This window comes from Topomyia yanbarensis, chromosome 2 (genome assembly GCF_030247195.1).
Source record: "Topomyia yanbarensis strain Yona2022 chromosome 2, ASM3024719v1, whole genome shotgun sequence".
In the NCBI taxonomy this organism is placed as follows: Eukaryota; Metazoa; Arthropoda; class Insecta; order Diptera; family Culicidae; genus Topomyia; species Topomyia yanbarensis.
The window spans coordinates 50538577-50682755 of NC_080671.1; the positions used below are offsets into that span (position 1 = coordinate 50538577).

The window sequence follows — 144179 nt, forward strand, 5'->3', positions numbered from 1 at the left end:
AAAGGTAGGTGCTTCCCTCCTAGTGCTAGAAACTGCTCAATTTTTACCTTCCAATGATCACTACAATTCTCCTAGAATATTTACAATAGTCCAATAGCTTGGAAAGCGTAGCCAAAAATAGTCTTAATTGATGAGTTTTATCAGTTTTAATTAATATTGCAACATAACGAAGTTATATGAAAAATTCATTTTCTGTCGTCAACGTAAACTGTCCCTGGCAGCACTGCTCCATCAGAGTTCAATCAGACTAATTGCAATAACTGTATCGATTTTGTTGGCTATTTTCGGCAAATTTGAGACTAAGAGAAACGAAAGCAATGAAATTGAAAGACGGATAGGTATTCTAGAGCGAATCAGTTATAAAGTTAGAACGGAAAACTAGAACTAGGCAGGCTCATATGGGCATGATCGAAAGGAAATGTAAAGAATTCTTTGCCTTCTGCAGAGTAGGAGTTGGGCGTTGCACCCAAGTCTACCGCATGGTCTATGGTAGAACATAACTCATCATCATGTTTTACCGCCGACGCCGGCGCCGACGGTAAAACATTATGATGAGTTATGTTCTACCATAGACCATGTGGTAGACTTGGGTGCAACGCCCAACTCCTACTCTGCAGAAGGCAAAGAATTCTTTCAAATTTGCCGAAAATAGCCAACAAAATCGATACAGTAGAACCTTGCGGCAATTAAAACATAGTAACATAATTGCAATAACTTCAGTTCTAGAGCTGATCCTTGTAACTGTTAATACTCAAATGAAAGCCAATAGTCACATTTATTAGCCTTACTTGTTTTTGTGAGCAAATCTTACCTCAATCAAAAGTTATAGCTGCTTCGAAACGTTGTTGTCCACAAACAACATGGGCATGAATGGGTTAAAAACATATAACTTCAAGCTTTTAAAGAAGAGACTTGGTGCATCCAGAAAAAAAATCGCTAAGGTCATTTCCACAACTTTTTTAAACATGTTAGCCCATTTCTTTTACCAAAGAAAAAAAACTGTGGAAAAATCTCATTTATAGGAGGATTAATCACGAAAATCATAGTGGCAGATGACAAATCTTGCTACTTTTGACGAGTTGTCCGAAAACACTATTGACGTAGACTCAGCTGTTTCCACGTTAACACCCAATCACCATTTGAAACAATAATGTTGAAGATATTGGAGATAAAGACTGTGTTTTCAGCAAAGTTATTGTCTCTACAACTTTGCTGAAGACATAATTTTAATATAAACTTGCAAGAAACTTGGACAATGACACTGTGCATTTGGATAATTGTAGAACGTCTACTTCGCTTAACCCTCAAATAATAACAAAAGCTACCAGAGTGCTTTCTTCTTACTGCACCGCCCTAATATACATCCACATACTTCTTAATCGCTCGACTAACGAACGACGAATGTGGCCCAAAAATCACGTGCGCAATTATATGCAAGTGCATCCACGTGCTTCTCGTTCGACTATCAAACAACGAATGAAGCACAAACATACACGCGGGAGTTTGATGGCATCCCACTATTCGATTAGATCGCTTAGATGTTTCAAACTGACGGCTCTGTTCGACATGATTTGCAAAATTTCGGGTTTTCGTGTTGCTTCCGAAAGATTTCCTGAAAGTCAATTTTCGCGTTGTTTATGGAAGTCCTACTTACTTCGAAATTGCACACAAAATTGATGAACATTGTTCCAACTGATTACTGCAAACATGGTGTACTTCTGTTGAGTACAATGTAAGTTAATAACGTTCCAAACCTTACACTCCTGCTTTATCCGATACTTTTTAACCTGAAATGAACCGCGTTTTATCCAACAATTGCGTCCTTAACGTTTCACCGAGAGGAATTAAAATTCTGCTTCGAATGAAGCATAACAAGAGTCCATAAAAATGAAACAAATTGCATCAAAAAGCGAAACACTTGCCGAACAACGAATGAAACAAAAAGTAAATAAAAGGCTGGCAAATAAGTTTTCCCCGGTGGAGATCCTTCGGCTTTCTGCCGACAACCGGTTGTGGGTTGGTAAGAAGAGAACTGTGTATTACAGTAATTGCTTTATCTTTTTTTTCTCTATTGACTAGCTGCAAAAGTAAATCCATTCTCATCCTTTTATTTCGTCGGTTGCTACAGGGACTTGGTACTAAGTTGCACACTGCTAAAACGAGGGTCAGATGTACAACGGGCTGGAAGTGCTTCGTTGCGCATTAGGCATACGGCTAATGAGAAAAGTTGATGGTGAAGTAAAAGTTTTGCTTTAACCAACACCAATGCCACCAATGTAGTAAGCCAACTGATTCTTGATAACTGACTGGAGAGATGAGATATTTGTGGTTGACTTAAAAGTGATAAACGATAGAAGCTTTTCATGTGGAAAACTAATTGAGATGTGGAAAACCAAGATTATAACATATTAGCCAAACAAGATAATTGTAATCATAAGAGCATGGTGCACAGCTGGGTCCGCAAACTGTCCATTCCAAGTGGTCGCGCTTTTCGGAACACAACGCGGAGAGAAAAACTCGAAAACGAAGATTTGTGACAGGTCGCACACCGCCGTTGGCACACATAATATCGAATGTTCCCAACAGCAAATCATTCTCCATTCACACTAGTAAAATAGATAGCAGGTAGCGAATAGTGCCACTTCCAGCATGAGTCAGTTGTTTTGTGCCTTTCGCGCCCATTGAATCTGCCCGCTGAGGTCCCCAGTACATCGCGATCAGACGGTTTCCAGCGCTTCTCACTTCATCACCTGTTCGGTCGGACGACGTCTCGCAGAGTCCCAGAGCGAGCCGACGCTATCTCCGGCTATAGATCTAATTTCATTAATGTTTCTACCTTGCTTTACATTGTATCTGCTGGTTTAGGCGGTACCCTTCCTTCCCTCAATCCGGCAGTCATGTTTAATGATCTCTTACACGGTGTAGTTCTTTTTTTCACACCAATTTTCCCACCATTATTGCAAGCGAACTTCGAGCGGGGTAGAAGCTTTCTTGTTTGACGTACATACTTGTAGCTTTTAGCGTTGTTTTACTAATTTAATTGCTCCGATAAGGATCGCTCTCAATAGAATGTGGTTGGTGGAAGGTGCGGACGGGAAGATTTTCCGTGCAACGGATCCGATAACGGAATGATAGTGCACGCGAGCATAGGTATGTTTTCGGCTTGGTTGGTGAAATTGAATGACCGACGACGATGAGTAGCAACTAAATATACAATTCAAATTAGTGTTTTTTAACATGAACAATTGTGGGTTGATCGTTTACTGCCATAAATAATGGTGAAGTTTTTGTTTGCACAGTATAATCGGTAGTAAATTGTTGGTATCATTTTGTTCCGATGTGGTTCATTGATGTAGAAAAGAATGTATTTCAATGGATGCAACTTCCTTCGCAGTAATGTACAAATGTATACTGTCGAACTCGCCTAATATCGATGGTTTTTCCCATCCCGCACATTGGAATGGAAGCGTTGCACTTTGAATACCTGCTGGGGTGAAAACTTTCTAGAATTGATCACTAGGGAACTGCTATATGGTCTGTGTTAAGCCAAAGAGGACCAAGTGTCATTTTGAGTTACATGCTTCAAAAACGCTATTGCATCCAACATAGGACTAGCATCACCCACATCTATTTATTTTTGGGAACATAAATAGTAAACGAAAGCAAATAAGTGTTCCTTAATCAGCTATGTTAATGGTAAGTTATCTAAAAATGCATTTTAACATGAAAAATACTAGAAAAAAATTATGGTGCTCAGTTCGGTTTGGCTTAACACAGGCCATATAGTATTTCGATATTCCGAATTCTAGTTAAACAATTTAGATATGCTACGATATACATAAACACTTCTGGAAAAGTATAACCTTGCCATAATTTATCATATTGTAACACGCAATAAAAAACCTGTTTTAATCCACCTAGCGGTGCAATTGTGCCTTTCTCATTTCTCTAAACTATGGCACGGAGGCTTTTTATGTTCAACATAATTGTGGAAATGTCCATTACATTCTTAGTACACTTTGCACTTATACACAATGGCATGCCAGCCACGAACTTGATGAGCTACGTGTCGACGGTGAAACCCTTGAAATAAAAAAATATCATACTCCATTAGCCTAATCAGCATTAGATCAATGTTATCTGCTTGCTAACTCATTTTGTCATGCGGGGATGGGTATGTGAGGAGGGCGAAAGTCCCATGAACGAACGACTCCCCAGCTTAAATTGGTATGCTTTGTAATATAGTGGTGGTTTAAAGATGATGGGGTTGAAAGGGAGGGGTATGAGGTGGTGGTCTGAGGGGTGATTTAAGGAGATTTTTAAAGGAGGGGAGTGAACAGTAGAGGGGGGGGGGGTGTAACCCCTCTCCGTAAACCATCAACTACGCCCCTGTTAAAATCCAGAAACCTTATGCGAGTCGAAAAAAAAATTTAGGGATTAGGTTGACGTTTTTCAGAGTGATTGCATAACCTTTCTATATGAGAAAGGCAAAAATGTGCAAAATCCAAAAAAGTGAATCTTCGTCAAATTTTTTTCGTGTTTGCATCAAATCTCGACGTGTGCACCTTGAATACATTTAGCATCAAAAATAAAAATTCTATTTTTAATTTTTCCTATAGTTTTTATGAGAAATTTCTGTGTGGCCGCACTCTGAAACCCGTAATTCCGGAACCAGAATTCCGATCGATCCAAAATTCAATAGCAGCCGATGGGAAGGTTGCACCTTTCATTTGAGACTAAGTTTGGGCAAATCGGTTCAGCCATCTCTGAGAAAAATGAGTGACATTATTTGACACATACGCGCATACATACACACACACATACACACACATACACACACATACACACACATACACACATACACACACACATACAGACTTTTTCCGATCTCGACGAACTGAGTCGAATGGGATATGACACTCGGCCCTCCGGGCCGGGATTAGGTTGACGTTTTTCAGAGTGATTGCATAACCTTTCCATATGAGAAAGGCAAAAACCTGTTTTAATCCACCTAGCGGTGCAATTGTGGAAAAAAATTGTTGCCGAAATCATGAAAAAAGTGCCATGAATTCTGGAACAATCACGTTTTTACGTTATGAAAACGGGACCATGAACAAAAATCATGTGTTTTATCATTATGTTCAATTTCCCTTCAGTAACGCCCGCATAACGCTTATTTTAGTGGAACTATTTGTTTTTGTTTTGTGAACTTCAGTTACGGTTTCCGCCAAGTCATTTCTAATGCGATTTTCAGTACGCGAACTAGTTCACAACTTTATGAACATTATTCATAAAACCAAAGGTTGACTCATGATGATTTTTATAGATATAGGAGCGTTAGTTCACAAAATCAAAATATTCTGGATATGTTCTCATGATCTATTTCGCGAAATTCAAAATTATATTCATGAATCCATTTAATTCTCGTGAACTAATTCATGATCTCTAATATATTAGGTACGATCCAATATCTGTGTTCGTGAAATAGTTCACGAAATAATGAAATATAATTCATGTATTCTTCAACTGGTTCATAATATAAATAAATCACAACTCACGTTCATTGTTGTGACTTAGTTCACGAAATCATTAAATATTATTCATGTATTCGAAGAACTGGTTCATGATGCCTAGTACATGATTAACTATCTATTTTGCGTGCAGGTGATATTTAGAAGATATCGCTAATCATTTACAATTTCATGGAACATGATAATGAAATTTTCCCGTGAACTCTTTCACAAAATTTGGAGAATTATTCGTGGAATCATTTTTATTCCATGCACTGTTTTATGAAATGTCCAGCTGCTAACGACCATAGTAACAGCCACGAGCATTAGATATAAAAAAAACTATAAGGACCTCGAACATCGTTATTCGTTTGATAAGGTTAATGGTGATGGCTGGATAGAAAACGAAAACTGCGCTGAGAATCTCAAATAGTATGCGTGATATAATTCACAGAACAAGATATCGCGAATCAGTCACATTTTTATGATCCAGTTCATATTGTCACGTTATTCCAAATTAAAAAACCTATAGTAACCAAAATGTAACAGATAACAATTAGGCGAAGAGGAATTTACGAATACCATGGTAAAACTGCTGATATCATGAACATTATTCATAATAGTCTTCGTGTCAAATTTGGAAGTAAGTTCTAAAATAAAACATTACGATAACATGAACAGAAATTACGAAAATCATGACTAAGATCCTAAAGGTATGAACATGAATTACTCTATTTATGACTAAAATATTATGATAACATAAACCGCAGTTGTAAAAATCGTCACTTAGATCCTGAAATCATGCACACAAATCACCCAACTCGGGACAAAAATATCTAAAATCGTGACTAAGATCCTGAAATCATGAACATGAATCACTCTACTCATAACTAAAATTACGTTATCGTGATGATAACGTGAATAGAAATTACAAAAACTCGCGATCCTGAAATCATGTATTTTAATCCCGCTAGTCGGACAGAAAAATGCAATAGTAAACTCATGAATAAGATAGCCTAATAACGTGATGAGAAATCACAAGAATCGCGAATAAGCTCTTGAAATCATGAACATCATTTGACTGTCGGCTGTGTATTTCCAATTCATGAACTAGAATTACAACAAAAACTAAGCATGTCCAGGGAGCAACAACAGTACCCTAACTAAACATTCTAATGTAACGCCATGTATATATTCGTGACGAACTTGTTTCATGAATTCGAGGTTTATTATTCATAATTTCAGGAACTTGGTAATGGTTTTCGTAAATTCTTCAATATAATGGTGGAAATGTCCATTACATATTCAGTACGATTTGTACACACGCAATTGAAAGTCACTCACATACACATAAATAAATAAATAAATAAATCAATGAATAAAAGATAAATCAACACTGCAGCCTAATTGTGGCTCCGCTCAGTCAGAAATGAACTAATTTATAGTCCCTATGATTGAGTAAGCCGGGCTAACGAGTGGATCACAAGTTTGCTTTCGAGGGGCCGCCGCTTCACTCGGCGGGTCGGCAGCCATCTCGTCCAGCGGTCCCTTGGACTCGGTTATGCGGTTAATTAATAAATTTATTTAGGCCCAAATGCGGTAGCTCGACGAGGCCGATTGTTTGTTTTTTACTATAAATAAAAAAGAAACAGCTATGTAAAATTTTTGGTCGCGTTCAGGCGCAGCTTTCTGCTGCGTGTTGAGATCCTTTTTCTAGGGGGCGAAATATTGCCAGTGTTGTTCACTGCAATTTGAGGTTCGATCCGTTTGTCTTTTTTCGAGTTGTCGTTCATGTCCATGTCCTCATCCGTACTACTTTCCTGCTGCTCGCGGTCAGATGTTCCAGTTTGTGTCTTACTCTTATCGGTCGTTATTGTATGTTCGTATTTTTCGGCATTCGTTTCGTTGTTGTTGTTACTGGTTGTTGGTGCTTGATCCAGAGATGTTGGTTTTGCAGCTGTTAGTGGTTTAGCGTAAGATGGTTGTGTGCTGATTTCAGTTGGATTTGAGTTTTCCTTAACAGTTTCTACGCAAGGTTTTCCAAGGTGCAGCTTCTTCGTGCAGAACTGGCACGTAGGAATTTGCCCTGGGTTCGTGACTAGTGATGTCTGTTGAATGAGAGCATCGTCCCTTCCTAACACTGTGAAGCTTAAGTAAGAGGGAATTGGCTTGGTCACACGCATTCTCACCATACGAACACCGTTAGGGATGCCCGGGAAAAAATTCCTCCATGTATCATATGTAACGGAGTCTACTTCTCCGTATTTTTGCAAGCATTTTTTTATCGCGCCGTCAGGGGTACGCGTAGCCAAATCATGGACCCGAACTTCTACTGCGCCGTTCTCGATGTACAGGGCCGTCGAGAGCCGCGTGGGGCCCCAAGGCTTGTATTACTGCCAGGCCCTTTTAAACCTAAGCCCTCTAGTTCAGTATGAGTTAGTACCTATGCAGCCATGGAAAACTCGTGAGTCCGTGGTTTATATTTGTTTCCGGTTGACTTATATTGCCACAGCCATAGATAGCATGCCAGGCAGGTGAATTTCGACAGCTTCTTATTCCATGGTATCCAAATCGGGTAAAATTGCCATAGCTACGAGTTTTTCAATTTGCGGGTACTCAGGAACCAGTAATCAGCAGCGTCTGGCTCAAATGGCACGTTCCCCATGTTGATCGGAGATTTGTGCCTTGCCATGAATCTCTTCTCTTCTTTCGTTTGACATGCCAACTGCTTAAATTGACGATTTAGTACCTACCCAAGTAACATATTTTGTCGCTCAATTGCGTTCCTCAGGTGATTGTGAAACTTATCGTAATGTTTGTGTAATTAATCTGGTATACAATTGTGTTACGGAAAAAGCGCAGATTGCTTAGATTATAAGCAACATATAGAAAAATTTATCTTGAAAAACATATCGAACTTAATTTCTTACAAAAATTTTGCACTACAGATGCTGAATATTCATCATCGCAAAATGTCATGTCTGCTTAAAGGAACATATTTATCATCTGCCTGATTCTCAACGGAGCATGATTGATCTTTTGAATGTGTTTTAAGATAATAAAGTTACAACGAACCTAGGGGGAAATCACTCTAAACTTGGTTTAAGTCCGACCCCTACCAAAAAAGATTTGGCGGGATTAGAAAAGTTTAATCTAGATTAAAATAGTTTAGCGAGATATTTTGGCATCAGAATATTTGAATTGACAGCTGCAATCTAAACCAAGACTATTGAAAACTAGGTGGGATTATTTGAGAGCAGCAAAACTTAACAAGATTAGCTAAAACTAGTCGGGATTATTTTGGGAACAAAAAAGTTCACTAATTTATTTTAGTCCAAAGTTTAGAGTGATTTCCAATGAACTGTATTTTTACTGTGAAAGATATAATTCCACCTCTCAGATTTTCACGCCCCATTCTGAAATTGCATTTTATTGACATATTACGATTTTCTCAAAAATATTTTTTCAGAATTTTCGTCAATATTGTAAAGAAAATCAACCAAAATATTAATAGACTCATTTTTGACCGATGGACAGAGGAGTAACTGGAGTCGAATTCTGGTCAAAATTATTTACTGCTATTATTGCTGTTATTATGCCTGAACGTGAACTAAAAATTGACAATAAGTAGTTTTTAGAGCAATTTGGCATCTATCCACCTACCAGTGCAGGGCTCAATTTTCTACATCCTTTCGAATACTAGTAATCTCGAGGAGATCTTTGTGAATACATTTGTTTTTCTAGTTGCATAAACAGATAATCAGTGGAAAAGGGAGAGTGGAAAGGACGCCAGTGCACGTATTCATAGAGATACATTTTTCCAAACATAGTATTTGGCCCTACAGCATTTCGGTGTACTTCAAATTAGTAAAAATTCAATATTTTCAAATCTCTTGGAATTCATGGATCGGACAAGTCCGGGAGAGTTCGAATGTTTTTTTGGATAGCTGGAATTTTGTTTTGTGATACTGCTTCAGAAACTTTGCCGGATCTCGCCGTTTAATATAACTTTTTTGTTATTAAAGTTTGGAATAAAACGTTGAAAAAACGAATTTTTTAAAGTTGGTGCAATGCACAGCAATACTACTATTTTCAGTTAGTTTTAGGCTGAAGTTATACAAATGGTTGCGTTTAACTACGTTTGTAATAATATTGTCTTATTTAATACGGTCATCATCCATAGAAAGCGATATTGCTGGATATATAGTGAAAATGATTAAAAAACCTCTTAAAATATCATCATTTTTCATCCATGCAAATATTCTCTAACGATTTTTGATCTATTCCTAATTTTGATACGTTATTCAGTAGGCTTTTAAGTATGTAAAAAAATATAAAGAAGCAAAAGATCGAAAAAAATTGGTTATTGGCCAGGAATCTGTTCTAGTTACTCCTCTGTGCGATGTCATTGTAGGCTTATTGATTATTACTTGATATGAAAGAAAATTAGTTCAAAAACATTTCCATTTCTCTTTGTTCGTTTTTATCCAAAATGGCTGTACACCACACTTATAAACCCTCTTGAGCTCATATGCTGGTGACATTGAGTTTCACAAACAAATTGCACAAGCTGTAACATAAACCCAACAATACAAGTAATTTGGCATTGAGTTGCGGAAATAAGTTGCACTAGCAATAGCATGAACTATTCCTGTAGGATATGATGATACGTGACACTAGTTGAACTGTTGGTGCAACATATCTCTGTCTCTGATCAGTTATAAATGTTCCAATGAAAAATTACTTCATTCCAAAATAATGGTTATTTTTGTGTAATTTGTTCGCCTGCTTCTGCAACATAGCAATGTTTCTGATCAGTTTCACAACTGATAATGGTGTGAAAATCTTGCATATCAACAGTGAAATGTTGCACAATCAATTTAAATAAACATAAAATTAACTTTTTATACGTAACCATTTTATGCGGATCAACCGAAAATGGGACGTTTCATCAGACAATACTGATTATATAACCATGGTAGATTCCTATCCGCGAATTCTACAAAAAGACACCACGGAAAACATTGTGCAAAAGCAGCTAAGAACAGCCCACCTACTATAACCATAAATAGCACACCGTTATCTTATGCCAAACCACCAACGGCTACAAAACCAATATCTACGGATCTGACAGAAACAAATATTCACTCAACAACAATCACGTCCAGTGTCTCCAAGCCAACAATTGGCACCACCAGTAAAGAAGCGAATGTAGTAGAGGACGGATGCGTTTGTCCGTGCGCTCGCATTTCCGTTTGACGCTCTATTGCTTTCTTCGAAAACACTTTGAATTGAATTCTCAATATTTTATAGTGTATTCCATCGGTTCAAGCAATAAAACTCGTTTTTTTTAACTTATACACAAGGTAGACAACTCCCTTAAGAAAACAAATGTCAACTATCTAATAAAGTTGTAATTTCTTTACGCTTTTGCTATATAACAAATTAATAAGGCGAATGATTACAAAGAAATTACTGTTGCTATTTTTTGCCCTTCTATTAATACCCCATCTTTCGGGTAAAAACGTGGGCCCCAAATACGGTCCGGGCCCCAGGGCAATTACCCTGGCTGCCTCCCCCTCTCATCGGGCCTCTCGGTGTATACGGGAATGCTATATTTAACATTGCCGCATTCGGCGGTGTGCTGCATGTTGTTTCGCGAGGCGAATGGCTCAGCTTGGTTAATGTTGTTGAACGAAATCAGCACGCAATGTTTGATATGATGCATTTGTAGGGTTTTTACTTCAGCCAGATTGAGTTCCATGTGCACTTTTAATAACTGTTCCACTTCCCGAATGGCTGGTCTTATGGGGCATTTTGAAAAATCAACAGTTCGGCCGCATCTGGGTTGCTTTATGCTGGGCACCGTCACTCATCACTATATCGCACAGTAGGTATAGGCTATTGTTATATGGACTGCTTGTGTGATAGGCGCCGATTGATTTTTAGGTAGAATTGGCTGTTTCACTTGCGCGGGACGATTTTTTGCTTCTGCTCAGGGCGAGATGTGAAGACAAACTGTAGGCAACCTATTTGTAAGAAGATTTATGAGCTACAGGGCATCTACATCTGAGTATTTTCAAAAACATAGACATAAAATCTTCGGCTGCCTGTATGTCTTCAAACTACATTGCATTTTGAGTTAGTTTAATAAGTGACCCATGGGATATATTCTCAAAAATTGTAAGACGTATAATAATAAATTACTGATATGACATTCAATTTCTCAATTGATTTTTCTTGACGCAGAACAAACGTAAATGATTTCTGCTCAAAAAACTCAAATCCAAACCATAGATTTGAGTTTTAGATATCGCCATTTGAAGCTCGAAAGTACGAACAGTTCTTATGAATTAAATGCAGTTCCGTTCTAGCTTTATCGAACATATTTTGTGTATCGAAAATTCGAAAAAATGTTGGACTATTGGAAATTTTTGTACTATTTTCTGTATAATAATTGATTTCGAAAACGATCCAAATATGATTGTAATATATACCCCAAATAGCAAATCATCATTGAGAAATTGAATTGAACATAGTACACAACAGTACAAGAACACAAGTTACAAACATTACAAAAATTGAGTCTTAAAAGATGTGTCAACCTGCTAAGTCAAAATTCTACTAATACATTATACGTTGCCCTAATTGGTTTGTTCTGAAAGTACTCGGTGCCGTGACTAGACGAATCTAGAAGATATTTACCATTTAAATAATTTTGAATATTATGTTTTCTATCTTGTCCAATTTTTGATTTGAATATTTTTCCCATTATGTGCATGTTTCCTATTTTATAAAATTTAAATTTTTTTGCACCCCTGCATTATTTTTTTTTAAATTCTGCCTTCGTGCTGATATCACTGCCGCAAATTGGTAACTGTCTTTCGATTCTTCTCGCAAACTGTCAATTCTCAACCCTCATACATGATTCAACAGTCATCATTTCACTCAGACAAGACCATGCGTACTCCCCACGCATATTAAATGCCCAGTGTTCCCTAGTTGGTCGAATAAATACTAAACAAATTAGTTTGACCACTCCAAATAAGTGTCAGCGTGATTGACATAAACTGGCAGATACGTGTTCCCTTACAATGCCATCAAATCAAAGAACATTTAAAATTACATACGACAAAATATGTGTATTTTTGAATATACGAAAACTACTTAATTATTTGGAATAAAATAAGATAAAAAAAATCGTTTCATAACCAAGTCGGTTCATTTTCAAAGATGTCACTATTAATGAATCGCCTTTAAAAATAGGCGATAAGGGACGTGGTCGAAAATAGCTGACCACCGCCGGTTGTTCATAAGTGTTACAATAATCCAAAACTTTCTCGAATTTTGAACATGATACATGAAAAAGGCACATTTACACTACTGGGCAGAATGTAACATTTTAGGAATAAACCCCTTGGAGGGTTTTTTTTTCTTTCCAAAATAAGTAAAATTTTCGTCATCGGTTCAAAATGGTTAATATAGCGGAGTTTCAACAATAAAACAAAATTTTAAAGGTGAGGGTAATACATTTTTCAAACATGGTTTTGTAGTGTACTAGACCAGACTTAAACTTGGACATTAAGGAGGGGGAGGGGGTAAAGGTTTCAGCGTGAAAATAAAACCCTTTTTGCGATTTTTTAAAACATTGCCTGCAGCAAATTTATAAAAAATTGTATACATTATACTGTATCATTTCAATAACATGCTGTAATTTTTCTATGCAAAAATATCGACTCGGTGATGAAGCTTTTTGTTTAACGTCTCTGGAAAAGATATGATCTTCGGTGTGACCTGTCATTTAAAAAACTACTTAACCGATTTCTTTCAAACTTGGCATACACATTCTATGTTAAAAATACCTATCCGTACGTTGAGTTTTTGAGATAATTGTTCATTTAAGGGGGTGTTTACTTATAAAAAGGCGGAATTTGTCGTGAAAAAAAGTAATTTTTATTTAAAAATAAAATTAATTGAAAATTTATCTCCAAAACTCAACGTAGGGGTTTGGTAATTTTTACATAGAATGTGTATGAACAATTTGATAGAAATCGGTTAAATAGTTTTGAAATGACAGGTAACACAGCAAATCATGTTTTTCAGAGACATTGTACAAAAAGCTTCGTCACCGAGTCGTTTGTCGATATTTTTGCATAGAAAAATTACAACATGTTATTGAAATGATATACTATAATGTACAAGAGTGTTGATCAATTCTCTTCACGCAAAGTTGTGAAAAAATTCTCAAAAGAAAATGTTTTTTTTCACCCTGAAACCCTTACCCTGCCCTTAAAAAGATTCAGAATCACTGCAACAAAATGGAGATATTTAATTGTTTCATCGAAAGAATAGAGGACTTTTGAGGTAATTTTATTATGTGCTAGATCCTGCACTTCCATGACTGGTACACTTGTAGGATCTCATAGAGACTACATGATTGCATTGATTTAGCTCAGATGTATCCTCAAATGCAGATTATAGGAATGCAGATTGTGGGCTAAATTGAATCAGTTTTAGTTAGGTACTCATCGCGATGAATATATTACCTACAAAAGTCAGTTGTTGACTGTCCCACACATTCTAGTCTTACGGTATTTGGGAAGCATCATGATTAGTAGCAACCTACTCAACCTACTTTCGTCGGAATACAACTTACATCCGTAGATAACCATTATCCTGCCCCCACACGCTTGGACAGTTGAGTTCATGATTGTGGCATGCGATAATTGATGTCAGAACCGCCTCCTATATCTCTGCTGGCAATGCTAAGTTAGAGTGAAGTACGCCGCCCGCCCTACAAATATGATTCTGTCTTGTGTGTGACAACACGCGGACGAGTCGACAAACGGCAAGATGACACTTGATTAACACAGTTTCAGCTGACCCGGCAGCATTCGATTGCAAATTGATTTGATGCTGATAATGAGTACATATGTCCGATCTCTGCTGCTGATGCTTTTCACCATACCCATGGTCTTCGAGCGATTTCCAACCCGGTGCGGTGTGGTTTCGTTGCTTTTCGGCGGTTTGATTAGACTCACTCGCACATCCGTGTGCTGCGAACTGCGGTTCCCATCATGAGAGGGCTTAATTGAAAGTCAATTGGATGACAATTTGTGTTTTGCCGGAGAAGGAGGAGTAGGCGCAGAATTACGATCTGGTCAACGCATAATTAGACAAGATGCTATTTGCAAGCCGCACGTCGGATGTCGATGGCGAAAATTCAGTGAATATATTAGTGATTAGTTACTGAAGACAAACAAACATCACTAGTCGGAAGCTGTATTTACTGTGTCGGATGTTGAGAAAACAAACAGAACTTAAACTAGAACGTTACAGAAGCTAACTCGATTAGGTGTGGTTTCGCTAGCAACGGTATACAAAGATTGCCAATTTATGGAGTTAAATGGATGAAAGCAGGAGGATAAAAGCAATCGTGAAGCCGGCATTCGACCTTTTGCAAGCTACAAAAAAAACTCGAAAGCAGAAGATCTGAAATACAGAATGGCGATGCTACGACTAGAGAGCTGGAATCCTGGATGCATCTTTTTTTTTTCTCAAAGTAGTAATCCTTCGCTACCGGCTATGATCTGGATTCACTCAGGGCTATAAAAAATCAAGCGAATAGGGAACAACGGCAGCAGCCGTGCAGCATTATCCACGAAAGCCGGAAGTAGAAGGATACTTTAAAGCACGAAAAAGTGCAAAAGTGTGTCACAGGAAGATTAACAGAAGTATGTGCTAGCATCATTTGAAGCGTGCTGGGAGGCCACTTCCGACTGTTCTTGTGTTCTGGTGTACCTATCGTTAAAGAAAAAACTCTTCTTTTTGTTTTTAAGGAAATCTATTTTAAATTTCGGGTGGTGAGTTATTCTATCTGGAAGTATAGAAATTTAGGAATATATTGAGCTTCTTATAAAAGAGATGTATAGAAAAAGTTAGATTTTAAAGTTTCGTGTTCCACTCGTGGGTAACTGGCACTAACTTACTGCAAGTTAGACGATATATCCAAACTAACTCCAAATTGGCCGAAGCTTTAAATTAGTGTAAAATGATTAGAATGTTTGTTCGACCATAATTGAACTTTGTGCAATTAAAATAGTCGGAGCAAGTACTACAAAAAATTGGAAATTGAAAATATGTTTGAAGAACTTGAAAATATAGCGCAATGACCTATGCATATAAGTATGCTCAATTTTTTGTACCGATGTGGGCAACCAATTTCTAGTAAATTGTTGATCATTTTCTAGAGAAGGAACTATAATATCTTCACAAAATTGCATCCGTTACAGAAAATTATATTTCTTGGAAATATTTCGATTTCATAACAATGACGCGGATGTATTACAAAACATGTTAATATGTGTATGAGAGACAAGTTCTTAGCAGATTTCTGATAGTTTTGATGCAATAAACTGCAATATCTTCGCAAAAATACATATTTTAAAGAACATTTCCTTATTTTCCGTTGTAACTTAAAATTTACGCAATTAATATTGCATTTTATGGCACCAAAATCTTCAAATTTATGTAATTTGGTCCTATCTAAATTCTAATTAAGAAAGTGTAGGTTCCAAAATTGTTCAAATTGGCCAAGCAAATGCTGAGATATAGCGATTCGAAAATACCGTTCCGACTTTTTTGGGGCATGGTTGTTCGTGTAAGTAAACCTCCAGTGTGTTAAGATAGTTGCAATGTTTATAGAGCCAATTTAATAGCGAGTTCGCGTCCTGCCCCACATTATTAAGGACGAATCGTTCAAACTATGCGAAATCGTTTTCTGTTCAGTCAACTGGAATCTCTCATGAAAATTCATTAAAACATCTCTTGAATTGGTTCAAATATTCCCAGTTTCCTTGATTGATATTTATAACCTTGGCATTTGCCTTCTTTCGAAACGTTCTAGCTCACTACCGGCTTCTGGAGCACCCATTTAAACTTTCGCCATCAAGTACTTTCCAGCGGATGTGGAAACGAACGAACGCACCAATTGAAAATTTAATTGAATCGCTTTGCTGCGACCGCCGTGCAAAGCGCTTCCACAGTGCACTGAGCATTCGCAACCCAGACATTAATTTGCTTTTTTTCTCCCTTTTCTCATTTCACGCATCACCTGGAAATTCTGCTGGAAAATTCACCACATCTCCTCGAGCAGCCGGTTTAAAATGTAAGTCAAGCACATTGCACCGTGGCACCTGTGTCGCAATTCAACTAATCGTTTTTTTTCTCGACCTCGTACACTTTCAGATACGGACAACCAACGGGTGATCATCCACGTCAAGGACGTGAACGATGAGCCACCGTATTTCATCAACCGACCGCTACCGATGCAGGCCGTAGTCCAACTGAATGCCCCACCAAACACCCCGGTGTTCACGCTTCAGGCACGAGATCCGGACACCGATCACAACATTCACTACTTTATCGTGCGTGATCGAACCGGCGGTCGGTTCGAGGTCGATGAACGATCCGGTGTTGTGCGGACGCGTGGTACCGATCTGTTCCAGCTTGATATGGAATACGTTCTGTACGTGAAGGCTGAGGATCAGAATGGAAAGGTAGATGATCGGCGCTTCCAGAGCACACCGGAGGAACGGCTCTCGATTGTGGGAGGCAAACGGGCACCGCAGTTCTATATGCCGAGTTATGAGGCTGAAATCCCGGAGAATCAGAAGAAGGATTCAGAGTAAGTGCCGCCGGATAGAGGGTGGGAATGCATGTTGGAACGATAGGTTAATTTTCTTCTCATTTTAGTATCATCTCGGTGAAAGCGAAGTCGTTTGCCGATCGAGAGATTCGTTATACACTGAAGGCCCAAGGTCAGGGTGCTGGTACGTTCAATATCGGTCCCACATCGGGCATTGTGAAACTGGCGAAAGAGTTGGATTTTGAAGATCTGAGACAACCGCACGTCTACTCATTGGTGGTGACTGCGACGGAAGATTCCGGCGGGTTTTCCACGTCAGTGGAGGTAAGCGTTTTGGAAATCGTTTGATGGGTTTCAGTTTCAGTGTACTTATAAAATATGGATATCTTGTTAAGCTATGACTCTATGAGATGATGTTGGAATGAGACAACCCGTGTTTCACAGAATGAAATCTGATTTTACAAAATGGAGCAACATTGTACATACTTCCTACTTATAAAGTATATCTTACCTAATTGCAAAATTATATCCATGCATAACTTTCGTTGTTCCAAATTTTCGTGTGCCCAGCCCAGATAGTGGAGTTAGATAATTTGCAAGCAGAATATCTAGCACTAAAATCCACTAGTGAATAGCGAATGAACAATTCGTGGTGTGATTGTATCCAATGCCTGTCGCGTTCGCTCTTGAGTCGTCTGTGCATCTTTCTCTTCTGGAACATTTGATTTGATTTGATATGATTTGATTTCTCGATTTTTAAGTGGTTAAGTCGAGTGGATGCTGGAGTTTTCTTTGGGAGAAATAGCAGCAGCACGTGTCATGTCATATGAATGAATACAAATATCCAAAGTTTTGAAGCATTCTCTTATGGCGCTCAATTGTTTCAATGAGGTAACGTCATACTTTGTTTGATACTAGTAAACTAGTACAGCTCATCGGATAAGGATCGCCATTTTTGCCTTTCTCATATAGAAAGGTTATGCAATCACTCTGAAAAACGTCAACCTAATCCCGGTCAATTTTTTTTTCGGATCGCATAAGGTTTCTGGAATTTAACAGGGGCGTAGTTGATGGTTTACGGAGAGGGGTTACACCCCCCCCCCTACTGTTCACTCTCCTTCTTTAAAAATCTCCTTAAATCACCCCTCAGACCACCACCCCATCCAGCCCTCATACCCCTCCCTTACAACCCCATCATCTTTAAACCACCACTATATCACAAAGCATACCAATTTAAGCTGGGGAGTCGTTCGTTCATGGGACTTTCGCCCTCCTCACATACCCACCCCCGCATGACAAAATGAGTTAGCAAGCAGATAACATTGATCTAATGCTGATTAGGCTAATGGAGTATGATATTTTTTGTTTCAAGTGTTTCACCGTCGACACGTAGCTCATCAAGTTCGTGACTGGCATGCCATTGTGTATAAGTGCAAAGTGTACTAAGAATGTAATGGACATTTCCACAATTATGTTGAACATAAAAAGCCTCCGTGCCATAGTTTAGAGAAATGAGAAAGGCACAATTGCACCGCTAGGTGGATTAAAACAGGTTTTTTTCATGGCGCCAAAATGATAATCTATGTTGTTTTATTTTTTCTCCTTGGGTCAACGGAAGCCTTGTTAGAAGTATAGCAAACTCCACCCCCGAAAATTTTTCGTATGTCGAATTCCATATCTGAAATTTCGATACATGTTTTTTATGGAATTCCTAAACATTTGTTTGGGCAAAGTTAACATATTAGTGCAAACACAATATACATAACCACCCAAACCTTCCAAATTTAACACATGAAAGATAGTTCTTCTGTAACCGTCATATCGCCCTGTCCCTAAAATTCTCGGACGAACGCGCTGGTGCTGAGAATCACTGAATTCTGGATAGCTGGCAGCTCCTTCTCTAATCCCATCTCCTTCAGTACCTGCAGCAGCTTCCTCAGAACTACTCCAGCAGGAAGCACAACGAGAACATTTTTTGCAGCCTTCTCTAACCTCCATCATCTATACGGCCAATGGGCGATACCTGGTATATATGCCGCCGTGAGTATCTACCAAATTAGAGTTGAATAGAACAGCGACGTCGATGATTTTTTAAAACTAGCGGAGTCAATTGGAGCTATTTGAAAAACAAAAAACCCAGGGAGCGCAAATATGTTGCGAGAAGAGATTCAAGAGAGTTTCTGGATCAACGGCATCGATTATAGACTCGGAAGGCCTTCGTCAGGGGACATCACCAGCTGAGACGCTGGGTGAACCTCCTCGAGCCGACAGGGGTTCCTCTTCACGATTTCGTATTACGGCTCAGATGCGGATCGGTAACACACCGAGTTACGCGTATGATGTTTGTGATGTGGGTCCCTTGTAAGTGGACTCATTCGACAGAGATGTTTCGTGTCACCTCTAAGTCGCCTCAAACTATCGTTGGTGTATGGTATAGGCGGAAGAGGCACTTCTGAGTATGATAAGAATAATAAAAGGTCCAGTTAAACCTGTATATTGTTGTTTTTAAGAAGATTTATACGATGGACATATAGAGCAGATCGTGGTTTGCCAGTATATTTCAAACCGGGATATTGTTCTTCCTCGGGCCCGAGGGGAATTCAATAGTTGATATCTGGCACATCAATACTCGGCGCATACCCAGACAATAGGTTTGTTATCGTGGTAACCGTCGCTACAAAACCAAATACTGCTACTCGTCGGAGATGAGTGTCTAGCATGTAGTGATCGGTCATGATCCGAGACATCATACGAATGAAATCCCGATCTACATCCAGTTCTTTTAATCAAGGTTTCGTTGATACCTTAGAGATAATAGAATGTAGCCATCGTCCAAGCGCTCCAGTGCTCCACAATGTCTGCCAACTTGCTAGCATCCTCTGACGAGAGATATTTTAAGATTCATTGAAACGGACTGGTTTTTCGCTGATGTCACCTTCTAAAGCAACCATCTAAAGAGTCCGTTTCTTCATTACCTGGGATGGAGCAATGCGAGGGGACCTAAACTAAGGTAATCTTGAATGACCTTATAGACAAGTCTTCTTTGTTAGCATAGACCATTTGAATTTCTGTTGAGAGCTGCACAAGACAATCGTTCGTCACTTTGCCTTTCCGGAAGCCAAATTGTGTATTTGACAGTAAGCCACTTGCTTCCACCCTTATATAGATATAAATTGTGGTCGGAGGCTGGTTTTCCTGGTTTTTGGATGGCGATGACACTGACTTTTCTCCAATCGTGTGGAACAATGTTACTCTCAAGAAACTTATTAAATAAATTCCACAAGCACCTCTTAGCAGATTCTTCAAAAAATTGAATTTGATTCGGAGTTTCGTTCACGGTATCGTGGGAGGGTGATGCGGCACAGTAAACCTTTTGTGCTAGGGCGGAACCCGGACGTATCTTGTCGAAATGAAATATTTAACGATTTGAATATTTCACGCTCTTGTTAGTACTATTTCGGTTTCCAATACGCTGGGCAGTGTACAATAGAGTGCTCATCGATGTTTCTCTAGTCAATCCGTCAATGAACCGGTGCCAGTAACTACGGATCGTAGCTTTCATCAATCTTTTCATTCGCGTTTTTAACGTTGCGTACTGTAGATAGCCAGTGAGTAAGGTTTTATATGCGGCGGACTTCTTCGCGTACACGTCTGAGCACTCTTTGTCCCAACATGAGTTGGAAGACCGTCCGCGAGAGCTCGCGTTTGGTACGCGTTTAGTAAGCTCAGAATCGCGGTATCGAGAATCAAGCCAGCCAGGAACTCGTACTTTTCCCCCAAAAGAAACTCTTGTGTGAATTCGATTTTTCCGAACATGGCGAACACGTAGCTGTTCCAATCAATATTTTGTGTGAGCTCATATGAAACATTGATTGTATTCGGTGGCCCTGAACTGTTAGCAATAGTAATTATGATTGACAGATGGTCGGGAATTACCTTCCACATGCAAGCTAAACGCAGCGATGTCGAGCATAGGGACAAGTCCAAAACGCTCTGGCGAGCAGGACTCCGTGTCATATCACACGTATTCAACATTGCCAACTTGTCGTAAAGCTCATGGAGTGAGGTACATCGATTATCATCATGAAGGCAACCTCATGCGGCAGCGTGAGAATTAAAACCTTCTAATACTAACATCGGTACGGGGAGGAGTTCCGCAATATCGCGAAGTCGCCGGTGGCCAACTGAGGCTGTATGTGGAAGCAATGCAAGGGACTTTGCTTCTAATTCTAGTTTGGCAAGCGACCACTTCAATACTTGGTACCGAGCGGAGGTCAATTCGAACGAAACAATAGCCTTTTTGATCTGCAAAAGTACTCCACCGTAAGAGTCTTCTCGATCCAAGCGAACAATGTAAAAATCGTGAAAATTTGGGGCTCCTTCTGAAGTAAGCAATGCTTCATTAAACGCAAAAGCATCACATTTCAAATTAAAATTTTACAGGAATCTATTTTCGGGATAATGCTTCTGCTGTTCCATTGTAGAATAGTGATCAAATCCGTGACCTCGTCCGATGAAAGGATGCGGGGAGAAAGATTATGAACATGCTTTTAAGAGAGTCAGAATTGTTTTAAGGCTCAAGTTACCTCAAGGCTTGGTAGTATGCGTAAGAAAAATTGTGTTCAGCTTTGCCACCAGATTATCCATTTAAACCTTTTCAAAACTCTAAAAGAAGAATATCAGTCGATTTATTAGATCATCACGATTCAATTCATGCAAAATACCTGCTGGAAAAACCATCGGCTTAGCTGGATGGTGCTTTTGAAAAAGTGGCTGTGATTTTTTATCACACTACCACACCGAGCTGGGGTACGCACCACAACTGCGCAATGAAAAAACCACAGCCACTTTTTCAAAAGCACCGTTTAGCTAAGCCGATGGTTTTTCCAGCAGGTATTTTGCATGAATTGAATCGTGATGATCTAATAAATCGACTGATATTCTTCTTTTAGAGTTTTAAAAAGGTTTAAATGGATAATCCGGTGGCAAAGCTGAACACAAATTTTCCTACCCACACTACCAAGCGTTCAATTCTAACACATGCTTAAAAAAGGTAACTTGAACCTTAAGCTGTGAAAATATGGTCTACAATATCAGAAAAAGTAGGCTCCAGCTGAAACGTCGGTTTTGCACCAGTACTTCTTCGAGCTGTTATTTTTGGAAGATATCGCAGAGATACCTTCTGACACAACGAAGCATACATGATGAATTTTTATTGCTTCTGGTCGCAGCAGATGTTTCCTCCTGATGGTCATCAGAATCACATTCGTCAATAGAAAAGTTAATACAGATATTCGTAGAGGTCGGTGGTATAGCTATCGTTGGAATTTCTGCGTAAGATTGCTTAGAGTATCCCTGAAGGGAACGCTTCAGTTTCTCCTCGCGCTGTTTCTACGCAGACGAACCTTGCCAAAGAGGAGATACACCCGGCAAAAATCGTTCGTTAAGAGTCTGAGGTGGCACATGTCCTTTACCCATCAGCTGCAACTGATGCTGAATGTAAAGGTTTGCAGTTCAGTATGTTCTTGCAGCTGAAACATCTGTGCCGTGTTTGAGCAGATCCGCGCTATTCCAACTCTCGAATCGGAGACGACTCCATCTGCTTTAACCCGGTTAGCTGGTACATATACTCCAAACCTTCGTAAAACGTCTGTAGCTAGCAATACAATTTGTCTGTTCAAACGATTTACCACCACCCGAAGTTTATCTGGATGAATTTTCGATATTTCTGTCACAGCCGCTTCATCAGAACTCGAGAAATCTGCAATAGATTGTTATATTTTCTGGGCCACATTGTCTTTGGCCCAGAAAAAAGATCACATTAGGCCCGGTATAGGAGCATGGATATAGCTGGAGCCTAAAATTCGAATTTATTTCAACCTCCATCTCACCTTAAGGTGAATCATTATCAGGAGAAGTCATTTTTGCACGGGACTAGAGCCCAGTGTAGGATAATAAAAGCGACGTGGATAGGGAATGTAATATAGTAGCGTTACTTAACATCAGTCGAATGTACCGGTCGCACTTCACACCTGCAGCGATGGGGAAACACCAAAGCCTGGAGAAACAATCTAAGTAACACAACTTTTCGTTGTAGACCTTCTTACTTGCTGGCCGTTTCTCTTCTGTGAGTAACGGTTAGCTGACAAAGCAATATTACCGAATGTGAAAACGCGCTGTTTTTTGTTCGAACCAAGGGTAGACGAGCCCTTATTCATCTCATTAGTAAGGGTGTCACACTATTTTGATTGTAAGACGGCTTCAAAATTCAAAGTTTCGCTCTCATCAAACATTTTGCGAAGAAGGCATGCCTCCCCTTTACCATCCAGTTAGAGCCGCCTATGTTGAAGTACCGTAAGGTTCTGTTCGCTGGCAACTAACGCTTCTACAAATTCTATATTTTTGAGTTGGGCGATTTGCGAAATACGTGGTCACCGCTAGCGAGGAAAAAAGCATGTTTTGGGGACAAACACTCTCTATTAATGAAAAATATTCGATGAAAAAATTCTTATAAGTACTATATTATATGATCAAACTTATTAGAGAAGCTTGTTTAGTAATTTTTTTTATTCAATTTGTTTATTTGATAAGGCAGGTTTGCGTTAGCTTAAAGGTGCCAATCTTGGTTTGTTTTACATTTCAAATTACTTAAAACTAGGGGATTACATATTGATTTTTTTAAATTAAACTAAGGATTAATTGAAACTAATTTTAAAAAATAAAATAGGAGAATTTTTAATATAAACTTCGTTCACCACCGATCGAGCTTATTCCTTTAGTTATAATTGGTTAAAAAATTTAATAAAGCAAATGATAAATGAATTTTTTTCTAGCAATAAGTAATAAATAAATTTAAATTATTATAAGCTTTCTGCAAAGCTACGATGGGACCCTTAAAAGGATTCTTTTCCGCTGGGTACTCGCCGTAGCTTCTTGTCAAATTTCATGTTTTGTCGGTCTCGTATTGTTTTTTTTTTGTTCTTAGCGTTTCCGCGATTCGTAACTTTGTTTTGTTGTGCTGACCTTTTTTTTGTACGTTGAGAACTGATGTGTCTACTACCAGGGGGCTCCGTTTGTGAGCTTTTTGGTGTGGGGGTAAGAGGCGGGCTATTGTATAAAAAGAAAAAGAAAGGAGAATTTATACACTAGGGTGTAATATAATTTTCGTAAGATTAGGGGGGTCATTTAGGTTTTATGGCAATTTGGTTTGACATTTTTAGCAGGAAGATTATTGAAGCAAATAAGTTTTAAGTAAGGGAGATAATTTTTATAACTATCTTAAAACTAGGAATAACTAGAGAGCGTGATTTAATTTTGTAAAGATTCGGGGAGATTAATTAGAGTTATTTTTTGTGGTAGTAGAGTTGGACATTTTCAATGAGATTATATAATATAATAGAACTAGAAGAGACAGAACGGGGGGGGGGGGGGGGGGGTAAGGGGTGATACTTCTGGGTATAAGAGTCAGGGGAGGGAGGGTGGACAAAGATGGCAGGGAAGAAAGTTATTAGCTTTCAGTTTCAGGCATCGGGAGATCAACGGCATAGGATGTAGACTCGGATGGCCTTCATCAAGAAGAATTATGTACAGGGAGGCCGGGTGTTCTTCCTCGAGTCGGCAGGGGTTCCTCCAGACGGCTCAGATGCAGATCGGAAAGAGTTCGAGTTGCGCGTGTGATGTTCGTACTGTAGGTCCCGTGTTTGTTGGCTCATTCGACAGAGATTTTTTGTGTCGCCTTGGAGTCCCATCAAACCTTCGTGGGTGTATGGTACAGATGGAAGAGAGCGTTTCTGAGAATCATAGGAAATAAGAAGGAGCAGTTAAATTTTTATATTGATGGTTTTTATGAAGGTGTATATAAGGGACATATAGAGGACATCGCGACTTGCCAGCACATCTCGAACCGTGACGTTGGATGGTCTTCCTCGGGCCCGGAGAGTGTCCATAAGCTGAGATCTGGCGGAACTGTACTCGGTGCACGCCCAGACAATGTGCTCAATATCGTGATAGCCGTCGCCACAAGCGCAGATATCACTCTCCACGAGCCCAATACGCCGGAGATGTGCATTCAGCGTGTAATGGTTTGCCATGAGTCGGGACATCGCACGAATGAAGTCACGACCCACATCCATCCCCTTGAACCAAGGTTTCGTCGATACCTTAGGGACTATCGAATGTAGCTACCTTCCTAGCCATGTAGTCAAAGTACAGGGACATGAAACGGGTCTGAGAATTGAGCTCAACAAGCCTTTCGAAATTTTCAATCACCACCGGGTTCAAGATATCGCATCGAATGAGCAATCGATATGAGAGTTCCCAAAATCGATTTTTTAGCGGAAGAACGCCCGCCAGCACTTCGAGACTCATCCTATGGGTTGACTGCATGCACCCTAAGGCGATACGCAAACAACGATACTGAATTCTTTCGAGTTTGATGAAATGTATGTTCGCGGCGGAGCGAAAGCAGAAGCATCCGTATTTCATTACCGACAGTATCGTTGTTTGATACAACCTAATTAGGTCTCCTGGGTGGGCACCCCACCATGTTCCGGTTATTGTACGAAGAAAGTTGATCCTTTGCTGGCATTTCTGTTTCAGATACCGAATATGGCATCCCCAAGTACCTTTCGAGTCGAACCAGACCCCTAGATATTTTACTGTGAAGACCTGAGCGATAGTTTAACCCATTAATAGAAGCTGTAGTTGTGCTGGTTCACGCTTCCTAGAAAATACGACTAGCTCAGTTTTCTCCGTAGAGAATTCGATACCTAGCTTAATAGCCCAGGCAGATAAATTGTCCAAGGTTTTCTGTAATGGTCCTTGTAGATCGACAGCTTTGGGTCCCATGACAGACACCACGCCATCGTCTGCAAGTTGCCTTAACGTGCGGGAATTGTCAAGACATTCATCAATGTCGTTGACATAGAAATTGTATAACAGGGGGCTTAGACATGAGCCCTGGGGAAGGCCCATGTAGCTAAATTGTGATGTCGATAAGTCACCATGCGAAAAATGCATGTGCTTTTCCGACAACAGGTTTAGTAAAAAGTTGTTTAATGTCGCTGAAAGACCATGCTGGTGCAGCTTCTCTGAAAGAATGTTGATCGAAACTGAATCAAAAGCCCCCTTAATATCTAGGAACACTGATGCCATCTGCTCTTTGCTAGCATAGGCCATTTGAATTTCGGTTGAGAGCAACGCAAGACAATTGTTCGTCCCTTTGCCTTTGCGAAAGCCAAATTGTGTATCTGACAGTAAGCCATTTGCTTCGACCCAATTGTCGAGGCGGAATAGGATCATTTTCTCGAACAACTTCCAGATACAGGATAGCATTGCGATCGGTCGATACGAATTGTGGTCGGAGGCTGGTTTTCCTGGTTTTTGGATGGCGATGTCCTTCACTTGTCTCCAATCGAGTGGGACAATGTTAGCCTCAAGAAACTTATTAAATAAGTTCAACAAGCGTCTCTTGGCAGAGTCTGGCAGATTCTTCAACAAGTTGAATTTGATTCTGTCTGGCCCTGGAGCTTTATTGTTACACGACAAGAGAGCAGGGGCCATTTCGCAGTCAACTGCTTTAAAAATGTTTTTACTTTAGGTAGAAGAGCTAACAACAGACTTTTAATAGGATCAGTTATATTGAAAGTTTTTATTATCCAGTCCACAATGTCCGAGAGTTTGATAATTCCAGTGCCGCGACTATTCTCGAACTGAAACAGAGGAACACTTGGGATTTTTGATGTTCCGGGAAGTGCTGTGAACTCCTTCTCTGAGTTCAATCCTCCGAGACCAGGAGGTACTTGCTTCGGCTTGCTTGCAACACTTCCAAGAGATGTCACTTTCGGAGCCCCGTCTAGGGACACCTTCTGGCCTTTACAAGGAACTTTAGGAGAGGAAATGTTCCTCCCCTTCCTACAACTTCTAGGCACCCTAGAAGTTGTAGCCTCTTGTGGGTCATCAGTCTCGCCCTCGTTAGGAGGCAAGTGAGCATAGATGTTTGTTGAGGTTGGCGGCGTAGCTTTCTTTAGCATTTCTGCGAAAGAACGTTCGGATCGTCCCGCAAGGGAACGTTTTAGTTTATCCCCGCGTAGTTTGTACGCGGGACATGCCGAGATATCATGCAGAATCTCTGCACAGTAAGGACACTTCTCAGCATTCTTAATGCACGAATCATCTAGATGATTCTCCCCGCATTTTCCACAGCGGGCCTTATTGCTACAATGGGTGGCTGTGTGACCCAATTGTTTACACTTTGTGCAATTCATGACCCGCGGCAAAAACAGACGCACAGGCAGACGAACCTTTTGCAAGAGGACGTAATTTGGCAAAGCGGTACCAGCGAAGGTCACCCGATAAGAGTTTGATTGGGGGTACGTTTTTGAACCATCTCCCTCAACTACTACTGAGTGCAAACGCTTGCACTCTAGTATTTTCACTGGCTGAAAATACTCCAGCAGATCCTCCCATGTCAAACTCTCATCGGTGACAACGCCTTCAGACTGTACTTTTACAGCTGGAATATACACGTAATAGTCCTTCGTAAAGTGCTCGCAGCAAGCAATATCGTTCGCCTGCTTTGAATTAGCCAACAAGACCCTGACCCTGTCTGAGGGGACCTTACTTATTTCGGTCACAGCCGAGAACCGTTCCGTCAGGTCTTTTGAAATCTGTAATAGATTCAGCGATTTTGTTTTGGGCCGAAAGAAGACCATGGGTCGGGGGAGAGCCTTGGGAGTCGATTTGACCTCCATTTGGCCGTCCGGGGAGGGAGCCATCGACACCGTTGACGCACGGGGTTAGCACCCGCGCCGACGGGAATAAGCCGTAAATGTGTCAAAAGAGGTAGATTTCACTTATCTGTAAATTTGTTTCCCACGACGCACCAGTCCAGCTTAAATATCTGCCTATTGTTCAATCCTCACTACGCGAACAAAAGGCTGAGGACGGCCTAAAGGTTAACACACGCACAAAAGAAGAAAAAAAGTCCAAAACCTCGAGAGGTAGAGAATGTGCAAGATAACCATGAACGGGGATTAGTACGATTTTTTAGCTAACAATGACGGACTGGAAAAACACTTGCTTCTCGATAGACCGCTCGTAAACGAATGTAGTTTTTTCTTTCTTGGTTGTAGAAAATAACGAAAATTCCTAAAAAATTTCAACTCGCAACAGATACCTCAAAGCATGCAACAGCTGCTGTACGTAGCCGGATCCTCGGTGTCGAACTCGAAAAAATAACCAGAATCGTGCAAGGATACATAATAACTACGTACCAGTATCTGCAACAATAGCTGTTGTTATTCGGTACTGCACATTTAGCAGGAAAAGTGCGCTCGTAACTAGTTCTCTTACCACAGACAAACAAACATAACACTATGAGGAAATCCTCCTTTTTATACACCATTCCAAACACTCACTTGTTAGTGGATTATCACTCAAGTGCGGGAACAAATGTTCACTAGTATCATGTCAGTGGCGCCATCATCGCATGTATGACCACAGTTCCAACTAAAAATATATTTAAAATTACCGTTAAAGAAGGCGAATAATTATTTTCGAGTGCTATGCCTGTGCACTTTTGTGGAACATATATAAAAAGTATTTTTGCAGTTTTTTTCCAATAGCGATTTTTTTTGATGACTGGGTTGACATATCAACTTAATTTTTCTTTGAATTTGTTCAGTTTTCTTTCCAAATTTATTATTCCAAAAAAACGCACGCCTTGGAGTTTACTCGGAAACACAAATCGTGTTATCGATTTGGGAGCTAGCGTCAATCCGACGCTAGCTTAGACCTGTCACTAAGTTAGTGTCGGATTCTGAAGAGTCGAAACGCAAGTTCAATAACTAATCAACTTTTTACTGTGCGTCTATTTACGAGTAAAATGCTCAATATTTGAACAAAAACTTTTCCATCGACAAAACGTACAATAATGTATTGTTGGGGGAACTGAAGCTCATAGCTAACATAATATCAATCCCGTAACATAATCTAATCGAGTGTTTTATTTTATAGCTAACAATCCGCGTCACCGACGTCAATGACAATGCGCCCAAATTCGAACTGCCCGACTACCAGGCGCACAACGTAGACGAAGATATCCCACTGGGAACCAGCATCCTGAAGGTAAAGGCTATGGACGCTGACTCCGGTGCGAACGCCGAAATCGAGTATCTAGTGTCGGACGATCACTTTGCCGTCGATTCGAACGGCATCATCGTTAACAATAAGCAGCTAGATGCGGACAACAATAACGCTTACTATGAGTTTGTCGTCACGGCAAAAGACAAGGGCGAACCGGCCAAGACGGGAACGGCCACTGTTCGTGTCTATACCAAGAACAAGAACGACGAGGAACCCAAATTCTCACAGCAGGTGTACACTCCGAATGTGGACGAAAATGCTGGGCCGAACACGCTGGTCACGACCGTGGTCGCATCCGATAAGGACGGTGACAATGTGCGGTTCGGTTTTGTCGGTGGTGGTACTAGCAGTGGCCAGTTCGTGATTGAGGAGATCACCGGTGTAATTCGGTTGCATAGCAAGGGAATTTCACTCGACCGTGACAAGTATGAGCTGAATGTGACAGCTATGGATGATGGATCGTGCTGTATCAATGGGGATGCGACGATCCACACATCTACAGCTGTCGTCGTGGTGTTCATAACGGACGTAAATGACAATAAGCCGGTGTTTAAGGACTGCGGGACGTACTATCCCAAGGTGGAGGAAGGTGCTCCGAATGGGAGCCCTGTGATAAAGGTTCAGGCCACTGACGAGGACAAGGGTGTTAATGGACAGGTTTGTTGAGTGGGTTAGGCGCGAACTGGTTACATTGGCTAACATGAGTTTTTGTTACAGGTCAAATATTCGATTGTCCAGCAACCCAATCAGAAGGGAACCAAGTTCACGGTGGACGAAGAAACGGGCGAGGTGTCCACGAATAAGGTGTTCGATCGCGAAGGCGATGACGGCAAGTTTGTATCCGTCACGGTGAAGGCTACCGATCAGGGTGAACCTAGCCTGGAAGGTGTCTGCTCCTTCACGGTGGAAATAACCGATGTGAATGATAATCCGCCTCTGTTTGATCGACAGGTAGAATGATAATCTTTATTGAGTGATCCATTAGCTAATGTCATTTTAATTTTAGAAATACGTCGAAAACGTCAAACAAGATGCCAGCATCGGAACGAATATTCTGCGTGTGTCGGCCTCCGATGAGGACGCAGACAACAACGGAGCAATCGTTTACACCCTGAGTGCTCCGCATAGTCCGAACGACCTGGAGTACTTTGAGATTCAGCCAGAGTCCGGCTGGATTGTTCTGAAGAAGCCGCTAGACGTAAGTGTTTTTGTGTCCTTAATTTTTGATTTGCTCTCTTTTCTGACTCACTCATAGTATAATTTACACATAATTTTTAACGAACCGATAAATGACTGATTTTAATTTTAAACTTAGGATTCGATTATAGTTAAGGGTTGCAAAAAACTGCTAGTATTAAGTTAATATGGCTGCCGCAGACAAAATATTAAAAGTGTTGTTCAAATATTCGTTTGATAACTGAACCCGCTACCGTGTTATGAGTTTCTTTTAAAACTCATTTTCAAAATGGATTGTTTCGGATTTTTTTTTAAGTTCTGTTTTACCAATTAGTTTAAGATTTATTTCGAATAACTGCACCATTTTGTATATGTATTTTAATTTTACTTTACCTTACGTTTCACATTGTATGCTATAGTGTTAAAAATATATATAAATAAGCTTACCAACACTGGGAAGCGATTATTTCGTTTGTGTTTGTGATGAAATATTCCAGACATGCGCGGTTTTGTTTCAAATCAAGCAACAGGTGGCTGATTGATGTTTTTTACTCTTGCCGTATACTTCTGGTGGCGAACACTATAACTAATAATGATTCAACCACAGCGCAAACGAAATGGTCTCTTCTAGTGTAGCACTTTTTACAGCCGGAAAAGTACATCCCGGAAGTACCACCCAGAACGATCGCAAAATGGTTGACAATAGAAAAATGCTTCTTTTTCCTATTCCAGCACCGATTTTACTTTTCAGTTGCTATGTCTTGTGCTAACTCACAGTATGTCAATACGTCAGGATTCTACATCCAAACTGCACTTTCGTAGAACGTCAACCGTACTGGACGAGGTAGTGCGGAACCTCCTGTCGGCAATTTCTACATGCACTGATTTGTTGTCGCACTATATCGCACTCAGAGTAATAGAAAAGTACCCACTATGCACCAGTGAAAGTATTGTTTTGATACCTATATAGTGCACCACGTGTTTGAAACTGCTTTGGTTCTTTGGTTTTGGACTCTTTCTAGCGCACCACTGATCATGTACTATAAACTAGCCGTAACTGTTCATATGTTGAATTCTTAAAAATAATGCATCCCAACACGCTTTGGGAACCTCCATTTCTTCGGCACCAAGTTTGCGGTTTTTAATATTTTTAGTTTTCTTCGTTATTTTAGAGAAAGTTTAAATTTCCAATTTCATACGGGTAATCGCCATAATTGTTGAATTTCGTTCTACATTGCTACACAGACTGGAAATTTCGACTATCTCCCCGTTTTTTGGGCGCTCCAAAATAAAGAGTTTTTGATATTTTGGTACGGTCGCCATATTTTTACAATCTTTTTGTATGTCATCATAGCCAACATTACCAGATATTTTAGGTAACCATTCGATAGGCAGAAGCATCCAACAGACATTTTTTAGGAACAAGTTAAAGCAATCCAGAGGCAGCGCGCATTTTTGACTCGACAGCAGTTTTTTTTAAGGGTGTTCTGCAGGGAAATGGGGACTGCCATTTACCCTAGTTAGCGTCATTCCAACCGTTCTCATAGTAATTTTTCAACAGTGTAATACTCAAGTGACATTTTCGCGACATGTTGCAATGGGGCGTATGACAACACTTAAAAGATCGTTTTTTTAAACTCGCGACGAACACAAGAATTTTTGAGCTTCGTCGAAAAAAAAATCATTCAAACAAGGCGGTATTTTTGTAACAAAAACTGGTTTTTTGATTTTCATTAATCCATTTTTGTACTGTTTCGCCTTTAGTTAGTATGTTTTTGTTTGAAACTCACATTTCCTGACCCTATTCCCTTCAGAATCCTTAAAAAGCAAAAGAAAAAAAAACAGAAATACACACACTTGCAAAAAGCAATACTTTTAGAAGCAATCCATAAGTTTTGTCCTTTTTCAGTCAGATTTTGAGTTGGAATGCGTTCCTATATTATCCCTGCATGCGGAGAAAATCGTCAGTCGCGTATGATTTTGGGATTTGCGTGACAAGAATTGGAAATGCCAGGGAGAAACATTGAAAGAAATCCATGATCTAAATCGCATTTCAATTTTTCTTACCTACGCTTGTTCTAGAGAAGAAAATAGTTTCGATTAGCATTTAAGTTTGGTACGGGTTTGAGTTCTAATGTTTAAGTTATAGTTTCTAATGCACCTTCTTCAGTTGGTATGTTGGTTTAATTGCTTTTCTCTTTGATTTTCTTGGTAAATCAATTGTTTGTCGACCGTATTCATCCGTGACTTTGAACCAAAACAATCAAAGGGGTGCTACCCTGTAAGTAGCGTTACTCGCAGTCTAAGAATAATGACCATTGATCCAATTAGTTATCAAAAACCTAGTGTTAAACATATATCGCTATCTGTTTTATAACAGAACTAATTCTACTTTTGTGTTGTTTAGAAGCCATTCGTAACTAAGTATCGATATATCTCATCTGTGGTAGCCAACCGTCAAAATTTGGACTAAACAGAATCAACCATTTGTTTTTCAGAATACAGTAGTTTATATTTTCATTTGATTTTTGTGCCCCGTAGTAGTTAGAAGTTTGGATTTTAGCTGACATACAAACATATAAAACTGCCAACACTGCACACATATTCAATCGCACTGCCCTTCAGTCTAACATACATCATGAAACTGCCATAATCTGATCGGCCACTGGAGCGATCCTAGCGGTAGCTAGCGTAAGCTTTCTCGAAATTAATCGCTGTATGTTATTATTCAAGACACAATCCCTGTTTCATCGATAATACGATCACACTCGACCTAATAATCCTCATGAAATAAACTTTTTTCATTCGGTTACCTCTTTTGTTCAGCAGCTTTGGTTGATAATGTATATAATAGTATTTGTCGGAATTTTTCGCTTAGTTGTTTATTGGTTACATAAATGTCATAATCTTACGAGCTCATTTATAATCGATTTATTTTCTTTCATTTCTTTCTTTTTCTTCTATGATTTTGCCTTTGATTCAACAAATCGATTCGAACCGCCAAAAAATCCGTCAATTCGATGAAACTCTTAAACCATCATTGTTTGTTCGTAACAAAAATCAAAATTTTAAACTCTTAAATAATAATTCGAAACTCGAATAAAACCACCAACGTCGACTATGCAGCGGGAGCGCTATCGCCTGAAAGTATACGCCTCCGACCGGGGCGATCCGCCCTCCACCGCCGACGTCGACGTCGAGCTCGATGTGGTCGATCGTAACAATAAGCCACCGATCTGGGATCGCAATATCTACGGCCCCATTCACATAAAAGAAAATGTCACTGTCGGTACAGTAGTCACATCGATCAAAGCAAGGTTGGTATAATCGCTAACAGTTCGAAAAAAAAGTAACGTAACCGGGTGTGTGCCTTCGCTAACAACGTCCCACCCATGGCTAAAACCCATCAGCGATCGATCGATCAAATGTAGTGCGGCCCACTGTGAGCTTCATTATTCGGCCAGCATCGTAACGCAACGTCACGTAACGAGGGTGTGTTTGTGTGGTTTGCTTCTTTATCCAAGCGTTTCGTCCTGGTAGAATAATGAGGTCACAATGGTACCTGTAGTAGGCTAGTACTAACCCAGTTCCGTGCCCCGAAGAACATTTCTTCAACTCGATTTTTGATGGAGAAATTTTCTACGAGCTGGAACTGTCTGCTGCCGTATTTATATCCTTCTTTAAGTTAGAATTCATATATACTCTTTCTTACTAACGAACATTTTTCAAAACCAATGTAAGCTATGTGCCAGAATCCGCCACGCTGTTCCAGACTGCTGCTATTTTCCTCCTCCGACACGAACCGTCGTGACCATTAAACTGCCGAGGGCCACCGATCAACTTTTTTGCTGACGCCTTCAAACTTTATTTTTGCCGTGATTGTCAAATCTTTCTTACTAACTGCCAGCCCATTATTAAATAATTCTTTACCGAAAATCAAATAACAGTCCCATCTCAGTAATTGAAAATCGTATTTTTGTGTGATTATCGACTGTTTGTTTTTTGCTCTACTTTTTCCCACCCGCTCGCCACACCACGAACACGGCACCGCAAAACGCTGCGCCTCGATTGACCGGCGGCTACCTCTCGGAAAACCCGACGAATGAACGCATTTTTTGTGACGCGTTCGACCGAATTTTTGTGACCGGGACCGGGAATCAAACAACGTGACACGCGTCGTAATTACGGGGCCACCCTTCGTATTTATTTTTTTTCAATAAACCCGTTATCCTTTTGACTCCCATATTGACACACACGCACACATCAACACAAACACATCGAAATTCCACTTGAACATTCGCACTTACCGACAAACACACGTACGCACACACTCATTACTAACAACAGCGCGAAACGTACAAACTGGAGGCGATGGCCCAAGACAAAGGATACCCGCCGCTGTCACGTACGGTCGAGGTGCAGATCGACGTCGTCGATCGGGCTAACAACCCACCGGTGTGGGACAACACAGTTTATGGTCCGATTTACGTGAAGGAAAATATGCCGGTCGGTGGAAAAGTCGTTTCCATTAAAGCCAGGTCTGTGTTACCACCACCTTTTTGCGCGTTCTGCAGTCGCAGCATTAGCCTCGTGTTTTGTTTGTTTTTTTTCTCTCTTTTCTTCTCTTACTCTTTCCCTCACGGCATTTCATTTTCGGTTCGGTTCATGCTTCTATGTGAAAAGCGTTTTAGTTTTTCGTATTTATGTTTTTTTTTCGGCGAAGTGTCATCAATTGTTGATCTGGTTCATCATGATGGATTTTTGTTTTAACTGTTGGTTGGCGGTTTTCGGTTATTTTCCCTCATAGTCGCTTTTACAATAACTGTCCCCTTCTCCTTCCATTACAATTTTAGATGCTATTGTCTACTCGAACTCGAACAAGCTACAGCTCTAACAAATTTGAATTGCATTTCAAATTTTGAAGTAGAATATATTTAACGTCTCAATACGGGGGCAACATTTATACATTTTGTGCAGAAGCAATTTCCCAGTTTTTGAATACGAATTGATTTCGTTGTGCTGAACGGAATAACTGGAATTTTGTGCTATTGTTAGTAAATATGTGCGATCATTTTGTATTCAATTCAAACTATAAATAATTGAAATAATAAATTTTTTGAATAATCTGCGCCATGATTGGTCCATTCTATTCGATCGTCGAGCTGCAATGCTCATACCACCCCTTTGATGCTAACGAATTGTAACTCGCATGAAATAAATTGCCAGTTTGCAAAATCTTCAGTTTATATTTTGCTGTCATGCCATACGGGGACGGCAGCAAAAATCGGTTGGACCGGTTACACCGTTGGCAGTATACCACCTCGAAATAAACTCTGCTGTAAACGACCCACAAACATGGATGGGCTCATTTCAGGGCCAAAACTTAAATTAATTTTAAAAATTACTTCAACCCCTATGGGGCTGGACGAACTGTAACCGCAGGACTACACTGCTTAATGTGAAATATCTCATTTCTTAGTATTTACATTTGGATTTATAATAAATCTAATATATTTCTTTAGTACAGTTTAAGTGAATCTAGAGTGACTCTGATCTGATTAATCATATATCGAAGTAATAAATACAAAAGAATCGATAATAATTTTGAATATGAGCTTATATGCGTTTTTGCTACTGATTTTTGAGTGGCAGTGTATTCATTCATAAATAAGCTTTGTAGCATGTATTAGTAAAATAAAAGCAGGATAGACTGAGCGAAAATGAATCACGTAAAGCAATGAATGTAAATAATAAACCTTCGTTGCGCTTTCCATCGATTCGCGTAAATTTGTTGCTAAGAAAGTTTTCGTCTGCGCAACGAAAGCACAGATTGCTATCATGCACGCATGCAACCGCAAACTTATTAGATTCATTTGCCTTAAATATTGAACCCAAGCGAACGATGTACAGATGTACAATGCTAGAATCAAAATAGTTCACAATCAGCCCGCAAAAACGATAAAATCAGATTCTATCATAAATGAACATTATTTAGGCCTCTAAACCCTACATTTTTTTCTATAGAGAAGTTTTTTCTATCATGAACGGTTTTCGCTTTATTGACATTTTAATACGTCTGTCACGTTACGCAATTTTCGCAGTGAGTTTTGAGGTTAAGCATAAGCATATGCATAAGCATAAGCATAACAGATCGCCCGTAGTTATTGACCAGAACCAAATTAGGTTGCAAAATGTTCATTGGAACAACATGCTTGGAAATAACATGATGGGCCACATTGTACAATCTATATTGATCCCTGCATGCTGAACAATACTGATGCCGGCCACGCCCGAGTGCAGATCTTCTGGGAAAGGAAGGAATGTTAGTCCTCTGCATCTCCACATGTATCACGGGAAGGGGAGAGTTGTTAGTAAGTGTGCCAATAGCGTTATCATGTAATAATTGTTCTGGGCAGCCGGCTGCCGAGAATTTGGGAAATTTATCATTTGTTGTATTAATACGATTAGCAAAATAAGCAACTTGAACTCCGGATAGCCGACTAAAAGGAGCACTGCTTATATTTTTTAAAAATATTTAATCACGCGACGATTTTTTTCGTGGTTTCTATCGTGTCGGTGCTGATTTTACCCGGCGATCGTTTGAATAAAATGGGGAACCTCATACAGAAGGTATTTGCGTGCGTCATTATTTTTCTCTTGTGTCGAGTACTATTCTTGTAGATAGTTGGATTGCACATGTATAACGATTTCGTAGTAAGAGTGGCTTTTATTAATATTAAACTTTATTAAGTTGTGTGAAAACAGGAATGCAAACTGAGTTATTTCCGTTGTTACGTTGCGTTACGTTGTGACGATGATCCTGACAAACGCACACCACCCTCATCATGCCTGACTATCCAACAAGAGCCGCTCAGGAAGTGGCAAGTAGGAATTTTCGCAGTGAGTTTTCAGGTTAGCCGACAAAATTGAAAAATCTGTTCCGTTGGTCCTCAAATTTGCGTGAACACGGTTCTAAGTTGAAGCATGAGAAACTAAGAAGAGTTTGAAATATCGTTTCGCTGAATAAATTTTTTTTTTTGAAGAATACGCAATGATCTGTCACATTACAACCAAAATCTGGCACGTTAAAGTTGTTTAGACAAAGACAAAGACAAGACAAGACAAAGACAAGATCTATTGAAAGTTCCTTCAGTACAGGCGCACACAAAACCTCCTTGATCTGGGAACTGAATATTTGCAGGAAATTTCATCTTTATTTTGAAAAAAATATCGATCTTGATGAATAAACGTGGATAACTTATGAAACGGTTGTAATTTCACGAAATAATATTTTATAAATTAAATTAAAATAACATTTTGAAGCACATAAGCAATTTATTTAAAGCTGTTGCAAATTAAATGAATGTTAAAAGTATGATTAAAGTGTTTTATTGTTTTCTCCATAGTACAATTGTATTTCAAACTTTTTTGTAACAATGGGAGGTTGTGTGCCCCAGTTGTTTGCAATTAGTACAGTTCATGACCCACGGCATAAAGAGGCGAACAGATAGATAAACCTTGTGAAAGAGAATGTAGTTTGATAGAGCAGACCCGGCGAAGGTCACCCGATCAGAGTCTGAGTTGACATATTCCCTCTGTTCATCAGCTGTTTACATGCATGCAAACGTTTGCATTCCAGTATTTTCCCTGGCTGGAGCATGGGGTATCTAAAACATCCAACCTCATGTGTCAGCAGATCCTCGCAATTCAAATTCAAATCGGAGACGACCCCGTCAGATTTAACCCGATTTGAAGGTATATACACTCTGTACGCCGTCGTAAAGGGCCCGTAGCCAGCAATACCATTCGCCTAATTTAAACTATTTACCACCACCCGAAGCTTATCAGGATGAATTTTCGATACCCTGGCACGGCCGATTATCGCTCCGTCAGAACTCGAGAAATCTGCAATAAATTCAAACATTTTTTGTAGTTGGCCCCGAAGATCACGTAAGGGCCGGTGGCGGAGCATGGATAATTAGTCCAGGTGTTTGCGTTACGATTTCGTCTCTTCAGAATAGCATAGATATAGCCGGAGAGTCGACTTCGTTTCGAGATTTGTCTCACCTTGAGGGCGAGTCTTTGTCGGGAGAATTCATTTTTGCACGGGCCTATTGCCCAGTGCACATTAGTGGGAGAATCAAGAAAGGCGAACGTAATTTAATAGCGGTACTTATCTTTTATTTATAACGGTATCCAAGCAGCTTGCAAGATGCCGTTTTTCCACTTTTCTTCTGGTCGTATAACTGTTAACGCATTCACAAAATAGGAAAAAAGTCCAAACCTCGAAGAGGCGGAGAAGGCTTAGGATAACCTTGAAAGAGGATTAGCTAGCTTTGTTTTCCTGCGCTACTGTGCATGGACTGAAAAACGTCTACACGCTCTGAAAGTCACTGTGCGAATGTTACCAAATCCAAATCTAAGAGAAAAGCCGACAACGGGCATCTTGCCTTTCTCAATTTTCTCTACTAGGCCCTTCCGAGAATTTAAAGATAGGGTAATGGGCCTATTTTCGCCATGTTTCTATTATCACCTTACCCGTTTGATGCCATTGGTTAGAGCAGTGTCTGCCATCTTTGTTCAACGAATTGAGCCAAATGGTAGCGCAACAATAGGGGCACTGGATTCGAGTTTTCGTTGCGCTCAAACATGAGAATTTCACTGTTTTCAGCGCATTTGTGTCATTATATTGGTTCTTAACAACGAAGCAAAGCTGTTGGTGCCAATTTTTACGCATTCCATTGATTCTCGGCCGAGAAATTAATTAATTAGTGATGGTGCAAATACCCTAACCCCTTTTGCATTTTTTTGTTTTATTTTTATTCGTGTCTTTCCTAACAATATACGTAGCTATATCGTCATTCAAAACTTTTATGCAGTTTACATGAAATTTTAGTAAATATTCTATGAATCTAGAATAGCTGCAGTTATTAAACCCTTTGTAAATATTATTGACAAAACGATCAATCAGGAGCGCGTTTAAAATTGAGATTAGTGCTTAAGCTTGAGCTTGTGCGACCACCCCTGGCTGCTACTCCGTTATCGATCGGGACTAGCTGAAGTTGCACAGGGAATCAGTAGATAATTATGCTTGGGATTAGCGAAACATCTTTCAATGTGCAACTCCTGGTAAATCCTGGTTTCTGATCAATACCGGCGCCGGCCAGGCCCGAACGTAGATCGCGGAAGGAAAGGGAAGGAATTGTTAGTCCGATACTTGCTTTTGCTAGAGGCTACTACTACCACTACTGCGTATCACGGGAGGAGGATATTTTTGTTAGTAGAGTATAGACACAGATAACAGACGTTTAGGCTCGATTTGAATCGTGTGTAAATACCCACTACTGAAATTTTGAATAAATCAGACGTCTGAAACACGTTTGGCAAACGTTTGTAGATGGCGCAGTGATCGATACAATGCAGTTAGAGTGCAGCTGTCAAACACGTGTAGCAAACAGTTGCGCAGATGGCAATAGTGAAACACGGATTTTCAACGTTTATCAATTTGAAAGTTTACACAGGTTTTTGAAGAAATTTTGTTCTAGCCTAAACGTCTGTTATCTGTGGTATAGAAGTTGGATATACTTCTTCTTTACCGACGCCAGAGAGGTGATTATTTCCTACCTGGACTACGGCTTTACTTCCCTTCCGAAGGAAGACGTGACCACAGATTTTTTCACCTCAGAAAAATCTCAACGACCTCGGCTGGAATTGAACCCAGGCCAACAAGAATGAAGTGGCGGTCACGCTTACCACTCAACCACCGGCGCCGTCTCGTTTAATATTGAGATTAGTGCTAGATCAAACTCGCTCGCGATTGTCTTCTTTTCTCTTAGGGTCTAATGTAACCACCGACTCCAAAACCAATGGAGTCAGAGTGTGGTGGAACGTTCAGGCCGGAATCTCAATCAGAGAGACCAGATAAATTTTTCAAATATCTTAAAATTTAATTATACATGTCTTCATTTGTCTTCAAGGAACAAGACTCGAAATCGTTATTTAATTTTAAGTAAGAATTGTTCCAGAATCCAGGCAGATTTCCAAATGAAATTATCTTACAAATATCAACAATGTAGGGGAACATGGGGAGACTTTACCAGTTTCAGTTAAACCTGCATAACTTTCTAAAAAAGTTTTCGATCCTTCAAAACTCATTGAGATATGATGTACAAAGCTATTGTGCGTGTTCATGATTTTTTGCAGAATTTTTAAATTACTTTTGCAAAAGTTATGAAAGTCTTTCTGTGAATGTTTTTTGGTCGAGTCTCCCCACTGCGGAGAGACTTGACCATGGCCCGTGGAGACTTGACCAAGAGAATATTGAAAAATCAGGACAAAAAATAAAAACATGAAACGTACTGTAATCCTTTTTTCCATATTGTCGAGATCCTTAGGTAGCAGTAAAAATATAAAGGTTTGCGTTTCATAAATTTCGATTTTTTAAATGTATTTCCTTTTAAGGATTATCTTTACTGCTTACATTGCATGTTCACACGTTTCGAAATTAGCCATATTACTGCTAACTTTAATTACTAATACTAAAATACTGGCTTCCAACTGAAGACATGTCTTAACATCTGGCATCCCTTTTTCCAATATAAAGCAGCGAATATTCCGATTCACATTTCGGATGTACAGGGTCCGGCACTCTAACCTGTACATCCGAAATGTGTAACCAATTAAAAAGGTCATAATGGCAGTTTGGAATATTATATTTATTTACTACAAAGTACAGAATGTGTTGAAATATTCAAAATTTCAGAATCAATACACCTTTACTCTACATGACCACCTTTTACCTTGACCTTACGACTGTCAAAAATCGAATCGAAAGCTGCCCGAATGTGACTTGTCAGTATTTTGGCCCACTCTCGGACAATGGTTTTCGTCAGCGTCTCGAGGCTGGTGTATTTTTTTACTTCGGACCTTGCTCTCCAAAATGGCCCAGAAGGAATATTCCATCTGTTGAATTCCAGAGCCATTATGTGGTCGAAATGAAGTTCGGAACGTTGGTTTTGTGCCATTCCTGATTCATAAGCGCGCACCAAAAAATCTGAATTTTATCGTTGACTTAATTCCTAACTTGCTGAATTTGAAAAAAAAATCCTCAGAAAACACGATGTTTGGAATTTGAGCGCTTTCGGCCAAGCGAAGCAACTTCTTCACTCTCTCAACTCTCACTTGTTGGTGCTTCGATGTGAGATCATTTACTATTTGAAACTTGTAAGGCTTGACGTTTCGCTCAAGTCGCTTCTTCACATTTCGAATTATCTCGAGTGACCTTTCAGCCTTTGGATGGCCACCTCTATGGCATTTTGCGATGCAACCAGTTTTATTGTAACGAGTTATGGTGCGACAAACAAAAACTTTGCTAACATTAAGAGGTTTGAGCTCACGAACAATCGCTGGTTGTGATTTTCAGCTAAATATAAATCAATCCCACTATTATGTTCGAATTTCATCGCTGATCACTTTTTTTGCATTCACTTTTTGCAAAATACTTTTGTAAGTTTGTCAACAATACTCCGAACTGCCATTTAGCTAATTTATAGACTGCTGTACGTACGGTCTGAAGTTGGTTACACTTCGAGTGCCGAACCCTGTATCTGGTTGGAATGAGGTTATGTCATAATATGAACATATTTGTATCGTGCTTGGGAAGCAGTACCTCACCCTTCCATATAAGTTCACAGAAATGACATACACCACCTAATTAGACCAAAGCTGCAATAGTGAGTTGATTTGGTGATATTGAAGGACGCTTACTTATTTAATCAATTTTGTGCCAATATTTTCCTTAAGTCTTAAAGGCAACCAAAAACGGCCGAAACGTCGGATAATCAGAAAATAAGTCGTTCGATATTTATACAAGACTGCGAAAGCCATAAAACAGCCCCAGTAGAGCAAATAATGTAATGTAATTGTAATAATGTTGATTTGTTTTTGATTATCCTTGTTTTTGAACAGAATTGGACACAGCTTGGTCTCCCTGAAATAGTCAGTTGGGCAAAATAAATCGTAGCTCAAGAGGTGATGAAAGCGCTACCTTAACTTTTTGAATATCTCGCCCAGAAACAAATATATCCAATTAGCTAAATTGATGTAAAATTCGGAGATCGCACTCAAAAACCGGAGTCTTCGCGTCAAATCCGGAAAGGCGTAACCCTAATGGGGGAAAGATATGAAAAAAGAAACAAATATAGGGGAACATGGGGAGACTTGACCAAGCGCAAAATTCTGTTTTTGTTTTATGGTGTCTTCTATTCGATTCTTATTTTTTTTCGAAAATATTTTTATACTTGTTTCGATCCCTTAAGGTAATTTTAAAAGTTTGGAATGAAAAATCCTTTCGTTATAGAAAATATTACGTTATAGAAATTAATTTGCATTAAATGATGTAATTTTTTATCAAACTTTGTATGGACATATCTACTCGACTACTAATTACTATTAATGTACTAAAATACCACCCTAATCTTTGTGATGCAATGAAATGATTTTACATAAATTGGAACATTGGAATAGTTATTGCTAGAATTTAAATGACATTGAACTCAATAATTAATGTTGGGGAGACTTGACCAAGATTTTATGGGGAGACTTTACCAAGTGGCAATTAGCTGAAGAAAGATACAGAATTCCTGATATTTATTTTGCTTTGGTATCTACTGTTGATGTTAATCGCGCCATAAAAAAATCCCATTCAAACATAAGTCTTTATATTGTAGTATTAGTAAACAAAGTTAGCAATAGTAGGACTGATTACGTGATGTGTGAACAGTAATTCCTTAAAAAAACTGCATTAACCCATTATTGCCAAACTTATTTTTCACGCGCATCACAAATTGTGTTTTCCGATCGAAGAAAAATGATGTGGTCATTCCAGTAAAATTATTTTTGTACTCAAAGTAGCTAATATTATAAGGAACAACCAGTGAAAATTTAAGATTGATCGGTTAATCGGTTCCTGAGATATCGTGATCGCCGCGGATGAACTTTTCAACAAAATACAACTCCGAGATAATCGAGTTTTACTGTCGGTGCAGCGAGTCAACGGTCTAGCGTATCAAACACTATGTACCGCCTACAAGTGGTGAATGGGTAGCGGTCTATGAATAGCTGTAACTTAAGTTGTAGTATTCCGATCTTAATGAAACTTTGAGAAAATTTTCCTCAGCGTATGTAGATTCAGAATATTTAATTTACAAAAATTCGATTTTTTTCATTCTAACAAAAATGTGTAACCCTTTAAGTGAAAATTGATTAAAAACAAAACATAAACACCGGTTTAACCACTCTAACTTCTCTAAACATATTCTGCAAGAGTATATGAACAATATTAACTCGTTGATAATGCCTGTTCTGCGTTATTAATTGAGTAATAGGAGTTATTCTTAGCACCTACTATATATAGTAGGTTGGGCAATAATGGGTTAAAAAATCGAAATTTATCAAATGTAACCCTTCTATATTTTTTACTGCTACCTAAAGATCTCGACAATATGGAAAAACATAATTACAGTATGTTTTATGTCATTATTTTTTGCTACGATTTTTTAAAATTCTCTTGGTCAGGTCTCCCCACGCCTTGGTCAAGTCTCCCTGCAGTGGGGAGACGTGACCAAAAGAACGATCTCAGAAAAACTTTTGTAACTTTTCAAAAATTAAATTAAAAATTCTGCAAAAAATCATGAAGACGCACAATAACTATATCTCAATGACTTTTGAGGGTTTGAAAGCCTTTTTAGAGATTTACGCAGTTTTAGCTGTAAACCTGGTCAAGTCTCCCCATGTTCCCCTATTTGCGACAGAAAAAAACTGTTTCTTTTTGCTGAATTGCCCAGTACCTTGCAAAAGAATGCAATTTTCGTGCAAAATCTATCTACTCTTCTCTATAGCTCTTTGTTCATAAGATTGGGCCTCAAGAAACGCTGGAATCTAGATTTTTTATTTTAACTTTGTCCCAACTTTGTCACCCCAGAAATTCTTCTGACCACACTGTTCAATTGAAGCAAATGAAAGAGTTTTTGGAAATCTAACCAGTGGATCGATTTTTACTTTTTGACAAAGTTGTATTCTTACATTTGGTAATATTTGAATGTTTCTAGTACCACCTAGTGGGAAAATTGTGAACCAGCTTCATTACTAAACCTATGTGTTTAAACGAAAAACTTCAAACTAAAATGTTGTTCTGGTGTCCCCGTCAGGTTATTTTACTATTAGTCGTAATAGAAAGAGAAAAATCCATTCTATTACGACGAATACATAAATCTACTCTTGATAAAATGATGGCGCTCCTCGAATTTACAAAAATCCAGTATAAAAACCAGTTTGTGCACGGGCTGTCGAAGCTTTCGATGAAAATTTGAAACTGTAATGCTCTATTTATTCTGCCCTTTTTTCCTTGACCCAAAAATGGCATCAGATTGCAGCAGTTTAAGAATAGTTAGGGCTGGCTCAGTTTCGCCTCAAGCAATAATGACATTAGTGCGTGCGTGTTTTTTTTATTTTTCTATATTAAACTAAATTGATATCACTGAGAACTGACACACAAGTAAAGTTTTCAACTTGTGTAAGAAATTAAACTGTCGCTTTGAAAGGACAATACCAAGTAGCAACTTGCCACTGATTGGCGCTACGATCGGCCAGCAATCGCTATACGGGACGTGTATGCAAACTTGGATACAATGGTGACTCACGCATGCGAACCTGTATGCGATAGTGTTTTTCAACTTATTTTCATTTAAATGCCTACATAGGTTTTTCGGGAAAGTTTGTTCTAGCAAATATGTCTGTTTTCTGTGTTGATATATCGTACCAAATTATCACATTAGGACTAGGCAGTGTTCCAAAGTGGTAACACTCCAATTACCTTATTGAAATTTACGTTGAATCAGAAATCCATAGGATCAATTGATCAGAGACAAGTAAAGGAAAAAAATGATATTGAACTTCTTCAGTAAAAGTTTTGGAGAGAGGGTATAACCCATCAAAACCCGCTTTTGATTACACCACTGGAACAATTAACTATTGTTCAAGATTTGTATTATTCCATCTATTCATTTTATGGTTTTTTATCTGCACTATAATTGTGTTCCTGCAGTAACGTAGTATACCGTAGCATTGGTGAATGGCAACCTATTGTCATGAATCGAATGATACAAACCAGAACATAACTCCAACAAGGACGATATCTAAAATTACACTAATGAATGTCCGCACATGCAGTTATATGAATAAAAGCGAATAACAACAGTACACTCCGAATAATCCACACGATTGAAATAGATTGGACATAACGTATCTTGAACATATGCTGTTGTCTGACATTTCATTTTCATGTTACAATGAACAGTATGACGATTTCAAAGAATTCATTCCAATATGGCGATTTTTTTGTTCTTTTTTCAGCGCACAGTCAAAAAAGCTAGAGCACAGTGAAAAAAAAATCCCCCACGCAAAGCATCCTATGGGTGCAATGCTAAATATGCACCCCGACCCGACCGGCTTGCCCACCCGAACCATAACTCCAACCATTTATCCTCGCGCGGTGCAGCAGCGGGACGCGTTGCACTGCTGATGCTGGCCGAGCCCAATTAGCCACAGTCTGTTTCAGAGATATGTATCTCCTGCATGTATGCAAGCGTTCGCGCGAACCGTACACCAACAAGCAGCGCGGATGGTTGCGTTCATATAAGATTTTTCATCCCGGAAAAGTGCAACCCATTGTTTCAGCGTTCAGGTGGAAAATGGATGGGTTTTCGCTAATAAATTCCAATGATGCTAATGGAGCTTAAAGTTGTTGGTGAAAAATGGAAAAAATAGAAACGTTTGTAGCTTCTTGTGTTCCGCGGTTGTTTTCGACTGAGTTGGGAAATTCGATGAATTTTTTTGTGCTAATCTGGTACAGTGAGGTACAATTTCGTAGTATTTTCTGGGTGTGAAATAGAAAAACTTCAACTCGATATCTCGTTTCGATTACACCGATAGTAATTTTAATAACTAAAGCCTGTCAGTTTAATAAGATATATGTATCATTTATACACTGTTCTCGCCATATTGTAAGTGCAACCGATAAAAATCAATAACAGCCAACTTGTTAGCCTGACAGCAGTCTTATCGTCTTGCGCCCAGGCTTGGTATCGCGCACTAACAACCGATCCAGGAAACAAGACAAGAAAAAAAAACCTTTCATTTTATTCCTGAACCAAGTGCTTTTCTATATAGCGATCGGACGCGTCGTCGCCAGGATTATTATTAATCGTTTCCACCTTTCACCTATATAGGAAAACCGATGATGCTGACGACCCAGCAAGTGCACTAAAGTTTTCGTTTTAATTTTTTTTTGCGTCTTCTGTCCATTCGAACGGGCGATATCACGACTAGTGCTAGTGTGGCCGATTTGAGATTGGGTTTTGCACGGATATAACGGGGATAAGTTCCGCGAACCCACTAATGGAAATCGGTGTCCCATTCCAGGGACCAATGCCAGCTAGTGACATCAAAAACAAAATGAAAACAAGGCGATCGAGCGTTCGGATTTCGCAGTTTCTTTTTCTGCTGTTGCCGCTTGTAACGAGATGGGCGTACTCAAGCTAGAAACAAGCCAGCAGCCGTTCGGGGGAAAAGTTTTATCATAAATAACAAATTTCCGGCTTTTTCATGTACATTCAATTCTTTTAGCGTATTCGGAAGGGTTGAACCTGGCCAAGGCGACTTTGTTCGGAGGCGACAGTTTTGTTTTTTTGTCTTTCGTTTTTTTCTTATGTTCATTGCAGACAGAAGAATAACAAGTAAATGTTGGTGGTGGATTGGTGGCAAGAAAGTACGGTTTCGATTTCTTAGAAAGTTGTTTTTTTTTCACGTGGCATAATAAAACAGCGATAATGGATGCTTAAATCTCGTTGAGCGAAAAAAAGGTTTGGATTTGTAATGCGGTTTTGAGTGGTAGTAGACTTTCATTTCTGTCTGTAATCCTACAGTAGTTCAAAACAGCATTTTAAGGTAAAGTAGAGTGGGGTCAAAGAGGTCAGTTTTTTTGGCGAGCTTGTGCGATGGTATTTTTGCACTGATTTTTACAAACAAGTACTCGTTGAGCAGGTTATACATCTGGAAACGTTTTGGCAATAATGATTTTATGCATGGCTAAATATTTTTCAAGCCAAATTCAATAAAACGAAGGTAGTTTTTTATGTTTTTAAACTCTAGGGGTACGATAGGCCACTATATTCGAGGTTAAATAAAACAATGTATACACCCAGAAAATTAACGGTTCAACTTCAATTTGAAGAGTATGGATAATGCAGATCATTTAAAAATTAAAAACACAAATATTAAATGCAATCCATTGATGTCATTCAGGCATGAAAATGAGGAAGTGGCAAATGATGTGAAATATCATGAATCCGCAGAAGGAAATGTTGAAAAACATGTTTTTTCAGCAGCTGAGTTTGATCTTGTACTTGCAAATGACTCGGTGTCCTCGTCGTCACCAGAGTGTAGAATTGAAGTTATGTATTCCTGATAACGTGATTTGTTAGCTGTTCACGTTTGCGCTTCGGAGCATTTTTTGGATTTCTAATCCTTCTCCTTTTTCCATCATGTAGTTTTAGATTATCTACTTAAACAATACCTCAAATTATTATATTGTTAACTTAAGCCAAATACCTGACGCGCTTTTATTGATGACGAGTACTTTTTGTTCACACTAGCACGTAATTCCTCGAACGGAACCTTGGATTGCTTAGATGCTGATTGGATACTGGTACCATCTTGTACAGATGCAATTGCCTTCTTTATGTCCTCTTTACTTCGATTTGGTGTTTTTCGCACGAAATTACGCACAATTTTCCTGTCAAACGAATTCAAATTTAAATTATAGTCGTGACCAATAGTGCCCCCAAAAGGCGGACCTCCGTATTTTTTTCAAAAACAAAAAAATCGAAATACCAACGCAAAGTCGTGTTCAGCATTAATTTTTACGTAAGAAAAATCTCAATTGACATTTTTTACATTGATTAAATGCATTGTTGTGAGAACGAAAGACAATGCGTTTTCGCAGAACAATGCGCGAAAACCTAAAAAAACGCCGTGACTAATACAGCTGATCCACGGTGACAGCCGAAATGACTCGATTCGTCAACGATGCTTTCCCGAAGAGACAAACTAGCTGCGGATACTTTGTAAAGAGTTATGGCTGATTTTGATTTGATTTTAGGCTGTTTTGGAACCCGTGTAACTTAACTATGGGACAAAATTGTAAATCTGTTATAAATTATTCTGATAGGACTGTGTTCCACTTACAAAACGAATGTAAAACCGTTTGCCCGTAAACACCCATTCAGAAGCTATATACTATTGGAAGCTTTTATTTGGCCCTCCTGAAGTTTCGTTGCAATATTAACACTAATATTGAATGATGCGTCATGATGGGCCAGTATTTCTCAATTAGCCTCGATTATGGTGCGTTCGGGGGATTAAAATTGGCATGAAATTGACCCCCTTCGGCTTATAGTACTCCACAACATCTTTCGACTAATGACATGAAGCTTAATCCGGCCAAAATGCCTAGGGCCATTGTGAGACCACAGAAGGGGATTAGACGCTTTTGAAGATATTCTCTCCAGTAAAAGTGCCCATTAACCGTTCCATTTGTCACGAACGGAATGCTTCGCTTTCCCCCACGAGTAAATTGCTTGCCAAATCATATATTTTTTTCGCAAAACTTGACGCCTTCTGCTTTCCAAATTCCTCAGGGATGACGAACTCATAACAGGCAGGAAAAGTCTCGTTATCCATGACGAGAGAATTTGGTTTCGTAAACAGCGGAGTGTAGAGCTTCCACGCACGTTATTTCTCCACTGTAGTCCGCCGTTCATCGCATTACGGAGCGTTTTGGATTTTGCACGTGATTTTTTGCAAAACAGTTATGCTGAAATGCAGTTCTTTGGTCACTTCTTTCGCTGAACTATTGGGATTCCTCTTGAAAGCTTCGAACACCCTTCACACTAAACGGAGTTCCATGTTGGCCAGTTTTTTTTTTCCTTTCTAACGACGGTCAAACGGCCGTTGAACTCTTTCAAAACACAACTTACCATAGATTGAGCCATTCTAAGCTTCTTGCTAATGGCACGACAAGGGAGATCCTGATTATCTAGGTTCGTGTGCAAAATTTGTTTACACCGTCGATATTGTCCCGACTCCATATTTGCAACGATTGCACAATTGTTAATAAAACATTCATAATATAAATATTGCACATTGAACTAATTTTACTAAAATTTTTAGTTGGGAATATTTGTTTTTGTTTTGTGAACTTCAGTCACGGTTTCCGCCATGTCATTATCAAACAGTTTTTCTGGACGTAAACTAGTTCACAACTTTATGAACATTATTCGTAAAACCAAAGGTCGACTCATGGTGTTATACATAGATTTAGGAACATTAGTTCACAAATTCAAAACATTCTGGATATTTTCTCAAGAACCATTTCACGAAACTCGGAATTTAAGTCATGAATCCATTTAATCTTCGTGAATTAATTTATCATTCCTAATAGGTATATTAGTCAGGATCAGTCATGATACCTAGTATAATAGCCACGACTAACCATTCGTGCTCGTGAAATAGTTCTCCAAATCATAAAATATTATATTTTTATTCATGAGCTGGTTCACGAATCCTAGTATAATAGTCACGACTTACCATTCGTACTCACAAAATAGTTCACAAAATCACCAATTATTATTCATGTACTCGTGAAAAGGTTCATGATTCCTAATATGTATATTAGTCACGATCCAATATTCGTACTCGTGAAATAGTTCACAAAATCATGATATTTCATTCATGTATTTGTGAACTGGTTCATGATACCTAGTAGTTCACGAAATCATAAAATATTCATCTATTTGTGGACTGGTCCATGATTCCTAAAGCAATAGTCACATCTGACCATTCGTGCTCGTCAAATAGTTCACAAAATCATGAAATATTGTTTATGAATTCGTGATTCCTAGTAGATGATTTTGCGATCTATTTTGCGTCCTTGCGATATTTATTTTCAATTTTGTGCAACATGGTAATCACATTTTCACGTAAATTATTTCACAAAATTTGGAGTATTATTCGTGGAATTATTTTTGTTCCATGCACTTTTTCATTGAATGTCTAGCTGCTAGCGACTAGTAGTAGGTAAGAGCAGTAAACACTTAGGTTTTTTTGCGCGGTATATTTTACGCGGATTTTTAATTCATGCGGTTTTCATTTCCGCGGTTTTTGAAATTTACGCAGATTTTTTAATGTACGCGGTATTCATTAATGAGGTTTCTATCAACGGATTCTTAAATTAACGCGGTCTTCATTTATGCGCAATTCTAAATTCACACGGTTTTCATTTAAGCGGATTTTGAAATTTACGCGATTTTCATTTACGCGGATTTTGAATTTTTCGCGGTTTTCATTTACACGACATGTATCCCCCGCGTAAAAAAACTGTGCATAAGAAAATTATTGGCACTTCGAGCATCGAGCATATTTATTTGATAAGGTTCAGTGTGATGTCCGGACAGCAAACGAAAACTGCGTTGAGTACCACAAATCGTGTTCGTGATACAGTTCACAGAACAAGATACCGCGAATCAGTCACACTTTTTTGATCCAGTTCATTTTGTCACTTTACTCCGAGTAAAAACCCGAGAGTAACCAAAAAATAACAGTTAACGAAAAGGCGAAGAGAAATTACGAATACCATTATAAAACTGCTGATATCATACGAACATGAGTCACATTACTTCACGTGTCAAATTAGAAATAAAATATTACGATAACGTGAACAGAAATTTTGAAAATCGTGACTAATATCCTGAAATCATGAACATAAATCACACAACTCATGACAAAAATATTACAAATCGTGACTAAGATCCTGAAATTATGAGCGGAAATAAATATAAATCTTTGCTCGTGACCAAAATATCACGACATTGCGAAAATAAATTATGAAAATCCTCACAAAGTTCCTGAAATCATGAGCTTATATAACATTACTCATGTTAAAAATATCAAAAATCCTGAAATCATGAACATGATTCACGATACTCATGACTAAAATATCACGATAAAGTGAATAGAAATTACGAAAATCGCAACTAAGATTCTGAAATCATGATCATAAATCCCGCCAGTCTGACAGAAAAAACATGAATGTAACATATGAATAAAATAGCACGGTAACGTGATAAAAAGTCACAAACTTCACGAATAAGTTCCAAAAATCATGAACATCTTTTGACTGTCGGCTTCCAAATGATGAACAAGAACCATAACAAAAACCAAACACGTTCAGGGAACAACAACAGTAACCCAACCAAACATTCGAATGTAATGCCATGGGTAAACGTATTTTTTGAAAACACAAATTGTTTCATGAATACGAAGTTTATTATTCATAATGTCATGAACTTGGTCATGGTTTTCGTAAATCGTTCAGTTCAAGAAATTGTTATCCTTTTTTCATGAATTTATGAACGGATTTTTTCCGTGTGCTACCAGGACGTAAATTAAGATCTTTAAGCACGAATTAGTCGCGGTTAATTTTATCAAAGTATTACGTGATCTTGAACTAAGACCAGCCATGCTGTTAAACCCCATTTGTTATAAGAAGTAAAACTAAAATTCAGCTGATTTTACTGATTTTCCCTATTAATCTTTATTGAACGTTATGGAATCAGGACGCTAATATGTGTTTGAAAATAATTCCACCTCACGTCTCTACATAGACGCAACATTTGGATTTCCGTCCTATTCGTATTCGACGTGCCATGTGACTGTTCAGTGTATTTCCATTTCACATGGCAACCGAACTGAATGCGTTGTAAAATAACGAACCTAATTGGGTTCGTTTTCGAGCAACTATCACGCAAACGAGCGCGAACTTTATTATGTAATCAATTGATTAACACATTTATTTATATTTGTAAATGAGGGTTTCGAAATGAAAAATGATTCCATCACCTGTTGAATATCCAAGGCATACAACCCAATTTATGTGAGTATTAATTACATTCAAAACAATTTTTTTTGAATTAATTGCAATTTCTGTTAGTATAGTTCACAGTTACTCGAGCTGTATGCAGTTCAATAAAACATCAGTTCATTGATTGCTTTAGCTGCACTACCGTCGAAAAATTGTCACCACGTCTACAAGTCAATGTTGAGTACTATAATGGAAGTAGCATGGTTAGAGTGTCTTCCAGCTGGAAAATCATCTATAACTTTTACATTACAGCTGTACAGATAAGTGACATTGACTACAGGCACACTGAGAATCAGAACTTTCATAACTTATTGTTTCTCTTTCAAATTGTTCGACTACTGCACTCCTTCAAAACTGATTATCAAAATCGACACTAGCAGTTATCTGTATTTCAGACATTGACTCAGTAAATTATTGATAAAGTAGAGAAATGTTTTTGAATTTTGTTTTTCATTACATATTTCGTATATTTGATACGACTTTATGCGTCAACTTAGATGGGCCTACAGATTCGTCGAGTCTATTTGTACGCTGGGTTTGGTGTAAGATCATGTGAACTCTCCCCACATGAATCACACTTTTCAACAATGGACAGTTTGATTGTATTTAGTGCAATACTGCAATGCGTGATGCTCGGATACAAAGATTAAAACAGGCATATGATCCGTGAAGAAAAATATATTATTAAATGCAAAGCAGTTTGAAGGGACAGACAGTTTTGTCAAGTGCAGTGTGATTGCTATTGAAAAGGTTCGTTTTCTGGCTTGAAACAGCCAACCCCGTGCTTCAGTAGATACACGTACGATAATCTCGAACCGGTGACCACACCGTCGATCTCAACTTTGCGTACGGGTATGTAGACGCTGTTGTCCTTCACAAAAGGCTTGTCGTCAGTAACGCCACTTGCTTGCTTTTGTCTAAAATTTAAGAAACTTAGTGGATTATGTTTGAGTCGGAAGAAGATCCGATACAGTCTGACCGAGTTCAATGTGTATGATTTTAAACATTGACGACGAATTTTGTTCGAAGTTGAAGGGCAAGTTTGAAAACCTATTTTCACTCAATAGTGAAACAACGGATGATACCAATTTTCTTAGCATCTGCACGAAAAATGGGTTAAAAATCTTCACCAGCAATAGATCAATCGTGGGAGAGTAATGTCTGGGACATAATCGGAATGTCGTTACAACACTTGGACTAGTAATTCGCTCTAGATCTAATCTATCACCGTAATCAACAATCCATCAACCAGATCATAGTTCCTAAAAATTCGTCTCCTCAGTATATCTTGATAAACAGTCTCCTGAACAGATACTCATTTCATTGCCTTCAAACATCTAGCGTAAACTGATTTAATGATTATACAGCTCAAGAATTGCGACTGAAATTTACATGAAAAGAACGACGTTCAAAAACGAACAAGCTTCGCTCCAATTCTTTGGAAATCGGATCTTTCGATATTTTATATGTTTTCAACGATCGAAAATGAATATAGCGGTTCATTCAAACAAAATCCTCGAAATATATGACAGAGGCGGAATTTCCCAAATGAGGTAGTCTGCTTAGTAAACCGATCTGCATGTACAGTCTCCCGGACTAGTCTTTCGTCCGTCGCCTTCAAATACCTAGCATCAAACGATTTCACAGTCTCCTGAAAAAATACTCCGTCCATCACTTTCATATACCTGTTTTCGAATGATTCTACAGACAAATCTGCAGTGAATTTATAGTTGGACAAAACTTAGTGTTCTGTTAGCGCTCTATATTGATGTCCTTGCCCGAAAAAAATTTCACGTTTCGGTGTCGCTTTCGAAAGATTTTGTGAAGCTTAATTTCCGCCTTTTTTATAAAGGTCATATATATTTTGAAATAGAATAAAGGTTGGTTCAAATTGCTTCGACTGACAGGTTAAGGATAGATGAGAGTTTTTTTACGGTGTTTTCCGACACATTATAAAAACAAATTTCGAAAACGGGAAGGCAAAATGGATTGAAGTTTTTTACATATCGCACTTTATTCTTGAATAACAATTTTTAGTTGCATAAGAAATCCCTTTCATCAGTCTTCTTTGCCTATTTGCAGTTGCCGATGTAAAAAATAGATGAAATGCGGTACCAAGGATTGGTGCCGTTCAAAAATGAAAAATTCCGAACGGGTCTTAAAGCATATTCAACACTTTAGTCTTTGACCATTTTTTTAGGAAATCAAATTATGGGCACTTGAATATCATATTTTTTGGTTCGAACAATCGTCTGTGATTCGATCAAACCATACTTGTTCAATGTACTTTCGTAACACTTTTATAAGGCTTGTACTTGTGGAGGTTATTGCTGTTGCTTTTCTCATATTATCGGTATAGGTTAGTTTGTCCCCTTTATCCGCTATTTTCGCATCAGTACAAAAGTGTTTATTCAGATGTTTTGACAACTGCAGTATAATTCCAAAAGACACCTTCGAGACCAACAAGCTCAGGTAAACTTACCTATCCATTCGGCGAACAAAATTGTTTTTGCCTTTCTCATATAAAGAAAGGCTATGCAATCACTCCAAAAATTCATTTTCAAACCGAGGCCCGGAGAGCCGAGTGACATATCCCATTCGATTCAGTTCGTCGAGATCGCAAAATGTCTGTGTGTGTCAAATAATGTCACTCAATTTTTTCAGAAATTGTTGAACCGATTTGCACAAACTCAAATGAACGGTATAACGCTCCCATAAGACGCTATTGAATTTTTAGTTAATCGGACTTCCGGTTCCAAGGTTACGGGTTGAAGAGTGTGCAAATTCCATATAAACTGGTAACCCTATGATGTCCGAATAATGCAATACATATTCAAATACGTTCAATATTACTTGGACTTGCCAGTCTAGATCACTAATGACCAATTGAAGTAGTGTTGACCACATTGGTCACCAATGACGGATCTTGATGCCCCCAGGGAACTCGCCAAGTTCCCGAGCTAATGTCACACCTATTTCCCAGCAAACTCTTAACCGATGTTTACAAACTTGATTTCAAATGAAAGATATAATATTCTCATTGACTTCTATTGAATTTCATTCAATAGGTTTAAAATCTATTGAAATAAACATCAATTTATTTCGATTCGCATGCCTAGATCACTGATGGCGAATCAAAAATTATTGGAATGTTTTGTCCACTATCGATAATTTCGGAAGTCTCGGGGTTCCAGGCAAATTCCAGATCTAAAGCCACTTCGGTAATGACAACCAAATTTCACTAACCTAATTTTCATATGGAAGGTATAATATGAAGTTCAGTTTTGAACCCTCAATCTTCCCCTCCACCTCCTACCTCTCTCACCCCCACCCTCTCAGACCAACTTCCCACATGCATTCCCTTCATCCACCCCGTATACTACAATAAGTTAGATGATTATTTCTGACGGATCCTCCCTCTCCCTTTAATTATATCCCTTCCCTTTTCCACCATGAAGTTAACATAAAGACAACATTGAACTCACGCTGATTAAGCTATATAAATATTATATTTTTGTTTGTTTCAAGTGTGTCAGTATCGACATGTTGCTGATCAGGTTCGTGACAGTCGTGCTATTAAATAACAGTTTGGAAAAATTAGAAAGGCACAATTGCACCACTAGGTGGATTAAGACAGGTTTTTCCGCTATGTCATTACCGAATCGTTTTTCTGTCCGTGAACTAGTTTACATCTTTATGAATATAAGTCATAAACCAAATGCTGATTCCTCATTGTATCCATAATTCTACATTGCACAATGTTTTAAAACGTCGTTTTCGTGCTCAAAATTAATAGCGTCTAAACTGTTAACTTTAGAAGTATAGTTTGTTCGGAGAAGTTGTTGTTCTTATGATTGCGCATCCACAGGAGTGTATCGTTCAGTGATTAATTCACCTATTTACGAAATTTATTTTCCGAACTAATTGAGATAGAGGCTTGGTGTCTTCGACATAGTTGTTTAAAATGTTACTACAAAAGAAATTGCTGAAGACACCGTATAGCTTTAATAGCTTACGAGTTATGGAACATATTATATGGAAGACCCCTTAAAATTATTTTTTTCATGATAACTTTTTTAGACATTCTCGTATCTTCTTAGAATCTTCCACAAAGTTGTTTGCGGTATCGATACACATATTTTTGCCGAACATAGTTACTTCCTATCTGTTAAATTTAAAAAGATATTTCAAATTTTTTTTTGGGTAACTTCCACCTTAAATAATTCGTTAAGGAGCAGAAAGGAGCAAACTACATCATAAAATACGGAAAGTACTAGCTTTTTACTTTCATATAGTGGCCCAATTGTTAGTCGACGCGTTTCCATTCGAAATTCCATTTTATAAATCGTGCATTTTATTCTAACTTTTCTGGTTTCTAATTCAACTGATCGCTAGGTGACTTATTCTGATTATTTTAAAAAGTTACACTGACTTACTGGCATTTGGGGTTTAAATTCTGTACAGGTTAGTTTGTCCCCTTTATCCTCTATTTTCGCATCAGTTCAAAAGTGTTTATTCAGATGTTCTGATAGCTGCAGTATAATTCCAAAAGACACCTTCGAGACCAACAAGCTCAGGTAAACTTACCCATCCATTCGATGAACAAAGCATCTCCACGAGTGTAACCAGTTGAGTTCTTAGTGAAGCGCATTGGTTCATTCATCACAAACAGGTCGATGTGGTAAGTTCTTTGGAATGCCGTGCTGCTGCTAGCTGTTGAATAGAACAATAAAGATGCAAATGGACGAACTAAAGAATTTCCCTCGTTACCGCTGCGTATGCAAATTTTAAGAGTGCCTGAGGGTTCTTGCAATTTGGTTTTCCTTTGCTGTTTGGAATCACATCAAACCACCATTCAAAGATACGCCAATTTCAGAGCTACTGCTTGGAGGTATTCGGAGAAGAGGAACAGGATGAAGAGCATGTTTAAAATGTTGTTTCTTATCAAAGAAATTTAGAATTATAAATGTTCGAGATACCTGGAATTAGATCAGGAGACAAGCCACAAGCAATATACACTTCGTTGACCCAAAATTACAAATGCAAATAACAATACCAAGTAAAACCATTTGCAATACCCCACAAGTTGTTTTGAAATTCCAATAGTCTCTTCTTTACTTTCTGCTAGACATTTGGACATGCTGATGTTTCACGTCTTGAAAGATCCTCCATCACAATCCAAAATGCTTTTAACAAAGGGATGCGAATCTTGATAGAAGATTAGCGTCCGAAAACAAACCTTTTAGCGCCGTTCCCCAGGGCGCATTTTTCTTCCCTTCCATTCAATACAACGCATCAACTCGCAACCAACCACCTGCCGGAGCATATTCTCCTCCAGGGAAACATCCTAAAACAGAGCGCTTTCGGCTTTGACCCTGACCATCGTCAAGTCGTGTCATCTGATAGACTTCTGAGTGGCCGCCTGCCTATAACGAGTGACTGACAGGCAGACTAAAAGCCCAGATTCCGAGAGAGAAAGAGACGGAAACAAATTTCATTTCGTTTCCGGAAGATTTACACAGATTTTCCATTCATATCGCACGGTTGCAATGAAACGCGGAAAAACAAATTTCCTATGAATTAAAGATTCCCCCGGTTATGGAAAATGATTGCACTGTGCTCTACTCCGGTAAAAAACTTCAATTGGAGTTTGTCAGCGGTTCCGTTCCGTTGACGTTCGCCTCGATGCGACCGTTCGACTTGTTTCCGCGTCTCTCTTTGATGTATGGTTTTATGATTACGACCTTGTCCTCATGACGAGGGTAAATCTTTCCCTCGGGTGGGGACGAATAATCACTGTCGTGTGGTGGTGGCACCTAGTGTCTTAAACGGTTTGTTCTTCTGCACTTGTTCAGTTTAATAGCGGCAGTAAATGGCACAATCAACGAAGGTACAGCGTCTCTCATACCAACACACACGCACGCGGAGAGGTAATAAAGTGGACAAATTATTATTAAATAATATATAAAGCATTCTCAGTTTAGATGATGGCCGACCGAGTGGTTATGTGTGGCTTTAGTCACTCGTTTCAGGGTTGTTAATACGATACATTTCCCACCACAATTTATCGGCATTATTCGTTAACGATGATGTATCGTACTCGGGAAGACCGTTGCACACTGGATCGGCTTAAAACAATAGGTGGACTTGGTGACGATAAAGTATGGTCGCGTCAAGTTTACTTTTCTCATTAATTCTAGACCAACATGTGAAATAGGCGGAAGTCCAAATGAGAGTCTCTCTGTGTTTACTTTCTCTTTCGATTATTATGGCGTCAACATAAAACTTTCCAACATTGTTTCAATAAATATTGAAAGACTCTGATGTCGTCTAGCATATTATGCTAAGAGTTAAGGACCAAACGTAGAAGCGGCCTAGTTATTGACGGAAGAGAGAGTAAACAAAGAGAGACTCTCATTTGGACTTCCGCCCTTTTCTCATGTTGGTCTAGAATTGTTTAGTTGACTAAGGCGTTTAACTTTCAATTGTTTCGAAATAAGTATCAAATTACGAAATGATCAGTTGAAAATCAATTGTTTCGCATATTTTAAGCGCACATAGTGATGCAGTTAAATCGAAATGGTCAAATATTTGTTGTTTCTTTTAATAAAGAAAGTAGAGGGTAGTCGAAAACCGAAAGTTTTGAACTAAACCTAGGGATGCAATTGATCAAATCTGGTCCAAATTTTTATTTATTTTTTTATCAGTTTGGAATGAAAATAAATTGGGCAGCTAAAAATCAATAGCTTTGAACATTTTGAACCCACGTAGGAATTTAGTTGAGCCAAAATGGTTAAAAATTTATCTTTTTGATAAATAAAAGTCAACAAGTAAGAAAATTAGAGCGTTTTGAAACTCAACGATTTTAGACGCTTTAAACGCATGAAATGTTTTACATTAAAAACCGGAAAATTTAAAATAAAAGCCATGTGGTGTCCGGCGGGCTAAAATCTTTTTGCTCTGTTTCAGCCAAGAATAGAACCACTGGGAACCTGCTCACATGCCGTAAGAGGCGACTAACAACATGCTAGGCGTTCCTAGGTCAAGGTATTGCTCCGTACCGAAGACTTATCCTAGACTGACCTTAAGATTTTGCATCATAGCCTTTATCCATTCTGTATTGAGTGAATCACTGACATAAAGTAACCTTTTCTGTTTCGCTATTCCCGATTGTGTATCAACGTTTTAGGTTTCTTCTGGCGGTTGTACAATAGCCGTAAAGGATGAAGTCTGATTCTACACTAAGTAACAGCATATGTTAATATACCGGCTCTTCCACGCCAAGATATAACTTTCAAAGCTTTGGTTTAAAAACTGTATTTAAAAAAGTAAACTTTCATGTAGGAAATGCATTGAATTGGCCTAAGATGAAGCTGTCGAACTGCACAAAAAAATTTTTGTAGCAGGCGATTTGTAGTTGTGTCAAAATAAGTCATTTTTTCTTATATCTGGATCCGTCTACCGAAAAATCTATATTGACTAATGCCTCCAAACGTGACTTCTTGAGGTTTCATGAAGATCTGACACTAGCTCTGTACTACTTTTGCTTTCCGAAACAGTGGAACAAATTTCTACATTCCAGAACTTCACTTTGTCGGAAATGTAGGGCCATCGGAAGCTAAAACTTTGTAAAATCGCACCCTGGTCCTATCTTCAAAATCATACTGTGCAGTACTCTACGCAACTCGTTCGAGTATGAGCCGCTCATATGGTAGTCGGTCTTTGCCAGTATTGCTCTTCTCCCATCCATTCTTCTTTTGGGCCGCCGATGGATCAAGAGCCCTTATCGTTATGTTTATTACGTTTGCAATTTGGCATTTAACCCAATTATAGAAATGTGTCTGGTAGGGAGCGTGAAGATGCCAACTTAACTCATTAACATTTCGCAGTGAATTACTTCACATTCATTTGAGATATCATTTACACTTTTTGTACGCTTGCATTAGACTGCCCAGAAAAATGACGAATTTTTGAAAACTCAGTCGGCCCACCCCTGAGTCGATTCCTAGTCCCACCAGGAGTACTTGCACCAAATTTGAAGCAAATCGGACAAGTCTTACTACCGGACCAACGTGCCTGAAGTTTGTATTGAATTTTTCAACAATTTACTTGGAAAAAACTCCCTAGTTCGTATTTTCGCCGCTAGGTGGCACTGTATGCATTGTATTATCACGGTAAGTGAAAATAAGAAAGATAATTTAATTGTCTACAACTTTGTCGAAGACTGCTAGTAAATCCGGCTTTGTTAAAAGAAGTTATTAAACTTTTAACGAAGTGATGTCTGAGTCAGTTTTGCATGGGGCCTAACAATGCAAGGTTGTGTATCAGTACTCGAGACCCGCGAACTATACATTTTTGTAAAATAATGGTTAGATTTAGCTGAATAGTATGTTTACAGTAATTGTATTAAATAATGCGGACTATGTTTTGGTTAGAAAATTTTAGTTCTACTTGTGACCACATAGAGGGCGCCACAACTAACTTTTCATAGAAGAGAGATAGAGTATCAAAATGTTCGGATGAAATACTGAAAAATACCTGCTCTATAACTTTGTAGAAGACACCAAATTTCTATCTCTCTCCGTTGAAAAGTTAGTGTTGGCGCCCTCTATGCGGTAACAGGAGGAACTAAAATTTTCTAACCAAAGCATGACTCGTATTATTTACTATAATTCTTGTAAACATACCATTGAGCTAAACCTAACGATTATTTCACAAAAAATTTTAGTTCGTGTGACTCGAGTACTGATACACAACCATGCACTGCTAGGCCCCATGCAAAACTGACTCAGACATCACTTCGTTAAAAGTTTAATAACTTCTTTTAACAAAGCCGGATTGACTAGCAGTCTTTGACAAAGTTGTAGACAATTAAATTATCTTTCTTATTTTCACTTACTGTGGTAATACGATGCATACAGTGCCACCTGGCGGCGAAAATGCGAGCTGGTGGGTTTTCTCCATGTAAATTGTTGAAAATTCCCATACAAACTTCAGCCACGTTGGTCCGGTAGTTAGACTTGTCCGATTTGCTTCAAATTTGGTGCAAGTACTCCTGGTGGGACTAGGAATAGACTCAGGGGTGGGCCGATAGGGGTCATTTTTTCCTGTCACTCTAGCTTGCATACTTTGGAAATGATTTTTGAAGTGTCAATAAGTAGCAATACTCCCGATGGCCATCTGTTCGGAGTTCAAATTGCTCGTTTCGATTTCTCGGAAACTGATCGCGAGCGACTTCGTACCTATTGCTAAGATCATAATGGCCATATATGGATATATGGACTCTATTATATTTCACGCGGTTTTACCCTTTTATGTAATGCCCCGCGGAAGAATAATTATTAAAATGTCTATTCGAACGGCATTCATATTTCTACTGGAGTTCGCACACCTGAAAACTTTGATCAAAAATGAAAAGAAAAAGCGCGTGAGTACTTAGCTAAATCACAATATCTACCAAGATTTATCCTGATCCATTTCCCTACCTAATAACACCAATCCCATCCTGTGATACTTGTGGATGATGCAGAGAATTCATCGGTCATAATAGTCACAAGTGTTGTACTAACATTTCTTCCCATCCCAAAATTGACCTGCATGAGCGTAGCCATCTACGTTATTGATCATACTATAATCTTAGTTGCCCATGCCTGTCAATTTTGGGATGGGAAGATATGTTAGTACAACACTTGTGACTATTATGACCGAGGAATTTTAGCTGATCACTAAGCTAAGCTAAAAAGTGGAAAATTTTAAATAAATTTTGAACGATTCAAACACCCATAGGGATATTGTTAATTAAAAAAAGATAAAAAAAGATGTTTTTGACGTTAGTGTTAAATGCTATATAAAGTTTGAAAATCAATAGTGTTGAATGTTTCGAACACAGAAAAGCGGAATTAAAATGTATAGAGATAACATTTGTGCGACATTACTAGCAATTGATAAGGGAAGTAGACATGCAGTTGAGTATCATTAAGTTTGCATATGCTCATGATCAAAAATAATTTTCCAATTATGTCAAGTGTCCAATGACAAGGCAAATAAAGGATAACTAAAAAGTGGGTAATGTCAGAGACATAACGGAAGTGAAGCAGAATGCACTTAGGCTGTTAATTCGAATGCTTCAATTTAAACAATCTTCTGCGTGGTTGCAATAAAATAAGGCTATTTCGGTATTTCCATAAAATGGTACACATACATTGGGATGAAAAAAAATCAAGCATCTGTTCCTCCCTTCCTGATTGTAAAATGAATCAAGCACAAGTAATATTTTTTGCTTACGATTATTGAGTATTTTCATTACACATGTAGTGGTCCCAAAAAATATTCGTCTTGCTGCATATTTTTAGTTATAGGCCAGCTTAAAGTGTGTCATAGACATACAAAGCAAATTAATTGTCAAATTGTATAACACATACTTTTTGGACCCACTTAAGCTAAATCTATTCCACATTAGTTAAATGTCAGTAAACGGGCATTTACGCGTGGAATGTCAGCATTGGAGAGTTATCAGGAATCAGTAGCGACAGGCTCAAATGGCACGTAGATGACGGAAATTGATGATTAATGCCATTTTGAAATTCAATATGGTGACTTCCTGTTATAACAAAACAGTGCAAACCACTATCAAATGGTATAATCTGAAAAGGACTAGCCAGTAGATGACGGGAATTGAGCGTTGAAGTCATTTTGAAATCTAAGATTGTGGCTTCCGGTGAAAATGGCTACACATATGGGTATCATTTCAAACGGGCTGACAATTTTGATTTTCTACAAGGATTACACAATACATCTGAACTCTTCAAACATTCCTTGGAATTCCACGGAATGTATAGGAATATCTTATTCTGATATTGTTATGAAGACGATATGTTTCGGCAATAAAACGGACTTCCCTGCCCTCCCACTTATCTCCTCCAAGTCCTGTTTCAGTCAAGTACGGCTTTTTTCGTTATCCGGAGAGAACTAAACAATACCGTAACACGCCAAACCCACTGAAACTGTGGATGAAAAATTTAGGATGATCTGTTAAAAGATCTTCACGGGTGTCTCGTTTAACCGTGAAGATCTTTTAACAGATCATCCTTCAGCACATTCAAAAAGTGACCTTTTTCGCAACTGTCAATATTCATATCTGATTTTGTGCAAAGTGACTTAATTTCAGATTCACCGACAATCCCTAAAGGAGTGGAAAAGATCGCATCAATGGTTTGATCAAAACAGGTAGGAAATTGCATTCCAGCAAAGTCCACACCATTAAATCCTATTTTGTACTACCACTTATTCAAAATTGAATTATTACATAGTAGAACCGCAAGAGGGCGCTACATCTAGACGTTAAATTGATCACAGACGCTTATAACGAGCTCGTTGGATACGTGCCAAACTACCAAATCGTTAACACTTGGAATCCGTTAATTCAGCTCCGAAAAAGAGCGTTCTGCTTTTCCTGTGCTGTCACACTGGTGTATGTGTGTGATCATTGTATCTTCTGTGTATGCATGAAACTGGCACGTCAGTGCATCATTGGAATGGAATGCTCTCAGTGCCTGACGGCAGTTATGGAATATATTGCCACCGAAGAATTCGAGCTGACATGAAACACAGCCGCTGCTATGATGTCAGAACGCAAACTGACGATTTTTTTTCTTATTGGGCTCTTTAATACGTGTGTCACATTTGATTTTGATGATGAAGAAGCAGTCCTAGCAGCGCTCGATCACTTGCTTGAATATTGCGGACCAATCATAGGGCAGATAGTTACTGCTTATACCAAGTCCATTATTTCAGTTAAATATACTACCCATGATCGCATAGTTGTCCCGTTTTCTATGGGATTTCCTATCTTTATGGGACTGATATGCGATCATGGGCAGTATAGTAGTCGTACATTTTACGGAATTGAATACAACATAGAAACACATATTTTCGATTAGACAGCGCAAAACAATAGATATTTCATTCAGTATTTCGAATGATATAAGCATTCAAAGGCTAGGAAATTTTCCCAGCAGAATAAATTATTCTACTCCAAAATCAATAGTTTTAGTCAATTCGAATGCATTTAGGTATGCAATTGCATTAAAATGGTCAATAGTTTAAGTTGTCGATAATGGTGTCAAATGAAAAGAAAAGTTGAGAATAAGTTTAATTAAATTTTGAGCCATTTTCAAATGCATGTAGGGATGATTTTCATTGACCAATTTAAAATTTTTACTGAAAAAAGTGATACTAGCTAGTCACACTTTTCTAGGAAAATGAACAGTGAATATTTCCGGATTTAGTTCCAACATCTACATATTTAACACATATTGTGCTTTCTTTTTCGTCCTATTATGCAGGAATCAGTGAGTGTGCGTGTGCAAATCTTCATAGCGTATTCACAATTGTTTTTACTGTACAATTCATTTAAATATCGGTGTGCCCTTTTCCAAGACTGCTTACTTTTGGTTCCATATTCCACTATTGAAATACCGCTCTTATATTTGCTTTTACAAAAAATTTCTTTGTACGCCATGGATTCCGGGTGGGTTTGCTCGTTGTGTAGTGGGAATTTCTATGTCGCCTGGATAAGATTTAATCTGCTGCAGTAATATTGACTGAGATATGCTGTAGCTTTATGTTATAAGTAATGTGAATTTTATGTTAGTTTGAATGGAAAACTTTATTAGATTAAGTTTTACGTTAATATTAATTAAATCAATTCACAAATTACGTTATAATTAATATTTATGAATTTTTACTGTATGCTTGCAGCTGGCATTAGCTTTATAATTATTAAAGATTGCAAAAAAATTGTTTTGTCCCTGAGCAGGTAGTCAGTGTAGTAAAGTTTCAGTTCATTCAATCGAAACTGAAGGAACGCAGTCAATCAGGTGGCTATTGTAATATTCATATTCATTTGACATATCGATTGCTATTGAACTGAATGTTCAATTTATGGCTCTTCAATCACTGTCGAGTTAAAATATGTCAAATAAAAAGATACCCCTTTCAACTAACCCAGTGAACATCAGTCAAATGAGATACGGCTAAACAGTCGAACTCATCCAAGGTACAAGGTGATAGATAACGGAAATTGATGATTAAATCCATTTTTAAGTCCAAGATGTAGCAATATAAATATCATTTGAAAAGGGGGTGGTCAGTAGATGACACAAATTGATGATTTAGGCCATTTTGAAGTCTAAGGTGACGGCTTCCGGCTATCACACAACGGTGAAAACCACTATCATTTGAAAGAGGCTTGTCAGTAGATGGCGGAAATTGAGGGTTCAAGTCATTTCGAAATTCAAGATTCTGACTTTCGGTTACCGCAAGATTGATAATGGGGTTTCACTGTTTTGTGGTAACCGGAAGCCGCTGCTTGGTTTTCAAAATGACGTCAATCATCAATTTACATCATCTACTGACTAGAACTTTTCTTATGAAACACATATGGATTATTGTATCGATTTTGTTGGCTATTTTCGGCAAATTTAAGCCTAAGAGAAACACACGTATAAAGCAATAAAATTGAAAAATGGATATGTATTCTAGAGCGAATTACTTATAAACTTAGAACGGAGAACTAGGACTAGGCAGGCTCATATGGACATGATCGAAAGGAAATGTGAAGAATTTTTTGCCTTCTGCTAAGTAGGTGTTGGACGTTGCACCCAAGTCTACTGCATGATATTGCAGGTAACTCTTCAGTGAACCAAATTTTAATACTTCACAAAACTTTAGGGTTATGTTGGTACTCCATATTGTTTGTTTTGTTTTCCGCATCGCTTTCGTAAATATTTCTTAAAAAAAATCTCGTATATTTTATACAAGTCATACAAAGTCATAAAAGCTTTTTACCAATAACTTTTAATTACTGTTTTTGTACTTGCTGGACTTAAAATCTACAGGAAAATCATTGTGAGACACGCAAATTAAAAGAGATATATAGGCATGTCAAAAAATGTTATGTTAGTGATACATAATAGAAATATTGTGTTTCCTTTAATTAGTATTCGTTTTTGATGGGTATTCGCATTCGAATTATTGACAGGAGTGTGACGTGAGAAATACGAGGAAAAATAGCAGTGTAAATCAAGTCGAAAAATTCGGCTTGTTTTTTTTTGCTTCGTCTCCGAACAAGTTCCGTAGTGTACCAGTAAATATATTACACCATAACAATCCCCCGCAGCGATGAAACTGTAAACGCTGTACTACATTTGTGAAAATTTCATCATTTTGAAGCGGTGGAATTCCACAAAAACTGTACTCCCTTTTTCCTTACATATCACATTGCTAGAGAATTTACAACGGGAAACTGATTCACAGCACATAACTGACGTTTCTGGCGGAGACAAAAGTTTCCGTCAACACTGCCGTAGCTTGTTCGTTCCAACCTCCCACCGTCCGAAGAACAACATTCCCTTCGAACATTATCATTCTAATCCGTTTTACTTCCCAAGCTAACCAAACAGTATCTTCTATATTTATTCGGTTTCCATATATATATATTTTTTTTCTTTATTTTGATTCCCTCGACAACCCTTTGTTTGGTTTCATTTCCACCCTGTTTCGTTGGGTTCATTTTCCGTAGTCATGTTGAATGTGTCAACATATTTATCCGTTCTACGAAAAGTGAAAACCAAACTCGACTTACTACGGTGCCAGTCTGTTGCACGGCGGACGAACGAACGAACGAACGGGGGTAGGTTCTGCACACAAAAAAAAGAAACTTGATGAATGGAAAGAGCCTTGCAACCGACAGTACAGGACGGCCGACTTTCGGTATAAAGAGCTAAGCAAAAAAAATGCATTGGATACGTTTTCCAGCTTGTCCAAATTGATACGACTTTAATTCGAGTTTGGTTTGAGTCTTTCAATGGTACACTTCACAGAAGGGTACTCTTCCGGGATCATCCCCTCGAGTCTCTGTCTATATATAACGGGGAAAATTGAAAAGCCCTCGGAACAGCCCATAGTTCACCAGTCGTTGGAGTTTTGCTTTTTGTGGCGCAACTTTATATTCCGAAGTACTGTTTAGTGTGGTTTTCATTTTCACAATTCCTCGTTGTGGTAATATTTTATTTCTTCGGTTTTTTTTCTGATTCCGGGGGTATGATCCCAGCTTAGTAGAAGGAAGAGACAATCTCCATAAGATGGAAAATCTAGCATAAGTCGATAAATTTCGTCAGCAAATGTCACAGCTACTGCAGATTTTCCATCTGTTATCAATCGAACCGTAATCACACTGGTGTGACTTCATAATACTAATATATTATCCTTGTTTTCTTCCCATCCCAACCGTCGTCGCGAAATGAAAAAAAAATCTCCAATATTTCACTCTAAATCCATCCGAAACGGAACCAACGAAACAGCTCCGGCATCGAAGGAAACCCCACCGTATTTTACCGGCTGATGCCGGGTTCGACGGCGCAGACCAACAAGTTGCACACGTTCTACCTGCAGCAGCGACCCGACAACGGCGACACGTGGGCGGATATAAAAGTCAACCATCCGCTCGATTTCGAAACGATAAAGGAGTACAATCTCACCGTGCGAGTCGAGGTAAGTGGAATTTATCGGATTGTAATTGGGGGTATAGATTTTCAGCTAATCAAATTGGACTTGCAATCTTGGGAATCAGTATACAGAGCGGTACGGTGAAGGTCGATCATGTTGGGAACTGCAGGAAGCAGTCGTTAGCGTACAGGGCATTTAGTTCATATATCTAACCGTCACTACGAAGCTCATTTATTTGAATAAAATTTATCTGTTTACAAAATCATCTTTGTAGATAAAGATCTTAATGGTTAAAGAAATGTGTAATTGGTGAAATGACATGTAGTTACGTTCCTCATAGCTCCTGCGTGGCTGAATTAGAAGAATAATCCAGATTTCCCGGTTTACTCGAATTTGAGCTGCCGGTCGCTTGTTTCCCTGTACCCATTTTCTTCAAATGTACACAGTTGCGACATGCATTCGAAATTGAACTCCGTTTCAATCGATATTTAGAGAATTTTCTCGTGCAGGTTTTGAAGTACGAATGCGATTAGGCCGTTCTATTTCTTTTATGTGTCCCTGTATCATGACACCACTTACGCTCAGATCACTTGGCGTACTTCTGAAAATCAGTCCTCTGCGCGTCAATTCTGTACACAGACTGGTTTTCTATAGTATCATGAAGACTACGGAGATAAATGTATTGCATTCAAAATCAGTACACTCGAAATCAATATTCAACTCACAATGCTAACATCCAGCATGGCGGTTCCTGAAGGAGGTACGGATGACTCGTGCCTCCTATTCACCCAGAAAGTGTTGAGCTAGAAAAGTGTGGGTATACAACCTTTTCGCCAATACTTGTGCTTGTAAATTTTTGTATTTTTATTTAATACATTGTAGCTTCTTTAATCATTCAATTGATGAATAAACAAAAACGAGTAGTCCTCAGTGGTTTCCTTGATGAATATCTTAAGTAATTTCTGTGTATTATTTGCCAGAAACGCATGTCAGGAAATGCGTTTCTCGCGAATTCAAAATTCCATTTTCAAAATCGTGCATCAGGCACATTTCACCCAAGTTGTGGGACGAGTTTTGCGTTTTGTGCATACAATTTATTGCAATGTTTGGTGTTTATATGATAAATGCCTAACTTTTGGTCAAGGAAAGTATATTGATTCAGTTTGAAATGTAAAAGTTACGCTAAAAATATAGTTCCCAAGAGCGTGAATAAAGTGTTATGAATTTCTGGAGTAACTGCGTTTTCACGATACGAAAACAGGACTATAAACAAAAATCTTTTGCTTTATAAATATGTTCAATATCCCTTCAGTAACGTCTTCGTAATACTTTTATTAGTGGAGATATTTGCTTTTGTTTTGTGAACGTCAGTCACGGTTTCCAACAAATCGGTTTTATATTCGTGAACTAATTCTTAACTTTATGAGCACTATTCGTTAAACCAAAGCTTGACTAGTGATTTTATTCATAGATTTAGGAATGGCAGTCTATTTTTAACCATCAAAGGCATCGGTCACAATACTTAGTGTGCTCCTGCTTCTGTCCGAGCCAGTGCAAAGTGAACGAAAAAAACAGTTACTTGCGTGCATTGTCTGAAGAACAAAGGATACCGTTATTTTTATTCTTGCGTGATCTATCAAGATGACTGAGTTTCATCAACAAAACGTGATTATTCGGCCTAGAACAGTGGCCATTGACTTCAGGTCTTTTCGCATAAGACCAAGTATTCGTGATGTGGAACATCTGCTGAAGGTGAAAATGCAGCTTAGGTTTTCGGAAATCACCTGCATACAGCTTGATCACGTCAGGCATGCGGTGCTGATAACCTTTAACAAATTCTCCCAGGAGAGAAAATTCATTTCGCAGAACAATTTAAAACACGTGCTTGTTTGTGACAACGCTGAAATCAAGATCCCTATATACATGGATAATGGAAATATTGAAGTTAAATTACATGATTTATCGCCACTTACTTGCAAAGTGGCAATTAAAAAATTCATGTCGAATTTCGGAGCAAGACAATCTATTACGGAGGACACATGGAGAAACGACTTCCCAGGTATTTCAAATGGTGTCTTTGTGATGAGAATGCGGGTAGACCAACCCTTTCCCTCCTACTTTACCCTGCAGTACAAAACAGAAGGGGGAGATACTATTATACAGCGAACTCTCTGTACATATTAAAGGCAAACTAATACGTGCCAGTTCTGTGAACGAACGGCACATTACGGACAACTCTGCCCAGAAAACTTTGAGGAAAGCTCATCTTCAGAAAGATATGCCAACACACCGGCTCCAATATCTTTACCTGAACCACAAACGGTTGCCAGATTTGTGGCAGCAGTTAAGCAGTTAATGACAACTCGAAAAGCTTCAAACTTAACAACTAATACCATCAGTGAAGAAGCTACCACTAAGGATGGAGTCTTCACATTCATGACCCGCAAGAAACCAGGAAGAACATCTGATCACGAGTATCTAGGCAGTAATCAAGATGATGATAAGGACGTAAACAACAACAAGAGAGATCTGAATAACCCCGAAGTTGGTGAGAGCAGGAACATCTTCCCGACGCGAAAAAAGATCTCCGCTTGTGCGCAGTTGCGCGCACGTGATCTTTCAGGCTCAAAATAAAATTTATTGCAATTTTTATTTTTTACATCTTGTAAATAAATAAAAGACCCATGGCTCCTCTAAGCCAACGTATTGAGCCGTGTTAAATAAACGAATTAAAAAAAATAGATTTAGGAACATTATTCAGAATTCGACTATGCAACGTTACCTCCTACCTTACCCTGCAGTACAAAACAGAAGGGGGAGATACTATTACACAGCGAACTCTTTGTACATATCAAGAGCAAGCTAATACGTGCCAGCTCTGTGAACGAACGGCAACGTGAACGAACGGAAACGTCAACTGATTCATGATTTATTACATCTCGATTATGATCTGGTTTTCATAGTTGTGAATTTGCTCACAAAGTCACAACAGTCTGGATATTTTTTCGTGAACTATTTCACGAAACTGGGAATTTTATGCATGATCCCCCTCGATTCTCGTTAATTAATTCATGATTTCTAATGTATTAGTCACGATTCAATATCCGTGCTCATAAAATAGTTAACAAAATCATGAAATGTCATTCACGGATACGTGAACTGGTTCATGATTCCTAGTATAATAGTCAGGACTGACCAAGCGAGCCCGCGATATAGTTCAGAAAATCATAAAATATTATTCTCGCATTCGTGAACTTGTGCATAATTCCTAGTATGACATGACCTAGTAGTGACGACTTACCATTCGTGCTCGTGAAATAGTCCATAAAATCATGAAATATTATTTATGAATTTGTGAAGTAGTTTAGTTATCCCCTGTTTATGATTCACGATCTATATTGGGTGCTCGTGATATTTAGAAGCTATCCCTAATCATTTTCAATTTCGTCCTTAGCTGGAAATCGAAAATTTGTGCAATCTTAGAACTTCACTAAGTTAAGCTTTTAGGTTAATAATAGAGTTGATAGGAGGGGCTCCTGAATGTTTTTACTACATAACAGATCGACGATGGTACCCGGGTACCCACGAAACTGAAATACCATTAACTAAAGCAATTTCAAACCGATTTCGACACTTTTGGGTGTTTTGGATTCAGGAACTCGTCCACTTTTAGAATTGGTAAAAATGAATTAGGTTACTCATTCGGTTCCCGGGAATCCGCATTTCCGGAAGCATGTTCCAGTGCTGGGATACTATTTGTGAATTTCAATGGAATACTGACGACAGACTTCCGAGACAATTTGAAGAGTTTTGATACTCATATTGAAAGGAAATAATTAAAATTTACAAATCATACCCTAGTACTGGAACATTACTCCCGAAAATTCGGATTACCAAGAACCAGATCCATTCATCCGGTTCAATTTCACATAATTAAAAAGTGGACGAGCTCCTGAATCCAAAACATCTAAAAGTGTCCAAATAGGTTAAAGAAAGCCAAAGCTATAAGCATTTCAATTTTTTCGTCGGCCTGTTAAAGGTGTTTTTTGTGGACACTTAATGGTTAATAGATACGTGCAGCTGATATAAGAAAACTGTTAGGACGCGAACATGTTTAATCATGTTTTGATTTATTATTGTTTACGTGACTTCAATTTCATTCGTCACATTCCTCGAACTTCGTTATTCATTTGATAAGGTTCAGTGTAATGCCTGAACAGAAAATCAAAACTGCATTGTGCACCAAAAATACATTATAGAGCCACAGTTCGTGTTCGTGATATAGTTCACAGAATAAGATACTGCGAATCAGTCACACGTTTATGATCCAGTCCATATTGTCATAACAAAAACATAACTTATCACGATAAGGCGAAGAGAAACAACGAATAACGTTATAAAACTGCTGATATCACTAGCATGCGTCACGTTACTCAACATGTCAAATTCTAAAGTAAGCTCAAGAATAAAATCGCACGATGACGTGCATATAAATTACGAAAATCGTGACTAAGATTCTGAAATCATGCACTTTAATCATTCTACTAGTAACTAAAATATCGAAGATCGTGGCTAAGGTCCTGAAATCATGAACATACATGCCCAAGCAACATATGTAACAAGTCTAAGAAATTTTTTATCTATCTAGTGGAATATCAGTTGTAGAAAAGTATAAAAGCGTTTTTCAGACCATCGTTTGTTACTTATGGACCACAAACAAGTATGTTGTTCTTTTAATCAAGAAATCCAATTTTTACGGTTCGATTAGAACCGTAAAAATTGGATTTCTTGATTAAAAGAATTATTTTCCATTTTACCACGCCGATTCTAAACCATACTTAGTAGGTGGAGCCTATTATGTTTGATAACTGTTAGTTGAAAGTATCTTAATACTATAGTGGATAGCAGCTGACAGTGTTTGTTTGCAATAAGTATCATATAAAGAACAAAATACTTGCAAACTTGTGAAATACTTGCCGACACTTTAACAAAACAAATTTGTAACAACGAGGAGGCGTCATCGATGCATCAGTATTCGTTGTTTTTCTTCTGTCAAAGAATCAGCCACAACAAGAAGACGGCCATGATGCTTTTATAAATTTTCGCACCGTATTCGAATTGCATATTGGTAGGCGCAATCGAATACTGCGTCATTTGCCTGGAGTGCTCTATATGATTGTTTTATTTTCATTCATTTCTGATTTTATTTGATGGCGCATTGAAAATATAAACGTAAAATTGAAAAATTAATTGGAAATCTAGATGCGCCGGCGAAATTTAAGTATAGCAGAGAAAAATATTTGCTTCCAAAAGTTCAATATTATCTTGCGAAAAATCATGGTATTATTCCAACACCAAATATTTTCCAAACATAATTGAACTCAATTTGAAACTAGGTAGCAAAATTGATTTGCAAAGTACCGCGATTGTTCTAAATTATCATGACATGTTACAAATAGACTCCGTCTTGGGGCTTTTTTGGCGATGAAACAGTTGAGAATATGTTCACCGCAGCTGGATCGTTACACGTGATTTGGTTTTATTATTAGTTATAAGCATTTTCTCATAACAAAATATGTTCCTTGGGTGATTCTACTCGTGACTTAAATTTATTTATTTATTTATTTATTTATTTCAAGTCGTCAATCAGATGTAGACCGGTTTCTTACAATAATTATTAAACTAACTTAACACTAGTTGAAATTTTGGTTTACTTTAAACTGCTGTTTAAGTTTTGTTTTCGACATAGTGAAGTCAATGCTTTCGCAATGTTTGTTGTAAATATTCATCATTTGGTTTAAAGGGCCAAACTTGGCATAATTAGTGCGATGGCGAATTGTACAAAAGATGCTGCGGTTACGTAGTTGTCGAGAAGGAGCATAAAAATTTAGTTTCGATAAAAGTTCGATTGAATCAATACGATGTGATACAATGTCGTTTACAAATGATACCATAGAAAATTCACGACGATCTTTCAAGGTTTGAATGTCAATTAGCATGCACCGTGCTTCATAAGATGGCAAATGTAGTCCAGTCCAACCTAGTTTACGAAGAGCGAACATCAAAAACTGCTTTTGTACTGATTCTATCCGGTTTGCATGCGTTGCTGAAAAAGGCGACCAAACTATACTACAATATTCTAGTGTTGAACGCACATAGGCTACATATAATGTTTTTATTGTGTAGGGATCTTGGAAATTATAGCTGAAGCGTTTAATAAAACCTAGTGTGCTGTTTGCTTTGTTAATTATTGTGTTATAATGATCTATGAATGTTATTTTGGAATCTATAATAACTCCTAGATCTCTTATTCTGTCACACTTTTCTACTTGTTGATTTCCCAATAAGATTCTATTGTTCTGTATATTATTCTTTCTACTCAATGTTATGGAATTACATTTTTTTACATTCAGTTTCAGCAGGCTTTTATTACACCATGTATAAAATATATTTACTTCGTTTTGAAATGTCTGAAAGTCTTCACCATTTCTTATTTCTAGAAATAGTTTCATATCATCAGCATATATAAGAACTTTTACATTTTTTAGAATGAAGGAAATGTCGTTAACAAATAAAATAAAGAATAGCGGGCCCAAATGAGACCCTTGAGGGACTCCTGATGTAACTTGAATTGGGATTGATTTTATCCCTTTAAATCTAACAGCTTGTTCACGATTTGTAAGATATGATTGTACCCATGTAAGAAGTCCTGGCTCAAACCCCATTTTTTTCTAAATATCACGATAACGTGAATAGAATTTACGAAAATCGTGACTAAGCAAAAGTACCAGTTCCTGGAACCATGAACATAAATCACTCTTCTCTTCCAGAAAATCCGATAATGAACTCATGAATAAAATATCTCTGTAATGAGATGAGAAATTACAAACATCCTAAAATAATGAACATCGTTCAACTGCCTGCTATTTTGAGTTGATATAGCTTGGTAATGCCAGTGTATTCCCAAATTAGGGACCATTCAGAAATTACATTACGCAAAAATAGCCCAAAATCTACCCTTTTCCCTCACCCATGCAACAAATAGTCACAAATATATTTACCCCCTCTCCCCTAGTACGTAACAAGACCTTAAATGTTTTTTTTTCTTTGGTAAAAACATGTTATGTAACGCTCTAGCCTACTCCATCTCTCCCATATGTCACAACATGTATCATTTTGTCGTTCCTAATCTCGAAAAAATACTGCTTTACATGGGCTTTTGATCCATTTCGAAATAAGCATGCCAACTTGCAATGACTTCATTTGAACCAACACTATCACCAACGAGAAATGCCACAGAAATAGCTGGAATGCGATTAAATGCACTTGAATATGACCAGATAAAAATGACACAAATGTCATATATAATAATTTCTAAGGCCCATAACCGGAAATGATAACACTTCTTGTTCTCTGTTTGCGCCTATTTCCAATTTAGCATCGTCAGAATAATAGGGTTTCACTGTACATATAGCATACGTGCAATCGGTGTACCATTTAGATTAGATTCATTTTGTGTAGCTGTAGAGTAATTTACGCTTCTGTTAGCATGCTTCCGGGTCAGAAAAGAGTTTCCGGTTGAACCAATAGCGTTCGTCTAAAAGTGTATCAGGGCTCACACCAGATCAGATACGTTTTCACGTTAATAAGTTACGCGTTGCTTAGTTCAATATTGTTTATATATTGCTCATCTGTCCGTTAAATATATTTAGATAAGTATACGTATTATATTTGTCCGGCACTAATATTGTGAGTCAGATCCAAACCGCGTCAGTACTGCTTAGGCTAATAGACTGAAAGTGTGAAAGTAGAATCCACCGAGTTTATCTAAACCGAGAACTCGAAATATCACCGACAAACCATAAAGTTTTCTGGTGATTTTACAAAAAATGTTTTTTGATCTTGTGCTTTTAGCTTGTGTTTACTACTCCGTTATTGATCGGAACTAGCTGAAATTGCACAGAGAATCAATAGATGATAATACCTGAGAGTAACAAATCATCCATCAATGTATAACTTCTGGTAATCCCAAGTTGTTTATAGATCAATAGCTGTGCCGGCCATAGCCGAATTCAGATCGCAGCGGGAAAGTTTGTCCGACATTTTTATTTACTAGAGGCAATATATACTACTGCGCAGTCTACTAGTGTTACGGGAGAAAGGAGATTGTTAACAGAGTTCAAGTTGAAATTTTGAAAGAAAAAAAATCCATAGTGCATATTTTTAGTAGCGTGTGTCCTGTGTGTTTTGAAAATCTGAATATTTGACATTTGATCCCAAAACCTCTTTTTCTACAATCCGGTAAAATCCATCGGAAAAGCCTAGCGAAGCACTCCCAAGACTGGCATTCTGTACCGCTATTCTAGCTGGAAAATCCCAATTAAAAGTTTATCCTATTATAATGATAGCACTGTTATTGACTGATATCTACCGTCGTGGCGGGTTAGTTTAGACATTATCAAGACTCATTCAAGGTACGAATCAACTTTTTATCTCGCCTCAGTCACAACAAAACTCGTCCCAAATGAACGTTCCAGCCAAACAGACGACCACTTCGTCACGACGAAACTTCAATTGTGAGGCCTTTTGCTGTGCCTCTTCAAGCAGTAACAACCATTTCGACTAAAACTCATCCTTATCGCAGCGCTTTCGGCTTGCTGATTATTGCCACATTTCACGGTAGAATGCTCCGGGATATTATTTTTTCTCCAAACGGAAAGGATGGACCCAATTGCAGAAAGTTTGCTGCTGACTGGAAAAAATACGATTCTCGTGAGATATCCAATTGCTCGCTTTCCCACCATCCCACCTACCCGAAAAACACTTCCCTCCGGTGTGGCTCATCTTGCGATAGTAGGAGTGGAAAATTCAAAGCTATATCATCGATGACGGTCGATCTTCGTGGCAGTTCCGTCCGCACCCGCGGGCTCTAAACTTATGGAAACGGAAATTGCCGCTCACTTGCGGGATGAGGAATAAGTGGAAAACTACCCTCGGTAAAAGTGCACTCGTTTGGCTGAAGTTTTGCTCGCCTCTCAACCCGAAAATCCGTTTTTATTTTATTTTCGTTCAGCTCTCACAATCCGAGAAAGTTTACCAATGATTCTGTACCGATTTATCTTTGCTTTTCTGGTCCAGCTGGCCCGAGGTCGAAGTCAGGCGAGCTTTTTTTTCGCTCGCTCTATTACACGTCCTACACAACAATGGCTCGCGCTTTTTATCCACCCGCCGTAAATTGGGTGAAGAGGAAAAAAAGTTAATTTATTCAAAGCTCAAAAGTTTGACTCCCCGTGCTTCAATTCTTGTGCATTTTCCATGTATTTTTTGCTTCTTAGATTTTCCGGAATAGATTTCCCTTCGTCCTCGCAACACTTGAACCTCGTTAGCGTTGTGCAGCAGCAGCAGCAGCAGTAACAGCATCAACAGCAACGGTAAAATGTTGACTTTCAAGGGGCGGGAGCAAAAAAGTGTGCCCCGCGACGACATATTTTTTGCTCTCTTTCGTGAACGACGCTTTTTTCTACGCTACTGGCTTTGAACAAATGACTGGCTGGTCGTAAGACGAGATTTGCAAAATAGGTACTAGATGGTTCAAGCAGCTGGGAGAATTGAAAACGGTACAACAGCGAGAAAATAACAAGCCGCTTAAGGCATCACCTTCTTTGTTTCATGAATTGCTTTCTTACCCTTTTGAATTTCTAGTAAATGAGCGAATGTGCTTTCAAAAGTTCGATCTATCGATCATTAACTGAAATAAAAATTTGTATCTGTTACAGTCAATTTCAGAATCAGTTCATAAATCAAAATTCTGGGTGACTAGTTTCATTTATTCGTGTTTGACATCAGGATTAAGTATTTTATACCTCGATCGGATTAGGCCTAAAACAATCCTCCTCGCAACTTTTCAAATTAATTTATTTCCCTGCCGCTTTCCAATTAATGATTAATAACTTTGCCAATGAAGCGGCCGTCCCCAGTAGACACCCTAATCCCTTGACGGGGGCGGTGTGAAAATTTAACAATTTCGCTCTAATTTGGTCACGGTTTATTAGCTACTCAGCTTTTCTTTTCCCACTGGTTCAAACGGTACGGATTTGAGGCTGGCGTCGTGGCTGGGAAATTTATGCCTCCCATCACCGGAAAGTTTTCCCGCTCCTTCGGTATCTATTTCTAGGGATCCTGGGCAGGCTATTGCTGCGGAGTTGACGAACGAAAGTGGCAAAAATTCATCGTAAACAAATTTTATGCTACATCAATCACGCCGCTGAGCCTTTCCATCGCTGGCATTGACTAGAAAGCTTTATTTTTGATTTTAAATTCTTGGGTTCACTGCCCTTGAAAAGATGAAGACTTTGAAGGGATGTTGCTTTGTTAACTCACATCATTCCTCTTAATTAATAAAAAACAGAATAATGTTTGTCCAATCTTAGTATGTAACGAAGCGTTGACGCTAATTGTTTCTGTAACAAGTTGTTAGACGATAGATGAATATTGGAGCCCATTATTATTAATTGTTCTCCTGTGACTTGTTCGTACTGGTGCACGAAATAAATTGATTCCGGCGATTAATCAAATCTAACGACCAAACTTTACCGATTATTATCGGGCGCATGTTGCGGTAAACCGATTTATCGATTAGATCTGCAGATGTTAATGAAAGTTATTCTGTATTTCTCACCTCTTCGACTAAATAAAAGGAATTTTTTCAAACACGCAGTAGTGAAGACGTGAAAAATGTTTGCATATAGCACGAATTCACACGATTTCGTTTTTGTCCATCTAACCAAATTTTCGTATATCTTTTCATTCGATTTTTTTAAGATCGATCTTTGACAACATCGTTTTTATATGAAAAAGATCGAGTTGGTAAAATCGATTTCATTTCAAATTGATCAGCACTATTGAGTACTAGAATGATTGTGATTGTGATATTTCTTTTGTTGGTTGGATTCTTTAGCAATAAACCGTGATTAGCGCAGTACAAATTACTTGGCTTGATAACGAATCTATTTAGTTAATAGCAAAAATAGCTATAAACATCTTCCGTAGTAATACGCGTTATGAAAAAAAAACAAAAGATTTTACCAGATCGATCTCTTTAATATAAATAAATTAATGTTGTCAAACATCGATCCTAAAAGATCGGATGAAAAATATATACGAAAGTTTTGTTCAATGAACGTAGATGAAATCGTGCTACTAACGAAATATTCGTGCTTAATCGAAACATTTACTAAAATAACGAAACTTGGACGATATTTTTTGGGCAAATAAATATTTAAAATTATGAAAATGTTCGAAGGTCGTCATGTTGATAGTTCGAGAAATGAACGAAACCAACTATTTACAAAGCACCAAAATACTGGGATCCGCGGATGAACCTATTTGTAGCAGATTTTTGAATAAATTCTTTCAGCGTTATGGATTTATTGTGCATTATTATTTTGGGGGTTCTTCGGCTCTCCCCAAGGTTGAAGGGTTTCACGGTGTTGCAAACATCATCAAGAATATTGCGTGCATCAGTGCTACAGAACCTCTAACAGAAAATTGCTTTAAGCTGGTTATTGCATTACGCCTCGATAGTGGTGCATCGAGGAGACCGAGATGGCTTATGCGCCTTTTTTATGTTCTATGTTTTTTCATACTCAGCACCTGCGCATACTAACGCTCAACGACTAGTCTGTGCGCGGGCGCATGGCCGACTGGCGGGTCGACGTGGATTGACTTTTGCTGTGTGCCGTGTTTGCAAACATTGTTCTACAGTTTGATGGCGGTATTCATGGACGGGGCTCACAGTGAGAGTCATTGTGTGTCTATTTATCGGTCGACTTCGTCCTCGTGCATAGACTTATTAAATTAATTTAATAATTAAATTAATTTAATAAATACATAAGTGGAAACCCATTAGTTGTCGTTTTATAATAATCGTAGTTTTTCGCACTATACGTAAGTAGTATACAATTAACCCTTTTATGCCCAACTTTTTTCTAGTGCATGTAGGGTTTCAAAGCTATTTTTCCTTGAAACGGTATGATCAAGAAACACGAAAAGCCTATTTTTATACAGAAAGGTGCTTCCATGGCAGTGCTAGAATCTGGTCAATTTTTACCTTCTAATGCTCAATACAATTCTCCTAGAATAATTACAATAGCGAAAACGTAGCGAGCGACAGTCTAAATTGATATGTTTTATCAGCTTTCAATAATATTGCACCATAACGGAGATATATGAAAAAAAACATTTTCCGTCGTCAACGTAAACTGTCCCTGGCAGCACTGCTCCATCGGAATCCAATCAGACTAATTTCAATAACTTCAGTTCTAGAGCTGATCCTTGTAACTGTTAATACTCAAATGAAAGGCAATAATCACATTAATGAGTCTTACTTGTTTTTGTGAGCAAATCTCTCCTCAATCAAAAGTTATAGCTGTTTAAAAACGTTGTTGTCCACAAACAACATGGGCATGAATGGGTTAAAGGGCGAACACGAAATTATTGCAACACATTCAACAGAGTATAACTTTTTTACCATTGGGTAAAAATCAACCAAATTTTGCACACTTTCTCTTTGATGTGTATTGTTTACATGCTGTCAAACTCGAAGTCGTGTTTTTTGATTCAACGAAAATGGAGGTGAACCAACGCGAGTCGAGAAAACAAATTCTTTCCAAACACCTGGAATTTCCTAACCTGTCGCACCGGCAGTTGGGAAAAATGTTGAACATTCACCATTCAACCGTCTCCAGAGTGTTGAAGTGGTTCCAGGAGCGGTTGACGTTGGACCACGGCAAAGGAGCTGGAAGAAAACCGGGACCGGAGAACAAAAAGGCGGAGGGAAAGGTGAAGCGGATGATTAAAGCAAATCCCAACGTCTCAAGCCGTGATTTGGCTAAAAAGATCGGCATGTCGCAGAGCTACGTCCAGAATGCAAAGAAGAGAGCTGGACTATATACATACAAGGTACAGAACTTCCCAAACCGCGATGAGCGGCAACAATCGACGGCTAAAACTCGGGCACGGAAGCTCTACGAGAAGATGTTGACAAAATATGGCTGCTGTGTGATGGACGACGAAACGTATATAAAAGCCGATTTTAAGCAAATTCCGGGGTTGGAGTTTTTCACCGGCAAGAGCAAGTTCTATGTGGACGACAAATTTAAGAGGAAGAAAATGTCGAAGTTCGCCTCCAAATATCTCATTTGGCAGGCCATCTGCTCTTGCGGACTGAGGAGTGAGCCTTTCGTGACAAAGGGCACAGTAAATGGCGAGATCTACAAATCTGAGTGCCTCGAGAAGCGCCTTTTGCCGTTCTTACAACAGCACGACGAAGCTTCGCTATTTTGGCCAGATTTGGCATCATGCCACTATTCTAAAAGTGTCCTGGAGTGGTATGAGGCCAATTCAGTACAATTTGTTCCAAAGGACATGAATCCGCCAAACTGTCCGGAGCTGCGCCCGGTGGAGCAGTACTGGGCAATGATGAAGCGGGAACTTCGGAAGATCAAGAAGACAGTCAAAAACGAGAAGGACATGTTAAGAAAATGGAAAAAACTGAGAAACTGGTACCGGATGACACTGTAAAGACTTTGATGGAGGGCATCAAGCGAAAATGCGTTCAATTTTACACTCAAGGCTCCATCGATTAACTTTTCTTTTGATTTTTGAAGTAAATATAGTTTTATACATATATTTACTTCAAAAATCAAAAGAAAAGTTAATCGTAAAAGTAACCCTAAAATTTTGGTTTGATTTTAAACATTATAAGAAAATTGGCATGATATTTTCGGTGTCGCAATAATTTCGTGTTCGCCCTTTACTATGTGCTAGTCGTATGTCTATCTGTGTACATCTTCGTCTGAGTATTTGTGACAGTTGGGTCAGAGAATGGATGCAGAACTGGCGTCTATGATAGAATAGTGGCTAATACTTCCGGTGTTGAATTTGTGCATGTGGTTGTATTCATTCGAGAAAGTCAGATTGGATAAATTACCGTACAATGAATTTACCGACGCACGTGAATCATCCATTCCCGGCCAGCATAGCATGATAAAAGTATCAGAATGCAATTGACGTTTATGGTAAATATACAACATTTGCTGCATTTAGACGAGTTTGATTGCATGTTACATTTGTTTTTCTATTCTATGTAATTAGTCTGTTTCTTTTGTACATCTATTTGTTTGCTTTTCCATTACTGATGCATACCGAAATAGTATCGGTCAATTTATACACTTCCAATCAAGCTCTTTGCTTCTTTTTTTATTCGGCATATTATTACTTTTATTAGTATATCTCTACTTTACTCTATCTATACTCATGTAGGTACAAACGCTCGTGGCTTTCGCGATAACACAAACCTGGTCACAAACGCGACTTACGCCCACGATTTCACCAACATGAAAACACCCCGGTAGTTAAGTAAACGTAGCTTCTATGAACTTCCAAACGCGGTCTCAAGCATTAACCCACCACTCGTGCGATGCCTTCAATTGAACAAATCAAAAAATGACGCTCATATTCACTAGACAACACGTTCCATGGTGACATGACCTGGAACTCTAAAGATATGGAGAAACTGACTCTCTTCTACCCTCTGTACCATACACTAAAAATTAAGCATCAGATTCACGGTCCCCGCGAGATCATTCAAGAATACACGCTACATTATTATAAAATCGAAATTATACGCGAAGTCTCATACATGTGACAAACACGTTAATATTCAAATGCTTGAGCCCTTCGCGATCAACCACGGCACCTCCCGCGATCTTGCAAACATGATAATATCCCGGTGATAAGATCCTATAAATTTTCAAACGCGGTCTCAAGCGTGAACCTAGAAACCCTCGCGCTCGCACGATCATGAATCGGTCACTTCCGGAAGTTTCTATCTTTGGTATCAGCAGACTAGGTCCATGCCTTCAATTGGATCACTTAAAAAAAGGAAAGCTCTCATATCCACTGTACAACACGCTCCATGGCGACATGATCAGGAACTCAAGTGATATGGGGTAACGTTAACATACGTTCGCCTATGCCCTTCGCGATTGACAACGCACACCTACGCCCGAGATCGCGCAAACTTGATAACATCCCAGTAATAAGATGAACGTTTTAGCACGTACGAAGTCTCAAACGCTGTCTTAAACGCGAACCTACAAACGTCCGTGTTCGCACGATAATGAATCGGTCACGTCTGGAAACCATTACCCTCTGTCCTAATAACTTAGGTCCAAACATTCAGTAGGACCAATCAAAAAATAAAGCTCATATCCACTAGAGAACACGTTCCATGGCGATAGGACCGGGAACTCTAGTGATATGGAAGATCTCACTTTCTTCTAGCATCTGAGCCGTACACCAAAAATAATTTATAAGATTCACGGTCCGCGCGCGATCATCAAAGAACGCACGCGAACATGCGCAAGGCACAGGGTTATAAAATAGAATTTATACACGCGAAGTTACATACACGTTAGCACATGCGACAAACAAACACGCACACGCGATCCAACACGTACAAATGCTCGAGCCCTTCGCGATGATACACGCGATCGCGAAGTTCCTACACCCGCACATACCTGAATCGTACAATAAATAACACGTTCAGAATCACGGCCCTGCTACAATTGGCCTAAAGCAGTGTTTTAGTCGGCGCCATTGCCTGTCTCGTCTGCAATTGTAGTGTGTGACTCTGGCAGGGAGCCCTTCCGAGAACCTAGGTCTACAGTTCCAGTAGGACAACTCTCGAAAAAAATATTTTGGGGGTTCTTCGGAAAAAATTGTCCTATTACGTAAAAATTAGACAGACTTCCGTATATTTCATCAAACAATTCGTTTGACTAATGAGACGGATTCGTAATAAGCCTACGAAGGTAGCTTCGTGGTTTTACGAAAAACTCACAATAAATTTTAAAACGATTCCATATAACTACGAATGACTCATCATATGTATGAAAAATTTGTAAATTTTACGAACTTTTTCTGTACGAAACCTATTTGTAGCCGATTTACGAATATATTCTCGCAGCGTAGTTTGTTTTATAATAGTATGAGTTTTGAGTTTTATAGTCAAGTAGGGTGGAGTAGGTCTTTTGACCGGCATTCTAACCACTATAACAGCGTTAGGATTACCCGGGAAAAAGTTTCTCCAAGTATCAAGTGTAACGGATTCTACTTCTCCATATTGTGACAAGCGTTTTGCAATTAGCTTAAGAGGGGTACGCGGTGATAAGTCATGAAGGCTTACCTCTATACTGACTCGTAGTGTGTAGTTGATCCACGTCATTGGTGCCAACAAAGTTAAATGCTATCGATTTTTTTAGCAAATGCCAAATAGAATATATAAAAATCTTTCACAGCAAATTGGCATTTTTGATTCACTCGCTAGCGCAAAAATATGAATGGGATAATAACTGGGACATGGCCGTGTCGTAACTCAAAGGTAATACACACCGTAATCAACAATCCACCAACCGGATAACAGCTTCTATAAATTATCACCATATTATACTGATTTTGATATAAGTCTCCTGAATGGATACTCCATCCATTGTTGTCAAAAATCTAGCGTCTAATCGATAGTTCGGTGACGAAAATTGACATGAAATGAGCGACAGTCAAACACGAACGATATTCGGTCGAATTTTTTGGAAACCGATCTGCACGTAGAGTCTCCTGGCATATGACTCCATCCGTCGGCTTCAAACACTCAGCGTCAACTTATTTCACAAAGTCTTCCGAGAACTCTTTTGATACTCCATCTTGATGACTTTGTTCTTAGATTTAGGGTGAAAAAAAATCGGTTTCCCGCATCGCTTCCGAAATATTATCGAAGAATTGGTTTCTGCATTATTTTTATAAAACTGTTATTATTTTATGCTTCGAAATTTCATAAAAATTGACTAAAATTTCTCCGACTGGTGTGTTAATTCTCTTGCTTAATTTTACATCTGTCGGTTTTATAACCATAAGGTTCTACAAAAGGCGTCACTCTATATGATTTTAACTGAAAGTGTCTTGTCGTGTCAGTAAAACGTCTTATTTGATTATCTTAGGGAAGATTCATGGAGGAACTTCTTGCCAGGTGTTTTCAACAGTGTTTGAAACCAACCCCCTTCTACCTGACTGCTCGAATTAATACCAATGAAATTTTATATATACCTACTAGGGCATTGCAAAAAAAACTTTTTTTTGAATTCTCGAAGGCCCCCCCTCTCATATTGTGACAAATGTCAAAGTAAGCTCAGATGCCAAATTTCACATCATTTGGACAATTTTAGACCCCCGCCCACTTCGCTTGAAATTTTTTGAAATTGGTGCTATGGGAAAATATGGAGGAAAAATACATTAAATGCTATAACTTTTGAAGTAGTAATCAGAAAATTACAATTTACACCTCTTTTGGAAGAAAATAATCTTAGTATTTGAGTGGAGGTATCTTTGTTTTTAGAAAAATACGGGAAAGTGGGGTACTGAGTTATTTTGGCCCCAAAATCCCTTATTTTTAATAATTTTTCTGCTCCGTGGTGCAAATCATACATATTTTGTAGTTTTTCTAATGTGAAAAAATCTCAAAAATCGATCGGAGCCTTTTTGGCCTTTGTCCGAATACGAGAAGTTGGGGTTATATGGCCTTTTGTCATTCATATTAAACTTCGTCATTTTCTCGTGAATATATCTCTATTATTCTTCACTCAATTTTCATAAACTATACCTTGTTGAACGTGGAAAATCCTTAGGATTATAACAAAAATAGATTCGTTACCAGTAAAATTCAGGAACATCAAATTATCTGACATATAGTGTCGATTTCACATTTTTATCATAAAATCGCACATATTAACTCCATTTAACAACAAAATACTTATTTAATGTACTACTTTTAGTGTAAAATATGCTTAGGGATCACATGAGAAAAGTTTCATTCCTGGAAAAATAGGGGAAGTTGAGGTATTAGGACAAATAATGAAAAAAATGAGATTTGTGAAGTAAGTATCAAAAAGTTTGATGTTTCTGAATTTTACCTTTAACGTTTTTATATTTGTTTTATTCCTCAGAATTTTACACGTTCAACAAGTTACATTTTGTGAAAATTGATTGAAGAATTATAGAGTTATATGCATGAGAAAATGATAAAATTTAATATGAATGACGAAAAGCCCTATAACCCCAACTTCTCGTATTCTGACTAAGGTCAAAAGGGCTCCGATCGATTTCTGAGATTTTTTCACATTAGTAAAACTACAAAATATGTATGATTTGCACCACGGAGCAGAAAAATTATTAAAAATAAGGGATTTTGGGGCCAAAATAACTCAGTACCCCACTTTCCCGTATTTTTCTAAAAACAAAGATACCTCCACTCAAATACTAAGATTATTTTCTTCCAAAAGAGGTGTAAATTGTAATTTTCTGATTGCTACTTCAAAAGTTATAGCATTTAATGTATTTTTCCTCCATATTTTCCCATAGTACCAATTTCAAAAAATTTCAAGCGAAGTGGGCGGGGGTCTAAAATTGTCCAAATGATGTGAAATTTGGCATCTGAGCTTACTTTGACATTTGTCACAATATGAGAGGGGGGGCCTTTGAGAATTCAAAAAAAAATTTTTTTTGCAATGCCCTAATACCTACTCATAAAACGCTAGTAACGCATCCGGAACAGATCCCTACGTGCCAGTTTATAGTCAGATGCCACATTATGGAAAACCATGCACAACAGTTGAGAAAAATTCATCAAATGCAGCACATAGTCAACTTATGCTAAACCACAAACGGTTGCTAAGCCAATAATTGATTTTCCAACCAAGAGCCTGGAGGGCCAAGTGTCATATACCATTCGATTCAGTTCATCAAGATCGCAGAATATCTGTGTGTACATGTGTTTTTTGTAGCAAAGTTCAAAAACCTTCAAACGCCTGGCCTGTAGTGTGTTGGCACTGTGTAGGAGTCACTTTCATGCGTTCTTCAAAGCTCCTCACGAGTGTTATGCAGTTAACTCAGAGCCGCGCTTGATCCATGGAATACCGATACTCGTTTTCGTAAACCATTGAGCTGCCCGCTTCATGGTGATCTTCTCGGTGTAGTCATCGGTGGTTGACCTAGCCTGCGAATCGGGCCAACCGGTAAGAGATATGACCGACTGTTACAGTTGGAGTGTGGCTTCCGATTCATTGGCATCCAAACGATCCGGCACTGGCTGTTCGACGCTAGCTACTCGCTATAGTCCTCGGCGGTGGATTGATTCGACTTCTCGGCGACAGGTAATTCCGACTGTCAGCTCTGATCAGTTGTTCGTTGCTCTCTTCGCCTTTCTTCTTCAGCTTCTCTAGTATTTGCTCTAATACTCTACTCGCGGTATTACACGTCCGTTTTTCTTTGCACATCTCTTGTAAGGTATTCTCTGCACTTAGAACCAGTAACTTGCTTCACATGCTCCTCCTTTGCACTCCGGGCAGAAGGTGGCGTGACCGAACCGATGACGATACTTGCTGAAGCAACCGTAGCCTGACAGGATCTGCGTTAGATGGTTCGTCCACAAAGACAAATTCGGGATTCGCCTATGAGTCCATCTTCCATTCTCCGCGTTATCCCAGTTATGTTACCACTTATCCAGTGAGTTAGCTCTAGGGTTCTTAGTACCGACCCTTTTTGGCAAGAACCGGTACTGCGATACTGAAACCAATCGTATTACCGTGCGCAGATCAAAACGCATCCGAAAATATTGAAAGCTCTTTGGAAGAAACGTACATATGTGTTTTAACCGAGATATTTTATATTATAGTGGTGGTATGACTGAAAATCTTTCACACACACACTGGCGTGTAGTCCACTACACTGGAAAATGATGGTTCAGTCTCATTTAGAACCTGTCAATTGTCCAGTTCATACTACACTTTGTCAGAGTAAAGCGTTATGTTCAACAACTCATATCTATGAGGAGTGGCAAAAGTTGGACGCTTTCCAAAATTAATGATATGTGACCTGCTCCAAATGAGATGATAAGTAGTCGCATCATTGCCGATTACGAGTGGAAGCTCATTGCGGTTACATTACAATGCTTTTGAAATAATCAGATGGCGATGACCAATGTAGAAGTTTTCTTCATGGAAGTATAAATTAAACCTGGCAGCGTTAGTCGGGATATATTCATAGTTGCTGGAGATTGATTTGTACTATTGTCGATTAGAGAATTGTACATTACATGTTCAACTAATATTGCTCAAAAGCTAGAACAACTGCATTGTAAACACTACAATTTGAATCCACAGATTTTTTGAATAAAATACTGCAATCGTAGTGACATATTAACCACAGCTTTGCAATTAATTAATTTTAGACTCCAATATTGTCTGTCTGACTATAATGAGTAAATCAATTACTTTATCGCCTAGAGATATTGAGTCTAGAAGGGCTAGTAGGGCGTTCGCAATATCCAATTGCTCCATCCGGCTAAGGAAGCCAAGCGTACCGTTCCGCAAACTCGAGCAATTATTCACGCAATCCAATTCCCTACTGCGAATGGTAAGGCAATTTTGTTACGCTGTTGATTCATCCGTCTATGAGCGAGGTAAATTTTCCTATCATTAGTCTTTTTCAAATTCACCATTCAAGCAAAAGGTTCAAGCTAATCTCTGCAGTTGCTTGCTTTATGGGAAAATCGTGCATAAAATGCTTTCGAATCCAGCCAAGTGCACAACATGGAGTAGGAGGAAACTCCGTTGCTGCGGTGCTTCAGATTGACCTATTTTTGCAGCATCCTGGAAGAGTTTTAATCCTTCCTGATGCTGCTGCTTGGAGGGACCCCGTAAAGATGGTCATCGTATGAACGCAGTTGTGACGTGGATGGAGAGGAATTTTTTCCTTCCGAGCGAACAAGTGCTAGTTTAATGCAAACTTGCTAACCCTAGCGCTGCAGTCCGGCGGTTCGTTCGTGATCAGCGGGAAAGATGAGACTAATAAAATGGCACACAAAAACTATCAGAAATTGCAGCTGCTGAGTTATGTGAATTTATCACATAATTTTATCGCTCATTATGATAAATTCCCATTTTCGCTATAAATGGTGATCATTTATTCCATTATCTGTGTATATGTGCCGCTTGCAAATTTTCACATACCATACTATGTTGCTGGCGTCGGAATGGCGGAAATTTACTGAAATGAGTACTTTGTTGATTATACACTGGCGAAAACGGCTCATTCGACAGTGACATCTTGCCAAACCTTTTACTAGTAGGCACAATCACTATAAACTCCAGTGTTGTGTTAAATCTAAATTAGAAAAACGCAAATGTACCGTATATTGGACCTTTCTTGTTCCCTCGAATGGAATCCTTCTCGCAGGAAACATTGGCACGAATGAAGATAAACCTGACCTCAGTTGCAACAGTTGGACTATTGTGGAAAATCAAGAGGATACACACATCGATGTAGGTAAGCTGCTTTACCTTTCCTACACATGTAAATGAAAGCAATCGCCCTGTAGACCTTTCGAAAGGCGCTCACAGCGTCATATCTTCCGTTTTCAAGCGGCGATGTTGGAACGAGCTCTGACCCAGTTCGGGTGAAATGGATTTGGAATGAATAACGCTGCAAATTGCCGTCAACACCCGTCCTTTTTGCGGCTTTTGAGAATATATGCTACCCTTTCGGAATATCATGTTTGAACCCAATACTCATTGCTAGGATGACGACGTTATAGGCCGCTTGTTGAAGAGAAATATGACAAAAGTGACGTGATGTGAGCTCTCTGGCAGGAAACTTAACTGTGCAGTAAACCTTCTCGAAACGATCCTTATTGTGTTAAGACGGGTCTTACGGTCTAGTGGAACATTTCTTCTGGAGTATTACTAGAAAGGTCAATAGAAAGAGAATTCATCTCCTCAAGATAGTAAGTATAAGTAGTAGCTCGGATGAAAGTGAAATTGTTTCTTCGGTCAGAAATTCTATGATGACAGTGAACGTTGAAATAAGACTCAAAATAGTTTGGTTTATCGCGGTTTTCTGTGTAGCAATATCCAGCAAATCTAGTAAAGTACTTGACAGTCATAGTTGAGAGGCATTTTATCCTACATAATTGTAATGAAACCGTAAAAACTACAATTAATTCAATTAAATTCAAGCTGCTACAAAAAGCTTCCATCTAATACAATCAAATATCCAACACTTCTATTAAAGTTTCCGTTTGTTTCTAACAACAACAATGAAAGTTTGGAAGACGCCGGATCTTAAACAACCAACCAGAAAACCTTGTTTGGCAAGCGATCTGCAGATGTGGTAAAGAATTAATTTCTTCGTTACATCTGAGTCTGCCAACGGACAAATTCAATGGAAGCATCCAAAAGTGACTGCTTGAGGTTTTACAAAAACTCAACACTAGGGTGTCTCAAAATGACATCTTGTTAAAAAAAAGTCATTGGGGTCACTTCTTAAATTAAAGCTTAGGGTATTAGGACCAGTTTCTTCTTCAGAGTGAATTTGCTAAAACGCTTTCTACTGGTGGCGAATTTTGATGTTTAAAAAAAATGGCCAATTTTGGGTAAAATTGCCTGTTGAAGTGTTTCTGAGCTATCTTAAATTTTTTTCAGCATTTTTTTTTTATTTTTCTGGTGATCTAAAGTTTGGTGAGTTAGTTTCTACCAATTTTGGATTACAAGAGCGGCAGAGCCGCAATTTTTTGTGTTTTTCATTAGTTTTTCTTCGAAACTGGCTATCTGCAAAATTTTAGATACATAAAAACACTTCAAATAGTCTTTCTTCTAATTTATTTGACACGGTTCAATGCTTTAGCACAACTGAGCCGCGAATGTTGCGTGGTTTTACAAGATGTAAAAATAAAAAAACAACAAAGTTACTGCGTGTTGCGATCCTTTTTCTTTGCGGTGATGAATTAGCTGCGTTATACTCTGCAACTTGGGGGGTCAGCCCATGTGCCTTCTCTCGCGTTGTCGTTCACGCCCATGTCGTCATCAATATTGCTTTCATGGTGTTCATTGTCGGAAGCTCTAGTTTGTTTCTTGTTCTTTCCGGTCGCTGTTGTAACTCCGTCTTCATCGGCATTTGTTTCTTTATTGGTGGGGTTGTTAGTTGGTTTGGAGGCATTTGATGTAATATTTGTTTCTTCATTTTTGGTTAAAGCAATTTGCTGGTAGTCGTTGGTTTAGCAACCGGTTGTGGTTTAGCATACGACGACTGTGTATCGGTCTTACTTGTAACAGATGGAATTTCTTTAGCAGCCTCTGCGCAAGGTTTTCCGTGGTGTAGCGGCTAATCACATTATTGGCACGTAGGTATCTATACTGGATACGTGACCAATGTTCGCTGAGTATAGGTGACACCTTGGATTGATTTGATTGATGTACATTGTATGGATAGGTTTTGTCCGACGCCTTTTCACCACAAGCACGCTGTTGCGAAGACCTAGGAAGAAGTTCTTCTAAGTATCTACTTTAACGGTATCCACTTCTCCGTATTTTTACATGTGTTGTTTGATAACGCTAGCATTAGTACGCGGTGCTAGGCCATGTAGCTTTACTACAATAATGTCATCGTCGATATATACTGGGATGCTGTATAAAATGTCATAACATTCGACAGCGTGTTTCAACTTGTTCTGTGAAGCAAATGATTCTGCTCGGATAATGGTTTTGATCATAATCGGTATCGCATGACGTAGATGATGGTATTACACAGCTTCTGCTACGTTGAGCTACATATTCCCCTTCAATAATTGCTACTTCGAATAATTGAGCCGAATATAGAGGTGTTTTTTGCTGAAGAAAATGTATAGCTACGGCTAATGGAGTATGAGTTATATAAGTTTTTGTTAAATGAAATTTTGACATTTTATGCTATTCATCAAAAATAACACTGTTCTACAAAATCAAATAATTTACCGCGGGAACCGACCGGTAAAGAGGGATAAGTCTGTCTTTGCCGTTGAGGCATGTTGGTAGACAAGAGCGATTCGTAATAATGCTGCCGAAGCTCGACTCCTACCAGCAGAAGACAAAAGATTAGTCACTAAGATTTCAAGCCTGTTTCTAATGACCCTGCCACTTCTAGTTTTCCGATGTGTATATTTCACATCCTTGCTCTCACTTGAGTACTATGGCTCCGAATTTTCATAACTTTCTCTACTCAGTAATGTCTAGTTAATTGAATGTTATTGAAAAGTAATAATGAAACAATGTGACTACATATTAGTCGAAATAAAAAAGGAAAAAAAATAACACAATTTAAGTGTGCTTAGTCCGCAGATCGTTTTTCGGAAAATAGAAGGAAAATGATGAAAAATGGCTCCACAACCAGATATCGGTTCATCAACACAACGGCTCTACTTACTTTGCGAAGGAAGATGTGACACATAGTTTTCTCCTCAGACAATCTCAACGACCTTGGCTGCGATTGAGCCCAGATCCACTGGGCTATGTGGCGGTCAGCCACCAGCGCCGTCTATGATCAAAATTTAGTTAAACACTTTGTTCGCCACAGCCAGTTTACTTAAGCAGTTTTGGGTCTTCTTCGGGTTCTGCTTGACGATGGACCAATATTCCTCGATTGGGTTGAGCTCCAGTGTGCAGGGGCGGCGAAACACTTTATGCCCGAGTGGGTAGAAAGCATAGGGTGAGGGGTCCATTAGTAGGAATTTTCCCTTTTCGCAATACACACGGTTACATTACATTCACATTAAGTCACGTTCGATTATGCAAATGGAATTGTGGTACATCGATGTTTTCAATTGTGTGTAGTGCGAGATACATGCGTTGCACATTTAAATTTTTTGAAATGGTTCAAAATTTCGAGTGGGTAATTACCCACTCGGTTATTTTCGAGTGGGTAGTACTACCCATACTACCCACGCTTTTCGCCGGCCCTGCCAGTGTGTTAGGAGGGTTCTTGTCCTTGGGCGCCACCTGAACGTAGTTGGCGTCATACCACTATACGTCCTTTTTGTCTGTATTGCATGGATTTGTCTGGTTTCATGTAAAATTTTGTTAAAGAAAAAACACATTCGGCCACGTCGGTACGCTCAGCATTGCCAGCCTCTGAAAACACAACATCTCATTTATTCTATTGTGTAGTTGGCTTTTTCGGTTTCGGAGAAAACTGTTTCACGTGATTTTTACGAGTCCCTCATTTATATATTTGGAACAATATTAGTTAAAAAACTCATAATTAAAACTTTGTGCAAATTGCAAAATAGGAGGAAAATTGAAATGTAATTAATTGAAAAATAATAAATAATGAATAAACAAAATAATAAACTAATAAATAGTTAAAATGCAAATAGTCAACAAACTACCAATATCAAACAAATATTTCAAAGCAACTGTAAACGGACAAAATGAAGACAATGAACAATTTAAAACTTTAAAATGTGTTCAAAATTTTATTGTATACCAAAATAAAATAGATTAAATAATTGAAACAATCTATTTAAATAAAGGAAATGAAAAAGAAAATTAGACAAAAATTGATAAAAATATCATAAGCATGGAAACGGGAAAAAAGGTAAAAAAAAATAAAAATGAATAGAACAACAAATACTAATTTGATGCTACAAAAAAGTAAATAAATAGGGGGAAGTGGGGCAATTCGGACCCCCAACTGTTTCTCAGCTATGGTACTATTATGAAAAGCGTATGTCCTCCCGAAGCTATTCGAGATACTGCGCGCCCTGAATTTGGTCTACAATTGCAGCTTGCCAACGAACGAAATCAGCTTGATTCCATCACCGACTCCCATCTGTTTGCCATGGAACTTGGATGTTATGGCGGAGACCTTTCCCGATCAGGTAAAGCTAAAGAGGGTATATGTCCTCCCGAAGCTACTCGAGATACTGCGCACCCTGAGGTTGATCCACCATTGCAGCCTGCCAACATACGTAATCAGGTCAACTCCGTCACCGACACCCACCCGTCTACCACAGAACTTGAAGGACATCAACCTTTTCCGGTCAGATAACAACGCTCTAAACAAGTCAGACCAACTCGAAGGACATGGAATTCCTGTATCCGTTTCCTCAGGTAAACACAATGAATGTATATGTCCTTCCGAAGTAGGACATACAGATGCTGTCCCCGTTGAAAGCCCATCCCATTTACAGGCATTTGCTTCCATAATCACTCGATCTACCACCGTTCAACCGTAAGGAGAAAACTTGCAGGGACATCTTAAAATCTACTATCAGAACGTGAGAGGGCTACGCACAAAAATTGATGAGCTGTTCGTCGCTGCTTCGGATATTGATCATGATGTTATTGTTCTGACCGAAACGTGGCTGAATGATCAAATCAACTCGCTCCAATTATTTGGCTCAAGGTACTCTGTATATCGTAACGATCGCGATCCTAATAGTGCAGGGAAGAAACGTGTGGTGGTGTGCTCATTGCAGTTTCCAACCGACTCTCATCCAAACACAAAAATGACACTCACAATCTCTAACAACTCTGGGTAAATATCCGTGGCCCCTATACTAATCTCTATGTGGGTGTTGTATATATTCCCCCCGATTCCGCAAGTGATGTAAAAATTATTCAGAAGCACATAGACTCCGCACTTGACATTGCAACTTCCATTGAACCCAACACGGCACATCTACTATTTGGTGGTTACAACCAGCCTGGACTTCTTTGGAAGAGCACTCCTTGTATGCTTTTCCAGACCCTTCTGAATCAACCTTTTCGAGGGCGAGTACTATCTTACTGGACGGAATGTCTGTACTGAACATGCGACAAATGTCTAGAGTGAATAATAGGCGAAATCGAATCCTGGACCTCCTGTTTATAAATGAAGAAGCTTCAATGAATTGTACCGTATCAAAGGCACTTGAGCCTTTAGTTGCTGTAGACGCACATCATCCTCCACTTCTGGTAACGCAGATTTGTCCGCAGCTGGTTCTCTATGACGAGATGGAGGATGTCAGGGAATTCAACTTTTCGAAGACTGACTTCTCTAGGCTTCATAACTCACTACAAACAAACGACTGGGAGACTTTCTTGAATTTCGCGATCGATGTAGATGCTGCCGTAGAAAAACTCTCACTGGTGTTAAAACAACTTTTCAGTATACATGTGCCTGCACCTCGTCCCCGAACAAAACCACCATGGTCCAACAACCGGCTACGTAAACTGAAAAGATTTCGAGCTGCTGCGCTTCAACATTACACTATTCGAAGAAACCCAATCACAAAAAGGGAGTTCACTATAGCCAGTAACAGCTACAAAACATATAACCGCTTTCTCTACTCAAGACACGTCGCACAAACCCAATCGAACCTAAAACCGAAACCCAAAACAGTTTTGGTCCTTTGTAAATGGGAAACGTAAAGAAAATGGGCTTCCTTCCAGTATGTTCCTCGCAGGGGAAACGTCCAATACTCCCAGCGGTATCTGTAATTTGTTCGCAAAACATTTCTCGAGTGTGTTTAAAAATGAATCGGCTAGCTCAACTCAGATGGACTGTGGCCTTCAAGATGTCCCTCGCGATGTAATCAATTTTGGAAACATTCAATTTACTGACGAAGACATTATGGCTGCCATAAGCAAGTTAAAGTCCTCTACATCGGTGGGGCCAGATGGGATTCCTTCCATTATACTGAAAAAATGCGCAAGCGCATTGTGTACACCTTTACGACTAATCTTCAACCAATCACTGTCGCAATCAGTGTTTCCCGTGTGTTGGAAAAAATCAGTAATGTTTCCCGTTTTTAAAAAGGTGATAAGCAAAATGTTGCGAACTATCGTGGTATAACCTCGCTCTGCGCTGGATCAAAGTTGTTTGAGATCCTAGTAGGAAATATGCTCTTTCGTGAGACCAAAGCATACATATCTAAGGACCAACATGGTTTTTTTGCAGGCAGGTAAACAACCACCAATCTAGCCCAATTTACATCGTACTGTATTAAAAACATCGAAGATGGATCACAAGTAGACACTATATACACTGATCTTAAAGCTGCCTTCGATCGTGTAGACCACTCTCTTCTTCTGGCAAAGATCGAGCGACTGGGTGCTCCATCAAATTTTACAGGATGGCTTAAATCATATCTCGTAGATCGTTCTCTGTCTGTGAAATTAGGAAGTAACGTGTCATATAGCTTCATCAACTTGTCGGGTGTATATGCTGATGATCTCAAACTCTTTCTCATTGTGCGGTCAATAGAGGACTGCATCGAACTTCAGCGACATCTAGATGCTTTCTGTAACTGGTGTAATCGCAACTTGTTAGCTCTCAGTGTGTCCAAATGCTCTATAATATCTTTCACGCGCAGAAAAAATCCAATTCTCTGGAGCTACAACATCGCAGGCCAATTGCTAGAGAGAGTGTCAGTTATCAGAGACCTTGGTGTACTCCTGGACTCGCAACTGACATTCAGAAACCATTACTCTCACGTTATAGCACAGGGAAATAGAAACCTTGGCTTCATAATAAGAATCGCCAACGAGTTTACTGATCCATATTGTCTGCGGGCATTGTATTTTTCACTTGTTCGGTCTGTCCTGGAAGCTTCCGCAGCCATTTGGTGTCCTTATACGAGCATTTGGACTAACACAATTGAAGCAGTACAAGCAAGATTCCTCCGCTTTGCTCTTAGAACTTTGCCGTGGCGTAACCCAACAGAGCTACCACCATACATTGATCGCTGTCATCTGCTCGATATGGAAACTCTGGCAAAAAGGCGAAATACATCCAGAGCGATATTTGTTGGGAAAATATTGACTGGCCAAATGGATGCCCCAGATATTCTCTCACAAATCAACATTAACGTACCCCCCAGAAACCTTAGATCACGTAACTTTTTAAGACTAGACTTTCAGCGCACCGAGTATGGTCAGAACGAACCCATAAGGGCGATGTGTAATGTTTTCAATAGTGTGTATGACCATTTCGATTTTTATGTTTCTAGTGATGTTTTCAAGAATAGACTTAGGAGATTGACTTAGCTTATAAGATTATGTGAAAATATTTCTGTAATGTTATTGAAATGCTGTATACCTTGTATGTAATTTCGTTAATTTGTAATGTCAGTTCATTGTTATTGTAGGAAAAACATGCGGAAAGATTGTGGGTTTTTGCGCGCATTCGAAGTCTGCTTCTGAAGTGAACCTTGAAATGGGCTTTTCCCATACAACAACATTAAATTTCATGTAGACCAACATGGGTCAGATGAAAAATGGAAATAAATAAATAAATAAATATATTATTTTCATGCCTGTCATGTATCTCTGTTCTGTCTCACAAAATATTCCGGTTCTCAGTTTTCGTGTGCGTGCGCTAGAAGCAAATGTTGCTACGGAGTGCTTTTTTTGAAAAATGTGTAAGCCTAAAAACAAGATTTTTGTTGCAATAACAATTAATTTTATCAAGTGATTTTGGTTCGGTCGGGTAATATCTTTTATTTATATCATGTTTTGGGCGAGACTATTAACTATTACTTAGGCCAAAATAGGAGTGCATTTCTATTGCATGAACTTGAAAAGAAATGGGTGGTCCGAATTGGAACAGGGTTGGGGTTATTTGGACCTTTAATGTACTTTTGCGCAGAATTACACACACAATACGGTAAAAGATCAGAAAAAGTCGCCATAGAAAAAAATGTGCACAATTGATCAGGCTTTCAGAAAAAAAATTATTTGTGATTTGGTTGACACGTTTCTGATCAATAGCTCATAAACCCTTACTAGGTCCGAATTGGCCCAAATCCCCCTATAGAAATGAACAAAATGTATCCACTGAGTTGAACGTAGAAATAATAATAATACGCAATGTTTGAAATATAGAAATTGGTAACAAAATAAGAAATGGAAAGAACGAAAATAGGAAGATGTGCAAATTGTTAAAAATGCTTAAAATTAGAAGAAATAATGAAGAACAATAATGTAATTCATAGATGAAAATAAAATAACTATAAAACTCGAAAATTGATCAATTTTTTTTAATGAACCAACTTAGAGCTGAATAGGTGCAATCATAGAAATAGAAATAAATGGGGACAATTGAAAGAAATAGGTTGAAGAAAAAAATATAACAAGTGCTAATAGCTCAAAAACAGACAAATATGAAATCACAAAAAAATGTAATATCAAAATATGTGATATGATAATGCTATAAGAAATGAAGAAAATATATTACAAAAAAGAAAATAAGACAAAATTTTTAAAAATTAGTTGGTTAAATAATAAGTAAATCTATATAAAACGAAAGTGGAGAAAATGAAATTTGATTAAATGGATAACAGAAAACATGGACAAAACGCAAAATGATAAAAAAATGTTCAAATGAAAAAATGATCAAAATAGAAACTATGCAATTTAATATTATTTAAATGGGTAAAAAGGAAAATGCTAGGAAATGGAATACACCAACAAAGGAAAATAGGAGAATATTTAAAAAACCATGCAAAAAATCATAAATTTCAGAACTGAGAACTAAAGAATTTAACAACACGAAAAAAATTAAAGCGAAAGAATAAAAAATATGATTTTAAAGAAAATGAGAGAAGCCTAAAGATGAAAAATATGGGAAAAGAACGGATAGAGAAAATATTAAAATAGGTTTATGAAACAATTTAAAAAATAGAAATTGAACAAACGAACGAAAAAGAAACAAATAAAACGATAAATAAAATGAAAATAAAATTAAAAAACTTGATAAGATGAAATAAATTGAAAACAATGGGACAAATCTAAAAAATGGGACGAATTTTAAAAAAGGAGCAACAATGGTACATAAAGGAAAAGAAAAATATGAAGCAAAATATATCGAAAAATGTAAAACATCAAATCATCATAAAAATGTATTTATAGATAAAATAAAAGGAACCTATAAAAAGCTGGATGAAATGGAAAAAGAAACAGCCAATAAATCAAATATGAAACAATAGAAAAAGAGGAAAAATGAAAAAATGGAACCTCTAGATTATGCGAAGAATATAGAATTCGTTTCTCGAGTCCTATTTGACCACTTTGGCACTCTAAAAGAAGGTTGCTGAGTTTTCTTCTTCTTTCAAATAGATTCATTTACTGCCCATGGTCGCATACTTGTCCCATTTTCTATGGTATTTCCTATTTTTATGGGACTGATTGCGATCACTGGCAGTTTAGCTGTTACGACAGATTAAAATAAGTAGTAATAGAAGTCAATTATCGTCCTGAAGAGTAAAGAAATTGCAATTGGGCTAATGGTTCCATTTCAACCTAATAGCTTAAGCAAAAAACCACTGTTTTTTGAACCCCATCCACAGATTGCCAAGCTTCGAACTATTTAGTAATATACGAATCAAAAACAATTTTTCGAGAGCCCGAGTTTCAAAAACACTTCATGTGTTTTTAAATAGTTGGTCAAAATCCGTGAGATGATTATAGTAAAGTATGAAATAGAAAATACATCATTTTGAGCTCTAAGTTTTGAAGTTTTTAGTCGTCGTTCGTAAAACCACTTACGACGTCGTCATAATTTCTACAATCTACAATACGTGCTTTGAGACAAAACCATTTTTATCCCATATTCAAATTCCTTATGATATCGAAAAAAATCACAAAATCACCAACATTGTTTATACCATTGAATGTCTGATCTTCTATTTAAGAAAATCATCATATCATATATTCTAATTGCAGTTTCAAATAAATTGTTATACAAATAATATTTGCCAGAATAATTCCTTCTGTTTAAAGGTCGTGCCCCCTCTACAACTCCGGACCCTTTGGTAAACATCCTGTCCCGCTCACCTCACGGCAGCCCTGAACCTTAGTTATGGGTGCAAAAATTCAATAAACGCTGTTATCATATGTGAATGCCATAAGTAAGGAACGTGATTACTGTATATGGTACCAACTGGAAATGATATTTCCTGTCCGAAGTAGAGGGCCAATCATCTGCTAATGAACTGAGGTACCCATCGCCCCTTGTTGTTGTTCCGGAAAACACGTCTGAAACTAAATGAACCACCTCTGTTTTCTAGTAGTGTTCCCCAAGCATTACAGACGAGGCGACAAATGAGTGAAGTGTTCGTTGGAAAATATTATTTCATTTACGGTTGGAAACATGACGATTCGTGATCAGTGCATTCGTTTTTCCCCTTTTCGGCATGCACGGGATTCCCACAATGAACATATCTGTTTAACCGAGTTCAAAAATGTGATGGTTGATAAAAAGATCCCGTGTGGCTCAGTTGTCACAACCGACACCGCAAGTAGTTGAAATGCGCATTCACTCGCCGACAAAAGGCGCTGTTTTTCTCTAGGATAATTGAGCACTCGCAGCGCTTGGTGTGGTGGCGAAACGGCTTTAGCTTTCTGTAAACAGAGTTTTAGGACCGGCTCCGGCAATGCAGATTGTGCTTTTGCAATTTCACGGAAATTTATTATCTTCAACCACGCGCTGTGGGAGCCGACAATCAGTACTCGAAATCCGGTCGTTTCCTCGACGGGAATCGCTCCTAGAGCAATCTAATAATAAATCCCGGAAATGCAGGGTGCTTTGTCTGCAATCGGCATTGCAGAGCGGTAGCGGAAATGCGAAAACTGATAGGGCAGTGTGACACACCCGGAGCACACCGACACTCTCTCTCGCACACACACACGTTCACGTTTATTCTGTGCCGAAGAAGAGGAATAAAATTTGCATATAAATTACATTTTCATAAATTAATACCGAGCACGATGCACTTCGACAAAAGCAGCTCGGCAAAAGGCTATAATCCTGTCGACACTTTCGAAACCACACAGGCGGCACGGTGGGAAACACACAGTGATAGAGAGAGAGAAAGAGAATTGTTACTGCTTCTGATGGCCGCTACCGGAGACTGATAGTTGGAATGATTTGTGAGAAACCCCCTACTTTTCCTGCGCTTACCAAAAGGTAACCGTTCTTGGTGTAAATCTCTTTAATTTGTGTTAGTTAAAGATGATAACACGTCTGAAATTCCGCACGGGATTAGATGATTTATGCATTGATGGAATGATGTGATAGGAAATTTTGTTTTTCGATTATTTTTTTTTTCGTAAGGTGTTCTAGATTGGTCAAAGGGAATTTATGCGAATAAAGGAAACACGAAGTTGGGTGCGCATTGTGTGAAATTCGCAGATTTTCCTTGTAGGGTTCGCCAAAAGACTAATTTGGTTACCTAACGGCTGCTTGGCCATCTATGGAAGCTGTTCTTCAATGGCAGCTTCTTTCTGCGAGCTGCCTAGATAAGCCGTGTAGTCTCGATAGTAGTTGTTTCAACCGGCTAAAAATTACACTACGGACCACTTGTTCCGGTGGTAAAGGCCCACTAAACAGGTAACCCCAATTCTATAGTGTCATACGACTCGTGCTTGTTACGGAATTACTGGGCAAATGACAATTTTAAAAATTCTGGACAGTGATGCAAATGATATGAGAAGAGCTTGGCACCGGCAGCAGTGTGCTGACTTCAGGGTTTTTAGGTAAGCACGTAACGCCTATAAGAAATGCCTTAGATCTCTGGAATGGGCTGGCTGGCAAAACCTATACACAAATGTTTCTAATCTGAACGAGGCTAGCAAGTTAAATACGATTCTCTTAAAATCGGATTCGGATTCGTGGGCGTTAGCACCCACATTGATTACCACTCAATCGGTCAAGTAAGGCCCATTCAAAAATTACGTACCGCTTTTAGGGGGAAGGAGTACGATAAAACGTAACTCACTGTAACATATAAGAGAGGGGGAGTAAGTTAAAACGTTACATAACATATTTTACAAAAAAAAAATCGAGGAATTTGTTACGTAGTAGGGGGAAGGTAAAAAGAGAAATTTGTGGGGAAGTAAATTTTGGACAATTTTTGCGTTACTTAATTTATGAATGGACTCTAAGCAGTTGACAGCTCCATACAAATCGCCTGGAAAAAATGGAATCTTTACTGTTCCGCTTCAAAAGGAATATTCTCACACATATCTTGAAAAAGAACATACTTACCAGTCTTACGACAGGATATATCCCGAAAGCATGGCGAGAAATAACTTTTAGAATTATTCCCAAAGGGTGGCCATGAAGACGCCAAGCTCCTATCTTCAAAAAGCTTTGGAAGTGGTAATCGATCATCACATCAGGAACATTAGTTTCCTTCAGTATCCACTGCAACAATTGGAACATGCATATCTGCGTGGGTGATCCATGATCGCTCACTACGATGTTGTTTACAACATTGAAAAGGCATTTTCGCATAATATTTACAATATTGATATTGACGGTGCTTTTGACAATGTGTGCCATTCTGGAAGCGACGCGTCGTCATGGAGTATCGGCGTGTATCTCAGGTTGGATAAACGCAATGCTTAGTAACCGCTTTCTTAACTCGTCACTGTGCTAGGCGGAGACACAAAAATTGAGTGTTTGCAGCTGTCCTTAGCGTGGCTATATGGTTGCGGACAGCTTATTATTAGACGGGAAATCCAAGCTCATTAAGGATTTCTGACGAGTTTGCTGACGATTACCAAATACTAATTATTGGAATTTACATCGAAATAGTCTTTGACTTAATGCAACTACTATTAAGAGCTGTCGCACAGTGGTGGCGCCAGCTGCTGCAAGTATTTTCACTGCACGATCGTAGCTACCAGTGTTAAGCCTCGACGTCCGTGCTCGACGAGTCTTGTATGCCAGTTAGTGAATTGAATCTATGTTAGCACTGCAGCCCCCATAATGGCATTTTTCGGAAGGTTGTGAAGTTAACACATCGCTGGCCGTTGTCGTTCGTAACGGAGTGCAGATTGTCCGGGTCGATCACCGGTTTGTACACTATCTGGTCGTACATGTCACTGTAAATATGCTTAACATCCCCCAGCTGTCATAAACACATTCCATCTGCGCTTAAAATGCATCTTTTGCATTCACAGTACTCGCTCTGTGGGGGCAGTATACGTTGATGATACCATAGTTGAAGAAACGGGCTTTTGCTTCTCACTATACGCACATTCTCCCGCTGTTACTTGATCAAACATGGGCGAATCTTGTCCAGCACAATAAAAACCTGTTCGTTCGTTGTACCGCCGCTTTGGTAGAGTTTAGCCTCTCGATACCCGCTTTTCACGATGCAAAAAAGGTTCCTGCAAAGCTAAAACCCCGAAGTTTCGAGTGTTTAGCTCGTCGTGAGGATCCCCTGGAAGACGTTTCAAATTTCTAATAGCAGTTTTTTTGTCGCATGACTCGATTGTATCGATCCATACGTGAAGCTGTGTTTTCGAGCGGCTTGTTGCACCAGTACCAACCCCCTGTCTAGTCGGAGGCTTCTCAAATTTTCAAATCCATAATTATAGCAATTTTTAACTGATTTAAAACACTTTTGGATGTTGTGAATTCCAGAAATCATCCGCATTAAGAATCTATGAAACGAACGCATCTGGTTCTTATTAATTCGGATTTCCGGAGGGAAATTCCAGTACTAGGATACGATCTGTAAATTTTAATATAGGTATAAAAATAAAAGTTTGTTTCTTATCGTTCCGGGATCATATGACGATTCGATCTCGGAACGGTCACTTGCTGCTTTGCAGATACCTACTTCGGAGAGACCGTTCCGTGGTCAATTCTTTAAATGGTACCATAACCATGAGCTACAGCCTTCTGAGTCAATTCCGAGAATAATTTTGACACTCATTTTGACAGTATTCCACTGAAATTCACAAATAAGGTTATAATAGGTATTGGAACATATCTCCGGAAATCCGAATTACTGAGAACCAGAAACATTTTACAAATTCTAAAAATGGTTGAGTTTCCGAATCTAAGGCATCCAAACGGGTCCAGAATGGATTAAAATTGAAATAGTTATGAGTATTTCGGTTTTGCGGGTACTTGGGTAACCTGCCGGCCGTTTACGGTGTAAAATATCCAGAGACCCTTCTTCAGGCCTCCTCTTACTGTAATATTAATTTTGTTTCCGCAATAGTTATGCTTGGTAATGTTACACCAGTATCAATTTCCAAATTGGGAAAAAGCACCGGAATTTCATAGATTCAAATCTTCAAAGGGGTGTATACTGTTGGAAACATAACGGTTAAGTGCGATCGTGCGAACGGAGCCGTAGCCTAACTTTGCGCATCGTGATCAATGCGTAACGCTGATGTAGGGCTAATTGACCAAGTTTGAATGTGTTTATTTCTGCTGATTTCAAACTGATAAAAAAGAAGAAAGCAAATTAATGATAAAATAGATTAAGTAAATTTCACCATTTTAATTATATTCTTTTCTTTTAAAGTTTAATAAAAAATCCAATAAATCATTTTTAGGTCCAATATATGTTTTACTGAGAAAACAACTGAAAAGAGTTTCATTCCGCAAGATTATAAATTGTTTCAGATAAAGCTGCCAAAAAACGAAATTCGTGGCGACACTTCCATGTTTCAAATAATCTTAAAATCAAGTAATTTTTCGAAAAAACCTCTTATGTTAATTTTTATAAAAACAATACAGGGGAAAAAACTAGAACAATTTCAAAATAAACCTTAGGAAGTAAATATTTTGTAACAATTGTGTTTATAAGCTACTTTGGTTAACGGTTAGTCAAAAATATATAAGAGAGCGGCAAATTTAACTTTTTGCTCCGACCGGTAAAAAGCTTTGCGTCGCTGGTACAGGAAGTGCCCATGTGAACATTCCCTCTCGAGTGCAGTGGTTGTCTGTTCTGATACATCGCGCTATTATTGACAAGGCCCACGAATTTGCAAAGCAGGTGCTGAGATTGACTTTGCTGGGCCTGCTTTGCCATTTTCAAACAGTCGAACAAAAAAAAGAACCGATCCTCAGCTTCAACCGAGCACAGCAATTATTGTCATAATCCACAATCTTGTCGTCAATCAAAAGCTTTTTTTGGAAAAACCGTGCCTAGTGATTTCGAAAAATCTTTTACACTTTTCGAAACGCTGCCAACCCATTTATCACATGATTACTATTATGTGCGCTGAGTCATTTTCATGTGATCTTTGTGAATCCGACTACGGTGCCTCATATCAACTGATTTGTAACTGTCGAGTAGTAACACATTCGCCATAATAATACCAATGTAAGGATGTATAACTTCCTTGGCCTTATTCAAAGTCTGTACTAACAGGTTATCGTACTGAATAACAATTACAAAATTACAAAAAAATAATCAAAAAGAAAAGTATTGAAAATACAATATAATCAAAATATGTTCCATCTATGAGTGTAGTCAACATTTCGATCAACCCTACAGGGCTGCCCCCTGTAATTTTTAATTCTAACATAAGTTTTTCACTAACACTCAGACATCACCCGAATCTAGATAGAAGTACCTTTTTTATATTTTACTATATCTTGTTTTTCGAGAGTTGACCTACTGGTGCTGTAGAGCTATGATCTCGAAAGGGCACCCCGTCAGAATCCCTCCCTACCATTGCAAACGAGACGGGCAATGTCACCCACTAAAACACTGCTTAAAGCCAATGGCAGCGAGCCGTGATTCTGTATGTGACATTCATTGTACGGTTTACGAACGCGCGTATCATCGTGAAGCGCTCGAGCGTTGGTACATTACTGTGTTCGATCGCGTGGTCGTTTGTATGTCGCATGAGCTAGCGTGTATGTACCGTGTATTGATTCGATTTTATAACCGTATGTCCATTCGCATATTCGCGTGTGTTTTTGGATTAACCTGATACTTAATTTTCGAAGTACGGCTCACATGCTAGAAGAAAGTGAGTTCTTCCATATCACTAGAATTCTCGGTCATGTCACTAAGGACCGTGTTGTTTAGTGGATATGAGCGTCACTTTTTTATCGGTTCAACTAAAGGCACCTAGATTGCTAGGGCCTACAGTAGGGACTTCCGGACATAACCGATTCATGATCGCGCGAATATGGGCGTTTGTAGGTTCACACGTTTGTAAATTTATAAGTGCTAAAACGCTCACTTAGTCGTCGCGGCGTTGTCCTGTAAATGAGATCGCGGACGCAGGTGTGTGTTAGGGCATCGCATTTTTCCTGAAATCTTAAAGCCCCTCTTTCATATTTTGACCAATGTCAAAGTAAACTCAGATAATAAGGCATCTGAGTTTACTTTAACATTTGTCACAATATGACATTTATCACAATATCACATCATTTGGACAATTTTTGACCCCCGCCCACTTCGGTTGAAGCTTTTGACATTGGCACTACGGGAAAATATGAAGAAAAATATATTAAAAGTCATAACTTTTGAAGTAGTACTTGAATAATTACAGTTTATACCTTTTTTAAAAAGAATTAACATTTCAATGTCATGTCTTGAATATGTCTTTATTTCTTGGAAAATGCAGGAAACTGGGTTTTTGGGGACATTTTGTCCCAAAAATCTCCCATTCCTTATTGCTGCTCTATGCTACAAACATATTTTTTTTCTAATGAGAAAAGTGTCAGAAAGCATACTGAACTTTTGCACCCTTTGTCAGAATACGAGAAGTTGGGGTTGTAGGGCATTTTGTCATTCATATTATTTTTTTTTATTTCGATTATAGAGTTTTAACCTTAAGGTCATTCGCCTCTTAACATATTAAATTTTATCATTTTCTCGTGCATATATCTCTAATACGTTCAAAGTTCAAAGATCTTGTTCGATTTCTGACATTTTTTCGCATTAGAAAAACATGAAAAAAAATTTATGTTTTGCACCATAGAGCAGAATGGTTATTGGGAATGGTGCATTTTTGGACAAAATACCCCAAACATCCAGTTTCTCCTATTTTTTGGGAAACAAAGATACTTTTGCTGAAATGGTAAGACTGTTTTCTTACAATAAGTATAAATTGCAGTTTTTCAAGTGCTACCTTAAAAGTTGTGGCCTTTAATGTATTTTTTCCATAGTTTCCATGTTAAGAACTTCAAGTTAAGTGGGCGAGTGTCAAAAATTATCTAAATGATGTGGAATTTGGCATCTGAGTTTACTTTGAAATTTGTCACAACATGGGCCTTTGAGATTTCAAAAATGAGTGTCTTTTTGTAATATCCTAATGAGTGTAGATGATTGCGTAGGGCTCGAGCGTTTGTATGTTAACGTGTTTGTCGTGTGTGCTAGCGTCCTGATTAGAAGAGCATAACAAAACAATAACACTATCATAACTATGGTTGATATTTATAGCAACTGAAGTTATATTCAGAAAACGGAATGGAAAATGGATTGCGGACAGTTTTCTATACGGTCTATATTACAACATAATCTATTATGAAACGATTAATTTATAAATTGATCGTTTGTTACTAGGTCGCTGTCATTAGATGATTATATTTAATACAGTTCTCTCACAGAAGACGTTTCTACTTTTGGAAAAAATGTATCTCATTTAGTTTTAACTTTGATAAAATCATATCAAATTTTGTTACAATTTTATTTTTTTTTTGCTTTTCGTTTTAACTTTGTATTTAACTTTGCTTACATAAATTCGATTATATTACCGTGTGGCCGTTCACATACCGTGAATCTGATATTTAATTTTTAGTGCATGGTTCAGATTTAATATTTAGTACATGTTTCAGATTATTGACGAGGCCGCGGACGTAAGTATGTGTGGATGATTGTAATTTCATATTGGCGTTTATGACCAGGTTCGTGTTATCGCGAAGTCTATGAGCGCTTGTACGTTTTGAATGAGAGAGATTGTGAGTGTATATGAGAGAAAATGCAATTGATTGTGGTAATGAGTATTAGTCTGAATCTAAGATAAAGCAGTAAATAGAAAATAACATTCCGAATAAAGAAAGAAAAGAGATTAAGTAAAGGTGTGTAAATTGACCGATATTATATTTGGTATACCCCATATATCCCAAGCAACATATGTAACAAGTCTAAGAAAACTTTTCTACCTATTTGGTTGAATATTAGTTGTAGAAAAGTATAAAAGCATTTTTTAGACCATGGTTTGTTGCTAATTATATGCAATTTTGTTTTGATCTTCTCTTAATGTGTCTAAATCAATTATGTGTACTGTTCGGCCACTTCACAAGAGTTTTGAGGAATGAATTTAAAAAATTTGTTATATTGTAACGACATATAATTAGCAAGGGACTGGAAGGTGAAGTATTTTTCAAATATTAAGAGCCATAGTACTCAAGGGAGAGCAAGGATTTGAAGTAAGAAAGTTTAGAAAATTTTGTATATAATTCGACCATTAGAAGTAGTGATGCTATGAAAAGTGAAATTTTCATCAATGTTCAGGGCATCAATCAGTTTTTGCTTAATAACTTTTTCCACAAGCATCAGATCGGTTCGCGGTCTTCTAGGCTTTGTCTCCTTGACAAATATTCTATAAAAATATTAGGAGATAACAGGCGACTCATGGAAGAATTATTTTGCAAAAGACCATTTGCCCACACGAAATCCCATGTAAACTTTAAACCGCGGGTGCAAAAATATAGTTTCACCGATCGAGCTTTAAGTTTGCAGAGTTCTTCTGGGAGCTAAATGTGACATAAAAAGTTACTCGAAGCAACATTTTTTTTTTCAAGCAACCGTGTCCCACTCCAACATACATATCAATTCTACACAAGTACTTAAAACTACAATTATTAGTACACTAACACTAATAGACTAATATTATTACACTAACACTACTAGGATACATTTCTTTCATTAATTAGTGCACGATGACGAATAATTGACCGAGAAATCGACACACAATAAACAGCATTGCGAGTCGTGTCCACTAACACCGCCATTAAGCTGTCGAACAGTATTTGCAAACACGGCCCACAGTAAAAGTCAATCCATGCCGACCCACAAGTCAGCTACGCCAGCGCGCACAGGCTAGTGCTTGGCCACTAGTTTGGACAGGTGCAGAGTATGAGAAAAACACAAAACATAAAAAAGACCCATAGGCCCTTTCGGTCTCCTCGATGCACCACTATCGAGGCGTAATGTAATGACCATCTTAAAGTAATTGTCTGTCAGAGGTTCTTTAAAACTGATGCACGAAATATGCTTGATGATGTTTGCAATACCGTCAAACCGATCGATCTAGGGATTGTAATTACCTTTTCCTTCTTTTTCCTATTTTTCCCATTTTTGTATACTTGCAATAAACATATAGCCAGTACGGTGGTGGTTTGTATGAACTATTCTTGTTATAATGTTATCGATTCATTCGTAATTGTTTTAGCTGTAGTCTTAAATTTACCCTTTTTACTATTACTTCGGGAAATTTTCTTTCTTTCTAGTTATCACCTTCTACATTATAAAAATGCAAGAAAGTTTTTTTTCCAAAAACTACTTTCCTTTTTAGTTAAAATAGTGTACCATATTAAATAAAAGTAATTAGTGGAAAATGCTTTGTTTACATGACCCACAAAGCCACTGAACGCATTGACAATCAGGCGTCTATAATTGCAAATGAATTTCCGCAGCTCTACCGAGTCTGAAATTAAACTCCAACAATTGAACCGTTCCGTTTGCCTACGTGCCTTTTCGGGACACCAATTACGACGACCGATTCAAACATTCATCGCCGGCAATCATGCGGCAGAGGTTCAAAATTATTGCAGTTTTCCACTCCCAAACATTGTACGTTCTCCACCGAAGCTGTGCTTTTTCACAAGAGTGGTTGGGGGAGGGGGTGTGGTCCCGGGGTCTAATTTCGGTAATGTGCTTTTGCCTCTGACTGATTGTTTTCTCTCTTGTTTGACTTTCTCTCTCTTTCATGCTTCAACCTGCAACCGTCAACGATGCATCGTGCAACAGAACAACGGCGCCCAGCAGCTGGCATCGGAAGCGACTGTTTACATACAATTAGAGGATGTAAACGACGAAATTCCGCTATTTACCGAACGTGAACAGGAAACGGTTCTCGAGGGGGAACCGATCGGCACAAAGGTTACGCAGGTGAACGCCATCGACAAAGACGGAACATTCCCGAACAACCAGGTGAGTGATATGTACATATGCATAGCCCTACATAGTTCAGGTTCGGTACGGGTTACAAAAAAAGAACAGCGTCTTCACTCACGTGTTTCTGTCGCGTGTTATTTTGCGTTGGAATTTGAAGCGCGCCAAGGAGACACGTGAAAGTTTAAATTGACATTGTTTCTGAGTTATTGCTTCTAATCATTCAGATTGATTAATTGGTTGTTAGAACCCCTTGCATTGTTTTATTCGAGTTCCTATAAATTTGAGATGGATTGATTATTTTCGAAAACAAAATGTCAGTTATAAATATTGTTAATAGAAATTTTGATTGGATCACCTGCGAACTGTATCTAATTTGGCAAGTATCAGTCTCACGGATCAATGAAAAATGTTACGGTCTATTCTAAAATTCGCATAGGAGCCTCCATTCCACTAGCTTTGTATAATTCAATCACGTATCGAACTTCGATACAGTCATGGCTTTTACCGTCGAATTCTGAAAGCATTGTCTGGTGGATTTTATTGGTTGGCTTTCTACTCGAAATGCTGTCGAGAGCCATTGAAGCATACTAGTTGCAGTTTTTGCCTGCGTTTTGTCTTCCCCACTGAAGAGCACCAGAACGAACCGACGAAGGCATCGCTCGGGTGAACTTTGCTCTTGATTTTCCCGCATCCACTTCGGTATCGGGAAATGCCATCGCCCATACATAACTTCCACTTGATTATTTAATCTTGCATTCCAACCACACCGCACTCATCTTGAGCTCGACCTGATTGCTGGCCTGGTGAAGGGGACTGCGTCTGGCGTCGAGAGTTTCGACGAGTTCCCCAATGAGAATCATCCACCTTCCGAGCAACAATCGCCTGATGAGAGTGGCGGGTTGGGATGGCGAAACTGACATCTGTCTGCCGATTGGGAGGCACTTTTCATCGCGAACGGGTGAAAAGTTGGAACAATTCAAACCACCAGTGGAGTGAAACCGCGAGCGATGAAATTAAAATTTTAGATAAAAGGATGAGTTGGTTGAGGAAGAAAAGTGCCGGGTGGCGAGTTGTTTGAATCGAAATGCAAAGATAAGTTTTATTTTGTAATCTTGTTGAACTTTACCATTGGGCCAAACTTTAAGAATTCTGAGTGGCACGAACGAAAATATGTATCGAAATCAGTATTTAAAGTATTTCATCAATTTAAAATATTTTAGCGATGTTAATGTTTATCATTGTTTTGCGCAATAAGGCTTGAAATAGTCGCTTTTATTGTGACTTTGTTGACAGAAAATTGCAAATTTAACTTCTAAAATCGTTGAAAATTAAACTGCATGAAAACAAGTGCATCATTCCGTAATCGCAGCCATGGAATGGAGGCTAGTTGAAATTATCCAGTGCCGCACTCTGCCAGCAATGCAATGGCGAATATTACAAACTTTGTTGTACCAGTTACGGCAACAATCGAAGCTGGATTTAATTGCCAAAAGTTGTGAAACTTTCCGCCCCGGTAAAGTATACTGGATGCAAAGCGGATTTCAACGGGAGCCACATTGTTGTCATCATTCGGTGTAATAATGGTATCTATTGACGTTTGTTAAAAGTTGCTCAAAGTTGTAAACTTGTTTTAATGACAATTATTTTCAATTCCTTCCGACAAACTTTCACCTTAATTAGCCTGGGAGGTTGACTTAATCGGACGGTAATTGTGGTGGTAGTAAATTTACATTTTCTCTAGCAATTAAAGTTTAACTGCAGTTTCATACCTTTGCAACTAGAAAGAAGTAATCTTCTGGCTGGGAAACTTTTTCATCCTTGCAGAATTCTAACTAAGTGAAAGCAGTAAAAAGAACGTTAAACATACGCTTAATGTTACGTGAAATAAATTACAGCTCAGCTGCACCGTACAAATTGGATTCAATCCTGTCGCCAACGGACCGGTTACTAAATTATCTGCCATCCTGGATGAATTTCGCCTTAGGCAATAATTAAATCGATGAACTAGCGATCCATTTAACGCGGGAACTAATCATTCTTCTTCCCGATTGCAGGTCTACTACTACATCGTCGATTCGCCTCGTAACGAAGGAAAGGATTTCTTCGAAATTAATCTTCAGAGCGGTGAAATATTCACCAAAGTAGTGTTCGATCGAGAGAAGCAGGGAGCCTACGCGTTGGAAGTGGAAGCCCGCGATGGAGCCCCGTCGGCGCGACCCAACAGCAACCAGCAACCCAATTCAGGTAGGTGCGCGAGAGTCTTTTCTGGAAAATGGAAATCATTTCAGTCTGTTTGAAGCTGCAAGGTTAATTAATTGATAGCACTTTGAAATGGTAATTGTAATTTCCCACTAGAGAAAAGGCCAAATTATGTAAGTACGCATAAAAAAGGGACTAAAGCTCATCACGATCTGGACAAGAGAGCTTTATTTCTTTGTCTTGTCTTTTCAATATTCATCGGTCTATGTAAATTAATATTTTTACGATCTTGTTCTTGGCGCTTGGATGACAAACCGTTAGGCCGGAATAGTTATAATGTCGACGATTTCTCATGCTTGGGACTGTATTCTCATGCTGCCTTCTCATGGCCATGAATGGGTGAACGGTTTTCTTGTACTATGGTAATGCTACTTCCATCCTGGGATCCACTTGTCCGGCCTCGGTTTCTTTGAATCTTACAAAGGGTTGTTATCATAGGGCCCCGTCCTCTCACTGAGTTGGGCATGAATTTCATTAAAATTGTCCGGAAAAAGAAAGGATTTTTGCCCTTGTACTGCACTATAATTACCGCATTGTGTCGATGCTACGATGGTACGGTGCTTAATTTGTTTTTCCGGCAGTGGGTGCAATTTGTCATGAATTGACCCCGGTATGCATGTTTCGGGCTGGGATTGGAATGAAGGGGGACGAGACAAAAGAACCAATTTCGGTCCCTTTTCCGTCCTATTTTGATAGCGATGTCGATCGTCTCGGCCGTTGTTCGCTGCCGGTACATGCCTAGATACCGTTTGGGAGTGCTCTGAAACGGTTGATGGGTGTCGGGAGTGCTGTAGGCTTGTACTGGGAACTTTATTCAATTTGTAGCTGTTAATTAATTGTAGCACCGTTAGTGAAAATTGGCCAGATGGATCCGCGTGGAAAAGGGAGCCGGTTTTAAGTAGTGACAATGGGTCGTAGCTTGATTAAAAAGTCCTATCTTGATCCACCTAATAGTGTGAGTACGTCTCTATCACAAAAGTGTGAGCTATTTCGATGGTTATGAAACCATTCAAGGAAATCAAAATAAAATTAAATCGCCTCAACTTTCCCTAAAATTAAGTTAAAAGCTTTAGATATCTTTGGAAAAAATGAATAACATTATTTGGTACAAGAAACCATTCCCGATCACATCGAATTGAGTCGATTGGAACCAATAACCGTAAGACATCTGGATAAAAGAAGTCCAGTTTTCGAGTGGTTTCATAACTTTTCGAACGACCGTGCATAACAATTTTATTTGTACGACATTGGATTTGTTTTGATAGGCCAATTAAAGAGCCACTCTATTCCAGCAATATTGATGTCTGATTTTAAATTTAGTGACCGAAAATAATAGTACAAGAACAAAACTTGCTTCATAAAATCCGTCTTAAGGAATGGGGTAAGGGTTTCAGCGTGAAAAAACACCTCTTCTGTGATTTTTTTAGAACGTTGCGTGAAGCGAATTGATCAAAACTTTTGTACATTATGGTATATCATTTCAATAACACGCTGCGATTTTTTTATGCAAAAATATCGACAAACGACTCGACGACGAAAATTATCTCAAAAACTCAACGAAGGAGTTAGATATTTTTAACATAGAATGTGTATTAGGGTGACAATAAAACGACCATTTTTGAAATCACTAATCTACACCCCCTAGCGTCGTTCCAAATCATGAAAAAATGACACTGTCCAAATTTGAGCGAAATCGGTTAACTCTAACCTCTCCCCCAAAGATCTTAAAGTTTGTATGGGATTTTTGGCCAAAATGTATGGGGAAACACTCGCAGTTCACAAAATCGCCGCTAGAGGTCGCTGTAAACTTCCGATCGCTGGCCTAGGAAGGAGTTAAGCTTTTGAAGATATGCTGAACAAGTTTGTCGAAGACTGCAAGACAATCCAACCAACCGTTGAAGAGTTATTAACGTTTAAAGTTGGATACTGCTGCTTAACATTCGCAAAGGGCGTACTCCGCTTATCTCATGTATGTGAACCACGAGTGAAGGTGGGACAAAGTTAGGAAAAACTCATATATCTCTGAAACAATGAGAGATAGAAAGCTATGATGTTCCACAAAGTTGTAGAGGAATAAAAGGACTTTTTGGTTTCACTGTAAAGTTTCAGGACTTCTCCGCAAGGTGGCGGTAGTGAGCCAAGCAATTTAAAGGGAATACTCCTATCTGTATAACGGTAAGAGATGGAGCATTTGAATGTTCTACAAAGTTGTAGAGTAGCAAAAAATATTTTCTTTTCTCATTTGAAAAATGCAGAATTCTACCACATGGTGGCGCCAGTGATCACAATTAATTCAAAGTAATACTCCTATCCATACAATGACACGAGATAGTGCAATCTGATGTTATGCGAAGCTATATAGTATTTCAAAGGCTTTCGTGTCTCGTTGTAAAAATAGAATTTAGGCCGCTTAGTGGTGCAAACAGCATAGAGTATGAATATATTTTAATACACCTTTTGAATGTTTTCTAATTTTTTCGAATTTTTACTCCTATTTCTTGTGCAGAGATTCTTTTATTATACATAACAAGTTCAAAGTTTTCTTAAGACTGTCATGCTATGATAAAACCTATATTCTTAAATTTCTTCGTAATCCCATTTATATTTCTCCTGTTGAATGTATAGCATTTTTATTTTTTTTTAATCTAACTGTTGACTAACTTTAACAGCGCTCTTGTCTCAGAGATGTCGTGTATAGTGCCGTGCGTCAGTGCTCGTTTATTACCTCTCGCGTACACAATGCGCTGTGAATCCAGTTAGACTGGCATTGGTTGCACGATTACAGGGCTGATAATTTGGTGATAGGTGAGAACTACTAGGGTCATTCGAATGCCAATGAGTGACTTTTTCATCAAATCTGGCCTCACTTATAACTTAGAAATAGGCTGCTCGAAATATATTCTGTTTTCTTACGCGGACTACAGGGCTTAAGTACTATATTGTGCTAGAATATTGCCAGCCTGGGATAAATACCTAAGTAGGCTACAATCCAATTCGCGCTGTGCTTCTATTATATTCAGAATCCTCCTTTTTTGCAAATAAGCAAAGCGTGCATGCCAATTGCGCTACCTGTCTACCAGATCAGCACATCACCAGATATTTGAATTTTGGTTTTGCAGATCTTCTAGAATGGGTGGATCGTCTCGACAGCTGGGTATTTTATGCGGTTCATCGAGCATGTTGCTCGCTATCGCCGGAGGAATATAGTGTATGTTGTTGTCGTCGGTGTTCGTTGGTCGCCTCAAGGCGTGCCATGTGCTGCGAACCCAATTCAAATGATATTGGTTATACGAGAACAGGACTGATATTTTGGTAGTAGGTAAAGGATACTACGCCCATTTGAAGACCAGGTGGTCAATTTTTCGTCGTATCTGATACCACACAAAACTTCCAAATTAAACAATTCAAATCAATACTTTGGAATTGTAGTCCATGTGAGGTCATAGAAATAAGGATTACCATTCCACAGTGGTCCAGAATGTAAATTTAGCAGGAATTTTGAGATTTTTCTAAATCTAAACAACTTAGCCTTTATAAGTCTTTGGAGAAGTTTTCGTAGTTTGTGGGTTTCTTCTTTTTGTTAAAAAAACAGATAGGGTAATTGTACCAAGATCAAAAAATAACTTTTTAATTATTTCAGCTAGAGCCAAATAACCTTCAACGAAGTTGTAGAACGACAAATCTTGGAAAAGTTTGCTGAAGACATGTGAGCTCTACCTATCATACTTTTCATTTTACAACTTATACTTTTATTTTAAAAGTTAAGGTTAGGGTGTTTTTTAGTGTTTATCAGAAAAACTGTTTTAGTCAAACGACTTTTGCGGTATTGATTTAAAAGTGAAGTAGTCTACAGACAACTTTAAGATTGTTTTAAGGAAAATAACTTGTTTCGTGGCAACTATTATATCTAACTATTTTTGCTGATGAGTTATGAGCACTTTTTCGCCAACAATAACAATATCACTCATTGGGGCAAACAAATAATAATTCTTTTTCAAGTATAACTAAGGTCATTACTAGAGTTATAATGAGCAAAAAATAATGAATACGTTATTTTCTAAAAGTTCATAAAGTTGATTACAAAAATTCTATTTTTGATATTGTAAGTTCTTATATCTTTTGAATAATAGAACCTACCGTTTTAATGTGGGTGGTTCTAATTTTTTTAAATCTTAAAATTAACTTTTAAATGGTTCGAGATAGAGCTTCGTAGAAAATAAAATTTTAAAAAACTTGGTCGAAGACACTGGAACTCTATGTCGTGTATTTTCCATTTTACAAGAAATTTACCAAAAAATAGGATGTTTCTTAACAAATGGTTTTCTTTATATAACTTTTGCAGTTTTAATTTTTCATAAGGATCACGTAAGAAAAACTTTCAGATATTTTGAAGGAGAGCATTTTGTCGCAATATACTGAACCTCTAGCATCTCTCGTTAGAAAGTTATATATATTTTTTACTAAAAATAAACTCTTGTATGAGTAAATATTGCAAGACGTAAAAAATATTGTACTTGCCATTTTTTGCGATCTATACTACAAAGCATGCTATATCATATGACAACAACGGTATTTAATGTTAAGTGTCCTAATCGAAGATAATGCTATATGAAAAAGTTTTTTTTTTTATAAAAAGGTTCTCATACCTTTCAAACGACAAATTTTTGGTAGCTGGAGTTTTAAAGAAAATTATTCACCTTAAAATAATCTTGTACCCCTGTCCAAAGGGTACTTTAGTGTAAAATGAAAACTTTTTATAGAAATAAAACCGTTTTTAAGGAACACCTTACAGCTTACATTTGGATTTGTCGGGCAATGGAAAGTATAAAAGCTAGAGCTTGCGTGTTTTTAGCAAATTTGGCTAAAATGTGTTGTTCTACAACTTCATCGATAATAGTAAAGCTCTATCTCGAACCGTTAAAAAGTTTCATTTTAAATATTGCTAAAGCTAGAACCACCCTAGCTTCTGTTTAAAGAAAAATAAAGGTGTTGTAAAGTACAACAACTTTGCCAAACATATTGTAAGGCTAAATCATTTAATTTTAGCAAAAAGGTAAAATTACTGCTAAATTTACATTCTGGAGCCCTGTCCATTCCAAAGTACTAAGTAACTCAACAGTGACATTATTTCTAGGACCCCAAAGTAAGTCAATAAAAGTGTACTTTTTCGAAAATTGTACCGCGGCGGAACCCATTATACTATGAAGTGCTGTTCCGTTTTTGTCGTGGCTAACGACTTATCATTCAATATACGGGTCCTTTTCAAAATTTCGGGATGAAAGTCGTGTAAGGTTTGGAACGCTCGTATCTTTTCATATCATACTGCATGGAATTAATCAATTTTCGGAATTTGTCGAAAATAAGTTCAACAATGTTGTATAAAATTTTGAGGTATGTATGACATGCATTAATAACGAAAACCTGTTTTGAAAAATCTTTCGAAACTAAAACTACTTGGAAATGGGGAAAAGTTTCAGCTCATCTCGGTCAGAGCCTTCAATATGATGCACCAACCGGACACTGAAATGATGAGAAATTTTAAATGTAGGTCCGCTACAGTTTTATTTCAATTTTTTGTGTAGAGCTGTTTAGAGCGTACAGGGTTCTCCAAGGGCTGTACAATACCGGGAAAAAATATTTGTGAACTGTGCACGGCTGGTGGATGAATCAATTTGTGTCGTTACCTACTACTAGCAGAGGAAATTATTTTCATTTCTGATAGTTAGAGAGTAGCATGCACGACGGATTTTAAACACCCAACTAAAACCAGTTCGTGATTGGTTACCGCTAATTTCGTGCACCGAACCACACATCTTGAACAAAATAATTGTAATTTTAGTCGGTTTCTATTAGTCGACCTAGTTGAAGAACCGGAGACTACATTTCAACATTTTTCCTGCATTCGTGAATGCTTTTCCTAATAAATCGCGGTTTTAGGCTTTTAAAATTGTATTAAAAAATTCTCATCTAAACATAAAAAGGAATTGTTAAGGTATGAGAAAAATTAATTACGATCAATTTAAAAAAAAAGACAATCGGTTGAGTGGTATTTCAGGAATCGTGATCACGGGAAAACCATTTTTTTAAATCGGTATTTCGAGATAATCGAGTTTAAAATTACCACTGCGCTTGGTAGACGAAGCACGCTTGGAAGCGCTGTAACTTTCGATCTATTTCTCGGATCTCTATTAAATTTGGAAAAATATTCTCATATTTACTTTCAGATAAAGTAATAAAAATTCGATTTTTTGAAAAATAAAAAAAAGGTATGTAACCCCTTAAGCTTCATACACATAGTATATATGCGTCCTTATTCCAATTTTAATAACGAGACACGAAAGCCTTTGAAATACTATATAGCTTCGCATAACATCAGATTGCACTAGCTCTCACCATTGTATGGATAGGAGTATTACTTTGAATTAATTGTGATCACTGGCGCCACCATGTGGTAGAATTCTGCATTTTTCAAATGAGAAAAGAAAATATTTTTTGCTACTCTACAACTTTGTAGAACATTCAAATGCTCCATCTCTTACCGTTATACAGATAGGAGTATTCCCTTTAAATTGCTTGGCTCACTACCGCCACCTTGCGGAGAAGTCCTGAAACTTTACAGTGAAACCAAAAAGTCCTTTTATTCCTCTACAACTTTGTGGAACATCATAGCTTTCTATCTCTCATTGTTTCAGAGATATATGAGTTTTTCCTAACTTTGTCCCACCTTCACTCGTGGTTCACATACATGAGATAAGCGGAGTACGCCCTTTGCGAATGTTAAGCAGCAGTATCCAACTTTAAACGTTAATAACTCTTCAACGGTTGGTTGGATTGTCTTGCAGTCTTCGACAAACTTGTTCAGCATATCTTCAAAAGCTTAACTCCTTCCTAGGCCAGCGATCGGAAGTTTACAGCGACCTCTAGCGGCGATTTTGTGAACTGCGAGAGTTTCCCCATACATTTTGGCCAAAAATCCCATACAAACTTTAAGATCTTTGGGGGAGAGGTTAGAGTTAACCGATTTCGCTCAAATTTGGACAGTGTCATTTTTTCATGATTTGGAACGACGCTAGGGGCTGTAGGTTGCGAATTTTTTTTTCATAGAAATCATTGTCACCCTAATGTATATGCAAAGTTTGAAAGAAATCGGTTAAGTAGTTTTTGAATGGCAGGTAACATGGCAAATCATGTTTTGCCTTTCTCAATAGAAAGGTATTGCAATTGCTCTGAAAACCGACTTTTTAACGGAGGCCCGGAGAGCCGAGTGACATATACCATTCGATTCAGTTCGTCGAGTTCGGCAAATGTCTGTGCGTGTGTATGTATGTGTGTATGTATGTATGTGTGTATGTGCGTCTGTGTGTGTGTGTATGTGACCAAAAATGTCACACATTTTTCTCAGAGATGGCTGAACCGATTTTGACAAACTTAGTCTCAAATGAAAGGTGCAACATTCCCATAGGCTGCTATTGAATTTCTAATGGATCCGACTTCCGGTTCCGGAATTACAGGGTGATGAGTACGAACACGCAGAAAATGTCGATTTTAATAAATTCTGCAATGAATGTATAAAGGTGAAAATTTTTCCAAAATATGACCACAACTGCTTCGATTTGTAGTATTAGGTCACTAACATCCATTTAAAGTCTTTTTGGCCACATTGGCCACCATCATCGGTTCCGGAAGCCCCAGCGGAAGTATCTAAATTCAGAATAACAGTCACATCGATTTCTCGAAGATAGCTAGACCGATTCGACTAAACTTGGTCTGAAATGAAAGGTATTGCGTCCCCGTAAATGGTTATTTAATTTCATCCCGATCCGACTTCCGGTTCCGGAGTTACAGGTTGTGGCGTGCGATCACATAGCAAATTGTGATTCAAACCGATACTCCGATGAAAGCAAAAAAGGTAAAAATTTCGCTAAACTGTCTCTCAAACAACTTAAATTTGCTGTTTTTGGGTCACCGACGGCCAACCAAACTTTCGTTGACTACATTGACCACCATAGACGGTTCCGGAAGTGCCCGGGAAAAGCGGCCATCTTTCAAAATTTACGAACTCACATCAGTTTCCCGGAAATGGTTGGGCCGATTTTCACAAACTTAGCCCCAAATGATAGCTATAATATCCCCATAGATGTCTATAAAATTTCGTACGGATCGCTTATATGGGTCCGGAAATATAGACTAAATAGACCGGTCACATATGAAATTCCCATATAAGCCGGAACCCAAAATTTTTTTTCAAAGGGGGGACCTCATGAAATTTCAAAAATCGAATTCGTATTTTTGATGCCAAACATCTTTAAAATGCATGAAACGTCGAGATTTTATGTTATCTTGAAAAAAATTTTTTTTATAAAAATCGATTTTTGGGACTGCCGATTTCGCACCTTTTTTCAGTTCAATATTACCGTGGCTGCTTTTTCTTTTTCAAAATTTTAGAACTCGAATAATGATTTATTTTCCTGTATATATTTGTCATGTGATGTATATTAATAAAATGTAATATATGCATTTAAATGCTTTTAATGAATATAAACAACGCACACATTCTCGTGAGTCATGATTGAGAAAGGCTCAATTGCACCGCTAGGTGTATTAACCCTTAAAGGCGCAAAGCAATTTTTTTCAAATTTTCTGAAAATTGTCTCACAGCTTTAATTCGTTCCTCTGATAATTTTAAGGTGGTATTAGCAATGTTGTTTTAAAACAACATTGCGCATTTAAGGGTTAAAATAGGTTTTTTTCTTCCAGAGACGTTGTACAAAAAGCTCCGTCACCGAGTCGTTTGTCGATATTTTTGCACAGAAAAAGTACAGCATGTTATTGAAATGATACACAATAATGTACAAAAGTTTTGATAAATTTGATTCATGCTAAGTTATAAAAAAATCGCAAAAAAGTGTTTTTTTTCCACGCTGAAACCTTTATGTAAAAATCGTTGCATTGCGTTGCATTATGACAATAATTTTGGCGGATTTCACACTGATTTCATCATGTTTGACTGCTGATTATGTAGTAAGAGTGGTTTAGGAAATAGTAAGTAGGAATTCATATCAATCCAAACCATACTAAAACTTCAACAGCATGATAGCCATCATTGCCGGCTGCCCCTTTCTCCATCGTTTACGAGGAAGGATAAATGATAAGGTAAACGAGAAGTGTTGATGCTCCACCTACTTAATGGAAGGACAACAACTCACCAGACTCTTCCATAGGTGTCGCGGAATTGGAGGTTCCGAAACATATAAGGTCGAGGATTCGCTCCAAGCAAGCGATACTGATTAGTTAGTCTTCGAGTACACGATCACTCGAAAAAGAAAAGATCTTGTTTAGTTTTTGGTTCGTTTTAAACTCTGGGTAGCCGGCTACCGAGAGTATCATAATCCTATGCTTCCTAAACAAAAGCAATTTGAACTCCACACAGCCTAGAAAAGCTAATCTTATCTGCGTAATGGGCCGGATCACTATTTATTGCAACAGTATTTAGGCAGATTTCGCTATTCCTTCTCTACGATATATTTATTGGGTTGAAAACTCCCGAGTGATTATATGCGTTATACATAAGCTGACCAACTCTGACGAGAAAACCCGTACACTATGCGAACCGTTTGCCTGAGTGTGGTGAACGATTTCGCTTCGTTGTGGTATGGTGTACGGATTTTTTCGTCAGAGTTGGTCAGCTTAGTTATATAGATAAAGAGTTATGACAGCGCGAGATGTTATAAATCGAGGAAAGTATTTCCTATTTTCCATATCGGATTTTTTATAAAAGAAGCGTATACGAACGATAATACCGACCATTGAAAGAAAATACAGAGGGTTGATAACCTGATGCACGGGGTTGTTAGCAATAACGGAACTTAAAATTCTGCAGGCAATATCCCGACCGGAAAACACATGGAGTGGGTAGTAATTGTCAAACGTAGGTACTACTATGAGGTCAGAAAGCAAACTGACGACTTTTTTTCTTATGTGCTGCTTTTATATGTGTGTCGTGGTTCATTGGATGGCAAAGAGGCAGCGACCGTTGCTAGCTTGGTTGAATTGTTCGGACCAATCAGCGCTGATAATTACCACTTTCACAAAATACATTATTTTTGTTATTTATTCACCCAAAACGCGAACCGTATGAATTACATGCGAATAATGAGAATTTTGCATTGTAAATGGTATCATGCATAGAAAGCGATATTGGTCCGGGACAAAAATGCATTAAATGACGATTACACCACAGAAACTTACACAAACCCACAGTTGGGAATGTATTAGTGAATTTAACGATATCGGAGTATTAGTATTAAAATGACTCCGCACTAATACACATGTAAAGGACATCTCCACTCGGATACATGTGCGCTCTGAAAATACTAAGACACGCTCAAGGATCTGTTTTCATTTCACTTTTCTACTGATCACATGCTGCATATTGGAGAGAACAGTTTATAGCATCATCAAATTGGTGGGGTATGAGTGATGCTTATGTGTTGATATAGGGGAATTAAAGCGTCATTTGGCTGTCAAAGAAAAATCAGGTAACTCCTCACACCAACGAGAATCGCATTTCATTTACATCATACGCGTACACGTTAGTCGGAATGAGAAAGGCTATGTTTCATGCAGGGAGAGATAGGTGTATATGGAAGTCTCGAGCGAGAGAAGAGCGTGGAGGTTAAAATATCGCGACAAAACACTTCGCATATTTTCCTTCGATCTACCTAATTTTAGCGATAAGAAACCGATAATACATAGTTCAAAAATGTTACACAGCTTGAATTGCCACCCTTTACAGTCGGTTATCATTCATAAATATCTTATCGAAAAATGTAAATATTAAGCGACTCTAGTGAAGGTGATAAGTTTTCGTTATTATGCGCTCGTTTCATGTTGAACTCACGAATCGATCGCAAAATATAGCTCAAGACTAATTGATTCACGATATTATTAAGAAAATATTAAGCTTTTCCTGGAGAAAATGCTTTAAATCCCAGGTTAAAAAAGGGGAATAAAATGCACGTTGTTTGTTTACATATTCCATATTTTTCTCTAAACTTTTGTAGAGGGCACCAGTACACTTGAATGTCCCCATTATGTTGAGCTTTCGGCGTTCTCTCAATCCTAAATTTACCAGCGATATGCGATTTCTAGCCACTAGATAGGTTCATATATGTTATTAATGATTAATGATTATTTAAGCGCATTATACGCAGGAGAAAGTTACCTATATTGGAACATTGGGCTAACAAGTTAATTCAACATTTGTCTGATAGAAGGGTCCGCCAATCATTTCTGGCAGTCCTCATATCAACAGTACTTTCAGGTGATATTATATCAGTATTCCACACGGCTTACATATACTAGGGTAGCTCGTTAGAGTGTAAACATTTGACGAGAGCGCGTCATAGAAATCATCGGCGAAAACAATCACATGAAATTCATATATTGTTTGCTGCTAACGAATGATCGGCACCTGGTAAATCACAAGGAAGCTATGCGGATGTCCAAAACCTTTGCTATGATCAGAAAATTACGGTGGGATATGTTTTCTATGGCATGCATCCAAATTCCCGATTTACGCTAATAATCACATAGATGCACTGATTATCCACTGTGTCTAGTGTAATTATAGCGTAATTTACGTCAAAAATCCATTGCACACTATTTTTTCCACCGTAAGAGCTCAAATATTGTCAATTAACAACTTTCGAGAAATCCGTTTGTTTATCTCAACGATTTCTCTGACGTCACCGAAAACTGTCAATTCGCGGAATAGCAAGCCTCCTTTTGTGAGCCGTGAGTATTCCGCAGCAAAAATATCTATGCTTAAAGTATCATAAACTATAAAGGCAGTGATGACATGGTTTGGCACTTTTGAGCAGCAGTGGCAGCTCATTTCAGTTTGTATTATTTCCCGAACATGCGAATCCAGCGCACATCATCGTCCTGGTCAACGATCGTCGCAAATCAATCTGAGCACAAATAATTTTCTTCCACTCTTCTCTGAAGCGTAGAATGAGAGAGCGATGATTTTACTGCCAAAACCATTCACTATGGGAAAATAACAACGCGTATATCACACACTCTCGTGAACGTAAACTGTTCACGCGTTTAGTGTGGTTGGAATTGAGCTGTTCGCAGATAAAAAAAACGTAACTGTGTATGAAAACAGAGGTTCTTACAAACACCACAGAGGTATTCATATATAGAATACACAACCTTTTTGGCAGACTCAGCAAGCAAAACCAGCTAATACTTTTACATGCCGGCAGATAATATGGTAGCGTGTATTCTCAATCAATTTATTTCATCATGAATCAAGCTGTGTTGGTATAATGCCGTAGCTATGCTTGGTCTACAATGCGAAGAAGGCATGATTCTAATTCGGAATATGCACGAAAAGATGTAATGCCTTTTTTGCATTGGCAAATTGTTTTGGGTGTAGTAATCGTACATTTTACGGAATCTAATACAATATATGTGTACATATTTCCGATCAGATAGTGTAAAATTATAGAGATTTCGATCAGTACAACAGAAGATATTCGCATTTGAAAACTGGGAATATATCTCAGCAGAAGATTTGAAACGGGACCCCTATATTGAAACGCTAGAAGTATTCTACTTCAAAACCGTAGAAATACGGATAATGATTCAATCGAAATTCTGAAATAGATTCCATTGGAATGCTAAGAAAACTTCAGAATCCTGGAAAATATAAAAACAGAATCCTGAGAAGCATGTCATCATTACCCCAAGAGAGTGCCAGAAATCAACCGAGTAAAGTAGATGTAATGACATTTTATGTGTTAAAAAGGCTTGCAGTAACCGATATGGGTATTACGAGGAAAATGTACTTTTAGTTTAAAACTAAAATGTTGTAATTTTGCAACATTGCCTTTAAAAATTGTAGTTTTTGTAGATTCCTTGAACAAACCCTTCAAAAATAGTCTCGCTGATTGATTCTAGGGCAAACATAATCCGAAGAAAAACTTTTTTTTAAACAACATGTTTTTAAATAAAGCGCGCTCCCATGGATCGAGGGGTGGTTCAAACGACACAATAATTTGGGTTATTATAGATTGTCTCTAGATGAACAATTTCTACAAAACTGGTTCCAATCCGTGAAGGACGATTCTAAGTTTTAATATTTTTGTTCGCTTTGCAGGAATAACCCATATATTAGCTATTTTTGAGGTAGGCCAAAATTTGAGGTTCACCCTAGACCCCCTATTCCCCGAAAAAAAGTTCTATTGATGATCGAATCAGCACTATAATCAGACATTCTAGTTGCAATTTGAATTTGTTTTCGAAACACCCGGATAATATAATCATTTTCGATAATCGAATCCACGGATATCCGACCTGTATTTCACATTAAGTAGTGTTGTCCTACGTCAACAGCTCCTGCAACCCAATAGGGCTGTCCCTTGTAGTTTTTTGAACAAAAATACCAATTTTCTTTTGGTTTAATACGTACACCTAGCTTTGCAAACTTCAATAATTTTTATGGAATTCTGTAAGTTTTAAGGGAAATTCTGCATATTATAGAGAAGTTCTGCGCAACTCAGAGTAGTTCGTCAAACTTCAGCAAAGTATTCAGAACTTTAATGAAATTAGGTCAATTATGAAGAGAATCCTACACGTTTTAGGGACGTCATTCGAATTTCGGGAATGTCCTATAAATTTCGGGGAATCGCTGGCTTACAAAGGTATGCTTAGAGCTTCAGATAATTTGTACGAAACTGCTGAGTATCTCAATGAACTGTAGGGAAGACATTCGAACGATGCAAGGGAATTAAGCAAAAATAGACTTTGGGAATTTCTGAGAGCTCAAACAATGTCTATGAACTGCAGAGTGTTCACGAGTTTCATGCATATTCTACCAAACTCAGGGTAGCTCTACGAATCTCAAAAATATTTTCTGGACGTCAAGGAAATCCTATGATATTGAGCGAAATCTCAAGAGTGTCTATTTAATGCTTCAAGAATACCCCAAGGATTTAAGCAATATCTTCTAAACATCAGGGGGTGCTTGCAAGTTTAACAAAATTCCTTCACAACTACATTGAAATTACTACGAATTTCATGAAACTCGAAGTTGACTAAGCATGTCAAGGAAGTATTTCGTGAATTTGAGTTCTAATTAACTACATTTTAGGAGATAAAATGTTATGATTGTGAAGGGAACAATCCGAAGCACGCACGCCCACCAGCTTCAAAATAACACCACGATAGAAGCTCGAACTATTCACAGATCTGGGAAAAACTAGTGTTTTTTTTCTCAATGCCTCATTGGTGAATCTTATTAGCGTATTCAACATATTGACGTGATTGAAAGATTATTTCGTAATGCAGCAAAACCCATTTTTGTGGTCAAAAACTATGAATTATACAGGTGCTATTTAAAATCATTCAGCAATAGCAAATTTATTTAAATTTTGAAGTTTATGAATGCTCAAAAATCTAAAATTATGTTACTGTCAAGAATTGTTTATACTATTGCGCCCACAAAATAGTAACTCCAGTAAGGCAGTGATTAGCGGTACCATGGATAAATCTCCACTTTATTTTTAAATTTTAAAGCCACTATATAACGGTTCGGTTTACACAATTATTCCGATAGTTTGATGAACTGTACTCCTATTATTACATCAATAAAATATAGACGGCGCCAGTGGTAGAGTGGTAAGCGTGACCGCCATTCACCCCAGTGAGTATGGGTTCAATCCCAGTCGCGGTCGTTTAGACTTGCTGAGGTGAAATATCTGTGATCACGACGTTTGTTTTTTGGAAGGGAAGTAAAACTAGAGAACTCTAGTTAGAGTGTGGCTAAGACGATTTTGACATATCCAAACGAGCAGAAATCTGACGTATTTCTATTGTGAATACGTCCAATTTCATGTTCTTTCTGATACGTCATGGCCACAATCTAACTAGAGTCCTCTAAGTTGGTCCCAGTCTCTGTGCCGATATCTAGGGTCCAAATGGTGAAGTATAAAAATTTAATGTAAAAATGACCATTTTTCATACATCGAATTCTTTCTTACATTGGTTTGTTCTACAAAATAGCTTCAAATAAGCATATCTTTAATGAAAGCTGATAGAATGCTAGGGTTGAGCACCATGACTTTTCGAACAATGACTTATATTTTTGGGATAACCGAATCTACGTACATCCATTATCCTCAATCCTTATTCTGTTCGTGCATTCTCTACTCGTTCAATAACAATTTAAAGTGGTCCGTTTACCAGGTAACCCCTCCTGTACGACCTGGTATCAGACTCCTGTTAAACAGCTTCTCTCTGTTTCAGCCAATACCTTTTCGTCAGCTTGCCATATCGTTCCCTGTCTGACGTGAGGGCAGCGGCAAACATTCGGCTTTTTGCTTGGTTTTCACGTCCGTTGCTATTTGGCATTTGGCAGCTATTCCTATACTCCACGGGCTGTTGCACTGACCGCCTCATGGACCTGCTGACACGCTACGTTCAGGATATCTATATTATATTTTTTATATTTATATTTATACAATGTATAATATACATCATATATCATGATTTAATCTGTTCTACAATATTCTGCCACTTCACTCGGTCAGTTGCTGCTTGTCTCCAACCTCTCTGGTGCCCGATACTCGACAGGTTCTGCTCCACTTGGTCCAGCCACCGGGAACGCTGCGCTCCTCTCCGTCTTGTACCTGTCGGGTTGGAGGTGAAAACCAACTTGGTGGGGTTGTTGTCCGGCATCCTCACAACATGCCCCGCCCACCGTACCCTTCCAGCTTGAGCTACTTTCCGGATACTTGGCTCACCATAGAGTCGCGCTAGTTCGTGGTTCATCTTTCTCCTCCACACACCATCCTCCTGCACACCACCGAAGATCGTTCTCAGCATCCTTCTTTCAAAGACTTCGAGTGCTTGCAGATCCTCCTCGAGCATTGTCCACGATTCGTGCACGTGGAGAACCACACCGGTCTAATCAGTGTGTTGTACATGGCGCATTTCGTGCGGTGGTGAAGCTTCTTGGATCTCAAAGTTTTGTGGAGCCCATAGTAAGCACGACTTCCAGAGATAATACGCCTTCTGGTGTATTATCTCTGGTGTTATTGTCCGCAGTCACTAATGAGCCTAGATAGATGAACTCATCAACCACTTCGAACTCGTCGCCGTCGATCGTAATACTACTGCCCAAGCGTTCCCTATCGCGATCGGTTCCGCCAGCCAGCATGTACTTCGTCTTAAGACACATTTATCTTCAGTCCTACTCGTGCTGCTTCGCGCTTCATTCAGCAAATCTGCTACCATCTCCTTGTTTCTACCGATTATGTCCACGTCGTCAGCGAAGCACACGAACTGTCCGGACCTCGTGAAAGTCATGCCCCGCATGTTGAACCCCGCTCTTCACATTACACCTTCCAGCGCTATATTGAACAGCAGGCAGGACAGCCCATCGCCTTGTCTTAGTGCCATGCGTGTTTCAAACGGACCTGAGAGGCCGCCCGAAATTTTGACACAACACTTTACACCATCCATCGTAGCCTTAATCAGTCTTGTCAGCTTCCCGTTCTCGTCCATCATTTTCTATAGCTCTACACGGTCCACCGTGTCATATGCGGCTTTAAAGTCGATGAACAGGTGATGTGTCGGGACCGGGTATTCACGGCATTTTTGGAGGATTTGCCGTATAGTAAAGATTTGGTCGTTTGTTGATCTGCCGTTGATGAAACCGGCCTGATAACTCCCGACAAATCCATTTGCCAGCGGTGATAGGCGCCGGGACAGAATCTGAGATAGCACTTTATAAGCGGTATTTGTCACTGTGATCGCTCTGTAGTTTTCACAGTTCAATTTGTCGCCTTTCTTGTATATCGGGGTGATGACCCCTTCCTTCCACTGCTCCAGTAGCTGTTCTCTGTCCCAGATTCTTTCGATTATTCGGTGTATGCTTTCCGTCAGTTTCTCCGGACCCACCTTGAAGAGTTCCGCTCCTAGACCATCCTTACCACCTGCATTGTTGTTCTTGAGCTGTTGAATAGCCTCGTTAACCTCATTCATAGTGGGCGCCGGTACATCCGCGTCGGCTGCGACACTGACATAATCGTCCTCCTCGAACGCCCGATTGTCCGCCTGTGCACCATTCAGATGTTCTTTGTAGTACTACCGACCACCTCATGTTCGTCCGTCAAGATGCCACCTTCCTTGTCTCTACGCATTTCGGCTCGCGGCACAAAACCGTTGCGAGAGTCATTCATCTGTTCAGGTTATCTCTTGTTGGCCGATCTTCGATTCGTTCGCCTACAGTTGCTGTATATTGAACCGCGTGGGTCTTTCGCGCTTGGAACCAGTTATGATGGATAGTCTTGCGCGAATCTTACATAACACCAAATAAGGATCAGAGTCGACATTCGGTCCTCGGATGGCCCTGACATCGTCGCTGGTTTCGGGACAGTTACTCTATAATTTCACATTTCCTTGTCAACATACGACCAAAGGTCCGACCGGGATCGTTACTTGATCTTCACTAGACTCGTACCTCAGCAGCGACCACGAGGAGGCATAAATAAGAGTCTGCATTTTATTTGCGAAACTTTAATCTAACTGCATTGGATGAAGAGCTGTGTAGAAACACACATACACTCCATTACGAAGATCCAATTCCCTTCATTTTTCAACGTAAAAGCTTAACGGAATCGGTCACAGTCTCACGGTCACGGTTCTCTAGCATGTGCGGTTCGAGCTTTCGACTGACATTCCAACTACAATTCAAACATCGCTGTCATTTCGATGCGTTTTAGCCGTAAGATGGAAACCCGTCAGGACATGAGTGGAAAAGCGTACACTCCATTGCAACCAGCCAGAAGGAAAAGAAAACCATTAAAAAGATAATTAAGTGTCAGATGGATGTTATTTACTGAAGGAGTAGCGTGAGAATGCTGCTGCTTCCATCAGTGAACGTTATTCGAATCGTGTTTGTTTGTCCGGACTCCGGAGGGACCGATCTGAGCGCGTGTGTGTATGTGATTTGAATTGTAATTTGTGCATTTTCCTTTTCTGCCGCTGGTGGCGTAATTCGTGATGGAGCGGCACCCGGCGAAGGAAATGCACATACTCGCATCTCGCACACGCAAGTTGTTTGGAATGTCACTATATTTACTCGTTCCAACCAAAGCAATGGTCTTACTAGTAGCGACAGGGAGAGTTCTTTCCCACAGTGGGATAGAAAGTTTTCTCGAAACTGAAACTGAAGAATAGGATGTCAACTTATAACCGTGCACCGGGACACGTCTGTTTGCAAATGAGATGTGATTTTTTCGTCCCCCTGGCGAATTTCACACTTGAGCACGGTCGGGAAATGCACACACCGTAGTTCATAATTTACCCAGGCATGCATGAAAAAGCACTTGGCAACTAAATCTTCCATCCTGTGTACGAGAAAAGTGATTTATGCTTCCTTTGAATTTCACAACCGGAGCATTGTGAGCAACCGAAAGAAAAACATCTTACAACTTCTCCGAAAAAAAATTCTTCACTTACCCCCATCACAGAACCATGGCTATAGCAAAGAAGACCGCTCCCCGAGAAAAATATGGCAGCATTATGCAAGATGTTCTTCTCGGGCCCAGCCCGTAACTTGATTGATGGTAGGCCTATATCCAGACTGGGTCGGACGGTTTAGTTCTAAACGATGGCCAAATAGCACCTCTCTCCTCTGCTTCGGGGTTTCAGCCTTGCCTAGGAAGAAGAAAAAAGAACCAAAATTCCTCATCGCCGCAGGATCTCATCCATTCACAGACACATCAATAATAATGAAGCGTCGTGAATAGGGTTATGAAGAAATGAGAGGCTATAGAATGGTCACAAATGCCGCCGGCAATGGAGCGGCATCCCATGGGTTCTCATAGTGCGCCGGCAGATTTTATCGACAGTGATAAGCTAGTGATTGGAGATGCTTTCGACGCCGGCATCGGTGCCGTCGGATTGGCCAGTTTATTTGCTGACGTTGAGAAACTTGATTTTATGGGGATTGATGAGGTTGGCGTTCGCTTCCGCTTGGAGAGAGAGAGATTTTTTTCTCCAGCTGCTATCTAACAGGTCAATCGTTGATGGATGATTTCAGGTGATGGTGTGCTTTTGGGTGGGGGATGGATTCCATCTTATCTTTCATGGTATAATGTAATTGGATACGATTGGTGGAGAGTAGGGTTTCAAAAGGAATCGAAAATGTTGGTGTTTCGAAAAGATTTCTTTTGTCTTAGGTTTCCGTCATCAATCTTTTTTGTGGAATCTGTTAATTTGGGTGCTTTAAGCTTTTATCCATTATACCAATTGTGGATTTTTTATAGGGAATCTTCAACAAATTGAAACAAATTGTTCCAATTCTATAAACGATTCTTTAGGGAAAACGGAACAAACCAACCTACACCGCTTCCAATTTCGAATGTAAATTTTTCGATCCCAATTTCGCCGAAGATGTAAGTAGAATGGAATGTGGACACGTGGAAAAATCGAAGTGAACTCGCTATAACTGTTCAGTGATGGCAATCCTATGGTTTTCTTTCCATAGATCTACGGTTTTATCTGAAGATTTACGGATTCTCATCTTTGCTCCGGACCTACAAATAAGTTCTTAAAATATATTAGATATTCACTATTTCTTATTTAAATCAAGATTCACTTAGTATACATGATCCATAATTAATCAAATTAATCTCAGATGGGAATATGTTCGATTATTTAGAAAAACAAATATAAATGATTTGGAAAACACAACGCATGATTAGCTTGACTTAAAGTCAATAATTTGATAGTGCAAAAGGTTATCATTTGTTTATCGGCCTTGAATATTTCTGTATAGGCATCAAATATTGTTCACATTGATGACTGAATAACCGATGTGATATTATGGTCAAAGAGACTTTTATTTGTATCAAGTAATTAGGTCTGCCAGTCAAAACCAATTTGATGCGCATTTTAATGGGATTTTAAATATATTTAATGGGGCCGGTTTTTTCTTGGAATTTCGTGTGGATCCGGATCCAATGCGTATATAATGCATCTCAAAGTACGTATTTAAGGGGTTATATACAAAAAAAATCAGCTAAGTTCGTGATTTTTTTAAAGTGTTTCATGCAAATATTATTTGAAAAAGCGAAATAGTTCGTTGGTAGCACTATCAAAGATAAAAAAAAACTAGTTTAATTAAAAAAATATTCAAGGTTATCGGAGTTATGGGCCATCCCCCGAAGCATGTTTTTGGCAGAGGTTTGCGGTGAACGCTCTCCCAGCCGAATCGCTCAACATAAATCCAAAAACTAAAAAAAAATATTGAAGAAAAATGAATTCTGGTGTACTTGAACGGATCGGTTTTCTAATAAAAAAAATTTTTCTTGCAAAAAAAATATGATGAACAAAAAATTGAGTTTTGTGGTGTTAAAAATTTTAAACGAAAATTTACTGCAAAGAATCGAAAATTTTTTGATGAAAAAGGAACCGTTCAAGTACACGAGAATGTAAATTCTTTGAATTTACAAAAAAAAAATTGAAAATCGAATGAATATTTTTTGAGATATCACATTCATCGCAACGTCACTTTTCAAAAAACTTCGTACCGAGATAATTGCGTTTAAAGTTTTGTGTCCACTTCATTCGTAGAAGAACCAGCGCACTGCAAACAGCTGTAATTTAAAATTTAGTATGGTTACTGCTCCCTAATTCATCTTAGCTCCTCTATTCATCTTACCCATTTGAACACATTAGTTAGAGCAGTATCTGCCCTCTCTATTTAACGCATTAGCTCAAATGGTAGGATGAATAAGGGTACGTTGTATTCGACTTTTCGATTCGCTCAAACGCGGGCATTTTACACTTTCCAGGCAAAAATTTTAACTGGGCTGCTTCTTATGAACGAAGCAAAGATGATGATAACTATTTAAACGCAATCCAGTCACCCTAAGTCAAGTTATCAACAAAATAGTGTGACATCATGACTAATGAGATGAATAAGGGCTCGTCTACCCTACTCCGATCTGGATGAAATTTCGCACAGATATTTTCCAAAGTATGAACTTTCAGAATATTCAAAGAAAATAATTTCGATTTTTTGAGTTTGTATATATCCCCTTAATGCATCTTTCATTTGAGTCTTAGTGTGTGTAGGTCAGTCTAGACATCTTCGAGAAACCTATGAGATCTTTATGCTGGATTTTACTACTTCCCGAATCGACACTATAGGATGATGTAGCCAAAGATACCTTTTAAGCATCACTTGAACATACGTTTGTTAAGGTTGTTTCAGCCAACTACAAAAATCCCATGTAAATTTTGGTCAGAGGAACTCGATCAATTTTCACATTCTTTCTGCCTCAACTAGACATCGAATTAGCATCGCGAGGAGAAGGATTCAGAGAAATTTTCGTTGGACATCAGGAATATGAATTCGAGAACAAAACATATCTCGTCAAGGCTCCGAAAATGGCAAAAACAGGCGAATTTTTTGTCAAATTTTGCGTCAAACTGTTTTTTCCATATGTATATGACCTCTAATATTAAACAAAATGAATTATGAGCCCAGAAAAAAATTCCATGTCTGTCATTTATGAAAGTTTGTTGATGCTTCTTGCATGATCTGAAAATGACTAAAAGACCATAAGGAGATAAAAAGGTAAACAAAATCCATATTTTCATCTTTTTGCCTGGAACCACATTTTTCCATCGTAGTCTAAATTAAATTTGATGATATTGCTTGAAAATTTAAGATAAATATGGATTAATGCTTATTTTTATTTGTGAGGTAATGAAAAACAAATAACTTGTAACGTGACAGATCAAAAATTCGAAAAAGTTTTGTGGACCACACCAACAGCTTGCGTACAATGTCTAACCTACATTTTTTCTTACTATTTTGAGCCTACTTTTTGAAACTGTATTGTGAAAACCTTAAAGTTTTCATATTTTTTGAGAAAACACGGTTGATTTTATGTAACGTGACAGATGTGTTCTGCTATAAAGCAATTGCATCAAGTTTGATTCAATGACGTCAAAAATGGCGACTATCTTCGATTCTGATGAAACCTTTCACGTTTCATCTATATAGGAGACAAAGTATTTTGCATTATAAAACAAGCATTTTTTTCAAGAGTAACATTTAAAAAGGGCGTATGAGATCTTGAATGCACTACTTTCAAAATATATTGTTCGAAAATTGCCATTTGTGCAGCAAAATTATAGCGAGTTCTAGTAAATTACTTCTTCTTTGGAATATTTTTTGGTAAAATTTTTCAAAAAAAAAACAATAAAAAATGTTAAAAAGTACAAAAAAAGTTAAAAAAATACAAATACATTGTCAAAAAATAAAAAAATGTGAAAAAATACAATTACAAAAATGCAATGATTTTTTTTTGTTAACGAAAGTCTAAAAACTGAAGAAACTGTAATTGCCTTATAAGGAAGTTATTAGTAAGAAAGCATTTCTACTTCAAGTATGCTTCTAAATTTCTTAGTATTTGCCAGTCATAAATATAATTGTCTTATACAATATTAATACTAAATATCATTTGGAAGCAAAATGCTCTTAAGAAAATTTTTCCGAAATATGTAGATTTTTTTTTCAACAAGATATCTAGTAGTGAAAATATGCTTTTTTAATAAATTACTCACAAATACCAAGCGCAAAAATATAATATGTTTAAAATTTAATTGCAAATAAAAAAAGTTTGCGTGGAGAAAATTTAATTGCAAATAAAAAAAGGTCGTGGAGAAAATAACAATAAAAGTTATTTCAAAGGTATCAATTTTTTCATATTTCAAAAATTCTTTTTATTTTTAATTTTAATTTTTTTTTTTCTTTAAATAATATAGTTATAGAATGTATTTAAAATTGTTTTTCAATTCAAAATGCTCGTGAATAATTGTCCTTCAAAATGCAGATGTTTTATGTTATTTTAGATTTTCTTTCGACATAATATGTTACTTCTTGAAATTACGACCTTTTCATAAGTTATTCACGTTTGTTCATCAAAACCAATATGTTTTTTTCCGTTAATACTTAGTTCCCATATCAAGGATGATTTGTACACGACTGTCTCGATATCCTTGCTTCAATAAAAGTACAGAACTATAACGTGACAGATTCTGGTTGTAACGTGGCCATCTCGCATTACCACGCCCCACAGAGGAGTAATTGGGGTTGAATCCTGGCCAAAATTATTTGCTGCTGCAATTGTTGTTGATATTATGACTTCATATGAACTAAAAATAGACAATTACTAGTTTTCGGCACAATTTGGCATCTACCCACCTACCAGTGCAGAGGCCAATTTTCAATATCCTTTCGAATACTAGTAATTTCTAGGTGATCTTTGTGAATACATTTGTTTTTCCAGTTGCATAAACATTTGATCAGTGGGAAAGGGAGAAGAAAAGGGACGTCTGTGCATATTTTCATAGAGATATATTTTGGCAAACATAATATTTGGCCCTACAGCATTTCGGTGTAACTCAAATTAGTAAAAAATTCAATATTTTCAAATCACTTGGGATTGGTGGATCGGACAAGATCGGAAGAGTTCGAATATTTTTTGTATAGCTGAAATCTTGTTTTGTAATACTGCTTCTGCAACTTTGCCGGATCTAGCCGTATAATGTAACTTTTTTATCATTCAAATTTGGAATAAAATGTTTAAAAAAGGTATTTTTTAAAGTTGGTGCAATACACAGCAAGTCTACTTTTTTTTAGTTAGTTTTAAGCTGAAGTTAATCAAACGGTTGTGTTGAACTACGTTTGTAATAATATTGTCTTATTTAATACAGTCATCATCACTAGAAAGCGATTTTGCTGAATATATAACGAAAACGATTAAAATATCCCTTAAAATATCACCATTGGGCATACATGCAAAAATTCTTTAACAATTTTTGATATACTCCTAATTTTGCCACGTTGTACAGTTCTTAGGTATGCAAAAAAAATATAATGGAACAAAAAAATCGACAAATTTTTTTTTGGTTTTTGACCAAGAATTTGTTCTAGTTACTCCTCTGTGCGCCCGTCAATCTGTGTCGTTTGAAGACGTAGCTCGTCGGTATAGTCATCTGCAAGGGCTGAAGGTTGAGTCATATAGCAACGTTTCTCCCAGGATCCTGATAGGGATTGATAATTGCCGCTTCGGTCATGCCATTGACAATCACGAAGGAGACATAGACAAACCCACTGCGACTAAAACACGTCTTGGTTAGCTTGTATGTGGGCCCTGCTCATCTACACCTAGCTTGTCGGCACCGGAAAATGCGGCATACCATAGCTTCCACATCTGTCCATGTAGTATAGAAGCGGACGCGAATTTACAACAGTCCCTCAAAGAATATTTTTTACTTGACAGTATGGGTGTGGCAGATGCGACTAAGCTAATAATATCCAAGGATGAAGAAAGAGCTAACAAATTGTTGACAATATTCTCTCAGATAAAAGGTGTCGATACGAGACAGGGTTTTTTATGGAAATACGACGCCGGGAAACTACCGGAGAGTAAAATGATGGCGCTCAAGCGACTGGTTTGTTTGGAGAAACGAATGCAGAAAGACCCAAATCTACTTGAATCCCTGAAGAGGAACATCCAGGAATATGAGCAAAAGGGTTATATCAGGCGACATACTTCTGTGGAAGCAGCAGCAAAGCCTCAACGATGCTGGTACCTACCGATATTTCCTGTGCAGAATCCAAACAAGCCACGCAAACTACGGATAGTTTGGGGCGCGGTTGCCTCCGTCGCTGAGTTATCACTGAACTCCCTTCTTTTGACAAGTCCAGAGCCTTGTTAGTTAGCCTCCTTACTGTCGGTCCTGCATAAGTTCTGAGAATTCCGTGTTTTCGCAACAGGGGACATTAGAGAAATGTTCCATAAAGTGATGGTCAACGAAACAGATGAACAATGTCAAAGGTTTCTTTGGCGCGACGGTGATTCACGTCGCGATCCCGGCGTATTTATCATGAAAGTAATGACCTTCGGCGCTACCTGGTCCTCCAGTTGTGGTCAGTTTGTGAAAAACCAAGCCAAAGCCATTGTTGACGAGCACTACGTGGATGACATGCTATCCAGTGTGGAATCAGAGGAAGAAACGATTAAACTGGCTAAGGACGTACGCTTCATCCACGCTCAGGCTGGGTTTAAGATTGGACACTGGCTGTCGAACTCACAGCACGTTATTGAAGCGCTGGATGTAGGGCTAGACACGAAGAAGAGTTTGCATATCGGCAACGAACCAGCGACGGAGAAAATCTTAGGCATGTGGTGGTGCACAACTACGAATTGGTTTACGTTCAAGGTATCTCCAAGGATTGACAGAGCACTGCTCTCGGGAAAGGTAATTCCAACGAAAAGGCAGGTACAAAGAACGTCTATGATACTTTATGATCCGCTAGGGTTGTTCGGAAACTTTCTGATGTATCTAAAAACCCTACTCCAGAAAATAGGGTGTTCAGGTATAACCTGGGACGAACCCATAAGAGAGGAGCAATGGAAGAAGTGACAGACGTGGCTTCACGTGTTACTGTGTGTCTATGTGCCAAGATGCTACCGAACGATTACTTCAGCCAGTGACACAACGGTAATTCAACTCCCTGTATTCGTCGATGCATCGGAAAACGGCTGGCTAACAGTATCGTTGAATCGCATAAGCTGAAACCGCCCCAGAGATTTTTCTGGACAGACTCACGAGATGTAATTTGTTGGCTCAATTCTGACCATCGTCGGTATAGTCAGTTCGTGGCGTTCAGGGTCAGTGAATTGCTGGACTCAACGGATGTCTCGGAATGGAACTTGATTTCCACCAATCAAAATGTCGCCGACGAGGCCACGAAATGGCGGAAGTGGCCAAGCCCTGAGCCGTCCTGCCGTTGGTTTCATGCCCCAGATTTTCTGTGGAAGTTGACAGAAGAGTTACCAGGGTCGAACCAAAACGTCGGCACGACATCGGAAGAACTTCGGGCGCACTCGCTTCATTATCTCTTACTAAAACTAAAATACTAAAACAAGCACCGGTATGTGGTCCGCTAACCAAGGATGTATTTATAGCTGCTGAGGTTGTGATCTATGAACTCGTTCAATCTACATGTTTTGCCGAGGAACTACAGATATTAAGAGGAGCTAAAATGCAAAGCGAAAAAATAAGACGCTCACTACCGAAAGGAAGCTCACTGTATAAACTCAATCCAGTTCCCGATACGAATGGATTTTTTCGAATGCTCGATCGCATAGACGCGTGCGAGTATGCAGATGAAACAACAAAGCACCCAATCTTGCTCCCAAAAGGCCTACCGATCTTATAACTGCAAATATCCACGAACTCTATCTGCACCAAAATCACCAAACTACTCTAAACGAAGCTCGCATCAAATATTACGTGCCAAAGTATTCGGTCCGCGTATCGCCAAGTCCGTCGTAGATACCAGCACTGTAAAATAAAAGATACTCTGCCTTAGCCTCCAATAATGGTAAACCTTCCGCCCATGCGCCTTAAAGCATTCTCTCGGCCTTTCTCGTATATCGGAATAGATTATTTCGGACCTATGCAAGTCGTAGGGTCGAAAAACGTTGGGGAGTTCTGATAACCTCCATGACCACGCGAGCCATACATTTGGACCTAGCTCACTCGCCGACGACAGATTCATGAACTCTAGCGCTGCGAAATTTCATCGCCAGAAGAGGTATGCCAATTGAAATTATGAGCGACTGGGGAACAAATTTCATTTTACGCAAGTCGGGTTCCGAAAAAAGCCTTGGAAAATATGATAACTGATGAAGCATTTCCTGAGCGTAGACACGAAGTGGTTGTTTAATGCGCCTGAATCGCCGCATTTTGGAGGTTGTTGGGAGAGACTAATTCAGTCGGTTAAAAGGGCTCTGGATGAAATTAAGCCAAAGCGCCTACCGACCGACGAACTACTTCGAAATATGCTCGCTGAAATTGAAATGATTAATAACTCCAGACCGCTTACTGAGTTGCCGCTGGAAGAGGAAATATCAGACCTGCTTACAGCTATCCACTTACTATTAGGCTCATATAATGGTCCAAAGCCACCGACCACGTTTAACGATAGCGGTGCCATACTAAACCGCACGTGGAAGATGTCACAAGTCAACGCCAATGAATTTTGGAAACGTTAGATTGCAGAATACGCTTACTCGAAGAGCCAAATTGTTTCAACCAGTAAAACCAATAGCTGTGGGGGGGCATTGTAGTGATCGTTGATAACGATTTCCCTAGGAACTGCTGGTCAAAAGGGCGCGTTATTGATGTCAGCATGTCTAAGGATGGAAATTAGACAAGTTCGTTGAGCGATCGTGAAGATTTAGACTGGGGTATTCGAGAGCCCTACGGTCAAACTCGCTATGCAAGATGTCGGTAATGCACCGAACCTCAATCGATCACCTTCAGGCATTGCATTTATCGCTCATATGAGTAAATGCGCCCAGATAGTTTGCTACTCCGACAATAAAAACTCACATTTTCACACGAAAAGTTATTGGTACTCACACAACTTCTCCGGATAAATACAAAGTGTTATTTCTCCGGATAAATAAAACAGTCGGAGAATGAGAGAATGAGTTTATCGCGGTACCCTTTTTTCGCTCGCTGCTTTCCTGTCGTTATTCCAAAACACGAAAAAACAAGTCTGTCATACTTTTTGCCGCTTTTCTTTGTAATTAAGTGTATTTTTTGAAGTTCTTATTGATTTCCACGAAATTAAAATTTTATCACCTTCTCCGGTGAGAAGGAAAAAGTCAAATAAATTTTATCCGGAAAATCATTCTCACGCTATTTGTGGAGATGGAGAATTTTGCGACTCATCTTATCTCGGAAAAGTTGGACATCGGATAAGCTTCTTCTCGCGTGAGTGAGAGAGAATTACAATGCCTGATCACCTTGGCTCGAGAAACAGACCATGATTTGGTTCAGTGCCAACATGATAACAATAAAAATTTACCTAAATGAAAGAAGCTTAACTTTACCATGCAAATGAATGGTCACAGATTGGAAGCGAGACATTAAAGGTGAGAATTGATCGGATTGGTCTACAGTAATTATAACTATATACTAAATTGTACTTAGATCTAGTAATCTAATACTACTTAAACCTAATTGATTAAAGCTAAAACAAAAGGTAGATGAATTTAGTGTCGTTGAAATATTGTAAACTAAATATAACCTAATTATAGAATTTCCACGTGCGGTAAACCATCTTCGCCAGGAATAAAGTGAGGTTATAAATACGGAAACCCTCAAGTTAGTTGTAATTGCAACAGTAATGCTTATGACAGTGCCCTTAGAATTATTCAAATAAAATCCTGGAAAGGTTTTATATCAGAATCCCACAAAGGATTCGCAGAATCCTGAAAAAATGTCATTATAATCCTAAGAAAGTATCAGAAAGCGACTTCAGTGTGAAGTCGGTCAAATGACATTTGATATGTCCAAATGAAGTGCAGAAAAGTTCCTAAAAGTATTCCAAATTAAATGATTAATTCTCTTAAGTATTGAATGACAATTTCTAAACAACTAATTAATACAGAAAGTAGAAACAAACGCTAAAATTCCCATGAAAAAGTTTCTAATCAGGCCGACAAAAATGGCAGCACTGTCCAGCATTACCATGAGCAAACATTTTGAATGCCACATCCAATACCATACACAATCCCTTGATGCCAGTAAAATACCCATTGTGGGTGGACGGTTCGAATAAAAAAGGTTTATCCGTAGACCCAATTTCGTGTTTTTGTGATCGGTGCTTCTACTACCTATAAGTGTTTTGAAATCAACAGGAGTTTATTGTGAGAGTAATTCATTTGACATGTGAATATGAAAATTAAATTGAGATAAACTTTTTGATTTTATCTCTTCAGTATGTGGCAGTATATCAATCTCTGGATCTGCTCACAATATTTCGAATAAACTTGAAATTCAAAATCCAAATCAAAACGCTGTCAAATAGCTAAAGGCCAGTAGCTCACATTTTTTATTCCTGAACAAAAAAATATAAATGGCCGTGTATAGTTACGTGACGTGCAATGTGGATAACCTCTAAAAAGCAGTAGATTTAAAATAATACATTTTCTCCCACCTATGAACACAAAAAATACCACTGGCCTAGCATGTAAATCAAATTGTTTGCAGTCGATCGACGCCGCTTAGAACACACCTCTGGGACGTGCCTTGGCCTGCCCCATTTAATACTTCGGCATGTCAAGTTACCCAGTACACTTCCGCCAGCCGTGCACTCCCGCAACATCGGGCGGATCCGATATTCGCCCGGAATAAAATCAGTTTCAATCTCCTCTTTATTTTATTCGTTCTCGACGTTTAGCCGCCCTCGAGGGCATTCTTCAAAAGACAAGCTTTTCGGATTAGAGATAATAAAATAAATGGATGGAAATAAAAGAAATTCGCCACCGGAAGAGCTGTCGCTGCTGTCTTGGTGCTGCAACTGAACGAAAGACGAGGGGATTAAACTTTCTTCCAGTTTTTTTTTTTGGGGAAATCATGTACCCGTGGCACTTGTTTGGGTTGAGGGCACAATTCCCTCGGCGGACATAATTTGATGCGCTAGTCTTTTCCAGTCAGTTCTAGTTTTTCACTGAGACAGACTGGATAAATTGGTTTTCCGGGTTCGAATTGGTTCGTTCGTGAAAACTATTGGAGTGTCTTATTCTGTTATTATACCACAACGGGAACTGGAACACTGGTGTTTATTGTAGACAATCCCATTTTCCCGTTTAATATTATGGAATCCGATAAAACGAGTACTACACGTTGGCGCTTTTACCACCTTGAACGCAACAGGACTAGCGGAAATCCGCTGTCACCAAGCAAAAACACTACCAGGAAATGGTGGAAAAAGGTGCTCGATCCTGAAGAGGGCGTGAACAACACGAGTTGCCGAGTGCTGCGGAAAGAAAACATCAGGAAAAATTACACCTCCATCCTCCTGCATCAAAATTCGCACTGCATTAACGTCACGGACGCCTTAAAAGCAAGTTAGTTTTTTTTTCTTCTTCTGAGTCTCGTTTACTGTTTCACCCGTAACCGTAACAGAAGCCATCGGCCAAGAGGGAGAGAGAGCGAGAGATAGAGAGAGACCGTACGGTTCCTGTTGATTGCATTCCGCGTCGTATCTTGATCGCGTACACCACCGGTCCTCCCGGGTGGCGCCAGCAGCGTTTGCCGGTTGCAGAACAACGCAGCGCAGCGCAGCACAGCACAGCACAACACACCCACCGGGCAGCTGTGCGATACAGGAAACAGGAAATGCACTCCCATGTCCTGAACTTTAACAGTAAACTAACTTTCAGCGGAGTGAAATCGAGCAATGCGGAGAGAAAATAAATTTACATTTATATTAAAAGCAAATATCTCAGTGCGGAACGAAGATGCTGATAGCTGATGGTTGGTTTGATGCTGAGGCGCGGCGGGGAGAGCACGTTATGATACAGGTACAGCATTATGGGACGAAGTAATGATAGTTAATTGTGACATGTTGAACATCAAGAGGAAATGGTATGGATACATCGCGGATTAATACTCTGTTTTGCTGGGCGCGGGGGGTGCTCCAAATAAAAACTAAAGGCAGGGTTGGGTACTCAGAAAAAGAAGATCGTCTACCGATCACAATGGCAGAGGAATACATTCGAAGGCGAAATTGAATCATACTTGCTCATCACTTTGCGTAAATATTGAATTTTTTTATTTTTTATAAGCACCGATGCACCTTGTGCTCTGTGTAGGTAATGATGAAGAAAGAAACCATGAGTGAGTTTCCCAGCAAGCTGATTAGACTTATAAAGTCTACGATGGATGTTACGTTCCTTTATGTACTAACATTTCATTTAATATGCGGTTATTTAATGCTGGCTGAAGCTGACGAGGAGCAATCATTTTTCTGTTATGTCGGCTTCTATCTACTACTAGAAGTCGTTCTCATTAGTTTTCATATGTGTTGACTAGGGTGGGTTCATGCGGACTTCTTTTAAATTTTAATACTAGCCTTATTGGTAGTATCCAACGGTGAAAACAGATTGAAATGGTGAGTTAAAATGCAAGCAAATATGTGAAAAAAAATCCCCTCAAGAGGAAGGATTCGAACCTGCAACCCTTGGGACTCCGGCCCAATGCACAAACCGTTATGCTATCCCTAGAATATGATGAATTCCCAGAAAGAGAAAATGATTATCGCATTGGCAACAGTGATCGTACCCTGGCTCTAAAGCGAGATTACATACAACCGCAATTGGACACTAGACGATAATAAAATCTGGGCCGTGGTATCCAGCAGAGAAATTAACTAGATACAATGTGTCGGAAGGCAGCGGTGGTTGTATGTTCTCGCTTTAGAGGCAGGGTACGATCGCTGTCGCCAATGAGATAATCAATAATGGGACGTCATCATATCCCTGGGATAGCATAAAAGTTAGTCCATTGGGCTGGAGTCTCAAGGGTTGCAGGTTCGAATCCTGCCTCTGGGGGGATTTTTTCCAATTATTGCTTGCGCTCAACTCGCCATTTTTATCTGTTTTCCCCGTTGGATACCACCAAAAAGTCTCAAATAAGGTTATGTCAAAAACCAAAAAAATAACTATTTGCTCGAATCTGTGTCTATGAGCGAATTGAATTGATTTGAATACAACATCAGTTATCTAAGATAGACGAAATGGAAAAAAATGAGGTAAAGAGATTTTACGAACGTTTGCCTTCAACACGGCTAAAAATTGTTCGTTATGGAGTAGCTCCGGAATTTTCGGATGGTTTAACTCTTTTAAAGAATCAGGAATCAGAATATATTGGCTCAAATGGCACGTTCCCCATATGTAGCCGGGGACTTGTGCTTTTTAAAGCTTACTTGAGGGAGCTTATGCTTATGCACTCCCGGTTGCTATTCCGTTATTGACTAGGTGAAATTGCACAGAGAATCAATAGATAATTTTGCTTGGTAGTAACATATAATCCTTTAATGTACAACTCACTTCCGGAAAGTTGTTTACTGATCAATGCCGGCGCCGA

The 144179-nt window shown here is 38.5% G+C and overlaps 1 protein-coding gene across 1 annotated transcript; it reads left to right on the top strand.

The window, feature by feature from the left end:
- Positions 1 to 16436: 16436 nt before the first annotated feature.
- On the top strand, positions 16437 to 112064 carry LOC131684709 (neural-cadherin-like). The gene is given in 11 exon segments (XM_058967814.1): positions 16437 to 16677; positions 16758 to 17196; positions 17265 to 17481; positions 29173 to 29958; positions 30019 to 30252; positions 30308 to 30499; positions 34825 to 35015; positions 67876 to 67904; positions 67907 to 68065; positions 109725 to 109907; positions 111926 to 112064. Coding segments are annotated over 10 exon segments (2541 nt in total). The 5' UTR covers positions 16437 to 16475; the 3' UTR covers positions 109817 to 109907; positions 111926 to 112064.
- The last annotated feature ends 32115 nt before the right edge of the window (positions 112065 to 144179 follow it).